General features: G+C 44.7%; 8 protein-coding genes, 2 long non-coding RNA genes and 3 pseudogenes across 13 annotated transcripts; 6 read left to right on the top strand and 7 right to left on the bottom strand.

The window, feature by feature from the left end:
* Window positions 1–20,524: 20,524 nt before the first annotated feature.
* On the top strand, window positions 20,525–27,274 carry LOC136552736 (uncharacterized). Its single transcript, XR_010782875.1, has 3 exons — window positions 20,525–20,743; window positions 20,838–20,952; window positions 27,134–27,274. It is a non-coding gene; the product is annotated as an uncharacterized lncRNA (long non-coding RNA).
* Window positions 27,275–39,773: 12,499 nt separating this feature from the next.
* LOC136549141 (uncharacterized) lies at window positions 39,774–40,929 on the top strand (annotated as a pseudogene).
* An 18,444-nt stretch (window positions 40,930–59,373) lies between these two features.
* LOC136550417 (uncharacterized) lies at window positions 59,374–65,491 on the top strand. The gene is made up of 8 exons (XM_066541984.1): window positions 59,374–59,458; window positions 59,874–62,146; window positions 62,236–62,313; window positions 62,615–62,767; window positions 62,893–63,204; window positions 63,640–63,762; window positions 64,295–64,382; window positions 64,463–65,491. The coding sequence occupies exons 2-8, from the start codon at window positions 60,038–60,040 to the stop codon at window positions 64,636–64,638; spliced, it is 3,039 nt and encodes a 1,012-aa protein (XP_066398081.1). The 5' UTR covers window positions 59,374–59,458; window positions 59,874–60,037; the 3' UTR covers window positions 64,639–65,491.
* LOC136550419 (uncharacterized) lies at window positions 62,134–66,561 on the bottom strand. Of its 3 annotated transcripts, none has more exons than XR_010782276.1 (4): window positions 65,502–66,561; window positions 63,496–63,605; window positions 62,608–62,750; window positions 62,134–62,269 (listed from the first exon to the last, which is right to left on the bottom strand). It is a non-coding gene; the product is annotated as an uncharacterized lncRNA (long non-coding RNA). The 3 variants fall into 3 exon arrangements; XR_010782275.1 differs by having other exon boundaries at window positions 63,496–63,721; XR_010782274.1 differs by lacking the exon at window positions 65,502–66,561 and having other exon boundaries at window positions 63,496–63,779.
* Window positions 66,562–67,644: 1,083 nt separating this feature from the next.
* On the top strand, window positions 67,645–69,941 carry LOC136550418 (ethylene-responsive transcription factor 1-like). Of its 2 annotated transcripts, none has more exons than XM_066541986.1 (3): window positions 67,645–68,387; window positions 68,690–69,477; window positions 69,588–69,941. In XM_066541986.1, exons 1-2 carry the CDS (start codon window positions 68,186–68,188, stop codon window positions 69,442–69,444), a joined length of 957 nt encoding a protein of 318 aa, XP_066398083.1. In that variant the 5' UTR covers window positions 67,645–68,185; the 3' UTR covers window positions 69,445–69,477; window positions 69,588–69,941. The 2 variants fall into 2 exon arrangements, with proteins under 2 accessions (XP_066398083.1, XP_066398082.1); XM_066541985.1 differs by having other exon boundaries at window positions 67,648–68,387; window positions 68,690–69,474; window positions 69,588–69,939.
* Window positions 69,942–70,725: 784 nt separating this feature from the next.
* On the bottom strand, window positions 70,726–74,336 carry LOC136552737 (uncharacterized). Its single transcript, XM_066544303.1, has 5 exons — window positions 74,127–74,336; window positions 72,490–73,331; window positions 72,209–72,409; window positions 71,550–71,745; window positions 70,726–71,066 (listed from the first exon to the last, which is right to left on the bottom strand). Exons 2-5 carry the CDS (start codon window positions 73,291–73,293, stop codon window positions 70,882–70,884), a joined length of 1,386 nt encoding a protein of 461 aa, XP_066400400.1. The 5' UTR covers window positions 73,294–73,331; window positions 74,127–74,336; the 3' UTR covers window positions 70,726–70,881.
* Window positions 74,337–76,981: 2,645 nt separating this feature from the next.
* LOC136552739 (uncharacterized) lies at window positions 76,982–78,752 on the bottom strand. Its single transcript, XM_066544304.1, has 3 exons — window positions 78,489–78,752; window positions 77,592–77,848; window positions 76,982–77,455 (listed from the first exon to the last, which is right to left on the bottom strand). The coding sequence occupies exons 2-3, from the start codon at window positions 77,839–77,841 to the stop codon at window positions 77,421–77,423; spliced, it is 285 nt and encodes a 94-aa protein (XP_066400401.1). The 5' UTR covers window positions 77,842–77,848; window positions 78,489–78,752; the 3' UTR covers window positions 76,982–77,420.
* Window positions 78,753–78,948: 196 nt separating this feature from the next.
* On the top strand, window positions 78,949–81,893 carry LOC136550421 (small ribosomal subunit protein uS2-like). Its single transcript, XM_066541989.1, is given in 6 exon segments — window positions 78,949–79,201; window positions 79,941–80,203; window positions 80,281–80,478; window positions 80,590–80,794; window positions 81,580–81,627; window positions 81,630–81,893. Coding segments are annotated over 6 exon segments (909 nt in total). The 5' UTR covers window positions 78,949–79,053; the 3' UTR covers window positions 81,677–81,893.
* A 129-nt stretch (window positions 81,894–82,022) lies between these two features.
* On the bottom strand, window positions 82,023–103,268 carry LOC136550422 (peroxisomal (S)-2-hydroxy-acid oxidase GLO4-like; annotated as a pseudogene).
* On the top strand, window positions 84,310–87,800 carry LOC136550420 (small ribosomal subunit protein uS2y-like). The gene is made up of 6 exons (XM_066541987.1): window positions 84,310–84,578; window positions 85,244–85,506; window positions 85,584–85,781; window positions 85,892–86,093; window positions 86,870–86,920; window positions 87,487–87,800. The coding sequence occupies exons 1-6, from the start codon at window positions 84,428–84,430 to the stop codon at window positions 87,597–87,599; spliced, it is 978 nt and encodes a 325-aa protein (XP_066398084.1). The 5' UTR covers window positions 84,310–84,427; the 3' UTR covers window positions 87,600–87,800.
* A 2,014-nt stretch (window positions 103,269–105,282) lies between the features above and the next one.
* Window positions 105,283–112,257, bottom strand: LOC136550423 (peroxisomal (S)-2-hydroxy-acid oxidase GLO4-like). Its single transcript, XM_066541990.1, has 12 exons — window positions 112,084–112,257; window positions 108,519–108,668; window positions 108,320–108,444; window positions 108,193–108,239; window positions 108,013–108,090; window positions 107,802–107,926; window positions 107,388–107,454; window positions 107,199–107,261; window positions 106,698–106,767; window positions 106,454–106,554; window positions 106,154–106,258; window positions 105,283–105,810 (listed from the first exon to the last, which is right to left on the bottom strand). The coding sequence occupies exons 2-12, from the start codon at window positions 108,662–108,664 to the stop codon at window positions 105,631–105,633; spliced, it is 1,107 nt and encodes a 368-aa protein (XP_066398087.1). The 5' UTR covers window positions 108,665–108,668; window positions 112,084–112,257; the 3' UTR covers window positions 105,283–105,630.
* A 2,925-nt stretch (window positions 112,258–115,182) lies between these two features.
* Window positions 115,183–116,134, bottom strand: LOC136549142 (uncharacterized). Its single transcript, XM_066540426.1, has 3 exons — window positions 115,805–116,134; window positions 115,551–115,722; window positions 115,183–115,415 (listed from the first exon to the last, which is right to left on the bottom strand). The coding sequence occupies exons 1-3, from the start codon at window positions 116,132–116,134 to the stop codon at window positions 115,183–115,185; spliced, it is 735 nt and encodes a 244-aa protein (XP_066396523.1).
* Window positions 116,135–116,374: 240 nt separating this feature from the next.
* Window positions 116,375–117,724, bottom strand: LOC136552740 (protein ALP1-like; annotated as a pseudogene).
* Between the last annotated feature and the right edge of the window lie 4,172 nt (window positions 117,725–121,896).

Here is a 121,896-nt window from a genome sequence, read left to right on the forward strand (position 1 = left end):
GAAAACCTTGTTAGCTCCGAGCATATGAAGGGCCAAAGAATGCAATGCCATGCCATGCATTAGAACGGCAGTGACCGTGTTAAGTACGTGTTCTCCTACAGCTCGAGTACATCAAAAATGTAGCAGCCTATTCGTTTCGTCATAAACGATAGTGGATTATTTACTGCTGGTTGGTTTAGTGTGAGAGAAAAATACTATTCCAGCTTATAATCCACGATCGTATATGAGCAAACGAACAGGTTAGTAGGACTCCACAACAGATTTGATCGCGCTAGCTACTCTTGGGATGCTCTTCAACCTAAGGTCGTCAGGAAAATGGAGACACTACCGGAAACAGGATATTTGCTGTGTGTCCAAGGCATACGGCGAAGCCCAAAAGGCACTCGATAAAGACTTTGCCGAGTGTTACACTCGGCAAACAGCACACGGTGTACACAGTGGTGGTAAAAGTTTATTTGCCGAGTGTTTTTTATTGGGCACTCGGCAAAGACGTTGTCGAGTGCTGAAACCAACGCTCGGCAAAAAAAAGTAACGAGACGGCGCGGAGACAGGTCACGGCGTGTTTGCCGAGTGTCTAACTGCCTCGACACTCGGCAAACATGACCTTATTTGTCGAGTGCTCCAGCCCTGACACTCGGCAAATAATGCATGTTTGTCGAGTGTCCTGGCCCCAGACACTCTGCAAATAATCCATGTTTACCGAGTGTCACATCCCGAACACTCGGCAAAGACCGGCCATTCCAGACCCAGCTTTTGATCTCTTTGCCCAGTGTCCAGGCACTGACACTTGGCAAACATGCCTTCTTTACCGAGTGTCACAACGCAGACACTCGGCAAAGAAGCCATTTTAGCCCCATAATGCATAGATTTCTACCACATGTCCACTTTGCCGAGTGTATTTTTCATGGCACTCAGCAAATAGCCCTTTTGTTGAATGTAACACTCGGCAAAGCTGCCACATATAACCAGTTTATTTGGTTCGGTCACAACCACGTACCACATTCAAATAAACATCACATCCATCACAGATAGTTCACAATAGGCGTTACAGGCAGTTCATATAGATATATCGACCACATCACAAATGCAAATAAACTTCATAATCACAAGTACATAGTTCCCAGTCGCTCTCTAGGCTCATTAGGAATGCAAATAAACTATGACCACTGTCGGTCATAAGGCTCATTCGATGCCGCAGATTGATTCTACACAAAGAAGAAGAGATAAATCATTAACAGTGATTGAGAACAAAACATAAAAGTATTAGAAATAAACTAGCAACTAGAAAAAGTGATTAATTCTGTGGAAACTAAAAGTAGCTAAGTTACAGTGATTGAGAACGATACAGTGATTACAAGGTTAACTATAAACTAGAAATAAACTAGAAATTAGAAACTATAAACATACGCACATCACAAAGGAGAAAAGATTGATTCTGCATAAACTAGAAACAATGACTATAAGGTTGTGAAGTGATTCACAGTGCCTAAAACAGTATTTGGAGCAGATTGAGGAGGAGGGACTGGCATTGGTGGTGTAGGTTGACCGATTGCAGCATAAACACCCCTCGTATATTCAAACATCCTCTGCCAGCTCTGTCTCCATCCTCTACCGTTCTGCCTCCATCTTCGCCTCTAGCTCCTCCCTGACGCCTCATTTCTTGTTCCGGCTGAGCCTACAATATTTTATCCTAATGTTACAATACAATGCAAAAGTATGTAAAAATCAATGACCGATGAATAAAATAGAAATAACCTGGAGTGCGTTCATCTAGAACCATGTAGAGTCCGGCCATGGGCGTATCGCCGGGCTAGAACTCGAGCTCGAATTTAGGAGAGAGTGGGAGTACTGGCCGTGTCGATTGTGTCGTCATTCCTAGAACCGGCAATGCTTCTTGCCTCCTCCCGCCCTCATAACCACTTCTCCATCAAGGTCATGGGCGCTCGGATTGTACTCTGGGCCATGGACCGCCCTTGCCACAAAAGAAACCATGTTATAACCAAATTATAACACTAGATATGATGATGGCTAGCTAGTTCCTGAACACTAGATATGATTTACACTCCTAATCACTAGATTTGTAGGGATTTTCTTTTGGCCCCTGAACACTAGATTCCCTAGGCCATAGCTACTACTAGTGTTGTCGAATAATAGATGAGGAAGAGGACGAACAGTCGACGAACCTTGCAGGCAGGGTCCTACACCGGATGGGAGCGCGTCGGCCGTCGAGGCACCGGCCGCTGGGGTGCCGACGGCCGACGAGGGGCCTAGCGCAGGGAGAGCCAGGGGCCGATGGTGGGGTCTCGAGGTGGCAGCGATCGGGGGCACGGGTCATGGCGTGGGTTGGTGGTGGCGTAGCGTGGCACTGGGCACAGGAGGGCGTGGCGTGGCGCGGGCACGGGACGACGGTGGCGGGGTGCAGGCACGGGACGACGGTGGCATGGCGTGTGTATGTGGGCGTGGTTGTGTGTGTGAGTGTGTGCGTGTGTGTATGGCCAGGGGTGGTTATGAGGGAGGTTTGTCGAGTGCTAGATCGCAGGCACTCGGCAAACCCATTTTGTTTTGTTTTTCATTTTCAAACCCTAAACTACTGCGTGTCTGTGGGGCTCGGTGAAGTGGTTTGTCGAGTGTCCCAGGTCTGACACTCGGCAAGCCCTAGGTTTGCCGAGTGCTAGATCAGGGGCACTCGGCAAACTTTTTTATTTTCCTTCTTTTCCATAACGTGTTTTTTCTCAATTTATTGCAATGTACTTTGAAAATACCTTCTCAAATTCACTCAACAATATATATTTGATTTTTTCTAGGAATATTATTTTTGGGTTCATAAACCCAGGGTCCCTCGTGGACCTGGCTTCCCAAACAAGGGCTCGGCCCAAGCAGACAGCGCACAACTCATGGGTTGGCCCAAATATCTAAACAGCAGGCTAGAAGGGCAATCCAATCACCGACCAGAAGGTCTAGCTGAGAAGGAGCGATGCCCGTTTTTTACTTCGGCCCACCTCTCCGACCAGAGGGCTCACTTCGGTCTCCAGCCTGCCTTCGGACGACCTCTCCGACTAGAAGGCCTGGCCAAAACACTACTTATGACCCTGACCCCACGTCTCCGACCGGGGTACACAAAAACCCTTACTCACTGCTCTTCTCCAACTGGCGCAATTAGAGCCGACTAGGGACCAACCGACCGGGGACGCCCGCTAAGAGGACGAGGGAACGAACAAAGAAAGCAAGGCAAGGCGCACAAGTCAAACCACGATACCGGGGACCGTACCCTATAGACCTACAGAAACAGTACTCTACAACCTCCCTGACACAAACAGTGTTGTAGGCGCCGACATTTTTCGACAGTATTGTGGGCGCCATTAACTCCCATACGGTAAGGCTCCCCCACGTGCCTCTGGACATCAACAGTGTTGTGGGCGCTGGTATTTACCGTACCGAGTGAACATGGTAAAACTCCTCACATGCCTCTGGGCATCAACAGTATAATAGGTACCGAACATCTGCCATACCTAAAGTACATCTAGCCCTTTAGTGGATTTTGGATGGTTGAATGACAACGTGATTAAAGGTCTAACCCATTTGCTAAGTATGGACAGGTAATAGGTTATCTCATAGGTACTTAATGAAAGCTAAAATGATGTGTTGTTGTATAAACAATATAGTTCAAGCACAAGACAATAATGCAAATGGAATTCATGCAAAGGCTTATTTATTATGGGATTTCCATGTACTGTGTGAAAGCAAGCTTGTAAGAATTAATTAATGAAGACATGAGGGATTGCATATAGAATGGTCTCATATTTGAAGCTTGCTAAATTGAAATGAAAAAGATAACAATACAAATGAATGGTTGATTTAACACAAGATGTGACTTGATGGCTTGAGATGGTGAAAATAGTAAGGAAAGGCTTCGAGGTAATAAGCAAGGGTGAAGGGCAAGCGATGGCTTGGCGGCCGAAGAACCTAGCTAGGGTGAAGAAGGAAGTACTTGCATTTAGTTGAGGTACTAATCAAGCTATGATGGTCATGTTAATGTGAAGGATCAAATCACTATTGAAGTGTTTGATGGAAGTGACTTGATACATTTGGGATTACTCAAATTTGATGAATGGAATCAAGTCACGTGCTCAAGATGGCTATGCTCAAGTGACAAGATCAATATCAACATGTTGGCACCCTTACTTGATGAAGATTGAAGGAGACGGCATTAATTCAAAAGAGGTCAACTCAAGCTGGTATAAATTCATTTTTCCTTTAATCTTGAGTTTAATAGGTATGCCGTACTATTAAGAGGGATGCATCATGTTGATAGATAATGTTTCATAAGTGCTCAAGCCAACCCATGTGAGTTTTGAGTATTTGAGAGACAAAAGAGCTAACTGATTTCTTGCTGGTCTGGCAATACCGGACGTGTCCGGTATTTGCCTAGCAATGGTAAAATTGTTGTTCTCGAGTTGGTTCGTCGAGAGTTTCGGCAATGGTTGGGAGTTCCAACGTCTCGTGCTTTAACTAACTTAGGAGAGTTCATTGTGGTGGTCATACCGGACGTGTCCGGTATGGACGACCAGAGGCCAACGGCTAGTTTTCAAAATGCCATGAGAGTCGGAGAGTTTCGACGTAAGTCAGGAGTTCCAACGGTCGAAAGTTCCAGCATGAGTCGGGAGTTTCGACACCTCACATACTTTAACTCAGTTACATGGTTTTCAAATATGCTGAGGGTCAGGAGTTCCGACGTGGGTCAGGAGTTCCGACGGTCGGGAGTTCCGGCATTCATCGAGAGTTCCGACGTCTCACATTATCACTGTAACTTAGTTACCATTGGGGCAGTATAAGTCATACCGGATGGCGGCAACGGCTATAAAACAACTAGTTTTTCCAAGGGGGCTATATATACCCCCAAGCCTCCACCTTTGGAGGCTGCTGATTCTGCTGATACATATACACGTTTTGAGCCTTGCTAACTCTCCCAAACCCTCTCTTAGTGAGTGTGTGATCCAAATAGCAAAATTCATTTGTGGGTTAAGAGAGAATTTGAAAAAGAGAGCAAGCCACCACTTGAGCATTTGTGCATATTGTCTATTTCATGATTAGCATTTATTACTCTTGGACTCTTCGTTCCTAGACGGTTAGGCGTCGCCGGAGAGCACCCGAGAGATTATGGTGTGCCTCAAAAAGTTTGTAACGGTCGATTCCTGCTGCCTCAGAATCAACTAGTGGAAGGAGGAAAAGGAGTTGGAAAAGACTCCAGCTAGAGTGACCTTCGTGGTATCCTCTAGGACTGACCTTCGCTGGGTCACCCGCAGCTCCCTCAACGGAGAGTAGGACTCAAACAAGTCTGAACTTCGGTAAAACAAATATCGTGTCTTAATTCATATTTTATTCGATATTTGTGTTGCTCTTGCTCTTATGTAGGTTATATGTGTATATTGTCATATCTAGTAGATACCTGCAATTTGATTTGAAGTTAGAAATCGAAAGAAGCAAGTTTAGGGCTGTTCCACTAAAACCGTGTATACCGGACACCTACCGGACACGTCCGGTATTGATCACTGTGACAGGCTGTTCTGCAGAACACGTGCATACCGGACACGTCCGGTATACCTACCGGACACGTTCGGTATTTTCTGCCTGTGCTTGTCCGGTATACCTACCGGACACGTTCGGTATTTTCTGCCTGTGCTGAATATATTCATTCTCTGTTCTAACTTTGTATTGCAGGGTTGTAACTTCTATATATATTCTTTATACCTTGTTTACTCTGTGGCTAACTTGTGAGGGGTGGTACTACACTTAATTTGGAGTTTCCATTTTAAAAACTCTCTTTACTAATTGTTTCCACATTTAAAGGTGTTAATTTTCAGAAACGTCCTATTCACCCACTCTAGGCGGCATCCTAGGTCCTTTCAATATCTGAACAAAACGACGAAACATCCCACATGCATCCGACATCCAACAGTATTGTGGGCGCCTACCATCATCCTGTATACCTACAGAAACATTACTCTACAACCTTCCCTGACACAAACAGTGTTGTAGGCTGCCAACATTTTCCCTATAGTATTGTAGGCGCCATTAACTCCCATACGGTAAGGCTCTCCCCACATGCCTCCTAGGCATCAACAGTGTTGTGGGCGTCGGTATTTATTGTATCGAGTGAACATGGTAAAACTCCTCACATGTATCTAGGCATCAACAGTATAGCAGGTACCGACATATGCCATACCCAAACAAAACGACAGAACCTCCGACATCCAACAGTGCTGTGGGCGCCTACCATCATCCTGTACCCATCGATGTGGGCAAACAAGGCTTAGAAGCATACGTACTCTCTCTCCTCTCACTTATAAGGCCAACCCCTTCATCTATAAAATGAGATGCGCTCTCTCCCAACATTCAAGTGATTCTAGATTTATTAGATCGACCAAGTTCAGTAGCACACAACCATAGAACCGCCAAGTTCGAACCACAAGCACACGTTTGAACACTTGGCTCATAGCAGAGCTCTTGTCGCTCTCGGTCCTTCCGACTGGAGTCGACCGGACCTCTTGTACCCCCATCTTTCTCCTTCTCATTTGTAACCCCACTGTAAACTTCGAGCACCTGGGCTCAGGAATAAAGTTACCGATCGACTCAAACTAGACGTAGGGCACGTTGCCTGAATCAGTATAAACACTGTGTCATTGAGTGCTAGGCCACCTCCGATCACAACGTACGGTAAAACTATGAATATTTACTTGTTGGTCACTTTCTGCACCGATAATTATTCCATTATTTTATGTAGTTATAGCTCAAATTCAATTTATATCAATTAAAATTCTATAATTACACTTAATAAATTAAAATTATCAAACGGATCCAAAAAATACCAAAATTATACATGAATCAATTTATGTTCTCTATTGCCTATAAAAAAGTTTTAAAGTTAAACCCTAATTCGACTGTCACTTTGACTCCAAATTTTACCGAATCCTTCTCAACGCTACGATCCTTCTTCTGAGATACTTCGGTTTGTAAACATCGTACGTGACAGATTGTGCGAAACCTTCTCAATTTTTTACCATAGCCTCCACGTATGATATCATGAGATCTTGACACATCTCATGATTTTCAGACTTTGTTTGCTTTTTTTAAATTTAAAAACCATTCGGCCACATGTTCCTGGTCGTGTTTCCTGAACAAGATGTTCAAAATTTTTTTCATTTCTCAGGTAAGGCCTCACACTGGACTCAATAACATGAATATCATTTTTCTACTCCTTTTATTCTATTATTTGAATCACTTGCAGGTTCAAATTTGACTTATACCAAAAAATTCCTTGAAATGCAATAAATTAATTAAATATAGCAAGCAGATCTAGAAATATACCAAATCTTAACATGGAGTACCACATGTTGTATGTGGAGAGTAGAAAAAGTTTCAAGGTCAGAAGAGAAAAAAAACTTATTTATTTGCCGAGTGCAAAAAAAAACACTCGGCAAACTTATTTCTTTGCCGAGTGCCACTAACGGACACTCGGCAAACTCCTAACGGCCGGCACATTAACTAACGGATATCCATGTGGCGGTTTGTTGCCGAGTGTCTCTGTTTTGTCGAGTGTTTTTTCTTAGTTTGCCGAGTATTTTTTTCAGCACTCGGCAAAGAGTTTATTTGCTGAGTGTCATTATTTTGCTAAGTGTGTTTTTTGCAGCACTCGGTAAAGAGCTTGTTTGCCGAGTAGTTCGATAGAATACACTCGACAAATATTTTTGCACTCGGCAAATCTGTTGTTTCCGGTAGTGAGGGTGTCAGAAGACCTATTGCCTATTGGTTTAATTGTTGACCACTTGGACTTGAAAAAACAGCTACTGCAGGTCCTGGATAAGTGCTACTAAAGCCATCTAACCAACTTAAGTAGAGGCTCGTTCGCTCACCACTTGGGCTTTAGAGGATCTTTAATTTGATAAGGCCATGTATCTCAGCGTCATGCACGTGTGCTACTGGACCGGTCGGTTTGCCCACTGTATCAGGCTATCAGCAAGTAGTAGTACCTGGGTATGTTTGTATTTTTCTATATAAACTTACTTTAGTTAGTATGGTTTGACTTAGCACAAATGAAAAATCTCATACGGAGTATATGTCAGACAAAGGGAGGTCATGCTAGTGCTTTCCTCACTGGTTTCTCTACAAAGAAGTGAGGCTTACTGCTACATGGAGTTAAAGGGGTTAATTGGAATGATTTTTTTTTTATAAAACAACGATGGAAATGCTAGATTTATTTTTCATTTAATTGTAAGTATACTTAGTCGGAAATCCTCTCTCTTTTTTGTCAATTTTTGAACAATTAGTCCACTAGTCTATTTAATCTATGGTTAACCATATGCTTTGTGTGTTTGCATGCAAAATAGAGCCATGTGAGTTATGAGTGTATATCTATGTTCATGGTTAATTGCAATGAATGCTCAAACATGTTTCTGATGTTCCAAATTGTTCGTAATTTTATCTTTGTTTTAAGTTAAACTTCTATTAGTTTTGATCAAGTTTGTAGACAAATGTGTATCGACATCTATAACATCAAATTAATCTCATTAGATACACCACAAAACATTTTTTGATAGTGCATTTATTTTATACCATAGATGTTAATATATATTTTTTATAAACTTAATCAAATTTAGATAAATTTAACTTGATCCAAAGCTAAAAAATGACCTAGTATTATACAATTTGAAACGGAAAGAGTACGAAACAAAACTGTCGGCAGCATATTTGTGGTCTGGTTGGTTTAACTTTTTCTCGAACAATTTTCATTCTGAACTTATCGTTCTCGAGAAAGGAAAAATGTAATCTAGGAAATGCCTGAGCGTGCTAGCTAGATCTTGAGCTAGCTAGCTGCATGCCTGCATGTGCTAAGAAAAAGTAATTTATGTTTGTGCCGAGATGGGCGCACGCGAAGCACAGCTGGCGTCACACGTGAGACAAGGACGGAATCCGGCTTCTCCTCTCCTAGGTACTTGCAAAAACCAAACAAAGCAAGCTGAGGCGCTAAACCGCTGAACAAGTGCCGCTAGGTGTTTGTTCGCCTTGGATACAGGTAAAGAGAAGAGTTCAGAGTGACACAGCCTTATTAGCCCGTGCTGCAGCTCTCTGCAAACATCCCCAACTGGGCTCACTCATCACACATCACAGTCTCAGGAAAAGCTTCAGCACTGCTCCAGCTCCTCTATTACGAACAACAGCGCAAAAACATGCGCCTTTTGAGAGGCGAAGCACTGAATGAAGCTGGTGTTGCCGCTGCAGTGATGCAGTGCACACCCGGGAGCTAGGAGCCTGCATGCATGAGCCAGCAGCATGCAGCAGGTGACACGCAGACATGCTCATGCGCACACATGGACGGTTAAGCCTTTGAGGCCGGCCGAGTGAGCGCAATTATAACCCAAACCACGCGCAGTTTTGTATATATGTATGTAGTACGTATCTTTCCAAACTTTGCTCTCCGGCCTGACGAACACACTCTCTAGCTAGTCTCTAATACCTAGTGCCTTTGATAAAGTTAGTGAGGTTTCCACTGCATAATTAGGAGCGAACCAGAGATCAGTAGGCTACGCTTTTGTCATTTACGCTAACTATAATTATGCAGTTTTGTCATGTACAGACAGAGAAACCATAATCATGGCGTCTACAAGAACACAAGCACCGGCTAGAAAAAGCGCTTTAGTAGTTTCTCCACAGACCACAGCAGGTAGGAGTACGAGTAGCTTGTAGCTTTCGTTGCGTGTATCACACCACACCCTTGTCGCCGGCAAGGCGAGCAGCGCCGTACGAGACCCCTGGCGAGAAAGCTCGCTCCGCGCGACATCGTCGAGTGAGGCGAGTACGGCCGGGGTTCCAGCAGCTATAGTGGAGTGGACGGGTCGCTGCTGCCGGCCGGTGGCGGCGACGGAACGAGAGCGATGCTGCTCCCTGCTGCTGCCATTGTCGTGGATGCATGACGACCTAGCGGAAGCTAGCAAAGCTCTCTTTGCGAGTGTGAAAGGACGGAAGGAGAAGAAGCAGGGGCCAGGGAGGGAGCGGCGGCAGTGTCCGGACTCCGGAGGGCCGGCGACTTTTGCTGATACACACACGGACACGGCCGAGCAGAGCAGGGCAGAGCTCGTCGCTTTTGCCTTTCTCCTTCCCCGAGGCCGGTGGGCCGCGCCGGCCGCCTGTTCCGGTCAGCCTTGCACGCACAGATTAGATTGTCCTTGTCCACTGTCCAGTGGATGATGGACCATGGGTCATGCAGCATGAATAGCTGGCCTGGCCGCCTGCCTGGCTGCAGAGGTGTTCTTTTGCAGCTTGCTTTTGCCAGCATCCTAGAGGCAAGGCAAGAGGCTTGTGTGGTCGTGTGAGTTTTGACCTGCTGCCGAGTGTAAACTGTTAAAGCCGAACTAGCCCTCCTGCTTCACCAAAGTGATCGAATCGGCAGTCGTTTCTCCAAGGAGCCTCGAACAGATAATTTGGCCAAGACAGAGCCTTGCTGCCCTATTGTGGGTTCAATTCAAATTATCGAGGAATTAGTTCAAATTTGAACCAAACTTGAGTTACTTACTTTGAATGGGATCCTACTATACTCAGTGAAAGTATCGTTAAGCAGCAGTCATAGGTTGATTTGGGCTGATGATCGCCGCTCGACCTTCTCTTCCTTGTTCGTTTTTTCTTTTGAGAGGATCTCTTCCTTGTTCGTTGTGCGCCTCATATGCTCAGACGGGCCTCATGATTCACTATAAAGATATTTGGGCTGCGCGAGGGCACTATAGCTGTAAAGTGACCAAGTCACAGGTCATGGGCTCGGCCTGTTTTACTCTACAAGCGACTAGTCATCCAATTATTCGGAGAACATGTTATGGGTATCGACGTTTTTTTAGAGAAAGGTTTTCTTGCTTTTATAAAAAGCAAAGCATAAAGGTTTGTTCAAAAAAAGATGGGGTTACCAGCTTGAAAATGAGTACTGCAGAATGCCAATGCGGGGAAAGCAACAACTGGAGTTTACCCTTAGCAGCCATGATCTCAAAAAGGAATGGGAACTTCAAGTGGTACTTTGTAACGTGGGAACGTAAATGTTCCCGAATTAAGAACATGAATGTTGCCAAAACAGGTGTTCCCGGAACAAGGAATGTGGTCATATTCTACGTTTCCATCTACTAAGGACTCTAGCCTTCCTACCATACGAAACTATCTATGCTATGCTTGTTGCACCTTATTTCGGCTTCTTGTTGCACCTTATTTCGGCTTCAGAGTAGAAATTTTGTACAACATGTCAATTGGATCTTTTGGGAATACTTTTTCAATAGACATTTTGTTTCTAATATTCCACAAAACCATACAATAACAACAAAAGTAAAAAAGTTGATATTATATTTTGTTGAATTTAAAGGCAGTCAGTCCCCCCAAAAACCCATTTGCTGTGGAGGGGATTTTGTCCCATCCCAAAACCTCCTTATTTGCCATTTTACATTGAATAAGCCTTGATCAACTATTTCTAGAACTTCACAAAGTTAGCAATTAATGTTACATTTTCATTGTTTCTGCTTTAGAGCCACACCTATTTGAGTTTTGTAGTTCAAGGCCAACCAAATAAAAACATTCACTTTTAGAGGCATTTATTTTTCCAAATCTTATTCATCCTCTTACTCTTAACTCCTCTAAATTTTAATATCATATACATGAATCTCTAGGAGTATTTGTCTGATATTTTCTAGGAGCCATCTTATCTCATCTTGTTGATCATTCAACTGCACATCTGATAACATGAGTAATAGTTCTTGCCATTTATTCATTTTCCTCTATCAAAAGGCTCTCCTAAAGTTAATGTTCCATTCCTCTCCATCCCAACATTCAACCACAATCAAATGTGCCCCACAAATGCTATATGGCTTCGACAAGATAACCTTCAGTGGTACCTCTCTGAGCCGCACATCTTCCCAGAAGATAAAAATTATTTTGGCTTAAGGAAGATAGGCTTCAGTGGTACATTTCGGAGCCACACATCTTCCCTAAAAGATATTATTCATGCTAGATTAGGGAAGATAAGCTTTAGTGGTACCTCTCTCAACAACACATCTTCCCAGAAGATAATATTCTTGCCATCATTGGCTTTGAAGGTTGCTCCCCATTTGAAGTCATGTTGAACTTTTTTCAACCCATACCAAAACTGAGACCCTTCTGCAGCTAAACAGAGCACTATGAGTTTGTGTCAAAGATACTTTTTCTTTAAGATAGAATAGACCAAATCCTCGTCTCCCATTGTCTATGGTCTCTAGATCCACTTTAACAAAAGAGTTGTGTTTATCTTCATGGTATCAAGGATCCCTAGCCCCCATAGTCCTTGGGGATGCATAGGTTTTCCATTTCATCATATGGTACTTAGAATTTGCTTATATTACCCCCTCCAAAAAAGTAAGATCTTATGCTATCCATTTCATTATGAATTCCTTCTTTTAAAGTAAAACATACCCATGAGATAAGTCTGTTGACTACTTAGGGATGTGTTAGTAAGCATGATCCTACCTCCAAATGACATGTTCTCCCCCTTCCATGGTTGTAGCTTATTTCTTATCTTCGCATTCATACCTCTGAAGGCTTGATCCCAATGTATCTTCACTAATAGGGAACCCTAGGTATGTGATTGGCATCATCCCCACTTTGCAATTTAACATGTTGGCCACTAAATCTTGTTCCTCCTCTTCCATACCTAATGTCACCATTTCACTTTTGTGGTAGTTGATCTTGGGCTTTGACATCCATACAAAGTTGTACAATAAAATTTTTAGTATCCATGTTGATTGAATATACCCTTCTACATATCATTACTATAGTATCTGTTAAACGAAACACTAAAACTGTCAGGGCATGGAGCAGAGTCCTTCATGTAAAAAATGACCCTCTTGACCTCCTCCTTAGTGAAATGAAGCCTCAAAATGAAGTCATCTTCCTTTGATAACTTTTCACTTTCATTATAGGCTTTTGCCTTCACTATAACTCATTGTTTGTTCTAAGATCCGAAAAGGTGTTGTAGTAGTCATAAATAATTCTTTGGATTTGTATAGGGTCAATTTCTCCACGCCTTCATCTTCTAGGGTTAAAATTGTTTTTACCATTTTCTCACAAGTAGAAAATGGTATTAGAATCCCATTTCAGCACCCACTTTTCAGTTACCCTTTGCTTGTTAGTACACCTCTTCAGTCTCATATACTTCTTCTAGGCTTTCCTCTAATCTAGGCATTTCTGATCTCAAGTCATGATCAATCCTATGTGTGAATTCCATTTTATCAATATATTCAATTAGGACAAGAATTTTTGCTTCTTCCTTTTGTTTACCCCCTCTGATATTTTTTCCCCAATGAGTATAGATGTTAAATACTTCAAATCAGAAAAAACAAAAAATAGAAAATAAAATAAATAAACAAGAGAGAGAGAGAGAGAGAGAGAGAGAGAGAGAGAGAGAGAATGTGTCACCTTTCACCATGTAAAGCACCATGAAATTCCTATAGTTCGTGATAAAGTGGAAAGCTTTGAGTTTGTGCATGTTATATGCATTTGATGATGGAAGTGCTGAGTGTTAAAGACATTTTGGCATGTGCTTATCATATATAGGATCAAGACATTGTTTAGAAATATACATGAGGTGTGCACTGATTAAAAGAGTGAATTGGTGTTTAGAGGTATACATGAGGTGTGCAGTGCATGATTCTCCACAAACTAGGAAGGCTTGGCTACCCCTTGTTGAACAATGGTACTATTCTTCGTATCGCAACTTGGGGGCTACTATATGGTTATTATCCTATTTTTGGGCGCTACTCTTCATGTCAATTCAACAACGTAGCCTTCAGTACTTGAAGTTATTCAAAACAAAGGTCTATACATACAAGCTTTGAAAGAATATATTTTGGCTGCATGGAATCGTATGAAGCTCATGGCCAACCGCAATGGCAGCGCGGATAGCACAGATCCTGGAACGTTGTTTGGTTAATGAAGGTAATGTAGCTATTCCTCAAATCAATGTTAGTGGACATGTTTTCCAATGACAATTGCCATGTGAGGGAACTACAATATGGTCAAGCAATTTCTGATGTTCTTGCTTGGGCCAAGCAAGTTCTAAAGAAGTGTCACAATGAACATGAGTGGAGAACGTGACCAAATGAAGGCGGATTAAGGAAATGCACATTCACAAGCAGGACACAATAATAGAATGTTTGTGTTTAAATCTGTATTCGTATGACATGTAGGCATGCAGGGAAGGGAATTGAGTGTGTGTGAGTTTAAAGCCTTGAGAAAATTTTCTGCTTGATACTGGAAAAATAGGGCTTTTTTTCTTGATCCTGGAAATTTCAATCTTCCTTTCTACTCTCTAGGCATCAATATCAATGCCGAGATAGCATCACAGGAGCCTAACAATTGGAAATTTGCTAAGAACAAATGTAATAAGCAAAACTATGGCTTTCTACCATAAAGGTGAAGAATAGCCAATTCACAAAAAAGAAAAGGTGAAGGGTACGTAATCAAAGATTTGGATGCATAGGGTTGTAGATTTGTAGTAGGCAGTAGCATAGAGGATGGCTTCTGTCCGTGGGCCGCTTTGAAATAGACCTCCATTACATTGTTGAAGGAAACAGTTTAATGGGCTGCAAATGGGTGTACGAGGGTTAAGAGGGGCCCAACGTGTCTGTGCCCGTGAAGCCACGATACCAGCCAGATGCACCTCAACGCAACGGCCAGGGCCTCCCGCCCTCCCTTATCTATTTTATTTTTTCTTTCCCTCTTTTTTTTTCTTCCTTTGCATTTTCATTCTTTTTATATGAACCCATCTATTTTTTATATAGGATGAAAAAATAGGTTGATAAATTTGGCCTAATAAATTAAGTAAAAAATTGTGCTAGATAAATTGTGTATAATTTTTTGAAAGATGTTGAATAATATTTTTTTGTGTAGAAGTTACATTACTCATAAAACTTACTATATAAAGTTGCGTTAGAAAATTTATGCTGACAAATTGCCGCTGATAGTTATGAACAAAATTGGGTTGCAAATGTTATGTAGGAAAGTTATCATGATAAACTATGGATGTGTTTGGTAGGGTTTCTTTTTGACGTAGATTCATATTCCCTTTAGAAACGTTTCTCTGATGAATCATAATCACTTCGTAGTGTTTGATAACAATTCTCCTAAGAATTTAAATCATTTCTCGCTGCCAAACGTTATCGATAAAGTTATGATAAAAAAATATGGTGAGTTTTGGCCCCTAAAATGTTATGTAACTTTATAGAAATAGAAAATTGTGAAACAAATTGTTTCATCAAAAAGAAAAGCCGATGGTTGGTCCGATCATTCGCTCGTTACTGATTCAGGTAACGTCGTTGGGTTGCGAATCAGTTCAATCCTTGGCCATCAGCCACCCGCAGCCAGACCCACAGTTAGTGAGGTCAACGCCGCCCTAGGACACCGAGACCGAGAGAAGATATCCCCATCGCACTTGACGGTCAGGAGATCTGGAGCGTGTTTGGATTGTGTTTTCGCAAGCCCTGTCAAACTTGGACAGCGTGGCCAAAATACGACACCAAATTTGGCCACCTGAAGCCACGAAAATAAACTGCTGCTGGCCATAGGAGCCGGAGCCAAACCATTTTTTTTCCCAAAGACCCAAACGCATTCGTTGCCCCTGTCAACGGCCAAAGTTTGATCGGGTTGCTGCGAGCACCGATCTAAACACGCCCTAGCTAGCAGCACGACGCCAAAGAAGATCATTTTTTTCCAGTTTTAATGTTGTCTTTGTTGACATTGATTTCAGAGTACCAGAAGCTTTATTTTCAGCGAGCAATAGCTGGGTCACCTACTTTGGAATAGTGTAGGAAGTTTTCAAGTGATCTTGCTGCAGGGATTACACTTCATACTCTATTCATGGCACATTCTCAGTTATCACCGTCACTGGTGAAAATCCTCGCATTCATGCCAAAGAACTTCACTTAATAATCTCAATTGTTGGTAAAATTGGAACATCACATCCAAAGCTCAGAAGCCAAATTTTGCTAGGAGCGGCTGCACTTTGTTGGACGATTTGGTCAAATAGAAACGATGTGGTATTTAACAAGGCTAAATCTAATACTTCTATACAGGTAATTTTCAGGGCGATTTATTGGATTCGACAGTGGTCCATGTTGCATACAGAGGTGGAGACTTTGCTCTTTGCTATCTTCGCGAAATTTGGTTGGGAATTCAGGAACCGCATTGAGGCTTAGCTCTTTGCTTTGTTTTGTACCCAAACCTTTAGCTGTGTACCATCTCCGGATGGTAAAGGCTGGAACTTTGTTCCATTATTTAAAAATATGTCGCATATAAAAAATTTAGGCATTTGGAAACCATTTCCAATTCGGTAAAAGCATATTCTAATTAGGTAAAACCATATGTATTAATTCCTCGTTTGGATCAAGGAAGATAGTAGTTAGCTGGTACTCCCTCCATCCAAAAAAATGTGATGTTCTGGTATTTTTCAGACAGATTAGAGGTGAAGAGAAATATCCCTAATACCATTAGTATGTCACAAAAGATGTCACGTGGTTTACTTCCAAATTAAGACTAGTCCTCGTAAACATGCAGATATCCAAGGCTGATAATAAACACCAGCGCATGTCAATTGGTACTTTTGCACGGATGCAAAAAATTAATGACGGCTCCAACAAAGGAAAGGACATTGCACCAGCAGCTAGGAAAGGAGAGCCACGTTAAATCCTATTCGGTTGGCTGATTCGTTTTTGTTGATGGTTCGTGAAGAAATACTGCTGACTAATTTATGTGAGAGAAAAATATTTTTTTTGACTAAAAATTTACGATAATATACGATAAGTACAGCGCAAGCCAAACGAACAGGCTGATAGTTCGTCGGGAGGCCAAGGTGGAGGGAACCGCGCTGGTGACTCCAAGTTCGTCTTCAAGTCCTACGTCGCGATGAAGATGGTCGCTAATTTAATTTCCACCGCTGTGACTTCAATTTCAGCTTCCTGACGAGCGGGACTTCAATTTCACCACCAACATCCCCATCCGAATCTTGCTGGCTTCTCTCGATATCTTCTCAAATCTTGCTTGCTTCTCTTCGACGTCTTCCTGAACTTGCCTTGCAGCCCGTCAAGCTTGCCTCGTATGGCCGCAAACTCTTCAGCAGCTGTGCGCGGATCTCTGCTGCTGCTGCAAGCCTGCGCGAGCTCCGCGGCGGGCCTCGCCTCCCCGCGGCGAGCGTGCCCCTTGCAGCTGTCACCGGTGCCGTCGGCCACCGAGCGGAAAGCAGCAGAGCACACGCACCGGTCAAGGGACTTTTCCCTGCACGTACCACTCCACCGCGCTGCCTCGCAACGCGCAGGCGCTGGCCACCGGCGCCGTCGGCCGCCGAGCGGAAAGCAGCAGAGCGTGCACCGGAGGGGAGATGCGGACCGCGAGCGTGAAGGTCGGGGCCTCGGCGGATTTGCGGCGTGCGCGCGAAGCTTGGCGCGGCGGCAGCGCACCGGATCCGGAGGAAGGCGACGGAAACCGGTGGTTTCTCACCAACGCGATTTCTATCGTTGCTTGGTGTGTTGATCCGCGTGAAGACGTAGGAGGAAACGGTTTCTTCTTTTTTTTTAACCCTCTCTGTTCGTTAATTTCTTTGCCATATCAGTAGTCGGTGTAATTAAGAGAGATTGACTACCAAAAACATCAATTGGGACTGCCTAGAGGTCAGTCCCCAACCTAAGGGCATCTACACGAGGGATCGACTCTAAGAGCCTTGAATTAGATACACAGACAGCTAAAAAAAACAGGTAGTACAACCCATAGACAGGAGATCATCTACTAGCTATTTAATACTATGCATGTAGTCAAAATTAATCATGAATACCATTTTATGTGCCACTGTGTTGCTATTGGATAGATAATGGATCACATCTACGCTCAAGTCACACTAATGACATTCAAAATTCCTCATATTGATCTTCTACTTCTGCAGACGGTCATAACCGGAAGAAACAAGATCATCTGAGATCTTAGCCAATTAACAACCACCAGCTATCAGGCACCATATAACATCAAAACATCCAACATTTTTCTTGTCTACCAATAATTAATTAAGGTCTTGTTTGGAAAAACGATTGATGTTGATGTTGATGCTGATGCTGATTTGTTGTGAAAGAAAAACACCGTTATTTCACTAAAACGGTATGGCTGATAAGTTCAAGCGAACATGGCGTATATTTGATGCTGCAAGATGAACTATCGAGTGAGGCATTGCATCGAACAGCTATCAGGCGTCCCTTTTTTTTCCTTAACCAATTCATGAATATTAAACTAGTTTGCCATTGCAACAAAATAGTTGAGGCATTAGCAGCCAAACAACATCATGGAGTAATACTAGGATGTGGATCTAGAAAGCACACAAGTAGATCTAATACTGCTACATGATGCAGTCTCGCAGCAACAAGAAGCAGAGAAGTTGACTTGGGCAGCTGGGTCGAGCACTCGAGCTAGTGCATACACCCGTCACCGCTCCTGCCTGGCCACCGCGGCCACGGGGCCGGCGGGTGCCGGCGCAGTCTTGTCCCGCCTTGCTCATGACGAGGTGCGACCGCAGGAGACGGGAGCTGCAGCCGCCACCGCTGCCGCGCACATGGGCTCCAGCGTCGCCGCCGCTGTGAACCTGGGCTCCGGCGCCGTCTCCGCTGGGCACCTAATCTCCAGCGCCGTGTTGCACGACGATGGAGAAAGGAGGAATGGGTGGGTGGGGGATTTTGGCGCGGAAGATTGGATTCTCAAGCGCGCACAGACTGATCCGCCCCTCGTGAGGCGACGACGCTATACAACGCGCCGTCCACCGATGACTGGGCCTGGGAGCACGAGCCGGCGTCATCGTCTCACGAGACGACGGCCTCGCCCGTCTCCACGCTCGCGAGAATGTTTTATGTAAAAAAAAGTCATACAGACGGCTCGAATCGTCCCGTTGTACGTGCCCTAAGTACTCCGTAGTTTTCGTAACATTTAATGAGGAAGTGATAAGTGATTTTACGAGGAAAAAGAGAGAGAAAAAAAGAAGGAAATCATTTCTCCTCTGAGAAATGACTTCGGCTCGTTGTCCAACAATGGAGGACTGGGGGATTTAGCGTTGGGAGGAAGAAGTCGTTTCTTCCACGAGGTCATCTTCTTCCTCACCGTGGATGCGCCGGTGCTTGGTCAGTCCGTCGTCGCCAGCCCCGCTTGCGCCCGGCTGTGGCCGGATCTGCTCTCGCAAAGTCCTCGGCCGGTCGGGACCGAGCTCGCCGCGCGCTCGCAGGCACTATTAGTTAGCCAACTATTAGCGGCTTATGATCTAAACAGACCCTAAATAATATGACAAGTTTTAAATTCAAAGATTAAGGCCCTATTTGGTTTCAGGTGACTAAAATTTAGTCACTTAGTTTTAGCCCCTTTTAATCACTAAATTGCTCAACATGGTGGCTAAAAAGTGACTAAAGTGATTTAGTTCTCTAGTCCCTAAGAAGGTGACTAAGGGGGTGTATGGTTCACTCTTCACCTCCTAAATCTAATCTCGTTTAGTCATTTTTTATCCAAACACTTTGACTAAATGAGACTAAATGATCTTTAGCCAACTTAGTCACTCAAATATTGCTAAATGAGACTAAATTTCAATTTTTAGTTACTTTGGAGCCAAACACCCTGACTAAAGGGGACTAAAAGGCCTCTTTTAGTCCCTTTTAGTCCACCAAATTAAAAAAAGATGACTAAAGTTTAGGAGCTGGTTTAGCTGGCTAAACTTTAGAATGTGTAAACCAAACACGCCCTAAAGGGACCAAAGGGCCAAAAAGCCCCTCGTTAATGTGCGCAGGCTCCTTCTCCCGCTCCAAGCAGGGACCGCGGCGAGCGCTCCCTCTCCCGCTCCTGTTGTGGGCGCGGCGGCCCCCTCTCCTGCTTCGAGCAATGACTGCAGCGGACCGCACGGCGGCTCCCTCTCCCGCTCCCGCTGACAGTCCGCGCGGTTAGATCAGGCCGACCCCTAGCCGCCACAGGCGTCCGGCCCCGCCGCCGCCGATGCCGACCCTTACTGCGGGCGAGCAAGCGAGGGGCGCCCGGGCGCGGCCCTGCCGGTTGCAACCCCGGCCGGCCACGAGCCATGCACGTTGACGGGCGCGGCCCCGCCGGCCGCGAGCTCCTCTTCTCCATCTTCCTGTTGCGCCCTCTCAGGATAAGGATGGCAGTGAGGGCGTTTTGGTCTTTTTTTAGCAGCTTTAATGGTAATTAGTCCATAATACCGAACAGGTTAGGACTAAATGGAACCAAGCCTCCGTGAGTCCGTAGGCGACGGCATCGTGGCCGGTGTGCCGGCCTGCCGCCGCGCACGGGGTATCGGAAGCGGCGCCGCCAAGCCGATTGGACGCCTACTTGCGCGTTAGTTGGGGTTCGAGGCGCGAGGCGGAGTTTACGTCCGCGTGCGGATAGCGGAACCGAGGCGTCGGGCGTGGCCGCATGGACGTCGGCGTACCCTGTGGGTCCGCGCTATAAAACACCCGGCCGCCTGCTGCCCTCCCAATCTTCCCCATCCGCCGCCACAGTCTCCCTGCCTCCTTCTCTTCTCCACCCGCGACTCCAGGCAACGACGCCGTCCGCGGCATCCTTACCTCGCCCCAGATCTCCACGACCACGACGCATCCGGCGTCCACGACCACGACGCGGCAGCGCCATCCCTCGCCCAGTTCAACCGTCGCCACGGCCTTCTGTAAGCCCGTTCACAACCAAGCCTTCTCCTTTCTCTGCGATGGTTGGACAACTAATAAGCCCTTGTGCCGATCTTGCTTTCTTTCTCCGCCAAGCCGTCTTCAAGGTCGCGAAGACAATACACGACACGCCGTCCGTTCCGAGCTAACCTCGGCGTCGCCTGAACCAGACCGACCCCGACGCCAAGACCGGCAAAAGCCGAACCTTGCTGTAAGCCCCCGTCAAGCCCAAGCTCCCTCTCCTGTTCCTGCAAAAGCACCGGCCTTTCCCTCTGGTTCCCGTTCCCGGTGCTGCCTGTATGCCCGTGCCGTCAAGCCGGGGTTTTCTTGTTGCGATACCTGGCGCAGCTCACAGTCTAGCCATAGCCACTTGCCGAGTCCAAGGCTCAAAGCACATGAGTATATTTTATTTTTGTTAAAAAATGGATAGGTATATCATATTTTTTTGTTAAAAAATGGATTGTCGCCACTGCTGGGGCTGGGGTCCAGCGTGTCACTAAGGTCTGGCTTGGACTGCCACGTAGGCAAAACCGGGAGCCAAAACCACTATAGGGGGTAAATTAAACCCGTTGTGAAACTTTATTGTGCTCATTACCTGGTTTCAAATTTCAAGGGTACTCGAGCAGCCACAGTGGTTGAGGGTGAGATAGACTTTTTCCGTAATACAAGCCATTCACATGACTTCCGCTAAGTGTAACTACTATTTTTAGTATATAAGAAATAAATATACGAGGCATGTATACTGTATTATTTGTTTGGCCGTTCCCTCGTCTTATAATTTCATCTAATTCTTTTAGTTTTTTTTATCAAATTCTTTCATTATCATATCTAATTTTAATAAAAATTGTTACAAGAACATATAAGTCTAACTCGTATATGTAACATTCTTATTTTTTTTAAATCTTGGTATACTTTTATTTTATTTTAAATATAGATTGTCTAGCCGCTGGGCATGGACTTCAATTCTCGCGCAGTGATGGCCACTCGATCAGTCGCAACCCCTAATTGACCAGGCCCAATTAGCCCATAAATAATAACCCTTCAACACATCCAACTGGACAGACAGAGCCGCAGTTTCCGGTTCGTCCTCTCCAAAGCGGCGGCGGCGGCTGCGGCGAGGCGAGCGTGGAGAGCCGATCTTGGCCTGCACTACACTCCTCCCTTTGCCTGCTGTAGACGAACTAGCTAGTCGTGACCGCGACTCTGATCTCCTGGCGGCGTGGGGCGTCGATGCGTGTATAGGTCGGTGTCGCAGCATAGTAGTTTGATCGAAAGCCAATGCGTTTTTTTCCCTATTTCTTTGATTTGAGTTATCTCTTTATACCTATGATATTTTTTTAAGTTTTATTATTCTTGCCCTTGCTAGTAGAACGCAGTTCACAAGGAAGGAAGGAAGTAAGGAAAGAGGAGAGGGACAATCCGAATCAAACGATGGGCCTCTCGCGACAGTTTCTGAATCTGATCGTTTGGGATGAGACGTTCACTGCCAGGTCGCTGCGCTGTATCGATTTCAGGCGCCTCCAGCTCTTCCATCCAGACCTGACCGTCCTGACGGCGGCCACTGAAGCATCGGCGGCGACGGTGGACTCAACAATGAGAAGAACCGTGATTCCCAGCCCGACCTTCAGCTTCAAAGCTACCCAATCGGAAGGTTTTGGCGAGCCTGGAAACAAAGACATCTACGACTGTAGCGCCAGCTGTGTGCCGGTTGCAGGCCGCAAGGTGTTCTGCACGGACGCATGCGGGCGCTCCTTGCTCTTCGACGCGGACACGCGCCAGGTGGTGACGATGCCCACCCTCCCCAAGTTCAAGTAGCGCCCCGTCTCCGTCTTCGTCCCCAGCGCCGACGGCTACGGCGACCCGGACCCCGACGGCACTCTCTTCATCTTGCCGAGGAAGCCCAAACAGGAGCGAAGAGACCTGGGGCCGCAAAGCCCTCAGTTCGATGCCTTACCGCAGGAGCAGCATGACCGCCCCCACCAAATCCTGGCACCACCAGCTCCTCCCGCCACTACCGTACCTCCGTGAGCCCAAATACCGGCGGGTCAGCACCTTGATCACCTCCTACGCCGTCCTCGGCGGTGGCTCCCATATCTGCGTATCCGCGTATGGCGCCGGCACATACTGCTTGGACGCCGTGAGCCACACATGGAGCAAAGTCGGCGACTGGATGCTGCCCTTCAGCGGCAAGGCTGAGTATGTACCCGAGCTCAACCTCTGGTTTGGCATTGGCATCTATAAGAGTGAGTATGGCGGCTCGCCTCGTGACACGGATCAATTGGTTGCCGCTGATCTCTCCACCTTGGACTCCAAGCCGGAGCCGGAGGTAGTGGGTACTTGGCAGGAGCTTGCACATTCCCATCGACAACAATAGCAAGCCTGATTACAGTTGCTCCGGAAGCAAGCTTGTTTACCTTGGCTCCAGAAGGTTCTACATTGCAAGGTTCTTCTCGGGCTCCTATCTACTCGAACCTTCGAAGCGTTTGAGTTTTGTCGTGTTCACCGGAGTGGAGGTAACGCCGCAAGTGCTCGGTGGTATCTGCGGCGGCGGTGGTGAAGGTAAATTTCGAATGTTTAGGCACAAGTCTAGAGTTGCGCCGACTGCCAGGGGGTACGTAGATCATATGTTCTGAATTATTTCTGTATTTCCTTTATTATTTCTGGAGTCCTTGGTTAGCATATCATCTCAACAGTCTTCTTAGGTATTGGACTTATAGTTGGAGTATAATATAAGACGGAAGTTGTCAAGTTGGCATGGAATGCTCGGTCGCTAGTGCTATCTTCAGTTTCCTCTGTATTTTTCTATAGGGTAAAGTTCACTTTAGGACCTCCAATTATCATAGAAGTATGAGTTTGAACCTCCAACTTCAAAACCGGATAACATTGGCCCTTCAACTCTCGAAAAAGTTCACTTTAGGACCTTGGCCGGTTTCCCTGGCGGTTTTGCATGGCACTGTAGCAGTGCTGACGTCAGCGATGACGTCAGCACTTCTTTTTAATTTGCAAAATTGATATCTTTTTATTCGGAGCTTCAAATATAGCAAATAATATATCAATTTTGATCGTCTCGACGAGCTCTTTGCAATGGTGTACTCCGTTTTGTTGTTTGAGATAATTTTATTTCATAAAAAAAAATGAATATTTCTACAAAACAAGTTAGAATAACAGAACTCGTGGAATTTGTTAGATAAATAATATTTTTATTATTATGTAACACGAAATGTTGTCTTTTTATGTTCATTTGACCATAGAATATATAAGTTTGACCATTTTTGAAATGCAATAATTCAAAACTTGTTTTGTAGAAATATTTCTGCTTCGTGTCCGCCCGGTCCGCAAATATTTCTGCAATAATTCAAAATATTTCTGCAATAATTCAACAAGGGCGCCGTGTCCGTCCGGTTCTGGCTGCACGACACGAGCTTCTGCTTCGTGTGCTGCCACCTCGCGTCGGGCGGGCGCTGGTCGACGAGGCGCACCGCAACGCCGACGCCACGGAGATCCTCGCCCGGACGACCTTCCCGCGGGGGCACGCGCTCAACTTACCGATGCCGCACAAGATTCTAGACCACGAGTAAGCCACTCACTATTGCTGCTACCTGCTCCCTCAATTCAATCTAGCTATCCACTGCCACTTCATGCGGTCATACTCATGCCATGCCAGCCAGGAAACAGATACGTACAGGTCGGCCGAATGGTCGTCCAGTTCCTGTGTGCTGCAATAGTAGCCCGTAGGAAAGGAAAAAGGACAGGTGTATACGAATCGTATACTGTATCGGATTTGGGTACAAGATAAATATAATACTACTACTACCACTAGCTACTTAATTTCACCACAAAAACAGAAAAAAAAACTACACTAGGAGCAGTAAACATATCGTTTGATCGTGTCATATGTTGACAGTTAGTTAACCGCAGCTAGGGAAGGTTAATTCAAAAATATCTAAGCGATCGTGGCAGGTCTGATTGACCGTCCAACTCCCTGTTTTATATACTGACTACGTTGGTGTTGTACATATACAAATATACAAAGTATATAAAATACTTGCATACGTCAGCTTAATTGCATAACTTGTTTTGTAGAAATATTTATTTTTTCATGAAATAAAATTATCTCAAACAACAAAACGGAGTACATGTAACACCCCGGTGTTAAGCCTACATTTAGGCACTGCAAATCATGCATAGCATGCATCATAAAGCATATTAATCATACATGCCTAATCATGTAAATAACAACTGAAACACTGTTTCGAAACATATGAAACATGCTCGTGAAACATGAATGTTGCATATACTTGTTTAGAATTGTGTTTGCCCGAATTTCTTGCTAGATTAGTAAAACATGGTTGGCTACTATTGTAAATCATCTAGCAATGTTTAGTTCAATTTTTGGAGCAATGTTTGTATTCAAATTAATTCAAAATTTGGCTTCAAAAATAAATTCCCAAAATTAGGGTTTGGAGTCAAACATTGACTTTGATTTGATAATTCAAAATCTAGAAAGAATTTAGCTTTGGTCATAAAAGCAAAGTTGTAGAGAATTAAATTCTAAGCAACTTTTATTTTTGGGACATTTTCAAAAGATATCATTTTCTTGCTCAAAGTGATATTTGAAAACTGGTAATTGAAAAATTCTTGAAAAATAAAAATGGAAAAGGGCTTTTCTCAGTCGCGGGCCGCCGCCTCGTTTCTGGCCCGCCAGCCGAAGCCGGCCCGGCCTGCCTCCGCGCCCGCCGCCCGCTCACCCGCCTTCGCCTCGGCCCAGCTTGCTCGCCGTGGCCCAGTCCACCCGCGCGCTGTCTTCTCCTCCCGCGCGCCGCGCCCGACCGCGTCAGGCACGCCGCGCCGCGTGGCGAGCGCATGCCGGTGACGCCGGCCGGGTGGCGTCCCGTGGCCCCCGCAAGCACGCGCGCCGCGCCGATATCACGCCACCGCAGCTCCGCATTCAGGCTGTCCGAGCGCAGCATTCCGCACTCAGTCAGCCGCAGCAGCTCCTTCCGCGCGCAGTGAGCTTCGCCACCGAGCGCCGCAGTCGCTCCGCCGGCGATTTGCTCCTCCTCCCGCGCCTCATTCCCCGATTCCTCCCGCCGGTAGCTCCGCCTCGTCAAGCCCTTTCGGTTGCGCCCGTGTGTGGCTGCCGTAGACGAGGTGAGAGGCCATGGTGGCCGTTTTCTTCCCCGCTCGGCCGTGGCCAAGCTCGTCGGAGCTCGTGCCCGCGCCGGTGAACCGCTCCACCTCGGTCTTCCTTCTCTCGTGCATCAGCACCGCTCTACCCCTGCGACCCTTGTGCGCGCCTTCCCGTGGTTTGCCGTGGCCGGGAAGCGCCCGCCCGCGGGTACGCCGCGCCGCCGTGGTGCCTGGCCGCCAGCGTAGGCGTGTCCCCTTCGCTCGGCCGTTGCTAGGCCAGGTTGGCCGTGGGCCAAGCCCCGAGCCAGGCTTGGGCTGCGCTGTGGCCATGGGCCGACCCAGCATTGTTTAAATGATTTGTTTTCATTTATTCTTTATTATTTGAAATCTAAAATGGTTTGAAAAATGTTTGGGTGATCAAATTTGATTCAAATTTGTTGAAACAAATTTTGCTAGGTTCCTTATCATCAGATCTACTTGGGAAAATTATTGCATGTCATTTTTGGGATACTTTTCCGTAGGATTTTATTTAATCATGTATATTGCTGATAACTTGAAAAATGTGTAGAAAAATCTATAGACTTCAGAAAAATATGATTTCAAGTTTGTTAATCTTCTTATGTCATTTACTTCCTAGGAAAAATATGTTTCATGCATGTACTGTGGGAAAAGTTTTAGGTGTAGTTCAAGTACCTTTAATGGCTGATTTTTGTTATTTTTGCTAGAGAGCAAACTTTGTATAAAACATGCATGTGATAATTTTTGGACAGTCATTATATGCTATGAAGAACCTAGGAAAAATATTAATTCTATTGTTTGACACTTTTCATAGTACAAAGTAATTTCATGCTCATTTTTATGCTATAGCTTGTCATTTTTGTGTAGGATAGTTTACTTATCCAAATGCCATGAAATTTTTATGGTAGTTTGTTTAGGATAGTATTATGCTACTGTAATCTTCTCAGATTTTTAGGAGCATCAGAAATATATGTTGCTATTCAAACCTATTATTAATTAGGGTTTAAGCAAGTGTTGCTTTAAGTATAATTAAGAAATTAGTAAAGCTTTGGTGTATCTTTGAAGCATTTCATAAGATATGTTGACTTAACATATTAGAAGTAGAAGAGAATGCAGTAGATGACATGTGCTTATAGTATAGTTTCTTGGATGATGTTGACTACCTTGCATTTCGACATATCCATTGCATTCATCTTCTTCGATGCACCGTGTGCATAATCACTTACGCGCATTGCATCATACAGGATCGCAAACCGAGAATCCAGTCGTCATACCCGAGGAGCCCGAGGAGCAGCTCGAGGTGCAGCAGTAGGAAGTGCCAGAAGCCGACGAGGAGGACGTTGAGGAACTTCCAGAGTGCCCCGATCACCGTCCGAGCTCCTTCGAGAGAGGCAAGCCCCGGAGCATTTTCTCCTGGTTTGCAATCATTTAATTAAATGCTTTACTTTAATTGATGCATTACGTTTAGGAGTTGTTTGCAACCGTTGCTGTATTATACCTTGTTTACCTTTGTTATACTATATCCTTGTTACCCTGGTATCCGCAGTCGAGTCACTACTTAGCTGGCTTAGACCGGTAGAAGTCGGGTGATTTCCTGTCACCTGCGAGCTATAGGTGGTTACCTAGATCTGCTTGGATGACTATAAAGTCATGGTATAACTAAGTGTTAAATGAAATTGAGACCGGACGGAGACTTGCAGAGTTTCGGACTGTAGTGTTTTCCGTCTGTGTCGATTAAGGACCGACCGTTGTTGGGCCTCGAGTCATGTTGAACACATGCCTTACATTTAGCTGGCCGGATAAAGTACCTTCCGACCGCGAAGCTGGGAGATTTTTCGGGCCGAGTAGATTGCCCGCAACGCACTATGCCGGAGCAGGTGTGGTAGGACATGGGGGCGGGATGATAAGACCAAAGTGTAGTCGGTCAGCCCCCGGGTACATGTGGTTCCTGGCAAACTCGAGATTTCCTGGAAAGTTGACTCGGTGATCAATATCTCACTTTAGCGGGTGAGTGAGGTTTGTGTAAGGAATAAATCACCAGCTGGTTAGGAATCGATTCGAATCGCCATCGCTCCTGGATAGTGAGCACTTGACTTGAGTTACTTCATCGTAGTAAATGTTTATGGAACACTTGGACAGTTTTAATGAATATGACAGTATGGAAGTTATTTAATGATCGCTGGTTATCATTATCTGCTTAATCACATGTTTACTCTAGTATAGGTGCAAATCTAGTCGACAGGTTAATAATAATTAACTTGGCAAAAATGCTTTTCTAAAGGTTCTCGGAATGCTAAAAATGCTTCTTTTTTCAAATGAGTCAGCTACCCTACTATAAAGCCCTTCATAATCCTTGGTGTCATTTATTTTTGGTTATGTCGGGTAAGTCTAGCTGAGTACCTTCTCGTACTCAGGGTTTTATTCCCACTTGTTGCAGATGGGCAGATGTATTACGGCTACTGTATCAACTGCCTTTATCATGCGATGGGTGATGCTTAGGACCATGGGCATGGTCATTCCTTACGTCTCATCTGATGCTTTTGTTGGAGATGATCATTCGCTGGCACTATATTTAAACTCCGCGTGAGTGTGTGTGGTTTGAACAAATGACTTCCGCTACTTTTATTCGAACTGGTTTGTAATAACTATGTTTAAACTCTGATGTATCTGTGATGCGAACTTTTATGTAATTTGTGATGGTGACCGCTAAACTTATTACGATCATGGCTGGGACACGAGTTGGTTTGAAATCCTTCGTGATTTCACGGACTACCGGGTTATACGGGCTTAAGTTTGTTCAATCGTCTGCTCTGGTGGATGATTTTCTTACTTAATTTCGTATAATTGGTCGGTTCTGTTACAGTACACCATTGCAAAGAGCTCGTCGAGACGATCAAAATTGATATATTATTTGCTATATTTGGAGCTCCGAATAAAAAGATATCAATTTTGCAAATAAAAAAGGAGTGTTGACGTCATCGCTGACGTCAGCACTGCTACAGTGCCATGCAAAACCGCCTGGGAAACTGGCCAGGGTCCTAAAGTGAACTTTTTCGAGAGTTAGAGGGCCAATGTTATCCGGTTTTAAAGTTGGATGTTGAAATCCATACTTCTACGATAGTTGGAGGTCCTAAAGTGAACTTTACCCTTTTCTATATTATTACTCTCTTAATTGAATAATTTTTTAGCGCTATCAGACGTTAGTAGAAATTCTTTATTTTTTTTTTCTCATATTTCTCACCAGCGGTTCAAACCAACCACCACTAGTAAAGATTAAAAAAAATCTACTATAAAAAAAATGTTTTCTGTACTAGACGACGACCGCCGTAGGAGATGGTGGAGGCCATGGTTGCCCAGCGCCCCAGCCCCGTGGCGGCGGTGTGGAATGGGTTCACAAGGCGGCACGTCTCTGATAAAACTGTTAGGTATAAATCATAACATTGCATGATCCTATTTTAGACATTCGGCTTCCAAAATTTATACATGCAAAGGTATATCTAAGTGTATAGCAAAATATATATACATACCATCTTATAATTTGAAATGGAGGGAGTAGAACACAAGTCCATTTCTTATCCAATTTCTTCTTTTGTTCCTTTTATTTTTAATCATTTTTTGCGTTGTAAACAATATCAGTTTTTGTTGGATTTTTTTTGTGTACCAATGGTTCTAATTTTCGATGGGAAACTACGTTCTACTAGTATAGTGCCCGTGCTAACGCCATGGCTTCATTTCAGGAGATGCACATGAAAACAACCAAACGACAATGCCCATGCTAACGCTACAATGATATCAGGTAATCCAATTCAAACTACTAAAGGTGCTATATATATTTTGCTAATCAAACATGGAATGAGGTTGACTTATGATTCAAAAAATGATACAAAGATAAAAAAAAAAAGAAGTAAGCCAAGCCTCATATCTATCCAAGGCTATAGACAGACTCAGAGTCCAACAACAAAAGCTCGAGATGCCAATCTTGGACAAGCTGTTTACAGGCATGTTTCATAGAGGATTTAAACATCTTTTGTTTCACAGGCTTGATTCTATAGCTTGGGAAACCAAGGCAATGATCCCAAATGTATAGGAAAGCAAATCTTTGAGAAAGCATGCTTTGGAGTCGGAATTGTTTGACAATGGATTAAAGGCCACCTGGTCACCACAATCCAAGTTATCTCCTGAGTAACATAAACAAGCAAATTCAAAAATCATCAATCAGATAACCTGATGAACTCTTAACCAACAAATTTTCAGAAGGGGCATATCGACCTGACCAGTACATATGCAAGCTAAAAGGCGTACTCAGTGCAGAGAGCTCTCGCTCTGTGCGGGGTCTGAGGAAGGGTGTTAGTGGCAGGCCTTACCCTTGCCTGTGCAATGCGAGGAGACCGCGACTCGAGCCCGGGACCTTCTGGTCACAGGCGGTAAGACTCTACCACTTGCACCAGGCCCGCCCTTCATATGCAAGCTAAAGAAAAGGAAAAAAAGCAATTCAGGGAAGTGTCAACAAGTGGAATGTTTATTAAACATATATAGAATTAAGGTATGTGCTGTTCAAAATACATCAAGGCTCTTTATGGAACCTACAAATACTATTCTTGATAAAGGGAAATTGCAGCTTGCTTCTTCTTCCCTGTTAGTCAGAACATTGACACCTGCACAGGAGCACTGCCTGCAGTGTCACATTGCAGCTAAAGGTGGGCGTGGAAACAACAGCAGAATAGTAGAACAAGAGCTGAATTATCTCATTTAGGCCAGCAGTTTTTTGAGTTTGTCCAAAAAAAAACTACACGTATTAATCAGATAAACATCAACATATATCGAAACAATTTGTCTCCAAGCCTCCAATACTGGCACTACATCACAAGCACGAATGGTTACAACTCACCTGCACAGGAGCATTTGGAGAGATGTCAACACAGTTCCCACTACCTCATCCCACCAGAGTCCACCATATGGTCTGCACCATATTACAAAAAGGAACCACTAAAATATGAATGTGGTAAGAACATGCATATTATATAAATTGAAATCCATAAACCAACCTTAAGGATTTACCATGCTCGTAGGTTATGACACAAATCAATCACCTAATGTGTGTGCAAGGGAAATTTATCAAAATTTACATGTAAAGAAAAGTATAGTGCATCTCACAGGTGTCTCGTCGCAAGCATCTTACCAGAGGATCTTAGACAACCTTTTTCTTTGGAATCTGCATCTTACCAGGTGTTTAACAGTTTTCGCTAGACTTGCGTACCATGTATGTACAGAGTACACAGTTTCACATTTCAAACATCCCTGTCAAACACATAGTCAAGAAATGGAATAAGGGTTTGTTTTTTAGTATTCTGCTACCTATGTTCGAACCAAGGTAATGACAAATGCACACCCAAACACGCACTATCAGACAACTTTCATGCTGATGTATGTTCTAATTCTTGAGCGTTGGAGGCTTTCGCACCTTGGTAGCCTATTCAAATGCATAGGCCATCTCAATCAACCTCGGCTCATAACCCTTGAGCCCGCTATAGAAAATGCTGAACGGAGCACCCTGTTCATCATACCCTGCCGGCACCACAATGCCAGGAAGACCAATGTAGGTATGAGGGGAGTTGATTCATTAGCTTGACCACCCCATTTTCTGATAGCACCTCCAGGTGATGAATTATAGACTTCTGGAGACCAATTCTGGTGGTGTTTTCTGACAGCAGCAGGACTTGTTGCCCATACTCTTTGATCGAGCTTCTCCTGAATTCCATTAGTCCAAATTTTTGTTAATCGTTGAGCGACACGAACAACATATACGTTCTGAAGAGATTATTAAATTTATAGGCTTCAATATTTAAATACATTATGAATCTAATTGTTTGCAATCTTTAGAATATGTAGATAACTTGCATTGGAAGAGTGCAGATATGGGTTGGAGCTGACCTCAACTGGATTTGAGCATTGTTGAATGCTATTATTTCAGCCAGAGAATGGACAGGAGAGTATGACAGATTAGACAAATAGTAGTGAGGATCCTCACAGTGGACGAGCGGGGTGAGATGGGCGAAGGAGAAGAAGTCGTAGAACTCCCCAAGCTTCGGCGGCGGCCGGATGGCGACCACGCTGTGCGCCTCCGATATCGGCAGCGCGGCCTCGCCGCTGACGACGGCGTGAGCCCCAGTTGACGCGAGTACGGGAGGGGATGGCTGTGTCGTGGGGCGCCCGTGCTTGGACGACTTGTGCCTGGTGGCGCCGTCCCGGGGTTTGGCAAACGCGGTGGTGCAGGCGAGGATGTCCAGCAGCCGGCAGACGTGTGCCTCCGCCTACTCCGCCGTCGCGTACTCCAGGTCCCCTGCTGCGTCCGCCGCGTCCGACGCGGCATCCCAGTTCACGCCGCCGCCGTCGCCTCTACCTTGATGGCCTCGGCCAGTCCCGCGCATGTGCTCCGTGATCGAATAGATGGAACCCTGGTACGCTTAAAAAAAAACAACTCCGGTGTTGTATACAATCCTCATTTTTGACATTCATTAGGGCATTGTGAATACATTTGATGTTTTCTTGGGTCAGCGACCAGCGGCACCTGCAATCTGGACCCAAGGCAGCACCAACATTCACAAAAACAGAAGTGAATCCTATTCCCCAATACAATAGAAAGCAAGCAAAGACAGATAATATGTGACTTAGAGGTTGCCAGTGCATATAGCTTAGTTTTATTTTATAGTATATATTTTTAGAACAATAAATGATTTTCTAGTACAGTGAGCTCACTTATCTAGTCAATTAATTGTTATTTTAGAATAGTAGGCATGTGTGTCACATGTTCATTGTTATTTATCAAAAAATATTGCTATTTCTTCATTCTCAAAAAAGCATGTTTTCATAAGATGGGATATCATCGTACCGTTTTATTTATCTTGAAACTAACAAACATAATGATTTTTCTCTCACACACACATAAAACAAACAAACATAATAATCGCTAAAAAATCCTTCTTGTGCCTCTCACGGAGATTTCTTAACCTCATCGTGGACGACCACATCCCTGGCTTCAAGTCACTACGCTGCATCGACCTCAAGAGCCATCGATTCTTTTAGGGCTTGCTTGGCAGGGCTCTGTCTCTTCCTAAAACAGCTCTGGCTCTGGCTTCTCAGAAGAAGTGGCTTCTCCGAAGGAGCTGAAGCCTTTGTAAAAAACGTTTGGCAAGACAGCTCCTTTGTAATTAATGAAAGATACCAAATGTCTAAAGTGCCCCTACTTGTTATTTAACTCGGCTGTACATAATCTTGCACCAATTAATCAAAGTATTGGTCATAATTAAGGTAAACCATATTTCAAATATTTTTTAAGAAGAAATGAGGGAGACATCGTTGCCATCTCTATTTGGGCCTAGGCCCATACGACCTACACCATTCCTCTCCTCTGGTTATCCCCTCCAAGAGACCAAACCGCTCGCACCCTCTTGCAAAAAAAAGTCTTTTACTTGTGTGCCATTATAAAAGTTTATAATGACCTATAAGTAAGCCAATAAAAAGTTTGAGTGGTCATAGTCCATAGGTGCACTAGTTGGCACACCACCACCACCACCACCAACGATTCTTTTAATTTTGATTCTTTTGAGCTAAAAAGGATGATAATGATATTAGTAAGAAATTATAACACCTTGGAGACAATACCAACTTCATAGTTGGTCTCAAAGTGTTTACATGCCAGAAGGTGCGTATAGAGAAATGCAAAACACTAAGGACGCGTTTGGAGGAGCTCCGGGAGGCTCCGTCTCCGGTACTGTTCATGCACTGTAGCACGGAGCCGGCGAAGCTCGGAATCGTGGCTTCGCCGGATCCTCCTCTTTTCGGCTTCTTTTCAGTTCATTTTGTGCCTCGATTTCTGAAACGGCTCCTGCTACAGTGTCGCTACAGTACCGCGCGGCGAGGAGCCGAAGCCGCCAGGATCAGTGCCAAACGCGTCCTAAGCTTCAAGAGTAGTCATATAGCCTGGTAACATATATTAAAAGCTGACCGAAAGGCTTGTAGCTTGATAGCTCCTTTGACTTGGCTCGTTTATATTTTCTAACGAACTGAGCCAGCTCACGCCCAACGAGTCAAAACTATTGGTCTTAAATTTATATTAGTTTTGATATCATGCAGTACCATGCGAGAAAAACCCTTCACGGACTATGGAAATGGTATGCTTTCCGAATCGAAATACCATATGACAACTTTTTTTTTCAAACACTAACATTGATAAAAAATGGTCCAATGGAAGCAGAAAGCTCCACATGTAAACACTGGGCCGTGCCAGGCCCGGTACGCCCCTGCCAGTGCCTGCCTTTCAACGTTTCACCCCGAGAAATTCTTCCGAGACCTAGCTACGCCGCCATTCTGGTCAGCTTGGCTTGCGGCGTTTTGGGGCGCCGCTCTGGCCCTCTTCCTCTTTCAAGGTCCGCCGCCACCTTAATTCATCCCGTTTGATTGTGGAGTAACAATTCGATCGGAAGCCAATGCGTTTAATTCTTTCGCCCTTCGATCTCGATCGACTTGTATGTTGTGATGTTCTGCAATCTCATCTCTGAATGCATCTCTCCGCCTGCGCAGGTTTGTTCATCTGTATTCTGAATTGACGACGATGGGCCTCTCCCGGCCATTTCTTAACCTCATCGTCAACGACCACATCCCTGGCTTCAAGTCACTGCGCTGCATCGACCTCACGAGCCAGCGATTCTTTTACCCTGGCACACCACCACCACCACCACCACCACTAAAGGGAGATGGATCAGGTACCTCATCAGCAGGAGGAGCGCGAGACGCCGCCACCTCTCGACCGCCGGTGTCAAAGATGAAGATGGAGAGGATTTTCCTTCCCCGGCCCAGATTCATCTTCCTATTAGATTGATCTCTAAACCCAAACTGGACCCAACGGTCTAGTTGGGCCTTTGATCTGCGCCGTGATCGGGGGCGTCCAGCCCACTATAGCTGGAGGGCCCCTGTCACACTGCGCTATATATAGAGGTGGGGGCCGGCGGCTCTAGGTACGAGGTTTACCATGAGCCGAGCTCCCCACCGAAACCTGAACCCTAACCCCGATCAGAGAGGGGCGCAGCCAGTGACGGGAAGCCACCAGCCGCGTCGCCCCGCTCCACCGACGTCGACGACTTCATTGACCTCTTCCCCGAACGTCGCTGCTCGTGCACAGACTTCACCGACGAATGAGATGGTGGCTTCTGGACCATCTCCCTCTGCGGTGTCAGGTTCGACACGTTCTTCTTCTATTCCTCTCTGTCTCTCTACTCTCGATATCGCATTCACAGTAAAGAGAACCCACTAGACCTAACCCAAGATGATCTTTTCGATCTCAACAATGGTATCAGAGCCTCACTGGGTATAGATCTAGCCTATCGAAACCCTCTGTCGAGATGTAGATCATGTCAGGGGTAAGAAACAGATTAGATCCGTTCGGATCTAAGAAGAGAAGAGGGTCACCGTACCCTAACCCTAATCGGGTGAAGAACAGAGAAAAGAAAGGGGTCTCGGCACGCGAAGTTGAACCCTAACTCGTGAATCAAACTCGGGGAAGAAGAACAATGAACGAAACCCTAACCCTAATCAAACCCTAATCTCGATCCTAACCCCATCTCCAACCCTAAATCGGATAGATCCGAGAAGAGAAGAAAGGAAAATCAAATCAGAGAAGAAAAGGGGAAGGGGAAGAGGCCTACCTCGCCGCTGCACCGCGCTGCCGCCTCGTCGGCGCGCGCGCGTGCTCTGGCCAAGGGCGCCGCGGCTAGGCCGCTCGACGGCGGCGCGCTCACCCGCTGGGGAGCGCGCGCGCCGGCGAGAGGGCCGACGACGGCGCTGTCATCATCTCAGTCCATGCCGTCGCGGGGATGAGACAGAGGAGGAGAAGCGGCCAGGTCAGATTTAGGGTTTCGGAAAGGCGATCAGGCAACCGCCGCCTAGACCGCTCGATGGCGGCGTGCTCACCCGCTGGGGAGCGCGCACGCCGGCGAGGGGACCGGCGACGGTGTCGTCTTCGCGTTTTCTTTCGCTCAGTTGCTTGCTGCTGCTGCGCTGAGGAGAGAACGGAGCGAGGCAAGGAAGAGAATGGGATAGGGTTTTCACCAGGGTCGCCGCGGCGTCGGTTTTTATGTCCCCGATCCACACGCGCGGCCGTTGAATCTGGATGAACGGACGAGCGTGACTGGGCTGAAATCGGCCTAGGCGGGCGACTTTGCCGGCCTAGGCCCAAGTTGTGGCCTAGGCGCGGGGAGGTGCCGCGAGCGCGCGCGTGTGGGCTGCTATGGTAGGCCGGGCCGCGCCCTGTTGCTGCTGGGCCGGTTACTGTTGCTGCATGCTAGGCCAGAATGAACAATAAATAAAGTTTCGAGTTTATTTTGTTTTAATTCTCTGTTAAATTTTGAACCATCAGGATAATTTTTCAGAGAATAGAGAAATTACAGAGAAATGCTTCTGAAAAATAGATATTTTTTTATATTTTCCGCTGCTAAAGAAATAGTTTATTCTATAGTTATTTTGAACCAACGTGATATTTAATTGGAGAAAAAGAGATTTTGACATGATTACGATGTTGTTATTTTCTGAACAACGTTGTTAATAACAATATTGTAATTTTAATGATTTTATGCATTATTTTTATTTCTGCCCAACGGTGATGTAGATTTAATATATAAACAGTTGTATGTTTTAATTTTGACTAACGTTGGAATCAAGGCATGCGATTGTTGTTATTATTTATGTTCTCACTCTATATGAATTGTGTTTTTAGGCGGATACAATTTGATGGGTTGTATCAAAGAGATCCCCACTCTCAAAGGTGACAACTACACGGAGTGGAAGAAAAAGATTGACCTGACCTTCATCTTGGCTGAGGTGGACTGGGTAGTCACCTCACCGTGTCCCACTGAGCCTGTGGCACCGGTGAGGGAGACAAACAAGGCTAATGCCGCTTGGCAACTAGAGAGAGAGATTTTGAATCCTAAAAGATGTCATATGACCTTGAGCATAGGAAGTGGGTCACTGCCAACAAAAAATGTTTGGCTGTGATAAAGAACACGATTGATCCTGCAATTATGGGCTCAATCTCAGAGTGTGACACGGTCATCGAGTACCTCGATAGAATAAAGAGTCAGTTCACTAGCTTTTTTCAAAGATATATGCTACCCAACTGATGAAGCAGCTGGTGACAGAGAGGTACTATGGAAATAGTGGCATAAGAGAGCACATACTAAGGATGAGTAATTTGGCATCCAAGCTAAAACTAATAGATCTAGCTCTTAAGGAAGAGTTTCTTATCCATCTGATTTTTGCTTTCTTGCCAAAGAAATTTGACACTTTTGTTGTCAACTACAACATATAGTCCGAGAAGTGAAACTTAGAGATGCTCATGGCTATGTGTGTACAAGATGAGGAGAGAATGAAAGCTACCAATGGTGGCACTATCAATTATGTGAAAGATAATAAGAAAAAGAATACTAATGCTAACTCCTCCTCAAAGTCAAAGGGAAAGGGTCCCATACAGCATCAGCCTCAGCAAAATAAGTTCACAGTAGAGAAAGACCACTCTATTGAAAGAAGACGGGACATTATAAGAAAAATTGTCCCGGTTATTTAAAGATGATCATGGCAAAGAAAGGTGAGAACATTATTACGTTCATAAATGAATTCCTGTATATACAGTATTCGAAATCTATTTGGTGGATTGACTCAGGTGCAGTTGTTTATGTTGCTAATTCCTTACAGGGATTCCATTCGACGAGGACTATGCAAAGAAGAGAAAGACACGTTAAAGTTGTAAATGGAGTCCGAGCAGATGTTGAAGCCGTTGGCGATATTTTTTTAGAGCTTGTTGATGGCTTCACACTTTTACTTAGAGATGTACTTTATGTTCCCTCTTTACAGAGAAACTTGATTAATGTTTCATGTTTGGACAATGATGGATATGATTACCATTTTGAAAATGGCAAATATAAGATAACATTTAATAATGCATGTGTTGATCTTGCTATCTTACAAAATGAGCTTTATTTGTTATCACTACGTGATGATGTGAATGTTGTATGCGATGATGGGAACGTTGCGTGCGACAATGAGAATGTATCATCGTCTGTGGATGTAAACAGAAAATGAAAGAGAGCTCACGATACGTCGTCGAAATTATGGCACTGTCGTTTAGGCCATATTTCGAGAGAGAGAATAGAAAGACTATTTAAGAATGATATTCTTCCTCCATTAGAGTTCTCAGATTTAGAACGATGCAGAGAATGCATAAAAGAAAAGTATGTAAAGAAAATTAAGAAAGATGCCAAACGAAGCGCAGGAATTTTACAGATTATTCGCATAGACATCTATGGTTCGTTTCCTATAAATAGTGTGGATGGTTATTCACCCAGGACAATTGTGTCTATATAAAGTTTAAGAATGGAAAATTTATCTTTTTTGTCCTGTATGTAGATGATATCTTACTTGCTAGTAGTAATGTCAGACTACTACTGGAGACAAAGAAGTTTTTGTCCTCAAAATTTGATATGAAAGATCTTGGTGAAGCTTCGTTCATTATAGGGATCGAGATTCACCAAGATAGAAGCAAAAGGGTATTAGGACTGTCACAAAAGACATATATAGAAAAGATCTTAAAGAAATTCAATATGCACAAATGTAGTCCCTCACCTGCTTCTATAGTCAATGACGATAGATATGGGGATTTTCAATGCTTCAGCTGTCGGAAACTTGTAATATGCTCAAGTATGTACGCGCCCTGACTTGACATTTGTTACCGGGTTACTTGGCAGATTCTAGAGTAAATCTGAAACAAAATACTAGAAATTAGTAAAGAATGTCTTGCGTTATTTGTAAGAAACGAAACGACTCATGTTGACGTATAGAAGATCAGATTCACTACATATAGTGGGATATTTAGATTCTGATTATGCGGGAGATGATAGAAAATCTATGTCTGGATATGTATTCACTCTCGCAGGGGAGCTATTTCATGGAAAAGCTCAAAGCAAACCGTCACTACATCGTCCACAATGTATTTCGAGTTTGTAGCGTGTTATGAGGCAACAGGGTAGGTGAACTGGCTAAAAAAGTTCATATCCGGTTTGAAGGTGGTTGGCGACATCTATAGACCACTTAAGTTATACTGCGATAATAATCCGACAGTATAGTATGCTCACACAAATAAGTTAAGTGATGCTGTCAAACACATTGACATAAAGTATTATGCTGTGAAAGATAAAGTCTAGGATCATATCATAAGTCTTGAGCATATAAGTACCGAAAAGATGCTCGCGAATCTGCTTACAAAAGGCTTACTACCCAACGTGTTCAGAGAACATGTAGCCAATATGGGTTTAAGGAAAAGCCTATAATTTCTGGACAAAAGAAGGCCCAAAGTTAAGTATCTATTTCAGAACAGAGTGGTGTGTTGTAGTTGTTAAATCTATCGGCAATTGACCGTGACGATGAAACATGCTCTATGCGCTAATTTGTAATGGAATGAATAAAAGTAAATGATATGAAATTGAAAGATGGTAGGAGTTCAATGGGAAGATTGTTAGATTGATCTCTAATCCCAAACTAGGCCCAACGGCTCACTTGGGCTTTTGATCCGTGCCCTGATCGGAGACGGTCAGCCCATTATGGCTGGAGGGCCTTATCATACTGCGCTATATATAGAGGTGGTGGTCGGTGGCTCTGGGTAAGAGATTTACTGTGAGCCGAGCTCCCCACCGAAACCTAAACCTTAATCCCGATCAGAGAGGGGCGCAGCCAGTGATAGAAAGCCGCCAATCGCGTCGCCCTGCTCCATCGACGTCGATGACTTCATTGATCTCTTCCCCGAACGTCGCTGCGCGTGCGCAGACTTCATCGACAAACGAGATGGCGGCTTCTGGATCATTTCCCTCTGTGGTGTTAGGTTGACATGTTTTTCTTCTATCCCTCTCTATCTCTCTACTCTCGATATCACATTCACGGTAAAGAGAACCACTAGACCCTAGATAATCTTTTAGATCTCAACACTTCCGACCCGGGTACTCCGACGCGAACGACGAGTGGAGGATACACTGCTTCCCGCTCGAGGACCGCAAGGTGATCTGCGCAGACCAGTTGGGGGCGGAGTTTCGTCTTCGACGCCGAGACGTGCACCGCGGGCACCATGCCTGTCCTCCGCAACCCCAAGCGGATGCCCTTATCCCTCTTCGTCCCCTGTGCCGACGGCGTCAACGATGGCCGTGCCTATGTCTATAACAAGGACGATTTCGAGTGCGGCAGCAGCCTTTTCGTCATGGAGAGGCTTCCCGAGCCGGAGTCAAGCGCAAGCCACGGCGGCGAGGGCGAGCACAGCCTCCAGTTCGAGGTCTTCATCAGCAACCGCCGCGTGCCCACTGAGGCGCAGAAGGGTGATTGGCAGTGCCACCCCCTCCCTCCGCCGCCGTTCGTCCGTGAGAACCTCGACGACTGGAACAACATCCACCCCGAGATCACAGCCTACGCGGTGGTCGGCGGCGGCTCCCACATCTGCGTATCCGCGGAGGGCGCCAGCACCTACTGCATGGACACGGCGAGCCACACGTGGACGCAAGTCGGCAAGTGGATGCTACCCTTCCACGGCAAGGCGGAGTACGTGGCCGAGCTCAACCTCTGGTTCGGCTTCTCCGCCGAGTCCCGGCGCTTGGCTGCGGCTGACCTCTCCGGCATGGACTCCCAGTCCCAGGAGCTAGTGGGCCCTTGGGAGGAGCTTGACCCGCCAAAGGAATGGAGGGACAGGGAATGCAGGGATCCCCAGATCGTCAACCTGGGTTCTGGCAGGTTCTGCATCGCGAGGTTCTTCAAGACCACCAGTGGTTCTTCTTCAGATGATGGAAAAACTGGGGAGGATTTTGCTGTGCTGACCGGTGTGGTGGTGATGCCCTGTCTCGACGATGATAGCCAAGCTGGTGACAGTGGCAACGGGAAGGTGATGAAGCTCGGGATGATCAAGCACAAGTCGAGACGTCTCCACGGCGGCGGTGGCACCATCGACACAATGTTCTGAACAATTTTTGGGGCTTTGCGAGACTGTTTTTTTCTTGGCTACATCCATCACCATTCACCATGTGGTATCCCTCCGAAAGGACTTGAGACCTTATACTTTGCAGTTATTTGATATTATATATGACTCTGTTAGGGTACCAGTTTTATCCTTTGTGTCGATCGTATAGCAGTGTGCTAATCTCTGAATAATTTTGGGAGGAAAACGCACTTGAACAATATGCATGTCACCCGATCGGCTGCCATCTAGTCGTGTAATTTCAGGAGTTTGACACCGAGGTCGTTTTACGGTGCTGTTCACTTACGGTGCTGCTGCTGCTGCCTGTATGCCCGTGCCGTCCAGCCGGGGTTTTCTTGTTGCGATACCTGGCGCAGCTCACAGTCTGGACTTGCCGAGTCAAAGGCTCAAAGCACATGAGTATATTTTATTTTTATTAAAAGTGGATGTATTTTTTTTTTGTTAAAAAATGGATTGTGTGGGCGCTGGGCATGGGCTTCAATCCTTGGCTCCTGGCGCAGTGATGACATGTTGCTTTAGTGGGGCCGTCGATCAGTGACAGGCCCTAGGGGATCAAGCCCACTTATTAGCCCATTCATTCATAATGGCACGTTTGGCTTGCTAAATTGTGGCTGAAAATACTGTTCTGGCTGAATTGTTACGAGAGAAAAACACTGTTCCGGCTAAAAAAACAAGCTAAATAGTACCGTTTTCTAGGTAAGTCGAATGGGGCCAATATATAACCCTCAACACATCCAATCCAACAAACGGAGATGTTCGTCTTCTCCAAAGCCACAGTTTCGGTTCGGCGGCGGCAGCGGCGAGGCCAACGCATACCACGGCGAGGCAAGGAAGGTTCTCAGGAGATTCGCAATGGCAGCATATCTTCTCTCTCAAGTTTTTGTTTTTGCATGTGAGGAATCTTCAACTTGTTGCATCCTTTGACCTTTATGACTTCTTTCAAAACACTTTGTAGTGTTACAAAATTCCTGTTTGCTTTTCATGGAGAGTACTCTAAGAATGCTTACAAAAATGTGATGAAGAAATCAATCAATTAGTTATTGAAGAAACAATGAAACAAGCATATTATAGAATTATATGAAACAATTGATCATTTACCTGTTGCACGGCTGGAACAAGATCTTTAATTGTTTTTTGCATCCTTCTTGTATTGAATAGCTCTAAAAAACCCCAAATCTAGAATGTTAAAATCCGGAGAATTGGGTGGTTGACAAATTAGTCGAATGTCAAACCCATCTTGCTTAGCAGCCTCACAAAAAAAATAGGATCATCCACTTTTAAATGAGAAGGTGCATTATCTTGTTGTATGAAAATTGGCTTGTTCACATCTTTTCTTGGCCACTTGGCTCGAATTGCAGGGAACACTCTATTTACCATGAAATCTCTGATCACATCCCTTGTGATTGATGTAATTGGCTTGATTACTTCTTCTCCACGAATACGATTGTGACTTCTTCTAATAGCTTGTTCATAAGTGACAAGTGGAAAACAACCTATTTTCCATCAAAAACACATTCTTCATTCCTAAACCTTGGTCGAGCACATACACACAAGAACATGAGCCTAGGGATATAGTTCTTGTTCTTACAAGTGCGATGTGGGTCATCTTCCTCGGGCAACAAATAATATTTTCCAAATTTTTGAGAGAGTTAGAACTATTTTTCATCAATGAACATAAAGTCAAACAAATCCTTAAATTTTGGATCATCAACCAAACCTTGCTCAATCATATCAACACACCACTTCAACCTAGTCTTCTTGTTAGCATATGTGAGGTATGGTTTGATGCTACTAGAGTGGCGCCTAAGCAAAAGGCAGGGAACGGATCACCCATTGCGCCGTATGGAGAAGTGGAAGAAGAAGAAAAAACTAAGCCATGTCGTAGATGAACATGGTGTTGACACCGTTTTTTGCACGTGTCAAAATGATCGGAGTGGACTAATCGACAGGAGGAAAGTTACTGTATACGCTGACAGCCGATGAAAGTCAGCTTGTAAAGATGGTTGCCAATGATTGCTGGTGATCGATGGAAAGGTTGATTTAGACTCGGGCGTTGCCGATGAGGTTGGAGGTGTTATTGTCGATGCCGATGAAGGAAGGTTTGAAGACTACTGCCGATGAAACAGGAAGTATGCCGATGGAGAGGAGGTCGGTGAGATTTCCATCGTAATTGAGGCGGACAGAGAAATAGATAGGAGTTGATTTCCTTTTCTGTATTTATTAGAATATGATTCATGTAAGAGTCACGTATTTCCTTAGGTATGGATTTGGTGTCCTAGTTATGTTTGGTTATGTCTCTTTAGATCAGGGTATAAATATGGATTGAAGGGCAATGTAAAATAGAGATCAATCAATATCAAAACCAATTTTTACTCATATTTGCATCTACTTACTTTTTGGCGACTTCGTCAATTTGCACATTTTTCTTTTTACGAGTTCTCATTGATTCGGCGAGTTGCATCGCAGTGCAACCTTCGGCGATTCTCGAGTTCCGTGTGAGTACCTCTTGGCCGTGACTTCCGGACGTATCGCTGTTGTCAGGACCAAAGTGCTCGTATCTTCATCCTTGTCGATTAACAGGTCAAATCGACTGGCACGCTTTGGATATCGATTCGGGTATTAGCCCTTTGTGTTTGCAGATCCACTTTTGCATCAACACATGGCTAAGAACAAGCAAGCACGGTAGTTTAAGCAAGCAAGCAAGGAGGCAAGGTAGTAGATGCAGGAAGCTAGGTACGAGGCGTTTAAATAGACGAAGCACTCCAAGCGCCAGGCCTATTGAGCATGCGCACAGTGAAAAGAAAATAGTGCCAGTGAACTCAAACGAAAAAACGAACGAAACAAACGAGCGCCAGTGCACAGCGACATGCATCTTTCGCGCGCGCCAGGCCAAAATCGCGCAGAAACGCGCTCAGCCACGTTCAGCCAAAACAAAACAGTGCCATGCAAAATCAGGGCACTAGCAAAAAATATGCACCCGCCAGGAATCGAACCTAGTCCTCAGGGCTCACGACGCGCTACGCTAGCCGTTTGAGTTATGGTTCTTTCTCATATGGAATGCACCCGCAACCCTATTTAATAGTGACATATAGGAAAAATACCCTCTAATTAATTATTTCTTGATAAGCATAATCATATCCTAAACGATATGTTTTATGAGTACGGAGGGAGTACGTCTTTGGCCTCGAAAGTCTAAACGGCATACGGACCGGACCAATGGATGGAGATGTATGGATCACAATGAGGCCCTGAGCTCTGCTCGCCTGACTGTCAGTGTCATGCGTCAAATCAAATCACGTCCTGCGTTGCTGACCATGTGTGTAAATACAGGCGTCAAAAAAAAATAAAACAGTGTTATATTTGAAAATAATTTTAAAAAAGTGTTAAAAATAAAAAAAATCCAGTAGAGGAGAGGCCTCCGGTATAGGACAATGGGGCACTAGTTAGACTATCTCCAATAGCAAGTACCCAAATCAAAGACCCATTCCATAATTTGGGTCATGCACAGTAAAATGTCCCGCACCCAAAACTCGTCGTTCTCCAACAGCCTAAACAAAAGTCCGTCCCTCTCTCCTCAATCTCAATCGACGGTCGCGGGCGAGGAGGAGGTGCCGCGGGGGACGAGCAGGGATGGCGCCGCGGGGGCTCCCCGCCTCCCATGGCCGACCACCACCCCTCACCCATGAGCACCCCTACCCATCGCCCGCGAGCTCGACCGCCACGGCGGCTAGGCCCGCTGCTGCTACTCCCGTCGGAGCTCCTCCACGAGATCTTGCTCCGCCTCGCCGTCCCGGAGCTCCTCCGCGTGCGCTCCGTGGCATGCCCGCTCTCCAGCCTCGTCTCCTCCCCGGACTTCCGCCGCCTCTACCACATCTCCTCGGTGTCCTCCGGCGGCGGCGGCCCGACCGCCGCGTGGCTGCTCCTCTTCAAGAAGCTCCCGCCCCGCGACGCCACCATCAGGGGCTTCCGCCGCGCTCCGACCCCCGCCTCCGTCTTATCCGAACCCACTCGGCCCGATTCGCGTGATTCGCCGTTTGATTTCCCGAATCAACGGCGAGATCCGCCCGATTCGCCCCTCGATTTGCGCTGATTCGGCCCGCGACGACCTCTAGGTGACTTGCGCCCTCTCCCCCCTTCCTTGCGCGTCGGCAGAGATTTGTGTCGTTCTCTTTCGACGACGCAGATTTGCGTTTCGGCAAACCCCGTATGCAAAATGGGTGAGGTGTTTGGGTCTTATGTTGGAGCGTTGTTTCGGTAGCCAAAACACTATGCCGAACCTATTTTGCATTTAGGTCTCGGATTACATGCTCTGTTGGAGACAGTCTTATGCGCCAAAAAGTGTGTTCCGTCTACCCTTGATCTGCTTGGTGGGACATGGCCTCCCGTAGCCCCACACGCAGCGAGACTCTGGGCTCGGCGATAGAGTGCACGAGGTGTCACGAGGACGCGGGCCTCGCGTCGTGGAGGTTTTCGCGGGCTCAGTACTCAGGAGGTGTTTGATTCCATAGACCAAATTCTAGTTCATGTCTCATCGGATGTTTGGACACATGCATGGAGTATTAAATATAGACTAATTACAAAACTAACTGCATAGATTGAGACTAATTTGCGAGACGAATCTATCAAGCCTAATTAGTCCATGATTTGACAATGTTGTGCTACAGTAATATATGTGCTAATAATGGATTAATTAGTTTTAATATATTCATCTCGTAAATTAGTCTCTGTCTGTGTAATTAGTTTTATAATTAACTTATATTTAGTCCTCCTAATTAACATATGAATGTCCGATGTGACAGAGACTAAATTTTAATCTATGACCCAACATCCCCTCAGAAGGGGAGCAGCGCACAGGACGTCCTTTGGTGGACGCAGCGGGGCCGGGGGACACGTGAGCTCAGCGGTTCTTCCTCGCATCAGCGTGAGGTGAGAGCGACCTCCGCGGCCGGCGAGCAGGAGCGCTATGGAGGAGAGAGGGGTGCGGCGGTGCGGCCTCCTCGGCGACCCGTATCTTTTTGCCATGTTTCTCCACAGATCTGACGAGAGGCGGCGCTGTGAGCAGGCTCGGGATGACTCCCAGCTCCCAAGCTTCCTCCTGGCCTGCGAGCCCAAAATAGCGCCCAAGCCATCGCTTACCTCCGTCCACGTCAATGACGAGGACCTGCAGCTCTACACACCCTTCACATTCAGGCCTCCCCGATGGCGCAGAATTCTCGTGCGAGCGTTACAGGTTGGTAGGGCTAGATGTATAGCTTGCTCTGTTTCGGTTGCTGATTTGGTGCCGCTTGGGGACTTCCATCCTCCAGGTGGATGCGTCCTTGAGTAAGGTTTGAACTTCAGGTATGACTAATTTACTATATTAAGTTACGACATGGGCGGAGCCGGCCGCAAGGTCGACGACGCGGCCAATCCAGGGGTCGCTGCCCGCGCGGCCTTAGCGGAGCTCGCCGGCACAGTTGGGGAGAGCTCGCAGCCAGAACGAACGGCACGGCGCTCGCAGCCCGCGCGGCCTGTGCGGAGACCGTGCGGCCTTGGCAGAGCTCGCCGGCGCAGTTGGGCAGAGGCGCCGGCGTGGACGGCGCGAAGGTCGCAGCCCGCGCGGCCAGTGCGAAGGTTGCCACCGTTCGGCTCTGGCGGAGCTCGCCAGTGCGGACTGCGCGGAGCTCGCAGACCATGCGGACAGCACGGAGATCGCGAGGTCTCCGGCATGGAGCTCGCCTCGTGGAGCTTACACGTGCATGCTTGCCGACGCTGCTGTGCTACTTCCCATCGTCGAGACGGCAAGGAAGTCTGTACCAAATAATAGGAGAGAGAGGAACCTGGAAAAGGTGAGGTAAAGAAGAAAGCAGGAAATCATTTTTTTTAAAGCAGGAAAAGTGCATGCACATGGGGGTCCATATGGGCGACCTTTGGTTCTGAATCAAGTCTGAATGACGGAGAGGCCATGCATGGGTTCTGGCGTTCTGCACATTCATGGGTACGTGCGTCTCCTTTTGTGCATTCACGGCCATTGGTGTTTCGTTCCTGGCATGGCTTTCATTCACGTGGAAATATAATATAGAGTTAAATACGTCATAGATCCATTAACTTATGAGGAGGTTTCAATTAGATCCATCAATTTTTAAAGTGACTTTTTGGGTCCATAAACTTAGCACTTAGGTCCATAACTGTCCACATTAGCTTCTCGTGCTGACATGGCACGATGACGTGGCCATGCAGGCGCGAAAACAGGCCAGCCGTAGCCCCGCGGGCGCGCGAGCAGAAGCCGATGCCGTCACCGTGGGTGCGCGAGCAGGCGCGCCGCCGTCTTCCTCGTCGCGCTGCTCTACCTCGGCGCCGCCAAGCTCATCTCCACACGGCGACGATGCCATGGCGCCGGCGGCGCCCTAAACGGCGAAGACAAGCAGCCGCTGCTGGACAGGGCCATGGTTGTTCGGGTCGGCGCCGGGTTCGTCGTTGCGCTGGCTGCGTCCGGTGTCCTCGCTGTGTTCTACGACGTGCTGCTGGTCCTTTCCCTGGTCAACAGGGGCGGCGAGGCCCTGGAGGCGGTGTTCCTGGCGCTGTAGTGCGCGGCGCACCTGGTCGCCGCGGCGGTCGTCGCGCACGAGAAGCGGTTCCGCGCGGCGGCGCACCCGCTGACCCTGCGCCTCTACTGGCTGGCGACGCCCGCGCTGACGGCGCTCCTCGCTGGCACCTCCGTGGCGCGCCTCGCATCGGGCGCGGCTAGGCTCCCGGACGACGCGCTCGCCGTCGCGGCACTAGTCCTGTGCCTTCCCCTCCCGCTCCTCTCCATCCTCGGGTCCACGGGCGTCGTAGCCGTGGTGGCGGTCAACGACCACGGGCCGCGGCGGCGGACGAGGAGACCACCACCACCACCACCACCGACAGCAACAGCAAGGCGAACGTGACCCCGTACGTGACGGCGTCGTGGGCGTCGCGCGCGACGTGGGCGTGGATGAACCCGCTGGTGCAGCGCTGGTACCGGTCACACCGCGCGGGACGCCTTCCTGGGATCCATGGCCACACCGCGTGGGACGCCTTCCTGGGGGCGCGCCTCGCGTGGACAACCGCCGGGGACGGCCGCCTCGTGCTGCGCGTGCGCCGCCACGACCGCACACGCGTGCTGCGGCCCTACCTGCAGCACCTCGAGTCCGTCGCCAACGAGATGGAGGCGCACCGCCGCGAGCTGCGGCTCTACGCCAACGCCACCGGCGATTGCGCGCCGCGGTGGACGTCCGCGCCCTTCACCCACCCGGCCACGCTCGACACAGTGGCCATGGACCCGGACCTGAAGGCCCGCTGTTCCGCACCTTCTGGGCGCAGTTCCTGCTGAACACGTCGCTGGCGCTGCTCCGCCTCACCGTCATGTACGTGGGGCCAACGCTGATCCAGAGCTTCGTGGACTTCACGTCGGCGGGCGCCGGGCAGCGACCGCTCGGGGAGGGCGCGCGACTAGTGGCAGAGCAGCGCGACGAGGAAGACGGCGGTGCGCCTGCTCGCGCACCCACGGCTGCGGCTGGCCTGTTTTCGCGCTTGCATGGCCACGGCATCATGCCATGTCAGCACGAGAAGCCAATGTGGACAGCTATGGACCTAAGTGATACACGTACTAAGTTTATGGACCCAAAAAGTCACTTTGAAAGTTGATGAACCTAACTGAAACCTCCTCACAAGTTAATGGATCTCTGATGCATTTGACTCTATAATATATAGACTGGCAACAGGATTGGTGTGTTTCCAGGAGTTGTTGTTTTCATTTTCGATCTGGCTGGCTTGTTCGGTCAGGGAGTGAGTTGAAAAAAAGAAAAAGGAAGATGACACCTTATAAAGTAATTTTTTTTACCTAAAATTGATGCTATTGGAATAAGATAGCTATATGCTGAGAAATCGTGCAACACTAGTGCATCAGTTCAAACTTAAAAATGAAAAGTTCTTGTAGCAAAGCTAGAACGATTGTGAAAAAAAAAATGCTATGAATATTGGAACTATTTGGTAATCTCCAATGGAAGAGTGTGTATCAGGCAAAAAGACAGATACGCATGGCCCTGTGTAGCAGTAGGTGCCAACGTCATGGCCGTGTATGGACGACAGTCTGAGTACCGTTTAGCTCCCACTTCATTTTGTAAAATTTTTTAAGATTCTCCGTCACATCAAATCTTTGGACGCATGTATGAAACATTAAATATAAATAAAAAAACTAATTACACAGTTTAGACAAAATTCACGAGACGAATCTTTTGAGCCTAATTAGACTATGATTGGACACTAATTGTCAAATAACAACGAAAGTGCTACAGTACCATTTCACCAAAATTTTTGCAAACTAAACAAGACCCTGGTCTTCGGTTCAAGTTTGTGTAGGACAGGAAAGGAAAGGATTGGCACGAATTCGAAAGTATATTAACTGCCCGTTTGGACCTAGGGATTTTAAGAATCCAGATAGAAAAAATTCCACAATCCAAGATTCTCATCGAAACGATCTAGATTTATAGGAATTTTACCTCACAGATTTTTAGAATCTCAAAATCAAATAAATCTGTTGGGATTTTTTATCTGAATACTCAAAATCCCTTGAGATCCAAACGACACTTAAAATATTGCATTGGGACTCCATAGAAAGATGTCAATTGAATTCATTGCATATTAGTGGTCCGTGATCAGGGTACTTTCCGGTGAATAGGTAACGCGCGAGCGGTGCTGACGTATACTGGCATGCAACGTCCGTTTGCTTGCTGGAAGGCGCGGACGCCAAACACGCGAAGCAACGCACCCCGATCCTAAACTTTGAAGTGCCAGAAACTTCCATGCAGTTCAAAAACTTTGAAAATACATATTCATATTTGCATTTTATAAAGTAATTTGAAAACTTTATGCTAAAAATATTAATAAATTCATATCAAAATATTAAAAAGTTTGTCTTAGCTTGTTGTCGAGTCAAACTAAAATATACATTTGTATAACCAAAGAGCTATTAAGACCATAGACCCTAAATGCAGATTAGATACAGCTTTTGTATGGGGTGATAGTAGAGCAATAGCTAAGAGAGTGTGCTAGCAATTTTAATTGGGGTATAAAAAGTTAGTACACCAGTTCAAGCATGCTTCTTTTTCTAAATTGGGTTCATGTGGTCCACTATGGATATTTACCCTAGGGGGGTGTTAGTTACCACCCGTTGTAGTTGGATATTTCTAATACACACACTCACGCGCGCGCGCGTGTTTTTTTTTTTTAATTTCTTGGCTACATCGATCACCATGACTCTGGTAACAGTTGGTAGGGTACCAGTTTTAATTTATCCATTCTGTCGATCGTATAGCAGTGTGCTAATCTCTGAATATTTTTTGTTGGGAGGAGTACGCACTTGAACCGTATGCATATCAATCGGCTGCATCTAGCCGTAATGTTCGAGATGTTCCTGTGCAGTGACGACTTGTGGTAATGTTCGTCAGTATATGCTTCAGAACCAGATTCTGGATTCACCCCTTGCTCTTGTAGTCTTGTAAGTTTTCAGTGCAGAACAACTGCCAATTCCCAATTTTGCCATATTATAAGCATGCTTTCTCCCTCAATTCGCCAAAAAAAAAATCTTTCTCCTCTTAGGTTATATCAAAGGGATAGTATCACATACCAGTGTCAACTGCCAACCTCACCTCTGTATGCTGGACGATGTCTTCTTAGAGAAACCGAAAGCAAGCGGAATTACTCATTACTGGACACCGAATCCCTTCCATGTTCCATTCAGATTCATTGAGGAAACAACCGACATATACCATGTTCGTTTGGCTGATAAGCCATGGCTGAAAGTACTGTTGGCTGATTTGTTGTGAGAGAAAAATATTATTCGTTGGCTGAAAAAGTATAGCTTATAAGTCAAACAAACAGAATGATAAACTGTAAATCTGAGCAGCACTTCAGCGCAAGTTGATCGATCATTTGACACTTGACAGAAGCTTCCGCATTTACTTATCAATTGACGTGCCAAGCGATCCAACCATGGGCCCTTAACCAAAAATGTGATTTTGGTCATGATCGTTCCTAGACAAAGTAAAATCCAAAAACATTTCTTTAGAATTGTTGCGAAACGACACGTATACGTGAACAGGTGTCTACAGATGAATAGACGTCTCTTCACGAGTGATCTCATCTATCAAGCACATGATTAGTGGATAGAATTAAACAGTTAATTTTAGTCTCAAAGGGCATATCTTTTGGGAACAGTCGTATCACTTCGTGACACTCCTCCACTTGTATATAAATACATTTAAGAGATCGATGAAAGACACGGGTCTTCCAAATCTTGTATACGTTATCAGCACTGTTGCTCTACGAACCAGTCAGAAGAACGGAGAGGAATGCATGCCTCACCGGATCAGAGACAACAGACGATGAAGTGATGAACTATTGTACGGCCATCAATCTCAAGAACGAGGAAGGCCGAAGGCAGTTCGCCACAGGAATATCGCCGGAGACAAGCAGTTCACCCACGACAATGCCGTTCTTCGTGGTGATGGAAACTATGATCTTCATCTTCTGTCTATTGCTTTTCGCAACTCATGTTTTTCTTTCCAGCGGAGAAGATCTTCATCCGGCTTCTTGTCTTCCGAAATTGATGCACCGTGAATCATCTGCATCACATGTTAGATGGAGGAGCAAGACAATATGAAGCATGGGGACCAGTTTCTTCGATTTCGCTGAACGAGTGCTAATTGGAAAAGAACATGAAAGGATTGCAAGCCTCAATCCAACAATGGTATGTACTGTTGTGTTTTTTTTTTTCCAATTCGAGATATTCTTACCTCTCTAAGAAATCGCACGATGGACGAGTTCCATGCCCCTCGCGCCCCCATGGCCAGCGCCCAAGTGGTCCTCGTGGCCGAGCACGCGCACGCGCGGCTTCTTGCACCGCGGCGGCCCTGACCGCCTTGGCCCTGCGCCCGGCCTCCCTTGTGCGGCCCCACGCCTATGGTCATTCTAGAGTTACATTTATTTAGACTGAATTAGACAACAAAACATAAACAACAAACTGATGAAGATTTAGTCGAACTGATTTTGATTTTAATGAAAACATTTTTTTAATCAAAACTATGTCAACAACTTAGTGGTGAAAATCTTTTTTGGGAAACAAACTAATGAAGATTTAGTCGAACTGATTTAAATTTTAATGAAAACATTTTTTTAATCAAAACTATGTCAACAACTTAGTGGTAAAAATCTTTTTTGGGAAAAAATAATATTGACTTTATTTTATTTTAACGTTTATGAAAAATGACCACAGGCATCGAGGAGTGTGTGTGGCAAAAAATTGGACAAAAAACCAAGCAAAAGCAAGAAAAAGGAAAAAGAGAAACATAGAAAAAATCAGGACAGGAAAAAGAGGAGAAAAAAAATCGGAAACAGAAAACCAAACAGAAGAAAAACACAGAAAGCACCCGGACATATAGAACACAGCCGAAAAAACAAATGAAAAAAATAAAAAAAAAATCCTTACTTTTCTCTTTTATTATTACTATTACTATTACTATTACTATTACTATTACTATTACTATTACTATTCTTCCTCTTCTTCTTCTCTCGCTGCACGCGTGTCGGCGTCGTCGCCGAGCCTGACCTCCGCCAGGACGCACTCAGCACGCACCTCGGTTTTCCGCGGGCACGCCACCAACGGCTACGTCGACCACGGCAAGCGCGCGGGTGGCGCCGCCATATTCGACCTCGAACAGGACGTACTGGGTCCGTAGGGACACCGACCGGTCGTCGTCCTCGAGGGCGCCACCGTCCGCCTCGCTTCTGGCGCACCACTCCTCGAAGAGCTTCCTTGTGGCGGTGGGATCGCCGGCGCCCGTCTCCATGTTGGCCGAGGCGCTATAGTCGGCGCAACAGGCGAGCGCGGCGTGAAGACAGTGCGCGTGCGCTCCATGCGTCGCCGCGCTTGTACATGAAGTAGGCGTGCCCCGTCCATCGGAAGGCCTGGCCTATGCGTGTAAAGAGTCTATGAAGTAGGCGTGCAACTTCTGGGAAGGAAACCAACACGATGTTATATATAATATAAGTTCGGACGGAATACTCTTTACTTTCCGGTAGCCAGAGGAAAAGAGATCAAAGAAAATGGATGGACAAAAAAAATGGTCGAAAATTTTACTTTTTTATTATCAAGTATAGATAGATCTTGTCTTCTATTTATTTTGTATTCATTAATACAACACTACCATAGCAATTTCAATTTATCCTTAGCGCAAATTCAGAAAATCTATGGTTTACACCTGGTTGAAGTAATGGCCATGAAAGAGTTTGATCTCTCACTCTTCCATTATCCAACATGGTCAATGGACGTAATATTAAACTTGATGTTCTATGGATTCATAGCAATATTTGATGCTCCTCGTAAGAGAGCATCACCGTTTATGATCAATTTAAATATGGAGTTTTATTTAAATAAAGCACCATACATATTTAGATCATAAAATATGTGTATCTCAATGGATATAAATCGATGCACTATATGGCTAGCTCTCACAGTGATATGAACAACATAAGGCAATAGTTTTGCCCAAATGCCAACTATGATTGGCCATAATTTTACCTCTAGGATCTTAAGTCCACTTGAGAATATAATTATGTTGTTCCAAAATATCCCCAACATTGCGTTTTCTAGAAAGCACAAAACTTACCAAATGTATTCTAGATCAATTCCTACATTACTTCATATCTAAGTGTATGATAAACTCTTATTGAGGAATCGTCATTAGCATTATAGTGATGCTATATCATCTGAAGTACATTGAATTTTCAGAATCATAACAAGTTCGATGCCATGTAATAATGCCATCCAAAGAACTTTAATGGTAAGATTTAACATAAAAAAAAGTAGTAGCCCTGTGCATTCCGTAGGGTCAAGGTATTTTCCAAATATGACAGAACCATATTTTGTTCCAATTATGTATGTTACAGCCACATAAATTGGAAATGTCATGCCAAACATTTAATTGATCGGTATTACAAATCCATTGAACATAAATATATGGCTCAACAATAAAGATATGAAGCACGCTTCTATCTTCAACCTGACATCACCAGGAAGACCAGTTGTTCACAACAAGTTTCATGAAGAAACCAAGTAGCAGCCAAACACACTAAGTGGGTATTACAAGCATGGAGAGCACGATCATCGAATTTACTTCGCTTGATCTATTTTGGAGACCAAAATGTGTCTCCCATTTACAAAGATACCTAGTATCTATGTCCCATTTTGGTGTTGTAATATAAAATGTTATCATCAGTTACAATTGAATATTACAATAATGTGCCATCACATTTGATATTCTATTAATTAACTTGTATGTAAGCTATATATCTGCAAAGAATATCATTTTATTCTTCATACTATATATAGACTTATACGAGAGTCAATCCAAATGCAAAGAGGAGTTTTGCGTAGTGGACATTTATACCACAAACTCTATATATAGGGAAGCAAAATATTCCAAACTCTTACATGGAGACAAGAAAATATTTTGACAATCGCTAGACGTGATATAATGGTAGTTGATTTTGGTCGTACTACTATCATACTCCCTATTGGTACTCAAATAATAAGCATGAATCTATTCTTGTATTCTGATTCTATAATGTACCCAATTAAAATTTTAGAGATATTCGTCAATGTGGTTTTCATATGGAAACCCCGAGATGACAACTAAGAGGAGTATTTTCTCTTAACAACGGATATGGCAATACTTAAACAAAACATCCTCAGTTGAATTTGACTACACATACATAACCTGTATCCAATGTTACGTACAAAATAATTCTCTCTCTTGATATCAACAAGACTTGGCACATTTGCCTTGGTTATTCAACTATAGAGATAACGTGAGAATTCTATTGGTCATAGCATCAATATGAGCCACTAAGTTTCTCGAAGAAATTCAAAAACATACATGTGCTCTATTTACCATTTTATGGACCATAAAGATTCTATGTAATGCACATTTATGCATCCATAATATAGTCCCAGGTGTGTCTCTTAGTCATGAGAATCATCACTATACCAAACTCAATGCTCGAAATCTTCAATTTAGAGCAAATTACCCTGGACGCAGGATCAAATCCATTTTATATGGAACTGTTTGGTTTTTGGGTACTATATATCAAGTACCTTATGTCCATACCAATAATGGTTTGATTGAGTCTCTTATTGAGAATCAAATTGCATGACATATTAAAATTGAATTGTAATTTACCAGCACTAAGTTGTTTTCATGCGGCCTTACACACTGCATCGTTAATTCAAATTCATCAAGCTGCACTTATACAACTCCCTCCGTTGCAGTATGTATGTGAAACTATTTGGCCGCAGCCAAACATTTCTCATCTGCACATCAAGTATGTTTTCACATATCCATATCACCACCCCAACATACCAATGGGCATTAGGGATCCTAAGAGGTAACTCTGCAAGGGATTTATAAATTGCCCGTATGTTGATCATATTTGAGGATAATTCCAGGCATTAGAGGGAGATTTATACCACATTAAGAATGCCATAAATAAAAAAAGCAATCCTCACATCCACGTACCAAAGATTCTAAACCTAATTGTATAGAATATCTTAGATTTGCATCAAATTGCAAAGAATCTGCCAGAAACATTTATTGATAATAAGGGTGTCATAAAATCCTCTTATCTTACTTATAATGTGCCCAAAAGAATAGAGGTACCAATTAAAACCACTCAACTCCCACTTCTAAAGAAGAGGGAGAGAAGTACAGCCGCTCCTAAGGATAATGCTCTAAGTAAGCATCCAAGGATACCGAGGACAAGATCCTCCAAATCAGTAAATCTAAGCCAACCTCAAGTTGGTAGACACCCAAATAGATGAGCATCCAAAACCCGGATCAAAATCCACCCAGATCAACGGTGCACCCAAATTCTGATCCTGGGACATTGGAACACCCTAACTCCATATGGAAAATGACTCGGAGTCCAAAAGGGTTAATATTTTCATATGCTATATTGATGCCAAGCAATGAATCAATCATTTAAGGACTATAAATTATCACGATATATACTCCTCAAAGATGACTTTTTCACCTTACTGGATCTAGACCGAAAGTCCTAGGCAGAGTGTCTTCACACTCAAATTTGGTCAAACTAAAATGTGACAATTAAGGAGATTGCTCTTGTTCAATCATGAGAAGTATTACCACAGTAATATCTTCCCTCACAGAGTTTCTTTTAAGAAGCAAGGCGGTAAACAATGAGAGCTTGTAGCATATGGTTTCACGTAGAGACCTAGCATAGCATACCCCATGGTACGTGTGAAAATGAAGTTATCCAAATTCAATAATTGGCAGATCAAATGAATTTGATAGATTCGGACATATAAGTCCCAAGGGATTTCACATTCTGAATCCAAATACAAATCGCAACATACATTGTGTATAATTAAGCAAGATTGCGTATATTGATCATTTTGATATCATCATGATACAGAAATAATTATGCAATCATTTGAGTTACAATTTCCATCATATAGATTTGAGATGGAGGATTTGGGTAAGACCAAATATTGCCTAGGTTTACAGCTTGAGCACCGTCCTTCAATGATTTTAGTGCATCAATCAGCCTATATCCAGAAAATATTGGAGAAATTCAATATGGATAAATCATATCATAACAAAACCCCGATGGTTGTTCGTTCTTTAGAAATAGAGAAAGATTCATTTAGACCACGGGATATTAGAGAAAAGATATTGGGACCAAGGTTCCATATCTTAGTGTCATTGGAGCACTTATGTATCTTGCAAATTACACCTGATATCGCATTTGCAATAAACATACTAGTTAGACATAGTGCAAATCCAACTCACCGTCATTAGACAGGAGCGAAGCATATCCTCAGATATCTTAGTGGCATAAAGGATCTTGGTTTATTCTTTAAGAGAAATCATGATCCCAATATGATTGGATACACGGATGCTGGTTACTTATCTGGTCCCTATCCAAAAAAGATTTGTATTCTTACATAGAGGTACAACTATTTCATGAAGTCTTCAAAACAGACTCTGACGGTGACATCTACTAATCATTCTGAAATTATTGCTCTATATGAGGCATCACATGAATGTGCATGACTTCGCAGAATAATTAACCACATACAATAGTCATGTGGTAATGGTTTGATTGAATCACCTACAATTATCTATAAAGATAATTTTGCTTATGTTACATAGATACAAACATGTTACATAAGAGTAATGTCGCTAAGCACATTGCCCCTAAGCTGTTTTATCCCCATGAATTATAAGAAAACGGGGAAATAAACATCTTGCAAATCAAGTCATGCGATAATCTCGCTAACCTATTTACTAAGTCCTTACCAACTTTTATGTTTAAAAAATTAGTACATAAGATTGGTATACGGCGACTTCAAAATTTACAAGAATCAGAGGGAGGCATCTCCTAAATGCTGACCTGTACCAGTATCATATTATGCTCTTTTCTTTCACAAGTTTTACTCACAAGGTTTGTTGTTAAAGTTTTTAATGAAGTAATATTAACATAAGCATGTGTCATATTTTCTATTTTCCCCATCGGGGTTTTTGTGGGAAATATCAAAGGCACATATTGCCCTCACAACTCATCCATGGTTTTCCCTGAAAAGGTTTTTCATGTGAGTTATCCAAGAGGCAATACAATAATATGTCGTCATATTTTCTCCTAATTTTTCCACTGGATTTTTATAGAAGTTTTAGCGGCATATCACTTTATACTGCTCCTCACGTTTTTCCTGAAAGGTTTTTGAAGGAGTTATCTTTATGTCGTATCTCCAATATTTTTTCCTCACTAGGGGTTTTAATGGGATACCAATAACATAGTGGTTTATTTAAACAACACAAACAAATATGCTATTTTCTCCTTATTTTCCAATAAGGTTTAAAGGAGTTTTTATGGCATATCCATATATTCCTCAGATTTTTTCCATAGGGTTTTTCGAGAAATTTCAGCTTACAGCTGCATTGATCTCAAGGAAGATTCGATCAAGGGGCGTGTTGTGAAAACGGCACCTATACGCGAACATGCGTCTATACTCTATAGACGAACATGCGTCTCTTCACGAGTGATCTCATCTATCAAGCACATGATTAGTGGATAGGATTAGACAGTTAGTTTTAATCCCAAATGGCATGTCTTTTGGGAACAGTCGTGTCTTTTCGTGACACCCCTTCACTTGTATAAATACATTCCAGAGATCAATGAAAGACATAGGTCTTCCAAATCTTGTTCATTTACGTTCACCTCTAACCAGAATCAAAGAATAAGCAAACTTTACCTTTGTCAATCAATACCAAAACTACTTATGGTTCTCATTTGCAGGCAGCAGTAAATAAAGAACACAAAAAGGGGAAAAAAGATTCTGTATGATCTGTCTGCAGATGACTCAAAATATCTGAACTCAAGAAGTCATAGGTCAACTTAAAAAGAACAAATGGTGGGACCAATGTGTAACTAAACTTATTCAAGCTTGGCCTACAGAGTCCAGTTTGCATACGAAACTACGAAAGCCACTCGCCTAACTCAAGAAGTCATAGGTCAACTTAAAAAGAACAAATGGTGGGACCAATGTGTAACTAAACTTATTCAAGCTTGGCCTACAGAGTCCAGTTTGCATACGAAACTACGAAAGCCACTCGCCTTCTGACGGCCAAAAACTATATATTTCAAGAAAAATAGTCCAGTTGGACTTACAAATGGCATTAAAGAACTCAATACGATGCATACATAATGTTGCATCATATATGGTGGCAGTAATGAGCCACAATATCTATGTCTAAGTTGGTATCTGATAGTGACAAATGAGAGTATAAAAGCACAGCCCCTTGCCCCCAAGTAATGCAATATCTCTGGTTGAGGTTTATATAGCATTGCTTGACAAATATTACAACCTTACTTCACATAAACGTTTCACTGACAGTTATATTTAGATACATAATTGATAGATACTTGGGCAACTCAGTTCCTTTCTTCATTAGATATACAATTACAATTATGCCATTTCATCTGACGAATAGAGAACTGCCTAATACATATTGATGGCATATGTTCAAAGTTGATCGACGTATCACAATACAGTTCACTTAACTCCAGTTCTGTATGAATAATGGACCTCCTAGGCTGCCTATGAGGCGTATAATATAATCTAATAATACCAAGAAAAAATGTTCAACCAGGCCCATCCCTGCTTCTAATAATAATAATATAGCCCATTGCTGTCATCCAATTAGAAGTCTGGACAGAGCCAATTAACTGCTTCCTAGACGACTTAGTTTAGACCCCATTGCCCCAACTCCAATCCAGCTATCTTGAAGTCTACTAGTATATTATTCTAATTGAGCTTACCCATCAACATATACAATCTCTCTAGAATCACAAATGTAAGGTAGACGATACATACCAGCTAACAAGCTTTCAAGGGTAGGGTCAGCTTCTCAGACTTCAGCTGGAGATCATGAAGGTTAGCAGCTATCTTCTTTGTCCTTTTATTTTCTTCTGCAACAATTTGTGCGATTTTGTACCTTCAAAAGAACATGATTTTTTACAAACTATGTCCATGTACACTGTTACCTTTGGTAGAAGTGATTACTAATATCCTTATATATCAACCTGTTGAAGTAAAGTTTATACATGATTGAAATTATTATTTGATTTTATAAATATTGACAAACTCTGCATAATCACTGGTAGCCGAACAATTATGGGCAGTTTGAGATGAATCGAACACTTCACCTTCTTGTAGTAAGAATCATGGCTAAGCCTTCAAGTTTTGACTTTCTGCCTTCTCGTATGGTTTTACAATTTCAAAAAAAAAAAACTTATGATATATACAAGCTATATGTTATTATTCTAACCCTCTAATTGTATATCTCCAGTCCATAACTCTCAGCCCATAGGGGAACAAAACTACAACTATCTGAGCAAGGATGCATAAGTGATGCTATGTGATAATGTTCATGTTAACTAATATCATAGTTCACTTGGATACTGAAAATGGAATGAGAAATACAGCTCAGATCAAACACTGACCTGAGAGGTAATGTCAAAGAACGCTGTGTATTCTCCATGTAATTTACAAACAATTGGAACTGGAGGTCCTGACGCTGGACATATCAGCCCCTCAGAAGCTTCGCCACCAGGTGTCCCCAATATCAGCCCTAAGCCAGTGTTTTTTGTTACGACTGGGAAGACACAGTTATTGAATTACTCATTCCGAACTGGAGAAGAGTTTGCTCTTGAATTCATGCAAGACAGGGCAAACACAAGGAAGCCTTTGGTTTCAATCACCTTTGATGACAGGAACATCAAAACCAGCTACACTCCTTGGGGGGAAGAAGCTAATATTTCTGGAGATGAATCATCAAAGAAGCTGCTGACATTTCCTTCAATCAGTGAAACTCATCAACAAACAAATAAGAGGTACCAACAAGAGATATATAATTCTAGATCAACTAGAATGAAGTTCCTTTGCAACTTTGGTGGAAGATTCCTACCAAGGCCAGTAGATGGAAAGCTCCGGTATGTTGGTGGTGAAAAGCATCTGATTCAGATAAGTCAAAGATTGTCATGGCAAGAACTGATCAGCAAGACAACCAAGCTCATCAGGCAAGCTCACATAGTCAAGTACCATTTGCCAGGAGAGCAAGTGAATGTGCTCATCTCTGTTTCCTCCGATGATGATGTTCAGCATATGATTGATGAGTGCATTGTCCTAGAAGAAAGCAAAGAACGGCCAACTATGTACCTATTTACTGATGAAGATGATGAGCATCATGTACATTTTGTGGTAGGAAGCTCAACAGATGAAGATACTGAAGCACAATACATTGCTCTGATAAATGGATACAGATACACTAGACCAGGTGAGAAATTAAGTGCACGAGGACCTGGGAGTGCATCAGCCAGTGATCTGGATCAGCTGATGTTTGATATTGATGACGCGGGATCACTGACAGGCACAGGCAGGACAGAAGAAGCTTCAGCATGCCTTAGAAGCAAGCGTTCACAAAATATTGTTACAGAAACATCAAAAGAATCCAGGATTCCTCTACATAAGTTTCCTCCCATTATCATGGAACAAATGACCAATCAAGACTGTGCTATACAGAGAAATAAAGGCGAGGCGAGCTCCTATCCTACCAGAAAGCAGTCAAGAAATGTTAACCTTGCTTCATCCATGCCATTGGAATTCACATATCCGTCTAAGTGGGAGCAAAATGGTAGTAATAGCACCTCAAGGCAGATTCCTGAACTGCATAGGACAGCAACCGACATATCCAAGATAGGTCATAACGCAGAAAGAGATAAGGAAAGTGCATCATCAAGAACAAAATTGATGATACCATCAGACGAGAACAACTTGAGGATGCCGTCACTGAGTACAAACTTCAGCAGCATGACACAACATACAAGTCCTGTCAACAAGTTGCTGAGAGAACAGACTGAGACAATCGTCCAATTTATCCAATCCAACAATTCAATCGACTTTCAAAAGTTGGTGACAGAAGAGCCTGTTGGAAGATCTGTATATGAAATGCTTGCATCTCCTTCAGGAGATTATCAAAAACCAGTGCACAAATGGCCGAGTTCTGATGAAAGCATGATAAACACAAGATGTAGCTCCCAAGAAGACATCATCCCTTATTCTGATACAGATCAGCTCAACAAAATTAGAAGCACTAAGTTACAAAACAGGACAGAGTGGCCTGCCCCTACCCAGATATCTGGGTCAAATGAAGCAGGAGCTCACATTTTGTGGGATGACACACACATCAGTGTGATGAATCCATACAGCCATGAGCAAGTATTTTCAGTGAATACTACCGGTTGTATAGAGCATATTCTTCCTGATGTCATGCACACTGATGTGGCCAAGAAAGATAATCTTTCTATGCCAGTGGTCTATGACAGTGAAATGGCATGTTCTCCACATCCTTTTACATCTTCAGACAACAAGGCAGCTGAGCTGCAAAAAAATAGGCATGTGCATGCTTCTGGAGAAAAACAGCAAGCTTCTCCCGATAGCAGACAGCAGGACATACAGATTGTTAGGTCTACTTCACTGGGAGGTGAAGGCAACCATATGCAGATTGGATCTTTATCAGAAGAAGTTACAGAAAAAAATTCATCATCAATCTCAGAGCTTGAGGTACACCTCATCACCTCCACATATGTACTCATGAGAGCTAACTTCGGAAGCAATTTCCAAGACAGCCATTGCATTTCCTCTGATGGCAGGTACACGAAACCAGGGAAAATAAACAAGCCCTTCCTGCAAATGCAACATTGGACAGAGACATTATAAGCAACGTACAGGTGTGTAGCTTGTTTGTAAATTAAGGTAGAATCTTCAGTCCCAAGACATAAGTTCAATTACAACTACATATGTTTGTGAGAATCTGTATAATACTTTGTGGGGGATCCACAATATGCGAGTTTCACTAAGAAAAAAGGAATATGTATAATATTGCGCAAGGAACTAAAAGATATGGATGGAAGGAACTAAAAGAAATGAAGAACAAAGAAACTTTAGTACAAGAAATATTGCACAAGGAACCATCACTGCACACGGTTTTCCACAATGTACCATTGATTATTCGTTTTACTTACATCACAGGTAATAAGCAATGAGGACCTCGAAGATCTGCAGGAGATGGGCTCTGGTGCTTTTGGAACTGTCTTCCATGGAAGATGGAGAGGAACAGACGTTGCCATCAAACGGATAAAGAACAGCTGCTTCATGTATTCATCACCTGAGACAGATAAACTGGTTAGTTCACATGATGAATTGAAGTTACAATCACGATCATAGACTTAGTAGTCAGTAGAAGTCTCCCAGAACATAGTGACCTAGGTTTTGCTCATCAAAAAACAGTAACCAATTTTATCATGCAGATTGTGGAGTTTTGGAGAGAAGCAGCAATCCTCTCGAAACTTCACCACCCTAATGTGCTGGCATTCTACGGGATTGTGAATAACGGACCTGGGGGGACATTAGCAACTGTGACAGAATTCATGGCAAGTGGATCTCTCAAGAAAGTCCTTTTGCACAAACAAAAATTACTTGACCGGCGCAAACAGATTACTCTTGCTATGGATGCGGCTATTGGAATGGAGTACTTGCATTCTAAGGATATAATTCATTTCGATTTGAAATGTGATAACTTACTGGTGAATCTCAATGATCCATCTCGTCCGATATGCAAGGTATGCCACCTTTTCATCATTTTATCATTTATGTTGATCTAAAATGAATGATGAGATGTATATGTATATAAGATGGGGGGAATGTCAGCCCTGTTCCCTGTCAAGCAGCTGTCCACCAGCACATGCAGGGCACATGGGTGAAGAAGTAGAGTTAAGGGAGGAGGCTAGCAGGCCCAAGAGAGACTGCTAGTCCAATATGCGAGTGAGCGGAGCCAGAGTGGCTTAACTAATGTAATGAGTATAAGTACAGTGGTGAGGGAAGAGAAGGGTAGCGGATATGTAAAAACACACCTGAACTTTAGTCATACAGAGTTCCTCCACCCTATCCTCTGCTTCTGTCCTTCTCTTCTCCAAGGCATCTGTCTGTTAACAGTATAAATGACCTCTTCTTTTCCAAAGAGCTGAAATGGAGCAACTGATAAATTATGATTGCAGGTATCTGATTTTGGTTTGTCCAAGGTGAAACAAACTACAATGGTCTCAGGTGGGATGAGGGGAACTCTTCCATGGATGGCTCCTGAAATGCTTGAAATGAGCAGCAATATGGTATCAACCAAGGTAGGACTCACAAGCTCTCTTTATGATCTAGGAAAGCAGTGATATTACAAGACTCAAAAGGTGTTATGGTATGATGACCCCGTTTGGTGCGGCTTCTGGGTGCTCCAGCTCCAAAATCACTGTACAGTACTGTTTGGTGCTGTAGCACATGAAAAAACGTCTCCAGCTCCTTCAAAAATGAACTGAGAAACAGAGGAGCTGGAGTTTTGGGGCTCCAGCCAGACGCTATAGTACCGCTACAATGAGGCTACAGTGCAGGAACCGGAGCTAGAGCCCTCCAAACGGGCCCTATGTGTGTTTCTATATGGCAATCAATAATCTGAAAGCCAACCATTGAATCAAGTGATTCCTTATACTAAGATAACTGAGTTGCTTATTTCTGTTATTCGGGAGGGCCGTAGCTTGTATGGAAACTATATAATGTTCAAAAGCTATTTCTGAAGACTAAAGTTGCTGAAATGAAGAAGAAATATTAGCTATTCAATTATTTGTACTGCCTATATTTATACCAATATATCTGATACTGCAACAGGTTGATGTGTATTCTTTTGGAATCATAATGTGGGAAATACTCACGGGCCAGGAACCATATGCTGGCATGCACCATGGCGGAGTTATAGGTGTGTTATGAAGTTAACATGAACTGTATCCTATGCTCTAACATCACCTGGGGTCCCAAATACTGACTGAAAATTTGCAGGAGGAATTTTGAGCAACACATTGAGGCCACCAGTGCCAGCATCATGTGATCCACAATGGAGGGAACTGATGGAGCAGTGCTGGTCAAATGAGCCTGACAAAAGACCATCCTTCAAGGAAGTAGTGAGCCACCTCCGTTCAATGCTAGAAGCCAACCAGAGCAGGCCACTAATCTAACTTGCATGAGGACTGCTATCTATGTATCATTTTAAGTCCATGGTGCAGACATCACCTGTATGTATATTAATATTGTTCAGTACTTCAGCTTCAGCGTACCTTTACATTCAATGTTCTTCAATATGTACTGTGTCAGTGTGTGTTGGTATCTGTACTAGGGCTTTTGCACAAGGAAAATGTATATTAGATTAGTTGGCTGGTGTGCTGTTATGAAACAAATAGTTGGAATATAAATGTCACTTTCACTTCCTTGCTATCTATTTTACTATTTTATTAGAAATTGTAGGCGTACTTTGCCTATGGAATTATCCTACATTCAACTATGCTTTTTGTAGCTGTCTAGTTAACTGGGGCTCCTAACGAGAGCATAACATTGTTAACCAGCATTACTTCAGGTGCAGTTCAAGATACAAAACTCGATTTGGTTCAAACTCTAGCACGTCAATTCTCAACACCAGACATGCTAAGATGCATATGAGGTTACATACATCGGCAATTGCTTAAGCTCAAACAGAATCCCTTGATCACTGCCACCACGTAGTAACCAATTTGCAGTGAATCTAAGAAACTCGCACATGAAGCGGAAGTGCATGAAGAAAATAAGTACTATCGCTAGAGAAATTCTTGTGAACAATAAGCACAACAGGTACAGCCTAGAAAAAAAAACGCAGTGTTCCCCTAATAGAATCTACCACAACAAAGCACCTCACTACATTTTGTGCCTGCCAATCCATGTCGGTCACTGAATGCACGCCACTACCAAGCGAGGAAATATATCAAACAGCTCTGATGCAGCACAGGAACCAAGCAAGAACTTAGAGAAGCGCGTGAATGCGAGAATACGGTGCTAGAAATCACGGTACCTGGTTCACTTCAGCACGGACTGACAGCCTCTGAACACGCACGAGCGGCGGGCGGAGGACGGGAACGGCATCTCGTCGTCCCTCAAGCCACCCCGCACCGCCCGTTGGAACGCTGAATGACGAGAACGCAACGGCTCATCCTTCAGCAACGGGTGTCCCTTCCGCGTCCGGCAGCTGCTCTCGTCGCTGGAAGTCCAACAGGTTCCATACGCTCGTCGATGGTGAGCGGACGCGGCGCTGCTCGCCTCCGGGTCCGGGCCGGAGTCCGGAGAAAGGCTATGTAGCTGAGGAAAATTCAGTAAAAGGCCCTTGTGCATTGATGAGCTATTGAGCTTGGGGATTTCTTGCAGAAACGGCCCTTGAACTATTGATTATGACGCACGCAACCAACTCGTCTCCTAATCAGCAGTGGCCGGTCCTTCTCTTCCCACAGCCAGTGTTCCGCCACCGCCGCCGCCTCTGGATGGGCGTCCGACCTGACGCCTACACGATCACTTCCGCATGGGCCACTGCCGGACACCTTCCTTGCCAGGACTCGCAAAGTGGCGATGTTGTTGCCTCCTTGCCCCCTCCTGGCCTGGCCACCTGCCAGGGTTTAGTCACGGAGGAAGAGGGGCGCGGAGCTTGGCCGGAAGCCAGGAAGGTGGCAGACCGAGCCCAGCAGGATGGTGGCTTTCCGGTGGGCTGCGGACTCGAGCTTTTACAAGATTAGTATTTCTCATACTCCTCTGCTCGATTGGTACCTCCTTATATTTAGTTTTGCCATCTGTTTTCAGTACAACGAGCTATGTCTGAAATTGCTCACGGTGCCCTGTTGTTGCGTCAAAAGAGGGCCCGTGATTTTACTTTGTATATGGCGATTACTTCTTCGCATATGTTTTCCCTCTCATTCGTGCGTTCTACAAATTTGTGTGGTGCATTATTGTTTGACAGCTTCTGAGAAGGATAGTCGATGATGACCGGAGTCCGGAGACCACTGCCATTATGGTTTGGTGTACAGAGCTCGTGGAATCGGACTCTGACCAGACCAGGTGTAATTCTGGATATTGCTGATGGAAATAAAAAGGTACTCTCTCGTATCTGCTTGGTCAAGGAGACTTGTGTTTTATGCCCAATTGATTGAATATCTTGTTGCATGTTGGTCTGCTTAGCCTGTACATTTCTGGTGTATGTTTGGTTATAGTTTTGTAAGGTCAATCCTATTCGTTACGTTACGTTGACTGTATCCTCTCTGCCAAGTGTGACATCTTGGACATAGATATAGAAGCAATCAGATCTAGTTGAGCAGTGGTCTTGAGGTATTAAATCACGTGTTGACATAATCTATACTGTTTGTGTTTGGATGGTCCATTTTTTCTATTTGAGTCTCTAGAACTTCACAACGTGAGGTTCATGAACAACAATTCAAGGACATAATCTTTCAGTTTGCATGGAAGGGTCATGTACATGTAGCATTCAAGGACAATTCGGTAGTGCATTCTTGTACTTAATAAAAGGTACTACAGCGAAGAATAAAAGATAGGCCTGCAGAGAACTATAAGACATTTGTGATGAACTGATGACCAAAGGAAGAAAAATAAGTAAAAAGAGTGAAATGCACGAGTGGCCCTTCAACTCATCATGGTGTATCATTGTGGCCCATAAACTTTGAAACTTCAGGATTGACTTGTTAAATGTGTGATCCATGTCCAAACTTTCCAAAATACCCCTACTGTTATTGATGTGGTATGCAAGTGTGGAGATTTTTTATTGACAAATCAAAGTGAAAAAAGAAAATAAAAGGAAAAGTATCCCCCAAACACTCATGAAGCAGACTAAAGAAGAATAAAGTGTCTTATTTGCCACTGCAAACTTTTACCATTTGTTATTTTCCATCAATGTCTCACACCTCTGTCACTAGCAGTGGGAAAAAAATGCAAAATCATAATGGTAGGAAAAGAATTTATCCAAGAAAAAACTCAAAAGACAAATCTGAAAAGCTTCTGTTTATAAGAAATTTTAACTGAACACATCTCCATCTTGTCAGTGCCACATTAGAAATCCTATTAAAAATTTTAAGACCCCCAAGTGCACTTTCAAAGTTTATAGACCTGGATTACAGTCCATAACAAATTTAATAACCGCATTTGACTCAAATAAAAACTGTTCATATTATTTTACCTATTAGTTGCCTTCTAGCAGCACACTCTACATGTTTAATACTTAAAAAGTAAATAATTCTACTTATTATGTGATACAATTGCTCACAGTACAAAGTAACCCATCACGATTATGCAAATTGCTGAAAAGCAAAAACTCGACCTTTTCTTTGTGTGTAATTGCCAAAGTAATGCCAAATGGAAACATATTTTATACCTTGTGGATTTCACATTGCACTCATCACAAGTTGCCAACTTGTGCACATAATATTATTATGTCTTGTTGTGTTGTCCTGGTACTCCATTTGGTTCATGCACCCACATATATTCCAATGCAGAACATCATTTGCATCCAACTTGTCCACTCACCAACTCCACTTGCACTATAGTAACTTGTCATTGTAATAAATTAGCTCACCTAGAACAACCCAATTGTAGTACAAATATGCAAGCACAAACTTAACTGCATTAAGTCATTAGCCGAAGCTATCACCCACCCCTGTATCCCCCATCTCCATTGTTAGGTTCTTGGCTAGAATTCTTGCCATGTGCGGTGGGGCCATTCTCAGTGATCTCTACTCGCCAGTTAGGCGGAAGGTTACTGCCGATGACCTATGGACAGAGAGTGGCAGCAGTAAGAGTGGGAAGAACTGGAAAAGGAAGAGTTCTTGGGAGTTTGGTGAAGACGATAACGATGACTTTGAGGCTGATTTCGAGGGATTTGAGGATGGTGATAGCGAGGAAGATGGTGAAAACTGCATGGCTTTGTTTTCTGATCCTTTAGTTTTTGCTGCTTCTTTATTCTGCTCTTAAGTTGTTGATTATGTTGCTCTTGTATTGTTATGTTATTATATCCTTTTGTTTTCATTTTCATAGTGCGCTTCAAAGAGGTTCTGTTGTATCATGGTTACCATCATTTCTTATCCTTACATATGGTTGTCAATGCAACAGTAGATCCAGCATATATATATTTGGATCCTTTTGATCTCAGATACAGAAGGGATAGAATTGGGATTTCTGTTCGTTAACCTGTTTTATTTTCTCATGCAGAGTTCCAAATGAACAGTTCGAATCTCGTGGTGGGGTTCAATGTTCATACTGCCAAAGTGGCCAGCAGGAAGAGAAGGACACAGTATCGTGGGATCCGGCGGCGCCCTTGGGGCAAATGGGCAGCTGAGATCAGAGACCCATGCAAGGGCGTCCGAGTCTGGCTTGGCACCTACAGAACCGCTGAAGAGGCTGCAAGAGCCTATGACATGGCAGCCTGGCGCATACGTGGCAAGAAAGCCAAGGTGAACTTCCCCGACGCCATCACACATCCCAAGAAACGCCACCGGGGGCGTGTGACTCGACCAGGAAAGATGATTAGGTCACAGGAGGTGCTGAAGCTTGACGGCACCTCTGTCGATCATGTCATCTCAGCTGGCAGCAGCACTGATGATGCTTCCGTCGTCAAGCTTGAGTTGCCAGAGTCAGCTTCTCTGCCACCCATGTCCAGCGCATGGCTTGACGCGTTTGAGCTGAATCAGGTCAACGAGTTGAGCTACCTTGAAGCTGAAGGGAAACACGTAGCTGAAGAAATTGTTGGGGTGACAGATATGGTTTTTGGCAATGGCGAAGCGAGGACTGCCGATGATTTTGGGTATTATGAGCCTTTCCCGAACTTCATGCAGTTACCTTACATCGAAGGTAACTCGTATGAAAACATCGACGCCCTTTTCAACGGTGACGCCGTTCAGGAGGGCGTCAACATTGGATGTCTCTGGAGTTTCGACGACGTGCCAATGGACCACGGTGTTTACTGAGACGCAGCAGCTCAAGGATCATAGTTTCAGGTTGTAAGTGCCCTTATTAAGCAATTGAGCTATTCCTTTTTGTTTTTCGTTGTCGTTGCGAAGAGGAGCTCTTTTTCTAAGAGTTATTGTTCTCTTGCATTGCATTGATACAGGGGGCGAGGGAAGGTCCGGGCTTATATTTTCAGACGATGATTGCAGTGACATTCCTGTGGAAGTGTGGTGCTATTCCAAGATCACTTCGTAATTCTTGTTGGGGTTCCCGAGCGTCATGGATGCTGAAGATAGATTTGCGAAAGTAGAAACATGTTTTACTGCTGTGTAATGTAATTATGGATTTTCCCTGTTATCATGCTCTTTTCGCCGAATTAATTGTTGTTCTATGATCACCGCTCAGGTGATGTTGTATCTTGCTACTGTTGGCCTGATGGAAGCACCAGTATTGGTGGTTAAATTCAATCCAACTGAACCTATTCAACTTGTACATGAATGTCTCAATGTTCCAACTCTCAAAAGGAGTTCCTGGAGAAACCATGGCGTGAAATTTCAGTGCTTGCATGCTGACGGCACCGTACTCAACTTTGTGGATGAAGAAGACGTGCTGTCACGCCATCTTTTGTGTCGAGGAAGCGCTGCAGAAGCAAAGGCGAAGATGTTAACCTAACTGACGGAAGGACCAATAACCTTATTTGTTTATCTGCCAAATTGCTCCTTGGAAGGTGAGACCGAGGAATCGTTTACTCCGGTTAACCACACGAAAAGCAAAGGAATCTTTGCTAGATTTAACGTGACAATAATATTTCGGTTGCTGCGATGCTTCTGCCGGTCTGCCGCTGCCCACGAGGCCACGAGGGAATGAGACAGACGGGTGCGCACTGCGCTCGTGGGCGGCCTGCAGGGCCGCTGCAAACCTGACCCTGGTCGTGTTTGGAGGCCGCGGAACGTGGAAGTGGAAGACGGTGGGCGACGCCGCTTTGAGCTCATCCCTCCTGTTGCCAGAAACCATTTCCTTTCCCTGAGCCTGAAAGGATAATACAGCTAGAAACTCCTTTTCTGAAAGGACAGTACGGCTAGAAACAAATTTTATCAGTCTTCCACAGTTCCACTCACTAGTAAATAAGCAGCGGTCGGCACGCGATTGCAGCGAAATACCACGTGATTGCAGCCAAATGGCCCCATCGAATCAAATAATCTAGCCACAAACAATCCAACAAATGTATCAATCTTCCATTGCATGAATGAGTCCACAGAGGCACACTGCAGCGTACTAAATATTCTGCAAACATTTACATGTGTGGACTGATATCAGTAGTGAAACCATCCAACAAATGCTGTACATTTTTTCCCTGCCATATTTCCTTTTTTTTTAGAAATTTTGCTGCTACTTTATGTTTATATACATGACTGCATACCACCAATGCAGCATAGTATCACACCAATCTAAATGGCCTAGCTAACCATTTTGGAGAACAGATCATCTAGAGCTGAGTACAAGGGCTGGGCAGCTCGGGGCCGCTCCACCCTCCCAAACAGGATATCGGTTGCAGTCAGGTATGCATCGCCGTAGAAGCGTAGATTGGTCTCCATCCTGGTTGTCACCACATTCCCTTCCAGTGAAACCCCAACGAAGGCACCTGTTTTAAAAGTTTCCATGACATTAAGCATAGTGAGGATATTCATGAACACGCTAAAATGTACTCAATCCGTTCCAAATTATAAGACGTTTTGGCTTTTCTAGATATGTAGTTTTTGCTATGCACATAGATATACACTATGTCTAGATACATACTAAAAGCAATGTATCTCGAAAAGCCAGAACGTCTTATAATTTGGAATGGAGGGAGTACCATGCGTAAGTTAGAAAGATCTTGTGATATCTCAATGTGAGTAGTACGAATTGGTGATTCAGACTGTTCTGGTCTCTTTTTCATGGGTAAATGTACGTACACATTACCTTTTTAATTATTGCTAGAAGGAGAAGATAAGTAGGAACCTAAGTCACACTCTTAAAAGAACACTGCCATTACCTTTTTATGATCAAATTATCACTTACTAATTTCTATCTAAAAAGAATCTAGAAGGGGAGTGCTGCTAAGAGCCAATGTTCAAATTTCTACCTTTGCTGCAGCTGTAAGTGTAGCATATCCCAGAACCTTTTTCACTGGCCCGAACGTCTGCCTCAAATGCTCTGCCAATGGGTCCTGCTGCAGCACTCAATCCTGCTCCAAGTGAAAGATGAATGCGACTGCTGAAAGCCTTGACAGCTTTACGGTCATGAAGCACAATGATAAAGTCTGTCAGCTCTCCTCCAATCTGGAATATACAAAGAAAGGCCACCATCAAATGGAGATTAAAGACCCTACTGACTTGTACTTAAGCATCCACTTCTTTACATTGCTCCAATATCTACTATCATCTACACCTTGCAACTCAACCTTGTAACAAGCCATAATGCTCAAATGTATTTTTTTCACAAGTTGTTCAGGATGGGTATGCTAGTTTTTTACTTTTTTGTAGAAAAATACGTAGATAGTTAGATCCCATAGTAATTATATGGATATTTTTGCATAACCACTGAGGTAAGTTTTTCTCATTACCCAGTCACCTGGTGCGTCTATCAACTAGATTGTGTTTTCTGTACTACCAACCTAATGTTGTCAGCATATCTTTTATTGAGTAGCGCAAAAGTTCTTGTATTTTTTCATGAAGAACAAATCATGTGTCTGTACATGCTGAGTATATATATATTAAGATAATGAGATTAGTGGATAAATACCTGCACTCCCCATCCCAGGCCAACAGATAAAATTGCAGAGGGAGCAGACCATGATCCATCTGATCTGCGAGCAACCACAAGACCAGTGCCAACTTTGTACGTAAGAACTGCACCTGCCTTGGCAACTGTTAGAATTGCAAGTCCCTTCGCTCCCTTGAGAATAGATGATGGGATGGACTTCTCAGGGTTTAATCTAGCAACCTACACATTCCAAAACAGAAAAATTCTTAGCTCCGGATGATAAGGTTACATCTCTTTGATGGGTACAACGTCATACACACCTGACAATATTTCTTCATTGTGTTTGTAGCCTTGTATATCTCGTACTCCATTGATACACCTACAGGCATGTTCAACCAGCTTCTAGTGCTTGTCCAATCCATGACATCGTGTTTTGCTTGCTGCATGCAGTTACTATTGTAGTTGATCAATAAGCCCTGAAGTGGATCGAGCCTCTCATAGCAAGCATCACAAACTCTCTGAGGATCACGAATCCTGAATTTCATGGGCATCAAACATCTTCCCTTGGAACAGTTTTTGCAGAATATACCTCCACAGAACCGACAATGGTGCCTTCCACGAGTCAGAGCTGTAAAAGGCAAGTTGCACTGCAGGCACGCATTAGCAGAGCTATCTGGCAACCACTCTGGTGGATCTGCTAGCAACACCTCCCTGTATGCACTATATTGTAAAGCATTCGCTTCAAGTAGTGGTGGGGCACTTGGAACACAGACGGAAGGGTGCACATTGACATCACCATTCTTGTCAGATCCAAGGAATGATATGTCCGTGCTGAAACCTTCCTGCTGCGATGCATCATCCTCACTCTTGTTTACACCAGTGACAATCGAAACCAGCCCACCTAGAACAGTCTTCAGATTGACTTTTGGACTAGCTCGTGTTGGAGCGAATGGGTCATCCCTTGAATCATACTCTGGGAAGTCTGGTTCAAATGCTGGCTCATAAAGATAATCCTGAACCGGATAGTTGTTTCCAGCAACTACATTGGACAGAGCAGCTCCCTTCTGGCCAGTGTCCATTTTGGACAGGGAAGAGTACGCCGTCATTTCATTTGGAGTTCCCATGGAATCATCTAGAGGTTATAGTAGGAACAAGGGACTACCTGCAAGTAATTGCAGGTAAGTTGTTAGAACGAGATGCAAAGTGGGGGGAAAAAAGATTTGCAGCAGCGCAACCCTAGCTATCCAAAAACGATTATTCTTGAATTATGCACAATATAATGTGATGGGGAGAGAAAAGATTTGCAGAAGCGCAACTATTAGTATATGCTGTTGTTGTTGTTGTTGTTGTAGTGCTTGGTCGTTTGCTTCCGTGAATGCATGCACCCATGAACTAATCTTTTTTTTCAGCGAACATATACTAACAGTTGCGCTGCTGCAAATCTTTTTTTTCTACCCCATCACATTATATATTGTGCATAATTCAAGAATAATCGTTTTTGACAAGTGCAACAGTATTTCGAGTCCAAACTAAGCATCAGAACCAACCCATGAACTACCAATGCAACATGTATGTGCCATGTGGAAAACAAAAGCATCAAGCAGCTGAAACTAATCCCAGATGCACGACACGACCGAGCCACATCAACTATGACCCAGATAGCTACCCAAAAAGATATGATTGCGGACGTGCTCCCCCAACGTCGTGGACAGCGGACCCTAACCTCTAAGCACAGGTACGCGAATGGCTGATTGAGGCGACAGCAACCGCGGAACCCTAGATTAGATGGGGCAGGCAAGCAGACCGGCCGATCACCCGGCTAGGCGAGACAACCAAGCCAACAGAACAGCGATCAATTCAAGCGCGGCGCGGCGCGGAGACGGCGAATCAGCAATCGGGCGGAGCGGCAGAGGAGCTTCACACAGGAGAAACGTAAGAGATGAGCAGCGAGGCTTACGCGTGCTTGGATCGGAGGGACCGCGCGGGAGCCGATGGGATCGTCTCGTCGTGGTACGGGATGGAGAGGAGAGCATGCAGCTCCGGGCGGCGGGGTTGGGCTTGGCGTCGGAGGCGGGGATCGCGTCGATTGGCTTCTTCCGCCGGCAACGGCAGCGGGGGAAGATAGAAGAAAACAGAAGATGGGATTCGGAGGAGGTTATCGACCGGCTTCCCGCTACCGGTTAATTTGGGGATAAGTTATCAGGGGCTTTGGGTTTTCCTTTCGAGACTTTTCCCTGTGTGTCATTATAAAAAGATCGTAATCCTTTGTATGCCCTGAAAAAATTCAGCGGTCTTCAGCGTCATTACTCTAACTTTTTCGTGTCATCCATGCCACTTCCGTCAGTTTGGCTCTAACGCCGTTAAACTGCAGGTGTAAAAAGACGAAAATGCCCTTAAGTTCAAATATGTTATTAATTTTTTTGAGCATCTTAACGACTTCAAATGAAAAAACTTAAAACTAGAAAGTTGTAGATCTCGTCGAGATCTATAATTTTCATATAAATTTTTTTTTTCATTTAATTTCGCAAAAAAAAAATGATTAATATATCTTAGAAAAATTATATTATTTTTTTTGCGAAATTAAATGAAAAAAAATTTATATGAAAATTATAAATCTCGACGAGATCTATAACTTTCTAGTTTTGAGTTTTTTCATTTGAAGTCGTTAAGATGCTCAAAAAAAATTAATAACATATTTGAACTTAAGGGCATTTTCGTCTTTTCACACCTGCAGTTTAATGGCGTTAGAGCCCAAACTGACGAAAGTGGCATGGATGACACGAAAAAGTTAGAGTAATGACGCTAAAGACCGCTGAATTTTTTCAGAGGCACACAGAGAATTACGATCTTTTATAATGGCACCAGGAAAAGTCTCTTTCCTTTCCCACCGTGAGTCCGTGACAGGAACGAGGAAAGGGTCCGAGCTGGCGTCTCGCGCGGCCTCAGCCCTGACGAGTTATGGTGGGCCCACCTCAGACGCTGACGCGGTGGCACGTGATGGGCCGCGAGTACGTGCTGCAGCGATGGGCCAACAATACGCGGTTACCTTATTTGGGCTCGATTTGGTGGGCTTCTTTTCTGCCTACAGTGTTCATGTCTTTCCTTCCTCTATCTACGATAATAGGTTTTTTTTTTCATTCACTCTAGAAAATTAGTATATTTGAAGATTTTGGGCAGCTAAACGTCCTATAAGTCCTATAATAAGGGAACAGATTCCCCATCGGGCGTGGCGTGCCACTCGGCTCCGTCCGTTTCTCTCATAAAAAAAAACAAAATTCCTGACTCCGCCTTGTATCGTGCGCCCATCCACCCACCCTACTCCACCGCGCCGCTGCCGCCATCCCCCGCGGCGCCTTCGTCCCCCGTAGAGAGGAGGAATCCTCCGCCAAGGTACGCTACTAGCTCGACTGCAGCTGCTGTTGGACCCGGTCGTCGGCATCTCGTCCTTCGCCTCCAAGCTCCATGCACGTGCTCGGCGACTGCAGCGGCGCCGCCATCCCCACGCGCCACGTCGTGCTCCGTCCTCCGCCACGCCCAGGCAAGGCGCAGGCGCAGCTGGCCACTGCCAGGCCACGCCACAATCCTCGACCGCAAGTGACCGGAACCAGTCGTTCCCCGCTCTGCTCTGCGTCGCGCGAAAGAAGGGTGAAAAATACATGTTGCAAGCGTACATTTCAAGTGTTTCAGAGGTATGTTCTAAGTGTTTTCAGATAGATGTTACAAAAATAGATTGGGATGTTGCATATGTTGTAATAGTTGTACACGTATGTTGCAAGCTTCTGTTCTCAATGTTTCATCTTTTTTTTCGACGTATGTTGCAAGTGTGTTTATCTGGATGTTGCGTATATTTCAAATGTTTCGGCTGTTTCAAACGTATGTTGCAAGTGTTTTATCTGGATGTTGCTTATGTTGCATTGTCCATACACATGTGTTGCAAAGCGTATGTTGTAAATGTTTAATCTGTTGCGGACGTATATTGCAGCAAATGCTTTATGTTGCAAACGTTCAATGAGCAGGCATGGCAAGGGGGTGCAGGCGGAGGTGGTCCCCTTGGGCACAACGGTCTCCGCATGCGCGGCAGCAGACGCGGAGCACAGAGTTGTATCCATGTGTGTGGCAGCATGCACGGAGCACCAATATACTGTTGCAAAAAACCAAACCACTCACGCGTGCACGGTCTCATATCCATCACAAAATAGCTGCAAAGTCGTACTTGTACCTCCCATTTGCAACGCACGGCATATAAAAGTATGTAACATAAAAACAATTGGCAATTGGCATCGGCTGTGTCCTGTGTGAAGAAATGCAACGGACCATACATGTGGAAATCACCAATCAGAAAGGGCACTGAGAGCTATGAGACCAGACCAAAAAAATAAAAATAAAAATCAAAGGGTCTTATGTTGCCATTACGAGGGACCGAGGAGGGAGTCATCTGAAGACTGGAATGTACAGTATTTGATTTAGCAGGAGAAGAGCTGTGTGGAGCTACATTTCCAGTAGGGAAAGCTTTTATTTACTCAAGGTATGGTAAAAGGACCGGTGATACAAACAGTCCACGGTGGATGGCAGCAAGTGATGTTCAAATACTACAAAGGAAAGCGTATGCTGCTTGATATTGAAGCAGCAATCTGGCTCATCCGATGCAATCTCATTGGGGTCCTGTACTCCTGTTATGAGTAAGAGTAAAGGCACCGAATGTACGACACATAAGAGACTGAAATCCAACAGAAGGGTAGCTAATCAAGACAGCAAATGCTTTTTCGTGCATCAATCAGATTTCATGGCAAGAATGCACCCACCTCAACCACCAAGCAAACACTCGAATTGATTCTTACAAGTGCTGTAGTGATTATGCCTACAAAATGGCCGCTCTAGATTTCAAGCATCATATACTTTATACGTGCACAACGAAACCAGGAATACACATACAAGGACGTGCCAATTTACATCGGAAAAGAGAATTATATTATTTCTAATATATAGTTTAAGCGCAGGAGCTGCTACATGACATCATCAGTCAGGGCTCAGATTCTTGCTTCAACATGGAATTGTGGCAGAACCGACTCACAAGCAGGCGGACAAGCATAGTTCTAAACACCATTTTCGAATCCATCCCTGCAATACCTCACTCAAAATAAAATAAACGGACGAAGGAATCCTACAAACGAAATTCTTAGCTTCAGAGCTAGCAAATATCGTAGTGCCGAAAATGGTTCCACCATATCAAAGTGTGGTGCACAACTGCACATCATTTATCCATCTCCCAGATAATAGCACTATCCTCTGCATGAATGAAGTGGCTATTAAGAATTAGAGTCTATGCAAAATACACACGCAATGCGAGTTTTCCAGACACGATGGTAATGTAAATCATTAAGAAAATAGAGTGAGTGATTTGATGATTTCTCCTGGCATGTACCTTTGATCTTTTTGTTTATCCACACCTCAATCAGCATTCCTGCACCAACTCCAGCAGCACACACGGCACCATAGATTGCCAGCGCGGAAGGCAAAGATCGCCGAGGCAGAAAATAACACTCAGGGACTTGTCTGATCTTCTTTGGAAGGCGCTTCTTGACAACTGGTTGACTAGATTCAGTAGTCACTGCACCACCCACAGTCTTCCAGTCCACATTCTTCAGCATATCTTTTGAGTCCTCACTAGCCATTTGGAAGCTGTGTATGCACAAAGGTTATGACAGTGATCAAGGACACATCATCTGTCTAAAAATTGGATCCTACTACAATCTCATAATATCCTAGAATAATTGGGGCAGTCAGCAGAGCATACTGTTGCAACTAGTAGCACATTTGCAGATTTGCTACCACCAGGCAGATAGAGATAATAGATCTAGGATGTAGGAACAATAATGTCAGAAACAACATCTTCAGAAACAACTCATTTCATAATCCTCAAGCATTCATTCACTGATCACCTACAAATTTGTAAGTTCGTAACTGGAATTGACAACCTGTCAGTTTCCATAATTCAGAGTGCATGACTAGGTAGGTCAGTAAATCCACAATCTTAAGAGGATCACTGTGGCACGATTCCAGTTTAAAGGAAGTTGCATACAGAGAGAGGCAACACAACACACTGTTTGTACAATCCTTTGTAATTTCCTCCAAAAAGTGAACAACGAGGAGCTCGAAACTAGTCGACCGTAACACGCCCGATCTATACAGAAACCAATTCCTGATCTGGCTGGAACAAGCAGGTCCACGCATCTGATGCCACGACTATGAGAAAAAGCGAGGCCAGGCCAATCAGGCGGCGCGGTTGGCTGTTGATTAGAGGTGCGGTGAATCCCCTCACCTGGGTGAACTGGATGACGGCGGCGGCGGCGGCGTTGGTGGGCTCTGAAATGACGCCTAGAATCAGTCAGCTCTTAGGGTCGCAACTCGCGAGTCCGCACGGCGGGCGGATGGGCTTATCGTACGGCAAGCGGTGCGTCCGGAGTCGCCTTTGGCTGGATAGCCCGGTGACTGCCGACGGCCGACGGCCGACGGCGAGTGCTCCTCCCTCCGGTGCGATTGGTTTGGCGTCTGACGGGCGACTGAGCGACGGGGGATTGTGGAATCGGCCAGAGCCCAGAGAAAGTACAGAACGGAGACCGGAGATGAGAGTGTCACGCGTACATGGGCCAGAAGAGTGGTGGGCCTACATCTACAAGGTCCATCGCGCACCCCAAAAGGCCCAGATAGAAGGCCCGTAAAGCAAAACCGCAGGACATCACGACCTAGGGTTTTCATTCTTGACGAGCCAGCCCATATAAAACCTGAGCACCAGCCACCTCGCGACCTCTCGCGCCGCCACCTCCCTGTTCCAGCTCTCTAGCGCCCGGCGCAGCCGTCTGAAACCCTAAACTTCGGCTGCGACGATGGCGGCGGCACCGGCAGGCGGCGCCGCGCGGGCGCTGTCCCAGCGGGAGCAGGACATCCAGATGATGCTCGCCGCCGACGTCCACCTCGGCACCAAGAACTGCGACTTCCAGATGGAGCGCTACGTATACAAGCGCCGCACTGATGGTATAAGTCCAATTCTCTCTACGTCTTGTATTTGATATAGTTATAGATCTATTGGGATCTTCCTATGCGCATGCAGATATTAGGCTGCGATTGTAGTTCAATTGAGAAATATTGGCGCGTAGTTTCAGTCGACAGATATTGATTCATACGTATGTAATTTCTAGTAGAGATTTTCTGGTATCAGCGTGATACACATATGTGTATGTAATTTGTAGTTCTTGGTTATCAGTGTGATACACATATGTGCGTTGTCTGCTTTTAGTACTATTTCTCCAGTATGGTCTTGAGGATTTGTCTAGCATGAAGATTTGGATGGTTTCTGGAGTGGGTATGATACACATACGTGTAAGGTCTAGCTGCGACATTACAAGTGCTATTCGTCTCAATGTCATACCATCCATGAGTTGTTAGATTTGTTCATACTAGGGTTTCATCTCCATTAGAATGGCTAGATTGAACGTTGGCTCGCCAAGCCTATCACAACCCTTCTCCTTTACCAGTGCTTGGGACCTGCTATGTTGAGACAACATACATACTGGATTTTATCAAAATTAAAGGATCAATTGACTGATATCGAACATCATGTGTCTATGTTGCTATGTTTGTTCACTGAAATCAATGTGAAGAACGTCCTGTAGTTCAGTGCTAACTCAAGTTGCTTATGCCGACCAATCCCTTTTGTCATTTGACAATGGTGAACTGTGAATTAACAATAGTGCTGTTGTATATTATCCTTCAGGTATCTACATTATTAACCTTGGGAAGACCTGGGAGAAGCTACAGCTGGCTGCGAGGGTCATCGTTGCAATTGAAAATCCTCAAGATATTATAGTACAGTCTGCTAGGCCCTATGGCCAGAGGGCTGTCCTCAAGTTTGCGCAGTACACTGGTGCTCATGCCATTGCCGGCAGGCACACTCCTGGTACATTCACCAACCAGTTGCAAACCTCATTCAGTGAGCCGCGCCTTCTTATCCTGACTGACCCCAGGACTGATCATCAGGTAAACTTATATCTGCTGAAGGAAAAACTTTGTTGATTCAGAGCACTTACAAATCTTCTTTATCAAACTTTGCACAGCCCATTAAGGAGTCTGCACTTGGAAACATTCCCACCATTGCCTTCTGCGACACTGACTCTCCTATGCGCTATGTTGATATTGGCATTCCTGCCAATAACAAGGGGAAACAGAGCATTGGTTGTCTGTTCTGGCTGCTTGCCAGAATGGTCCTCCAGATGCGTGGTACAATTCTTCCAGGACACAAGTGGGACATCATGGTAAACTGATATAATCTGTACTAGTTTCATTCCTACCAATTTCTGACCTGTATAAACAAAGCATTTACCTTTTGTCGCTTCTTGAATCATATGCTTGTTTCTCTTTTGCAGGTGGATCTTTTCTTCTACAGAGACCCGGAGGAAGCAAAGGAGCAGGAGGAAGAAGAGGCTCTGGTTGCTCCTGACTATGGCGCAGTTGCAGAATATACTGCTCCAGGGGCTGACAACTGGGGCGCCGATTGGGGAGCTGGTGAAGCTGCAGCTCCGCCTGCTGCTGGCATTCCAGCTGCTGGTGCAGACTGGGCTGCTGCTCCAGGTACAGTTACTCTTCTCATAATAATGTGATTTGCATTTAAAAACGAGACATTCTAATCTTTGTAGGAGTGTTCTGTTTACACATGCCTAGTTTGTCTAGAGTACAATGTTTAAATGATTGATAGTTGATGCTCTATTATACCTTTTGTGTGCCTAGAAGGACTATCTTTGAGATACTTAAGCAATAGAAATCTGTGACTTTGATTTGAATCCAGAATTACCCACTTGTATAGATTTGTATTGGCATGAATCAAAGAGATCGTCGTGGCACAACTAACGATGTAACATTAGTTTGATTCTATGGTTGGTTGTTTTTCTTTGTTTGTTTTATGTCCTAGTTTAGTTGACTTTGTGCAGTATATGGGCGTGTTGGATGTCCCTCTTTAGTTAACAATATTAAAATGTTAGTTCACCTACAAATTAAAAATTAATACCATGATTGGGTATTAGATATTTAGGTTCGTACCTTAAATTGTATTCATCAATTGTAGTCTTTCTTTAATTTGTCCTGTGTGTCTAAAGCTAGATGGTGATTTGAGCTGAATCTTTGATGTTTTTCTAGCGTGGCTTAAAATGTAAACGTTTTTTTTTTTGTCACAAGTAGCCCTTCGGCCTATCGGTTTTAATGTGTAACTGTGTTGAAGCTTTAAATCTTTATAGATTTACTCTTCTCATAATAATGTTTGATCACATTTGCTTGTTTCTTTTACTTTTATTATTACCTGGTTATCTGCTTGTTTAGTTTAGTACACCTGTGGCGCTTACAATTACACATGTGAATTTCAGCTCCTCCTGCCGATGGTGTCTGGGATGCAGCTGTGGCTCCTCCAGCAGCCACCGGATGGGAACAAGGCGCTGCCCCTGTCGCGGCACCTACCCCTAACTGGTAGTAAAGAGTAAATCAGCATGGCTGATGGCTTATACTAGTCATCATCAGAACTTGTTGGTAGACACTGGTTGAGTAGTAGCTTAGAAGTTTTTACGTGCTACTAGATGAGAATCAATTGTGTTATTGACTCTGCTGAGACAGCGAGTGAATCGGGCCCCTTTTTGTTATCATCTCAAATAGATAGCTGTGTTTTAAGCGTATTTTGTGAACTGTATGCTCTTCGTTGCAGCAATTGTCTCGCCTGCTTGCTTGTTGTGGCATCTAAATCTCTGAGTTGTCAATGTTGTATCACCGCACCCAAGATTTATTGATCAGGTTCCCTGAAAGCTGATGAAGCTGAGTTTTTGTACAAAGGTATTGCCAGCCACAGCCACAGGCTTACAACAGAGCTCTGATCTGGTCGCCCTTGGTCTGGACGTGCCGTCTGGTGATCTCCGCCACGCTGAGGCAGCCGCTGTGCGCCATGGCCAGAGCTCGTGCAGCATCTCGATGACGTGCCTCACCCTGGCCTCACCGCGGAACCGCGCGCCGCCAGCCCGAAGAACACGGGCCTCCCCGCCTGCATCTGGAGCAGGCAGTGACCTAGAGTAGTTGCTTTACCATGACTGCGGTGGCGCCGAGCGCAAGCGCCTTGATCACGTCGGTGCCCCGCCGGACGCCGCCGTCCACCAGCACCGGCACGGCCCCCGCCACCGCCTTGACCACCTGCAATGCAGCGCCACCCGGCGATGGCAATCCCCCTGTCAGTTTTCGAGCCGCATCGCGCAACTGATCGCCGCACGTTGCGAACGCCCATTCGCTGTGTTTGCATGTGCGAACGTACGTGCTGTGTGTTACCTCTTCGAGCATCGAGATGGTGCCCGGCGCGTAGTCCAGCTGCCGGACGCCGTGGATGGACACGATCACGCCCGCCGCCCCTGCCTCCGGGGCCTTCCTGGCTGTCCAACGCCGCCACCGCAGAGTCAGAGTTCAGTCAGTGACCATAGGTAATAAAAACGCAGGCGACGGATGCGGCGAGGCTGATGCCCCATGCGGTGCGGCGCTTGGAGAAGCGAGCCTCCGAGCGTGGCGACGACGGCTACGATGCGGCAACTGGGAGAATGGGTAGGGCAACTGAAAATGGACTAGAGCCTAGAGCTAAGGAGGGCCCGTAGAATCAGGGAATAGGAAATGGAGGGGTACACATGCACGACTGTAGGTGGGAGGTGGCCAGCACAGAAACGGGGTCCCCCCGCCCCCCACCGGTCATAGTACCTTGAGACCGGCACCTGTAACGGCCTAGCGCAGGAACGGCACCGGCCCACGTCCGTCTCAGCCGGTCACAGGAGCTGGAGAGCAAACGACGTGGCTAGCAGGGATTGGAGACACAGGACATAAACAGGAATTAGAGCATCTTTAAGAGTTTTTTAAATTTTTTTCCTAAAAACACCATATTTTCCCACTCCTAAAAAGATATTAGGGGAAAAAAAATCGATCTCCAATAGTACACAATATTCCACTCTAAAAATTAAAATTTGGTCCATCACCGCTTGGCCTTCCAATTCCATGATCATCGTCGGGAGCGAGAGCGGCGGCACTGGGGGCAGCCCGGGAATGTCCGCCGCGCCGTCCATCACCCCGAACTCGCCGGCCACCTCCTCGCACAGCGCCGACAGGCGCAGGAATTAGGAGAGCGCCGCGGCGTTGCAGTTGAAGTACAGTACGTCGACACTCCGAGCTCGCGGGCCACGATGACTAGCGGGGCGCAGAACAGGTCGAGGACGAGCGCGGCCACCGGGCACACCAGGCTCGAGACGGCCGCCCTGACGTGGGGCGCGTGCAGCTGCACGACCTGCGAGATGAACTCCATGGAGCCCGCGTGGTCCGTCGGGGGCTCGACGGCCCGAAGGCGGTGGATGCGAACGTCGAGGCTGGCGGCCACCTCCTCCGTGCGGCGTATGGACCTGCCCAAACATGCAAGCTGAATCACGATGGACCGATGGAGTCAGCGCCGCCGCCGCCGCCTCCGGTGGCCCGGGACCCGCCTCCGAGGCTGCGCAAGGCGACGCCGTCGCCGACGCGCGAACCGCGTGACCTGGAGCAGCAAAACCACTCCGTCGACGGCGTCTTCGGCGCTAGGGTGCAGGCTCATCGTCGTGGAAGTCGCTGGCTCCAGGTGCCGGCAAGTTCAGGGAGATGGACGGCGCGACGAACATTCCCGGGCTGCCCCCAGTGCCGCTGCTCTCGCTCCCGACGCCGATCATGGAATTGGAAGGCCAAGTGGTGATGGACGACGCGAAAGAGCTCGCGAACTGGTGATGGAAGAGGCGAAGGAACCTCTTTTTTCCTGACTTCTAAAATATATATTAGGAGTTGTTGGAGAGGAATTTTTTTACTTCTTTCTAAAAATTAAGGATTTGGAGAAGATTTAGGGAACTCTTGAGATGCTCTTAGGATTAAGATGCTGTTGAAGCGCGGATCCCAGGCGCTACATGGAGTTTCGTATTACCATTTGCAGTGCGACAGAAGAGTGGTGGGCCTACATTCTACAAGGTCCATCGCTCACCCCAAAGGGCCCAGAAAGAAGGCCCGTAAAGCAAAACCGCAGGACATCACGACCTAGGGTTTTCATACGTGATGACCCAGCCCACATAAAAGCTCAGAGCACCAGCCACCTGGCGACCTCTGCCTCGCGCCGCCACCTCCCTGTTCCAGCTCTCTAGCGCACGGCGCAGCCGTCAGAAACCCTAAACTTCGGCGGCGACGATGGCGGCGGCACCGGCAGGTGGCGGCGGCGCGCGGGCGCTGTCGCAGCGGGAGCAGGACATCCAGATGATGCTCGCCGCCGACGTCCACCTCGGCACCAAGAACTGCGACTTCCAGATGGAGCGCTACGTATACAAGCGCCGCACTGATGGTATAAGTCCAATTCTCTCTAGACTAACCAAATGTTTACATCGAACGCGTCTTGTATTGCATATCTAGTTATAGATCTGTTGGGATCTTGCTATGCGCATGCAGATATTAGGCTGCGATTGTAGTTCAATTGAGAAATATTGGCGCGTAGTTTCAGTCGACAGATATTGATTCATACGTATGTAATTTCTAGTTAAGGTTTTCTGGTGTCAGTGTGATACACGTATGTGTATGTAATTTCTAGTTGTTAAGGGTTTCTGGTATCAGTGTGATACACATATGTGCGTCGTCTACTTTTAGTATTATTTCTCCAGTATGGCCTTGAGGATTTGTCTAGCATGAAGATTTGGAGGGTTTCTGGAGTGAGTGTGATACACATACGTGTAAGGTCTTGCTGCGACATTACAAGTACTATTCTTCTCAATGTCATACCATAAATATGAGCTGTGGGATTGGTTCAGACTAGATTCTATCAAAATTATAGGATCAATTGACTGATATCTAACATCTTATGTCTGTGTTGCTGTGTTTGTTCACTTGAATCAATGGGAAGAATGTCTAGTAGTTCAGTGCTAACTTAAGTTGCTTTTGCCGATCAATCCCCTTTGTCATTTGACTATGGCGAACTGTGAATTAACAATAGTGCTGTTGTATATTATCATTCAGGTATCTACATTATTAACCTTGGGAAGACCTGGGAGAAGCTACAGTTGGCTGCGAGGGTCATTGTTGCAATTGAAAATCCACAAGATATTATAGTACAGTCTGCTAGACCCTATGGCCAGAGGGCTGTCCTCAAGTTTGCGCAGTACACTGGTGCTCATGCCATTGCCGGCAGGCACACTCCTGGTACATTCACCAACCAGTTGCAAACCTCATTCAGTGAGCCGCGCCTTCTTATCCTGACTGACCCCAGGACTGATCATCAGGTAAACTTATATCTGCTGAAGGAAAAACTTTGTTGATTCAGAGCACTTACAAATCTTCTTTATCAAACTTTGCACAGCCCATTAAGGAGTCTGCACTTGGAAACATTCCCACCATTGCCTTCTGCGACACTGACTCTCCTATGCGCTATGTTGATATTGGCATTCCTGCCAATAACAAGGGGAAACAGAGCATTGGTTGTCTGTTCTGGCTGCTTGCCAGAATGGTCCTCCAGATGCGTGGTACAATTCTTCCAGGACACAAGTGGGACATAATGGTAAACTGATATAATCTGAACTAGTTTCATCCCAACAATTTCTGACCTGAATAAACAAAGCATTTACTTTTTGTCGCTTCTTGAATCGTATGCTTGTTTCTCTTTTGCAGGTTGATCTGTTCTTCTACAGAGACCCAGAGGAAGCAAAGGAGCAGGAGGAAGAAGAGGCTCTGGTTGCTCCTGACTATGGCGCCGTTGCAGAATATGCTGCTCCAGGGGCTGACAACTGGGGCGCCGATTGGGGAGCTGGTGAAGCTGCAGCTCCGCCTGCTGGCATTCCAGCTGCTGGTGCAGACTGGGCTGCTGCTCCAGGTACAGTTACTCTTCTCATAATAATGTGATTTGCATTTAAAAACGAGACATTCTAATCTTTGTAGGAGTATTCTGTTTACACATGCCTAGTTTGTCTAGAGTACAATGTTTAAATGATTGATAGTTGATGCTCTATTATACCTTTTGTGTGCCTAGAAGATCTTTGAGATACTTAAGCAATAGAAATCTGTGACTTTGATTTGAATCTAGAGTTACCCACGTATAGATTTGTATTGGCATGAATCAAAGAGATCGTCGTGGCACAACTAACGATGTAACATTAGTTTGATTCTATGGTTGGTTGTTTTTCTTTGTTTGTTTTATGTCCTAGTTTAGTTGACTTTGTGCAGTATATGGGCGTGTTGGATGTCCCTCTTTAGTTAACAATATTAAAATGTTAGTTCACCTACAAATTAAAAATTAATACCATGATTGGGTATTAGATATTTAGGTTCGTACCTTAAATTGTATTCATCAATTGTAGTCTTTCTTTAATTTGTCCTGTGTGTCTAAAGCTAGATGGTGATTTGAGCTGAATCTTTGATGTTTTTCTAGCGTGGCTTAAAATGCAAACGTTTTTTTTGTCACAAGTAGACCTTCGACCTATCGGTTTTAATGTGTAACTGTGTTGAAGCTTTAAATCTTTATAGATTTACTCTTCTCATAATAATGTTTGATCACATTTGCTTGTTTCTTTTACTTTTATTATTACCTGGTTATCTGCTTGTTTAGTTTAGTACACCTGTGGCGCTTACAATTACACATGTGAATTTCAGCTCCTCCTGCTGGCATTCCTGCTGCTGGTGCAGACTGGGCTGCTGCTCCAGGTCCAGTTTATCTTCTCATAGTAATATGATTTGCATTTGAAGACGATTCATTCTAATCTTTGTAGTAGTATTCTGTTTACACATGCTTAGTTTTTCTAGGGTACAATGTTCAATTTATTGATAGTTGATGCTCTATTCTACCTTTTGTCTGCCTAGAAGTAGCTTGCTGTGTTTCTAAAGCTAGAAGGTGATTTGATATGAATCTTTGATATGTTTTTCTAGCGTGGCTTAAAATGCAAACAATTTTTTTTTATCACAAGTTGCCCTTTGACCTATAGTTTTTAATGTGTAACCGTGTTGAAGCTTTAAATCTTTACAGATTTAGATTTACTATTCTCATAATAATGTTTGATCACATTTGCTTGTTTCTTTTACTTTTATTATTACCTGGTTATCTGCTTGTTTAGTCTCATTATATAGGATTTTATGGGTAACTGTGAGGAAGCTTTAGATCACTATAGAGTATACTCAATAATGTTTCATTTGCTTGTTTCTTTTATTTTTATTATCTGTTTTGTTTAGTTTCATACACCTGTGGCTCTTACAGTTCCCCATGTGAATTTCAGCTCCTCCTGCTGATGGTGTCTGGGATGCAGCCGCGGCTCCTCCAACAGCCACCGGATGGGAACAAGGCGCTGCCCCTGATGCGGCACCTGCCCCTGGCCCGAACTGGGGGTAAAGAGTAAATCAGCATGGTTGATGGCATATATTAGTTATCATCAGAACTCGTTGGTAGACACTGCTTGAGTAGTAGCATTGAACTCTTTACGTGCTACTAGATGAGAATCAATTTTGTGTTGACTCAGCTGAGACAGCGAGTGAATCAGGCCCCTTTCTATTATGCCAAATGGATAGCTCTGTTTTAAGCGTATTTTGTGAACTGTATGCTCTTCGTTGCAGCAAGTGTCTCGCCAGCTTGCTTTTTGTGGGTTTGTCAATGTTGTAATGTGGTACACCGGACACCGCACCAAAGATTTGTTGTTCAGGTTCGCTGAAAGCTGATGAAGGTTCTGGTACAACAGGTAATGCCTCAGGTTTACAAGAGGGCTCTGATCTGGTCGCCCTCGGTCTGGACGTGCCGCCTGGTGATCTCCGCCACGCTCCGGCAGCTCTAGCTCCTCGTTGAGCATCTCGATCACGTGCCTCGCGCTGGCCTCCCCACGCGCCGCCAGCCCGAAGAACACCGGTCTCCCCACCCGCAGACGCCCGCGCTCATCCTCATCAGAATTTGCCACGGTTCCATCTTGAGTGACCTGGACTTGTTGCTTTACCATGACTGCGGTGGCCTAGCGCCAGCGCCTTGAACACGTCGGTGCCCCCGCGGACGCTGCCGTCCACCAGCACCGGCACGGCCCCCGCCACCGCCTTAACCACCTGCAATGTAGCGCCGCCCGTCGATGGTAATCCCCCTGTCAGCTTTCGAGCCGCATCGTGCAACTGATCACCGAACGCTGTCAGCTTTCGAGACGCATCGTGCAACTGATCACCGCACGTTGCGAAAGTCCATGCGCTGTGTTTGCATGTGGGAACGTCCGTGCCGTCTGCTACCTCTTTGAGCACCGAGATGGTGGCCGGGGCGTAGTCCAGCTGCCGGGCGCCGTGGTTGGACACGATCGCGCTGGCCTCCCCTGCCTGCACGTAAGGATGAAAACGGACGGAATCGAACGGAGAACTCCTCAACCGTTTTCTACTTTTACATTTGAATACGAAAACGAAAACGAAAGCGGACAAACCGAACACGAAAACGAACACGAACTTACGGAATATCGAGAATTTCGAAAACGAAACAATTCGAGCGGAATTATATCGAACACGGTCGGTATACGAAAACTCAATACGGAATACCGACCCGTAGACCAAGTGCATGACTAAGTGCATACATGATCAAGTTCAAGTGCATATAATAATTAACAAGTGCATATTATAGAAACATGAACTCGAACTGAGTCAGAATAATTTTATTAATCTTTTTAGAATAGATGTAGTATTTTATTTTAAAGATTTATTCAGATTTTTCTTTTGAGTAACAAAGATTTATTCGGCTGATGCAAAAACTATCAAATGATTGACTTTGCAGGTGGGGGTTAAACCGATGAGCTTGATGGGCTATGGCCCAGGTGGGCTTTCGTGTAGATGCTGCCGGTTTCCTGACATTTAGCACTATCTCATGAGGTGAAGAGAGACGAGGCTGAGCGCCATCTATAAGAGAGGGCAGCTGGCCACCAGTAGAAAGAACACAGCTGCGTGGTGAACAACCTGTAATTGGGCTGTATGACCTGTGCAGTTGGCCAAATTCGGTTTAAACCGAATTTTTAATTCGGAATATTTCAAATTAAAAGTAGAAAAGTAGAAAACGGTCGAAAAAATGTCTAAACCGTTTTCTACTTTTACATTTGAAATACGAAACATCTGAAATGCGAAAGCGAAAACGGTAAAGTCGGACAAGAAAATGCGGATTCGATCGGATTAAATATAAAAAAACGATGCGGTTCGGTTCGGGATATTTCCGTTCCGTTTTCATCCTTACCTGCACGGCCTTCCTGGCTGTCCAGCGCCGCTGCCGCAGAATCAGAGTTCAGTCAGTGACCAATATAGGAAATTACCATTTTCCAGTGCGCCGATTATCAGCATCTCGTCACTCATCAATTCAACGCTGATACGTAGTGAAGTGATTTCATTACCGACGGAAGTCCTTGAGCAGGATGGGCAGCCAGGTTACGGACCTGAGCCACTCCATGCTCTGCAACCAACCACACACAAATTCAGGGACACAAACTAACAAACGCCATCAACCACCATACACGCCACATAATTGCCCCGCCGGCCGGCAAGACTACTGCACCCGGCCCATCAGGCCATCACGCCATGCATGGACGCATGGCCACCGGTACTGCGATTCAAGGCCGCAGCAGGCAGCCAATGTCATCAGTGTCCTAAAGGCAGCTCCGTTTTTATGGCAGCATGTTAAGAGCCATATGCTGCTCCCAGCTGATCACAGAGCAGGCTCTCAGTATCCGGTATAGCGACCTGGTGCCTGACGCGGACGCGTCCTTGGCGCCCATAACTGGTCCGTATGCTTGCCAAGTACTAGTACACTGCGCATGGGGGCGGGCGCTCGCACATGCTAGGGCATTCAAGGTTCAAGAGATTTATGGCACGGCCACCGGTTGCGCTGCGCTCTACGTACAGTCCCTTCCACGACGATGAGTGATCCAGCGTCTCGCGCGCCCGCCGTTCCAGCTTGGAGCCGCCTTCCTCCTGGTCCTGGTTTATCATCAAGATGACAATGGTTTAGTCTTTCAGAAAGGAAACAAACAGAGTAACTATTTTAGACCCTGTTCGCTTCTCTTATAATCCGTCTTTTTTTGCTTGTTTTTTTTTTCTTCGGCCGGAACCGTGTTTTTCTCTCATAACAAATCAGCTATAACAGTGTTTTGGCTTTTTTTTTTTTCAGCAAAGCGAACGGAGCCAAACAAGCTTTTGTACTTCTGATGGACCACTTGTATTATCGAGCAAATGTTACACTCACAGTGTCAAGATCGTCGTCGAATGACATTAGACCTTCAAGGTTTGGGGACACTGGAGCGATCATCCTGGATGAATAGCCAGCTCAGGCACACAGAATCACAAATAATAGAAGTGGGATCTTCTTTTTCTTTTCTTTTGTTTTTGCAACGTTGTGATGTTCAAGCTGTTCAAGCTATTGAAATGCTCTAAGTACATGATTGAGGATCATGATATGACACGGGAAGATATAGCTTATGAAATTTTAGCATTCAGTAGCATTGCGTAACTATTGAAATGTGATTTGCAAAGAACATAGTTTCGCTGAACTTCAGGAGATCTCGAGAAACAAAATCACTCTGTGAAGGACCGGAAACGGCGACCAGAGGAGGGTGAATGGGAGCCTCAAATTTCTTTCGAAATCTTCAACCACTGTCCCAACATCAATCCCCAAAAAACATACACGAAAGACTTGATGACCACGACCCTAGAGAAGGGTGGATGCTCCCTCAGAACACAGTGGGTCACCACAGAGCAAACGGAACACAGATCGAAGCCCAAACGAGTAAACTCCCAAAAGAAAACAGCACTGCTCCTGCAAATATCGGACACGTCCGGTATGATCTCGGACACGTCCGATATTTTCAGTAGCAAGCTGACCAAAAGAGAAAAATTCAAAACCCCGTCAAATGGTGTCCAAAAATCATGAAATTTTAACCATAGCTCTTTAGACACCAAGGGAAAGTCTCCACCAAATTTCAGCTCAAAACTCCAAAGTGAGAAATATCGGACACGTCCTAGATCATATCGGGCATGTCCGGTATGAACGAGCAGTTTCTCGGGAAAAATCAAATCAAGCCATAACTTGATCAAATCAACTCCAAATGACTTGAAACTTTGCACAAGGGTTCACAAACGAGTAGAAAGGCAACCTCTAAAGGATCATGGCCCGAAACAAACTCTAACTCCGTGAATCGAAGGAATTGAAGAATCCCCAAAAAATAGGTCAATAACTTAAATTGCTCGGATCTGCGATCTCGTGAGGAATTAGTGGATTTCCTTCGGTGGAAAGCTTCTACTCATGTCATTGATCGATCTAAGGCAACAAGAACGAACCAAAACCATCCCAAAACGAAGAAACGAGAGGGGAAACAAGAGGGGACAAAAGGAGCTCGTGAAGAACACCAAAATCACATCAAGAACACAACTAAATCATGAATCCCGGAGGGCATACGGTGGTTACGGCCACCGATTCCTTCAAAACTAAGTCACAATTTGAGTTGTGGACCTTTCTCATACATGGAAGCAAACTAGAGGAAGAAACCCTAAAGGAGAAAATAAAAACTGGAGGAGGTGAGGGAGATGGGGGCTCCCTCATCCTATTTAACAGGGCTATTACACATTCCCAGTTTTGCCCCTAGATACAAATGAGTTGAACCGCTAAGCCCAAGGGCGTTGTTGTCTAACCCGGTGTAATCTTGATCCGATGGCCACCGCGCCTTCTCATCGGTAGCTTCGCCTCGACGCGAACTCCCCGATGCCGCCACATGTCGTCTGTCCCTCCTCGGAACCTCCGCCCAGGTTTTGAGGCCCAAACCCGTAAACCATCCATCCGATGGTTTTGAGGCCCAAACCATCAAACCATCCGCGAGTAGCGTACTCCATACACGTCCCCCGCCATCCGACGCGTGTCACCGCCGTCCTCGACCGGCTGGCCCACCAAGTCCTCCTAAGCCTCGCTCGACTCACGCGTCCGCCGTCTTGACCCGGTCAACACCATCACTCCATGTCTTCTTGCACTTGTCGATGTCCCAAGTGTCAGCCACCGCGGCTAGTCATCCGGCCTCTGGGTCTCTCGGTCCAAGCCTCACGTCCATCCTTCACCGCTCCCGGTCTGTCGGCATGGCACGTCCTCCTTGACCTTCACCTCGCCGTCGACCACCGCATCCGAGCTCCACACCTGCACAACACAAGCCAAAAGACATGTCGCACATATAGCTTTTGCCATGGTAGGGTTAGTCACCACTCAACCTACTTCGTGGATCACATTGACAATCACTCATCACAAAATGAACACACAAGGGTACTTGTCAACCTTGTGTTCGCAATCTCCCCCTTGATGAGTGCATTGTCAACACCAATACATGAACAGTTTGAGCAAAAGAAAAAGAAGAGAAAAGAGAGATCTCACCCAAATGACCAAAAGTCAAAGAAAAGCCAAGAACCGGGTCATTTGAAAATGAGCAAAACTTGGTCCCCAAAGACATGGGCAACGGCTCGACACAACCAAGTAAAACAAAACTAGCCCTCAAGAAGAGGCAACGGGCTCAACACCACTAGCAAAGCTCAAAAAACCAAAAAACTGCTAGACCCTCCAGAAGAGGCAAAGGCTCAACACATCTAGCAAAACACCTCAAATGCAACTTCCCCTGAACAAGTGCAATCTCTCTCAAATGAATGCATATCTCTCAACTTTAGGTGAAATTGGAAGTTTCTTCTCCTTTTCTGAATATTTCTCCCCTTGTGTCATTATGAGTGTGGAAAACTTCTCCCCCTTGTTGACACATGCACTTATCAAGCTAGAGCCCAAAGATTGCATCTCCCCCTCAAATCATGCTATGAATGCAGAAATGCACGAATGCAGAAGCTTCAAGATTATAGTAAGTAGATTGAAAAGAGGCTCTAGTTGATGCTGTCATGTATATATAGCAACACATACAAGTGCTAGCAAATGCTCAAATTGACCAAATGAGACGAAATATGGCATTTAAGCAATTTTGATCAAGTTTGAGCAATTTTAAAAGAGGGTTCACCACCAAAGGAGCACATAGCAAAAGTAGACAGGAGATCGACCTTGTGCTACACATGTATGCAAAGTAAACTACCCCAAACAAAGTTCACACATCATGTCATGAGACAAACTTATGGTTTGATCAAATTTTAGACACCAATTGAAATTTATTGGAGTTATGCAGCTTATTACCAAAGTTTGTCAGACAAGTGTGTGCGGGAGGTTATCTGTGCTATCAAAACCTGACTTAGCGACCATGTCAAGCCTATGCCAAAGGCAATCAGAAGCTTAAGACAATGATCTCGGTATCCATTACAGAGCTCAAGTTCACCAATGAGTGCAATTTGGAGCTGTCTCGATACTCTGACATAGGATAGTACAGACCCATCCCGATCTTTTCAAATCACTTAGTTTGATTTTCAAGTTTTCGCACAAATTCAAGTTTCTCAAGCAAGTGTGTAACTCAAGGTATGAGCCATAGCAACTAAGCATATATATGAAGCAAGAAAAAGATCTCGACACATGCTAGTGCCACAAGTAGTGGTGAACACATTTTATGTTTCAACAAGTTTTAATCAAGTTCACAGTTTGGAAAACAAGCTTGGCTCATAACATGCATCAATTGATCAAGAGGAGCCTAAGCCAAAAGCACATCATGTATATCCATAACATCCCCAACAAGAGCATAGTGTCAATCTAGCTACTATAAGGATGAAGATTAGGATGCAATATGATACATGATGATATGATATGATATGCAAGAATGATATAAAAACAAAAACAAAGGCTAAACTACAAAGAAAAGCAAAACTAGAATACAACAACCAAAGTTTCCCTCCTCTAAAAAGGGAAACAAACTCCAAGCTCCCCTCGTAAGCGAGCAAACTGGGCTTGGTCAAGTGGTTTGGTGAAGATATCTGCGAGCTGGTTTTGGGTATCAATGTGGTGCAGATCGATATCACCTTTCTCATAGTGGTCACGCAAGAAGTGAAAGCGAACTTCTATGTGCTTTGTCTTTGAGTGAAGGACTAGGTTTTTGGCTACACTTATGGCACTGGTGCTGTCACAAAACAAAGGCACTCGCCTAAACTCTAACCCAAAGTCTCTCAGAGTAGCTATCATCCAAAGCAACTGGGAACAACAAGCAGCAGCAGCAACATACTCAGCTTCTGTGGTGGATTGGGCGACGCTAGACTGCTTGCGAGAAGACTAAGACACAAGAGAAGATCCAAGAAACTGACAAGTCCCCGAAGTGGACTTCCTCTCAACACGACAACCAGCATAATTCGCATCAGAATACCCACAAAGAGAAAGAGAGGAGGAGGCTGAAAACCAAAGACCAAACTCGGGTGTGAAACGAAGGTACCTGAGGATCCGCTTAATGGCTTGACGATGAGACGTGCGTGGAGAAGACTGAAAACACGCGCACAAGCAGACTACGAATTGGATGTCCGGTCTCGTCGCTGTTAGGTACAGCAGGGACCCGATCATGCTTCGGTATTCCTTCTGGTCCATGGCTTCTCCCTCCTTGTCCTCATCCAGGGCCATCGTGGTTGACATGGGCATCGAAAGAGGCTTGGCCTCACCCATATCAAATTTCTTGAGCACGTCCTTGGTGTACTTGCCTTGGTGCACGAACGTCCCCTCACGAGTTTGCTTGATTTGCAGCCCGAGGAAGAAAGTCAATTCACCCATCATGCTCATCTCAAATTCCCTGCTCATAGTATCTGAAAACTTGGCAACAAGAGCATGAGAAGAGCCACCAAAGATTATATCATCCACGTATATCTGAACCAAAAGGATGTCTGTGCCTTGCTTGAGGAGGAACAAAGTCTTATCTACGAAACCCATCCTAAAACCCTTATCAAGCAATAAAGCTTTCAAACGCTCATACCAGGCTCTCGGGGCTTGTTTCAAACCATACAAGGCTTTGTGGAGTTTAAAAACATGGTTGGGGTACTTTGGATTTTCAAAGCTAGGGGGTTGCCTCACATAAACCTCTTCCTCTATGTACCCATTCAAGAAGGCGCTCTTCACATCCATCTGATACAGCTTGAACCCTTTCGAAGCTGCAAATGCTAAAAGAATCCTAATGGCTTCTAGATGGGCAACAAGAGCAAAGGTTTCTTCATAGTCTATTCCCTCTTTTTGGCAAAAACCCTGAGCCACTAATCTCGCCTTGTTTCTCACCACCACCCCATCCTCACTCTGCTTGTTCTTGTAAACCCACTTTGTACCTATGGGGTGGCACTCTGGTGGAGGTGGAACTAAAACCCACACTTGGTTCTGCTCAAAGTTCTCTAACTCCTCGTGCATAGCATTAACCCAATCGGCATTAGATAGTGCGTGTCCAATATCTCGAGGCTCAAAAGAAGCTACGAAAGCAGAATGAGCGAAATGGGAAATATGATAAGACTTGGAACACGTTACCCTTTCGTCGATGTCGCCGATCATGGTTTGAGGAGGATGGCGTCGCTGGATATGTCGAGGTGCACCCAAAGACAAAGTCGCCTCCCCCTCATCCACAGCTAGGGCCTCCTCAGTCGATTGAGGAAGCGGCTCACACAGACCCCATGAAGTAGAGGTGGAGGGCTCGGGGCCGTGAGCCGAAGTGGTCGAAGCTGGCTCGATCGGGGCAGCTGGTTGAGATGGCTTGGGATCATCCCAATCGATGTCATCGTCATCCTCAACGAAAATGTTGTCACCCATCTCTTCATCACCTGCACGTTCAAAGACAGAAATAGAAGCGGGCATGGTTTCGTCGAAGGTGACTTCACAAGTCTCCATGACACGGTTAGTCTCAAGATTAAGCACACGGTATGCATGTGAATGAGAAGCGTAACCGAGGAATATACCGCCCGAAGATCTAGATTCAAACTTGTCAAGATTACCTTGCTTAAGAATGAAGCACCTGCAACCGAAGACTCGAAAATGACTCACCTTGGGTGGACGCCCAAACCGCAACTCGTAGGATATCTTCTTCAAGAAAGCACGAAGAAAAATGCGGTTTGAAACAAGGCAGGCGGTGTTGATGGCTTCGGCCCAGTAACACCTAGGAGTCCTATGCTCATCGAGCATCGTCCTGGCCATTTCAACCAAAATCCGATTTTTGCGCTCAACAACACCATTCTGCTGAGGGACATAGGGTGAAGAAAACTGATGTTCAAGACCCAAAGAAGCACAAAAGGTGTCAAACTGAGAGTTTTTGAACTCAGTGCCATTGTCACTGCGGATAGCTCGTATGGCATTCTTTGGTAACTCAGTTTGCAACCTCAAGATCAAGTCACGAGCATGAGAAAATGCTTTGTCCTTGCCCTCCATGAAAAACACCCAAGAATAACGAGAAAAATCATCCACGATCACAAGAACATACCACTTCCCTCCCTCTGACCGAACCCGAGCCAGACCAACAGTGTCCATATGGAGTAGCTCACCGGGTCTCGTGGTCATGACCTGAGTCACTAGAGGGTGGGAAGCAGCCACCATCTTTCCGTGGCGACAGGGATGGCATACCAGATCCTTCTCAAACTTAAGTTTGGGCAATCCTCGGATCATGTCAAGAGAACTCAACCTCACTAGGAGATCAAAGCAAGTGACCAAGTCTCCTATGCCACTTCCACAAATCAGAAGAAGATCCAGCAACTAAACAGCGAGAAGAACCAAAAAACTGAGAGAAATCAGCTCTAAAAACTCGGCCAAAAGGAACGATCTGACAAACTAGATGTCCCTGAGAATCGAGCACACGAGAAAGTCCAGTCTTAAAGCGCACCTCAAACCCATCTTGAAGGAGTTGCGAAACAGAGAGCAAATTGAAATGCAAGCTTGAAACCAAAGCAACGTCCTTCAAGATAAAAGACTCATTGACCCGAATGGTCCCACGAGACAACACCTTACCTTTGCTATTGTCCCCAAATGTGATGTACTCCTTGTATTGCATGGGGTCGAGGCTAGAGAACCATTTGGAACTTCCGATCATGTGGCGCGAATAGCTGGAATCAACAAGCCACGTGTTCTCTAGGCCTCTGCTCTGCATCAATAGAAAGACAGGGAGTGAGCAAATGGCACAACACTGGGGTTAGTGAAATGAGGAGAATACCAGTGTTGAGTCATTTGCCCTAGAAAAGTGTTAGGAAAAACACCATACATGCCATGTCCCATTGGAGAGAAGCGATCACCACGTGGGGGAAAACGTGGTCCGCTAGGAGTGTGGGACTGAAAGCCACCGTCGCGAGGTCTAGAGTCATATAGATCATGACTTGGGCCATGCGGGGCACGACCACCACGTGGTCTCGCCACCTGAGGCCTAGCACCTTGAGGCATTGCACCTCTAGGCCTAACACTGTGCCTCTGAACAGGCGGTACATGTACGCCATGGGGAGGACGGTACATGTTCTGGTTGTTCAACTCGTACTCGCGCCGCTCATCTCTCTTCCTCCTAAAGCAAAACTCAGCCACATGACCATCTCTATGGCAATAGTCATAGTGGTACCTCACCTCTCTCTTGGATGGTGGTTGACTCACTCTCTTGTGGATGTGGTTCACTCTCTGAGGCTTTTTGGCTTTAGGAAGGGGTGCACTAGAGATGTTGGGTAGAGTATCGAGTGAGTTCCGAAAGTGGTTTGGTTTGAGAACCCAAACTTGCTTGGATGGTAGAGCTTTTGGTGGTTCTTCAAACACACCATCTTTGATCATAGGCTTGGTAGACTCTGGTGAAGGGATCTTGATCAATTTGGGAGTGTTGGTGGGTTTCTCACTTGGATTCAAACCACTATGTTCACCAACCTTGCCATAGACATGCTCACCCTTCCCACCTATAGCAAAGCCTACTCCCGATGAGTCAGTTCCCCGCCTGAACTGGCTCACCATCATGCCCAACTGAGGCTCACTGCACGACACCTAGCTCAAGATGGACCAAAGTTGTGTGTTTTCTTCCTCGGTTCCCATCTTATCATGCCTACAGGACTCAAGCTCCAATATCAAAGCTTCACATCGAACACATGTAGTGGTGGTGCTATCTGAGTTGGCCTTCTCAAACTCAGCAAGTTTGGCAACCTTCTCTGCCAACTCAGATTGCAAGCCTGAGCAGGACTTGCATGCACCGAGCAACCCAGAACGAGACTTAAGCTCATCACATTCATCAAGCAAAACAGCATACTTGGATTGCAAGTCAGAGAGGTTAGACATGTGTATAGCGCACTCATCGCACTCCTCCTCCTCTGACACCACTACACCACTCTTGGCAAGCTCCAACTCCTTCAAAGCAACCTCTAGCTGGTCCTTAAACTCTTTTCTCTCGTGGGCAGCACTCTTAAGCAACTTATCTTGACTCATCAATGTATCATTCATAGTATCAAGCTCAAGCATAAGTGAGTCAAGTGTGGGTGGTACCTCATTTTCATCGTCGTCGACGTCGACGTCCTTTTTGAGCTTTGCTCCACCATCAACCGCCATAGTGCAAAACCCACCACGGTTTGCACCGGCAACAAAGCAGAGACCGTTGAGCTTGTCCTCGCGCTTCTTCTCAAACTCATCGTCGGTCGAGGGAGAAGAAGAGTGATCATCGTCAGAGTCATCGTCGAGGTCGCTGAGGGAGGCGAGGAAGGCGCGTTCTTGAGCTTTGGCCTTCTTGCGGTATGCCTTCTTGATCGCCTCCTTGTCGAAGCCGCCCTTGGCCTTGTGCTTGCCGGAGGTGTAGTCACGCTTATCCTTGTGCTTGCCGGAGTCATACTTGTTGGTGAAGGGCTTCTTCTTGGGGCAGTGCGCGACAAAGTGGTCTGGATCTCCACATCCATAGCATCCCTCCTTTGGGCCACCACTGCGTCGGCGGTTCAAACGGTTGTTGTGAAACCGAGAGAACCGACTGATGACGAGTGCCAACTCATCATCCCCAAGAGACTCCAGCTGCTCCTCTATGACTGACATCAAGCACGACAAAGAAAAAGAAGCTTGTGAAGGGTTAGTCAATGAACTTGAACCACTACCTGAGACCAAAGCCATGGTTGGTGCAGAAGGATTCTTGAGCTTGGCTTGGGTTTGGTAGTTGATCTCTGTGGACTTGAGCTTGCTGAAAAGCTCGTCGACGGTGAGGATGTCGTAGTTGGCCGACTCGATGATCGCCGACACCTTCACATCCCATACCTTTCGATCAAGGGCATAGAGAAGCTTGAGCGCCCTCTCATGATCACTATAAGGTAGGTTGGCCTTGTTCGCTTTCATTTTGTTGACAATAGTCTGAAAGCGGGAAAACATGGCATCGATGGACTCGCCATCAAACTGAGAGAAGTTCTCGTACTCGCGCTTGTACGTCTCGTAGAGTCTGGTCTTGACCTGTGCGGTCCCCTCGTAATAGCTCTGAAGCCTCACCCAGATCTCTCAAGCTGTAGTACAATCGGAGACACGCTCGAACTCAGAAAGCGAAAGACTCGAGAAAAGTACACTGCGAGCTTTGCTATTTGCGTTGTGCCGATCCTTGTGATCCTAGGTGGTACAGGCCACAACAGGGAGCACAACGTAAGTAGCATCCTCACAAATTTCCCAGACGAGCCAATCAATCCCCTAGAGATGCGTAGACATGTGGATCTTCCCATGAAAAAAATCGCGCGCTATATAATTTAGCGGCGGCCACTCCTGGGAGCTATGCGCCGCTATAGCGCCGCTATAGCCGCGCTATAGCACCGCAGCGTGAGATAGCTGCTCACGCTATATCGCCGCTATAGCGCCGCTATAGCGCGCTATTTATATACAGCCAGGCAAAAAAATAATAAACAGTCCAAACAGGCAACATATTCATAGTTTCATACTTCCATACAGTCTAAACATCCATAAGGTTTAAATATTCAGTAGCTAACATGAAACAACAATAACAGAGGGTACTCTGGATTAGGGTTAGAGGGCTCAAGATGGGCCTAAATCTGACTCTACCTCGTTTTTTTTTGTCAGCACATGAAACAGCAATAGCGGCGATTTAGCGTGCTATGGCGCTATAGCGGCAATAGCGGCGCTATAGCGCGCTACAGCGGCAATAGCGCGTATAGCGTGAAAATGCAAGATATCGTCGCGGCGAGCTATCTGGGACGCTATTAGCGCGCTATAGCGGCAAAATAGCGCGCTATTTTTTTCGTGGGGATCTTCTAATAAGGATAGTTGGACCTATCAAAGTGCGGTGGTTTGCCGGAACCACGCTCCATGTCGCCTTCGTGGATCACGGACCGATTAAGGTGGAATGATCCTTAACCGGCTCTGATACCAATTAAAGGACCGGAAACGGTGACCAGAGGGGGGTGAATGGGAGCCTCAAATTTCTTTCGAAATCTTCAACCACTGTCCCAACATCAATCCCCAAAAAGCATACACGAAAGACTTGATGACCACGACCCTAGAGAAGGGTGGATGCTCCCTCAGAACACAGCGGGTCACCACAGAGCAAACGAAACACAGATCGAAGCACAAACGAGCAAACTCCCAAAAAAAACATTACTGCTCCTGCAAATATCGGACACGTCCGGTATTATATCGGACACGTCCGGTATTTTCGGACACGTCCGGTATGATCTCGGACACGTCCGGTATTTTCAGCAGCAAGCTGACCAAAAGAGAAAAACCCAAAACCCCGTCAAATGGTGTCCAAAAATCATGAAATTTTAACCATAGCTCTTTAGACACCAAGGGAAGGTCTCCACCAAATTTCAGCTCAAAACTCCAAAGTGAGAAATATCGGACACGTCCTAGATCATATCGGACACGTCCGGTATGAACGAGCAGTTTCTCGGAAAAAATCAAATCAAGCCACAACTTGATCAAATCAACTCCAAATGACTTAAAACTTTGCACAAGGGTTCACAAGCGAGTAGAAAGGCAACCTCTAAATGATCATAGCCCGAAACAAACTCTAACTCCGTGAATCGAAGGAATTGAAGAATTCCCCAAAAAATATGTCAAGAACTTAAATTACTCGGATCTGCGATCTCGTGAGGAATTAGTGAATTTCCTTCGGTGGAAAGCTTCTACTCATGTCATTGATCGATCTAAGGCAACAAGAACGAACCAAAACCATCCCAAAACGAAGAAACGAGAGGGGAAACAAGAGGGGACAAAAGGAGCTCGTGAAGAACACCAAAATCACATCAAGAACACAACTAAATCATGAATCCCGGAGGGCATACGGTGGTTACGGCCACCAATTTCTTCAAAACCAAGTCACAATTTGAGTTGTGGACCTTTCTCATACATGGAAGCAAACTAGAGGAAGAAACCCTAAAGGAGAAAATGAAAACTGGAGGAGGTGAGGGAGATGGGGGCTCCCTCATCCTATTTAACAGGGCTATTACACATTCCCAGTTTTGCCCCTGGATACAAATGAGTTGAACCGCTAAGCCCAAGGGCGTTGTTGTCCAACCCGGTGTAATCTTGATCCGACGGCCACCGCGTCTTCTCATCGGTAGCTTCGCCTCGACGCGAACTCCCTGATGCCGCCACGTGCCGTCCGTCCCTCCTCGGAACCTCCGCTCGGGTTTTGAGGCCCAAACCCGTAAACCGTCCATCCGATGGTTTTGAGGCCCAAACCATCAAACCATCCACGAGTAGCGTACTCCATACGCGTCCCCCGCCATCCGACTCGTGTCACCGCCGTCCTCGACCGGCCGGCCCGCCAAGTCCTCCTGAGCCTCGCTCGACTCACGTGTCCGCCGTCTTGACCCGGTCAACACCGTCACTCCATGTCTTCTTGCACTTATCGATGTCCCAAGTGTCAGCCACCGCGGCTAGTCACCCGGCCTCTGGGTCCCTCGGTCCAAGCCTCACGTCCGTCCTTCACCGCTCCCGGTCTGTCGGCATGGCACGTCCTCCTTGACCTTCACCTCGCCGTCGACCACCGCATCCGAGCACCACACCTGCACAACACAAGCCAAAAGACATGTCGCACATATACAAGCCAAAAGACATGTCGCACATATAGCTTTCGCCATGGTAGGGTTAGTCACCACTCAACCTACTTCGTGGATCACATTGACAATCACTCATCACAAAACGAACACACAAGGGTACTTGTCAACCTTGTGTTCGCACTCTGATCAGCACTGTACTTGTTTCTGATGTCAGCTTCATGCCTACCAAGCACAGGCGTGTCAACTGTCAGCTCGCTACACCAATGTTGCTGAAACATCCCTTCTCTTGTACACCTTATTAGGTACATACACAAAAGGAAAATTGTAGAAGTCAGGTGGCCACGGAAAGAGGGGCCTCATACATACATGTAACTGATAGAAGCGGATGGCGTACGTCACAGCTGGAAGCAACCTCCTCTATCTTGCAGCTGGATGAGAATGACAGAACATGTATGGCATATAAGAAAATGTGCAAGAATCTACAGAGGGCATAAAAATGAGTACATCATTAGATGACCCTTAAAAGAAAATTTTCAGCAGTTACCATTATGGTGCTACATGCTGCTGCAGCTCTCGCTGTGGCCACCTCCCCTGAAATGAGAATTTAACCAAGAGTTTGTGGAGATGGCACCAATCCTGCTTTTTTTAAGAAAATGGAATTGTTTCCGGCCTCTGCAGCCGCACACAGCCATGATTTTTTTACAACGTTATTACAGCTATTCAGCTGATGAAATATAAAGGGAAACTCTGAATGTATAGCACCAATCCTCAGATGACATATTCTATCATTCAAAACTTCGATGAGTTTGAGCTTTTGTACCTTCTGGAGTTGCTAATTTGTGTGCCCCTGTTGGAGCGACAATTATTGGTGACGGCATGCATATCAATTCCTAATAGGCTTGTGGACATGTCTATCGTGCTGACATCCACAAGGACCCGTGGGCTCTTGATACTCCCGAATGAGGTTCAGGTCCTACTTCTGAATGAGGTTCAGAATTAGTGGTGACTGGTGAGGTGAACAATACAGAATTCTTCCATATGCTGCGATATTGTCCCTCCGAATGTACTCATCCTCCGCACCCCCACTGATGTAATCATAGTGCATCTTTGGCAGTTCTTTCTTGGCGAGCTCTTGATACTCCCGGACATGGACTGATAGATTATCCTCCATTCCTGCTACATCAAGAGGCCATTCTGACGTTGCAAATATCGCTGTGGTTGATACGGAGTATGTTGTATAAAAGTTCACTGGCACACCATTGCCCCCTTGGTGGGATGTCAAAAGCTCAGGTAGAGAGAGGGCGAGACACAGGATGACAGGACCCAACATTTCATAGTGCCCTGAGCTCCTAGGGCTCCAGCGGTCCCATCGACGCAGTGCGCATAAAAATTTTGCAAGGAAAAAAAAAGCAAAGGAACCATTATCATGTTGATTTTTTCTTTTCCTTTTATTGAAAAAGTTTTAAACAAGTTTTTTAAGCGCAAATTTGACGTGCACATAGATGATTATATGCTCCACCTATGCATATAGTTTGTGCCTTTGTGGGAATTTTCGTGAACTTCAACGGGTCCACGTCCACCCTGAGCCTTATGTTGATTTTTCCATTTTCTTTGTTGCACAAAGTTTTAAGAAAAGTTTTTTTAAGCTCAAATTTTACGTGCACATAGATGAACAGGGAAAGTATTCGGTACAAACCATTTCTGAATATTTACGATCTCAAATATAGAACGTTTTAGCTATAAAGTTTAAATCTTATTGAGCGCTGCAATTTTGATAAGTATCCCGTTCGAGAACTTTTGGTAAGTATCCGTTCGAGAACGTTTGAAAAATTGAATGGATCTCAATTATGATAATTTAAAAAACGAATATTTAGTACTCCAAATAATTTAAATAAAAAAAATTGTCAACTACAAAATGGTAGACCACACTGAGCATCCCAACTTTAGTATACAACAAGTCAACATTTGAGGTCCTTTGCGAATTCTAAATTTTTAATTTTCAAATCAAAGAAAATAAAAATAAGTATTTGTGACTCTAAACGATTTTAAATGAAAAAAATTGTCAACCACATATTTGTGGATCACATCGAGAATTATACAACCACATATTTGTAGATCGCATCGAGAATTATACTTTGGTGTAGACCATTTCAACGTATGAGGTCATTCAAAAATTCTAAATGGAAGCGAACTGATCATAGATCAGTACGTTGGGTTCCTTGTGGTGGAACCTGTTCACCCGGACTTAAGTCCTCGACTTGGCATGAGTGCTCGTATTTTTCTGTTTTTTTTTCAGGATTTAATGACGCTATGCTTTCAGTGGTAGGCGACGTCCCCGTCGACAGCGTGACACCTGTGGTGACTTCCTGAATCTCAAGATCTGTCGGCTCAGTCGTTCGAAGGTGCTCACCCTTTTAGTGGTAGGCGACATCCCCGTCGATAGCGAGGAGCCTTCGGAGGTGCTCACTCATAGAGAGGGTTTACGTACATGTGTTCACGTGTGTACTATTGTCTATAAAGTTTTCACTCGTGCTCTCAAACCATCCGTAAGATACAAGACGATATTTTAATTTCTATCTCTTCCACGTCAGACAAGATCATAGAAGTACGTGGCATAAGGCTGACGTTATTTCTCTGTTCACGGTTCACGCCCTTACGATACGCGTTACGAGTTCAATTTTGTGCCTAGCTTGAAATGTTACTTGCTCCACGTCGATATTCTCATGTATTCGGGACAGGGCTCCGAAGTCCCAACATACGTTGAGCACTTTGGGCAGGAAATCACTGAAGCTTAATCCAGCTCATGTTCTGGAAATAGTAAGTTGGATCTTACACCCTGTTCGCTTATGCTAAAATTTAATTTATGCTGATACTTACACTAAAATATTGTGAAAGAAAAATACTATTCCATAGCTAAAAAATAGCTCAAGCTTATTTCTAGAGGCAGCAATCAATGTCAATCACATACGCTCACATTCATATCGCAACACTGACAGCGAGCATAATACCCTGTTTGTTTGGGTTTGTTTGGCTTATAAGCCGTACTTTTTCGGCCAATAAACAATATTTTTCTCTCACACCAAATCAACCAATAGTACTTTCAGTCATGCCTTATCAGCCAAACAAGCCCAAACGAACATGACGAATGATTGGACTCTGTAGTCTGTAGTACTAATGTAGTAGTAGCAAAGCATCATGGTCTTGTTTAGTTCATCTTCTAAAAGTTTACACGTATCTCATCGAATGTTTAGATATATACACAAAGTATTAAATATAGAATTAAAAAAATAACTAATTACATAGATTACGACTACTTTGCGAGACAAATCTTTTAAACTCCATGATTTGATAATAAAGTACTACAGTAACACAAGTGCTAACGATAGATTAATTAGGTTTAATAAATTCGGCCTGCGGCTGACGGATTCGGTACCGAACGCTCCATACGACATCCATACGACACCTTCAAACTTTACGCAGCTAAACAACGCCTATGTGATTCAGGAAGTCCGTCCGTCCGGATGGTCGCGGGATCACAGCAGGGCCCTGATCCGGTCGCCCTCGGTCTGGACGTGCGCCCTGGTGACCTCCGCGACGCTCCGGCAGCCGCAGAGCGCCATGGCCAGCTCCAGCTCTTTGTTCAGCATCTCGATCACGTGCCTCGCGCCGGCTTCCCCGCGCGCCGCCAGCCCGTACAACACCGGCCTCCCCACCTGCAATAAACACGCTCATCCTCGTCAGAACGAACGAATTGTCCACGGTAAGGTTTCTCTTCCGAAACAGGCGCTTTGCTGTGTGCCAAGTTTAGTGTGTCTTGAGTTGCTGTGAGATCTGGGTGGAGGTGTTGGTTGAGTTCTTTTGTTATTCGAACTTAAAACTCTGTAATAGGTGTCTGAACTCCATTATAAGCTGGCCTCCCAGCCCCAGCACTGGATCATGGGCTTTCGTTCGATAAGCTTTCAATAAAGCCCGGCGAATGTCTTTGATCTAACAGACGAACAGCCCGTGCATGCCCAATTGCAAGAAGTCGGACTCGGAGAGGAGCGGCATACGTACCATGACAGCGTTGGCGCCGAGCGCCAGCGCCTTCAGCGCGTCGGTGCCCCGCCGGATGCCACCGTCCACCAGCACAGGCACGGCCCCCTCCACCGCCTTAACCACCTGCAATTCAGCGCACGACACCCGACCCCGGCGGTCCTTTGTCAGTATACGGCCGCTACAGCAGCACTTCGCAATAACAGCACGCCCAAACGCTGACTGTGTCCCACACGCCACACGTGCAGCGATCGATCGGGTAAATGCGTGGCGCGAGTCAGGAGGATAAATGTGGTCGGTCGGCCGGCGGCCAGTTATTACCTCTTCGAGCGCCGAGATGGTGGCCGGCGCATAGTCCAGCTGCCTGCCGCCGTGGTTGGACACGATCACGCCAGACACCCCCGCCTCCACGGCCTTCCTCGCTGCCCAACGCCGCCGGAGTCATCAGAGTTCAGTGACACATACAGTGAGACCATACCAGTTCTCCGGTTCAGCACCATGCATGCCAGTAATCCAACGCTGATACACTGATAGAGTATATATTATGCTAGTTATCGTTCATTACCGTCTTCGGCGGTGACGATTCCCTTGAGCAGGATCGGCAGGTTGGTGATGGACTTGAGCCACTCCACGTCCTGCACGCACAAATTCAGCAAAAACACACCCCATCAACCCACTAGCCGTTTAATTGCCGGCAAGACGGCCCGTCATGGCATGGTCGCCTGTACAGTGATCCAAGGCCGCTGTGACCAAGTACGGCGATGCATGCAATTCAAGGGCACTACGTGTCCTTTGGACAGGATCACAGGAGAAAGATGCCACTATGCCAGTAGGCCAACGGTCGCTATACCAGCATGTTATATTAAGTGCCATACGGCTGCTCAAAGAACAGGTTTTCAGTATCCAGTGTCAGCCCTTATGCCCGATGTTGATGCGTCCATGCACCACCCATAACTGTTCCATATGCTTGCCCAATACCGTAGGTGCCAGACCACATGCTATGGAACTCGAGATTCAAGAAAGTTTATGGCACGGCCACAGTCTGCTATGTGTTATCTGTACGTACCTTCCATGACAATGATGGATCCAGCGTCTCCCATGAGAATCGTTCCAGCTTGGAGCCACCTTCCTAACAACACGATCAAGATTGCGAGACGATAATGGTTCAGTTTTTCAGAAAGAAAGGAGTTCGTCCACTGTGAACGAATTTTTGTAGCTCTAAACCAGAGATTTATCGAGCAAATGTTTCACTCACAGCACTTTCTATGTCGTTGTCTGATGACATTAAACCTTCAAGGTTTACAAACCGTGGAGCAATCATCCTGCATGAACAATCAGCTCAGTTACAGAACATCCCAAAATAAAACAAAAGGGAAATTTTTGCAACATAGTGTTGTTGAAGCTATAAATGTATTGACGATCTACCTCCATTCCAAATTATAAGACTTTTTTTTTCTACGCACATAGCTTTCACTATGTATCTAGACAAAATGTATATCTAAGTGCATATATCTAGAAAAACCAAAACATCTTATAATTTGGAATGGATAGAGTAATTGAAGATTTTAACCTCAGTAACAATGGGTTAGGAAACTGGAATTATGATTTGTAAAAGAACATAATTTCACTGAACTTTAGGAGATTTCAACAAAGATAACAAGCACTGTACTTGTTTCTAATATCTGCTTCACGACTACCAAGCACAGGCCTGTCAACTGTCAAAACAACTGCCTTGAATCCTAAACTCTCAGCCCGCCGTACCAATGTTGCCGAAACATCCCTTCTCTTGCACATCTAAGGTACACAAACGAATTTTTCAGAAACCAGGTAGCAGCAGAAAGGGGAATTTACTAAAAAAGATCAATGCCAACGCATCATACATATAACTGATAAAAGCGAATGGCATCGCAGCTGGAGGCAACCTCCTCGATTCTGCAGCTTGATGAGAAGGAAAGCACCTGTATGACATATTGACATATATGAACATGTGTAACAATCTACATAGGGTCTAAAGACGAGTACATCACCAGATGACCCCCAAAAACAAATTCAGCAGTTACCATTATGGTGTTACATGCTGCGGCAGCTCTTGCTGTGGCCACCTCCCCTGAAATGAACATTTAACCAAGGGTTGTGGAGATAATAGCAAGTTTTATCACTTAAAACTTGGATGACTTGATTTTGTACCTTCTGGATTTGCTAATTTGTGTGCCCCTGTAGGAGCGACAATCATTGGCGATGGCATATTATATCCTAACAAGCTTGTTGACATGTCTATCTTACTCACATCTATAAGGACCCGTGGCCGTAACCTGTGTAATACACGCTGAAAAGTAAGGAACCACTTTTTAATGAGGTTGTAAATAATTGGTGATGTGAACAGTACAGAGTTCTTCCATATGCTGCAATATTCTCCCTCAGTGTATACTCATCCTCTGCTCCCCCATTGATATAATCATAGTGCATCTTTGGTAGTGCTTTCTTGGCGAGTTTTTGATATTCCCAGACATTAATTGGTAGATTATCCTCCATTCGGCTACATTAACATGTTAAAAAGGTCATTCTTATATTGCAATTACAGTTATACATTGGTTTAGAAAATTAAGAAAAAGAGCCAACAATAGGTTCCTTTTTCAGTGCAGGCACTAAATCATTTCAATTTGGACAATACGAAAGTTTAGGATACTTGCATGCTTCAAAAATAAAAACTCTAGTATAGTCATTTCACTTCTAGCCTTTTATTTGGAATGGACGTTACCACTATACATTGTTCCTCAACTGTTCAAACTAGTCCAAAACCAGTAGATGGTAGAGTTAAGCAAAGTAGATTGATATTGATCTGAAGTTTACAATACAATTTTTCTCTAAGTGTGCACAACAGATCAGGAGGAATCTCTACATATTGGGCATCAGAAGAAGATTTAAGATAACCAAACAAGTGTGGCCATACTACTATTTTTGGTATAAAATGTAAATTTCCGATGCCTCGTCTTTGCCAACTGTACCCCTTCACAACCCTTTTAAGAAACAGTAGGGCATGTTCATTTAACCAAAACAATTGAGCCCTAGAAATGCAAATGTAGGGTAAAACAAAACTACCAGATGCATACGTAGTACTGCAATGAAAGTACCAAGTTACAAAACTAGCATCTACATATTGAAGTGAACTCAAAAATTTATGAATCAGTTTCGATGAAGTCAGAAGATTCTAGTATTGCAACTGAAAATTTCAACCATCAGAAGTAAAAGGATACACTGACTAATTCATCCACATATGTTTTCAGTGAATACATTACATTCCAATTTACAGTTTTAAGTGTAGTATTTGTGTAGTGCAAAAATAATTACTGTAGATCATACCTTTGTAGTGACTCTGGATAGAGCTGGACACAACAAAGCACAGACAACAAAAGGCAGAAAAATGGATTTCTACTCTTGATCTGTAATCAACATTGGGCAATAAAGGGGAAACGAGAAAATTAAAATGACTCTGAAATTGTTGTTCAGATCTAGTCCCTGACCTACTCATCACAACTGAAACAGAACTCAATCTGTTCAGCTATTCATCACAGTTCATTCTTCAGAAGTGTGCTGACTAGCTAAATACATGTAAATGCATGCCGCCCTTCGATATTTTGATGTCTACCACTCCTATGTCACAATCATACAGACTTAGTAAGGGAATATTCCAATTTTCACCAGAGATGTTACCCATATATATGGTTGCTATTCCTCTGGCATAGGATCATTAACTCTAGTAACCGCATAGTGGGTAGGCCCATTTTGTTTCAGTATTTTGGGAAATTCGAGCTCAATCAACGCCTTGTTTAGATGCCACCAAAATTCCAAGTTTTTTCACTCTCTCTCCATCACATCAATTTTTAGCCGCTTGCATGGAGTATTAAATGTAGGTAAAAAAAATAACTAATTACATAGTTTAGTTGGAAATCACGAGATGAATCTTTTGAGCCTAGTTGGTCCACGATTGGACAATATTTGTCAAATAAGACGAAAGTGATACTATTCATCGGGTTGAAATTTTTTCAGCATCTAAACGAGGCCCAAATCAGCGCTGAGGAACAACTGTGTCCAAGGCACCATAACTGCATGTGGACCCAAACTAAGATTTCACAGTAGCTTTAGCTCTATGGTCTAAAATTTTTTACACCCATAACACCTACTCTTTCTAAACTTTGAATTAATATCTTCTCTATCTTTAAGGACGCAAGACTGCTAATTCAGACCACTCTTCAGAAAATACCAAAGTTTTCAGACACATACATCTAAGCGAGGACCAAACATAGTGCTATCTTCTGCTGCAAAGGCTATGAGATAGTTAGAATACTAAGCATCTGTAGGACTCCAAAGCACAGGGAAATACAGATTTTCCTACTTGATCACTCGTCGTAATAAGTAGTCAGGTCCAAAGTGGTAAACTTCAAGTAGCACTTATTAGAAGGCCAACGCAACTGAAAGTATTTTTCTAAGAAACACAACCGAATGGTTGTCCCACTGAATTCAAGATAACCCCCATATCTGGGGGAACGCCAGATATAGGACATACTGACTAATTGTAATTGATCTACGTATGTTTTCACTTTTCAGTGAAGACATTGTGTTCCAATTCGCAGTTTTAGGTGTAGTAGTTATGCACTGAAAAAATAACTACTGCAGCTCATACCTTTGTAGCGACTCTGGCTAGAGCTAGACACAACAATGCCCAGACAACAAAAGGCAACAGAGTGGATTTCTACTCTTGTCTCTTGATCTGTAATCAACAGTGGGCCATGAAGGGGAAACGAGAAAACTAAAATGATTCTGAAATTACTGTTCAGATCTAGTCTCGGTCCTACTCATCACAACTGAAACAGAACTCAATCTGTTCAGCATTCATCACACTTCATTCTTCAGAAGTGCGCTGGCATGCTAAATACATGTAAATGCATGCTGCCCTTTGATGTATTTATGTATACTACTCCTGTGCCACAATCATACAGACTTAGCAAGGGAATATTCCAATTTCCACAATAGATGTTCCCCTCCCCACATAAATGATAAGATGCGCCCATAACACCTATTCTTTCTAAACTGTGAATTAATCTCTTCTCTGTCTTTAAGGACAAGTAAGACTCTGCTATAGCTGAAACCCATGCAGTCACTCAAGTTTCCAGACACCTTCTCTTCAAAAAATACTTAAGCTTTCAGATACATATATCTAAGTTAGGACCAAACATACTGCTATCTTCTGCTGCAAAGGTTAAATAAACTGAGATAGTTAGAATACTAAGCATCTGCAGGACTACAAAGCACAGGGAAGTCCAGATTTTCCTACTTGATCACTCATCGTAATAAGTAGTCAGGTCCAAAGTGGTGAACTTGAAGTGGCGCTTGTTAGAAGGCCAACACAACTGAGCCCGTGTTTAGTTGGTTGAAAAGTTGGAATTTGGCTATTGTAGCACTTTCGTTTTTATTTGGCAATTAGTGTTCAATCATGGACTAATTAGGCTCAAAACGTTCGTCTCGCGATTTCCAACTAAACTGTGCAATTAGTTTTTTTTTCGTCTACATTTAATGCTCCATGCACGTATCGTAAGATTCGATGTGAACCAAACACGGGCCGAAAGATAGTTTTCTCAAGAAACACAACCGAACTTGTGTCCCACTGAATTCAAGATAAACCCCATATCTGGGGGAACGCCGGATATAGACGCGGACTGTAGAAATTGGCAGGCCGTCTAGTATGGCAATGTCTTTTATTTCTTACAATTGGGGAGCATTCAAGATTTGCAGCAGCATCTAACATGGTCATCCACCTAGGGTTCGGCAAAAATCAAGAAGATGCAGACAGGCTTTTTCCACATGATTGGTACACAAAAAACAAAGAGAAAAAAAAACTCATACATGACTACATGAGTGAATTAAAGAAGGAACAGTGAGCCGCAGCCCCATACCTTGGGGGAGGAAGGACTGCAATCAAGGATGGCAGAAAGATGAGTGGAACGCAGCAGGTTCAGAGGTTAGTGCTTGCCTCCCCGGTGTGATGTCAGAAACAGAAACTCAGTGCTGGCCGCATCCTGGTCCTGGAATCAAAATCGACAATAATGCTCCACCTACCACTCTTACCCTCTTCCCTAACAGTGAACTAAAATAATAAATCTCCTGCTTGTTCATCGAAAACCCTCTTTTTTTTTAGGTACCGTGCTTGGATGATAACATCACCCTCCTTGAATATGGTTTCGTTATGTTCAAGTTGCCTGATTTTTGTTAACTCTGAATCATGTTTAGCTGAATAACCATCAATTTCAATGGGCTAGATTGTGTGTAATTATTAAGTAGATAATGTGTCATTATATAAGAAACAACACAAGGTGGTATAAAAGTATAAATACATTTTGTTTAGTTGACAAAAATTCTTGTGGAACTAAAAGTATAAACACAAGAAGCTAAAAATATATTTCGTATGCCTGCCTTACATTAGACTTTAAGACACATGTGTCGTTTTCTCGTGCCTATCACTGACAAATCATCTTCCTGTGCTGGGGCTGCAGTGTAAAGGACAATAGGCATTAGGTATTCGCTAGGCTGATAAGTTAAGACTGAAAATACTGTTGACTAATTTATTAAGAGAGAAAAATATTATTTGTTGACTAAAAAAGTACGATTTATAAGCTAAGCGAACATGACGATTATCTGCGGTCCAGCAAAACATTGACATGTGAAGGAAACCAAACTACCTTGGAAATTTAGGACACTATCAGCCTGTTTATTTCGTCGTAAACGATCGTGGATTATTTGTTGCTGGCTGGTTTGGTGTGAGAGAAAAATATTATTCCAGCTTATAATCCACGATCATATACGATCGTATAAGCCAAGCCGAACAGACTGTATAGCTGAACTTGCACAGATCTAAGAACGGAGAAAATTCCTTTAATGCCATTGATTGTATACTCTTCTCTCTTGTGCCATTGAAAATTATAGACTTCCTTCGTTCGCCCTGTTTGTTTGGGCTTGTTTGGCTTATAAGTTATGGTTGAAAGTACCGTTGGCTAATTTGGTATGAAAAAAATACTGTTCGTTGGTTGATAAACCGTGGCTTATAAGCCGAATACGACGATGATCGTCGTTAGTTCGTAATTTTAGTTTCCGGTGCCATTATTGTCGCTTTGCCATTAAACTCAAATGAACATCGTTAAATTTCACTTGGTATCAAACCGCAAACACCTTCTGTGCCTAAAAAATGGGGGCAAATTTAACCAAATCTTGTCACCAGCCAGTAGCACACCCTTAACCGAAGCAGAGCAGAAGCATCAGCGACGTCAGCGACTCTGTAGCGACGAGACGAGGCGCCACAATTTTCTAAATTTGGCTTTTTTTTTTAGAAAATTTATGTTTGATTCTGGGAGACTTAAACTCATCTTTGGACCCTGGAGTCGGTATCAGGACTCATGGCGTCGAGATAATACGTCTCGGCGATATAGATCTTAGCTCCAATGTGCCTGACTATGCATAATAAGACATTCTAGATGGCGTTGACGTGATCAGTATCTCGGCGCCAGAATAGTGACGCTGAGCATGAATTCAGAGCGCGGTGGAGCGGGCACTGGAGGTCGCTGAGGTAGCTGGTCTGCTAGATCGGGGCCCTACTGAAGTGAAGCGACTGCAGGTTCACAGGGAACAAACAGGGGCTTCTGTTCCAGAAATTAAAGGCCCGATCAAGAGTTCATTGAATGCCAGCAACTCATCATCCAGCTCCATTGCTTGCAGCAATAACGACCCATAAGTACCGCTACCACAGTACCAGTTCTGCAAAGATCGATAGATGCGGTAGTAGTAAATCCCAGGATCCGAATGCAGTAACACACTGACCCTGGCCTTCATGTTCATGTGATTTTCCCTTCATCAGATCGATCCCATGCCAATCTGGGATGATGGAGCTTGCCAAAATGTCGGTGAGGTCGCATTCTGGCGCTGCTACTTATAGCCAGGCCCAGGAGAGCAGGCCGGTGTGAAGAGGTCCTAGAAGTAGCATCGTCGTCGGCTCGATGCATGCTTGGTAGCACCACAACCAGGAATCCAGGATGGTGATGAACTGATGATGATTCAATGCTGTTAGGTTTGCACAGTAGGTTACAGTTGCAGGGAGAGATCGAGAGAGAGACTGCAGTTACTGCGCACGTACAGCGGAAATTTAAGATATGTTTAGTTGGTGAAATAAAAAATTTTAATGTCATATTGAATGTTTTGGATGTCGGAAAGGGGTTTTCGGATACTAATAAAAAACTAATTACATAGCTCGTCTGGAAACTGCGAGACGAATTTGTTAAGGCTAATTAATCCATCATTAGCGCATGTTGGTTACTGTGGCACTTATGACTAATCATGGACTAATTAGTCTTAAAACATTCGTCTCGCGATTTTCAACCAAACTGTGCAATTAGTTTTTTTATTTATATTTAATACTCTATGTATGTGGCGCAAGATTCGATGTGATAATTTAGGATGAAAATTTTTAGGAACTAAACCAGACCTTAAGCATGTGTTTGGTTTGGGAGCCAAATGGAATGGGTTGGGTCCATCCCACTTTTCTGGGTTTATATCAACCCATCTCGTGTTTGGTTACAGGGATAGGTTCAACCTAGTTTTTTGTTTGGTTGGAGGATACAGTGGGTTGGAGTGGCTCCATTCCTTGTTTGGTTAGAGGGATGAGGGTTGGCAGGGAATATGATCACCTCTTTGGTGAGATTACCATACATTGCATATATCTTCACTTCTAATCAAGTTCAAAGCACATTCATGAAAGGAAAATAATATTCAATGACACGTACAAAATCTCATGCATCAGGTTCAAGCCTTACTTTAATAAAGCAAGTTCAGTTCAAGCCTTACATGATAATAATTAGATGTAGCCTTACACATCAAGTTCAAGCCTTACTTGAATAAAGCAAGTTCAAGGCATTACATAAGTTCAAGCCTTACATGATATAAGTTCAAGGCTTACACGGTTGGATAAGTTGTACCAAAAGAAACATCCCACTCATCCAACATTACCCTTACACTCCAGGAAACTTATCACTGATGAACATTGAAAACCAATGAAGTTGGTTCTCGTATGGCAGGTTATAGAAAGATCTAGCAATAGTAGGGTTGGAACACAAGTGAAGATGGTATGTAGATACGTGGACCGAATTAAAACCAGGAAAGGTATTTAGGATCTGAAATAGGTCATCTGGCAACTCATTTTCTGGTTTGGCAGCAGATTTTATAGCTTCAGCGATATTCTCACCTACACTTTTGAATACAGCAATCAGCCTCTAATCCTCAGTGTCAACAACCTTGGCCTTCTTGCTGGGTCTAGTAGCAGATGATGGTCTACTAGTAGATGATGTTGCCCCTTGAGTTGTGTGACCATCACTCAAACCATTTACAGTAACCTCCTCCTCATCTTGGCTATCAGCCTCATCTTCTCTACCTAGAGCTGCACTTGAGTCCTTTGCAAAGTTGCCTGTAGCCATGCTATTTCCAAATATTGCCTCCATCTCTTTATAGTGCAAGATGGGCTTGTTCAAGAACTCAACATCAGACTTGTGATCCTAGAATGGAGGAGAATTTGTAGTCAAAATATGAAATGATAAGTCCAATTACAAAAGAATTGAGCAGCAACTTTACCTTCACATGGCCATTGTAGTGCTCATCATCCAGTGTAATCATGCAGTTATCTTCATCAAACAGTGCACCACTCAACTTCTTAAGTTTAATTATCTTTGCCCACTTTTTCTGCCATGTCTTTAAATGATTCTTGACTTGGTCATCGGTGTGAATAGTGTTGAACTTCTCATTGATAGCCCTAGCACAACCATTATAAAAATGTTTCTTGAATCCCTTCGATGTCTTCAACCCACTAGCCACCAAATCAGCTAGGTGACTAAGCATGAAAGCAGACATTGCTGATGTCCATGTAGCATGGCCGCTAGTTGCACCAACTTCCTCAACTGCATCCTCCATTGCCTGCCATACAAACACAAAATCAGCAAACGTTACACATGATTGAGCAACAAATACCTCCTTACAAATGGATTTTAGTAACAAATATGTCCATACAAATGGATTTCAGCAACAAATATGATCTTACAAATGGAACTCAGCCACATATGTCCTTACAAATGGAACTCAGCCACAAATATGTTCTTACAAATGGAATTCAGCTACAAATTTGTCCATACAAATTCATTTTTGCAACAAATATTAATTAACATTGTTATTTTGCTTGTCTGCCCACATTTGATCTGCTAGTTGCTGCCTGAAATTAACCATAGCAGCATGCTCATTTGCTTGGCCAGTGCGTGTTGAAGCATGACTATAGGTAGGCAAAGTAACATCCTCTATAAAAACTCATCATTCCCATCTTGTATAACCCAATTGTGACTGATGCAGCAAGCACATACAATATCTACTTGTGTTGGAAAAGGGAAGAACGGGGTAGCATCATCAAGAATTTTGAATCTTCGCTTTAGCAACCCAAAAGCACGCTCTACTGCACACGAAGAGATGAGTGCCTAAGGTTGAATAATTCCTTCTCGTTTTGCACTGGATTAGTGCCCCACTCATTTAAGTGGTACCAAACACCACGAAAAGGGGGCAAAAATCCTGGTTTGGCTCCATATCCAGCATCCACTAGGTAGTACTTTCCTATTATTTGATGGACAGATTCGTCACATGTCTATATACAAAAATTTGTATGGACAAGTTGAGAGACTGCTAATCTATTACCTTGTGGAACACGAAGGCCATTCTCACGTTCTAAAGCATCTCGTAGCACTAGAGCATCATGTGTTGTACCCTCCCAACCAGCCAAGACATAGGTGAATCGTAGATCAAAGTCTACAGCTGCCATTACATTTTGTGTGGCAAATGATTTCCTACCACGAAAAGCATGCTCAATATCCTTAGGTATAGATGCTCTCACATGTGTACCATCAATTGCTCCAATACAATCCTATTTTTCAATATGTCCATATTAGAGACCATATGAATATAAATCTCAAATATCCAAAAACCAAAAACAAGAATAAGCCTCACACCTTAAAGTAAGGATCCCATCTGGAGCTCCCTGCAATTTTGCTTGGTATGTCCATAGACGGGGGGGCTAACTAGTTCCCCTCGTAGCTCACCAATAGCACGCAATACTTTGTTGAAGTAGCGGCTCACTGTTTCTCCCGATCTATCAAAATTAGTTCCAACTAACCTATTCCTAAGGTTATGTCCCACAGTGTTTAAAAACATACCCACTTGCTGCTCAACACACAGGTGGATGGTATCTTTCAGTAAACCACGATCTCTAAAAAGTTTGCAAAACTGGAAGTACTTGTCTCTGTTAAGTCTTAACATGTTCAGACAAGTTGTATCATCCTTCCAAATTTTGTTGTTTAGATATTATAGTCTAATCCTATCCCTTTCCTCTATAGGCCCATAGGTAATACCAATCCTTCTTGCACCACGCTTACGTTTTCTAGTCTGAATAATCAAGGCCATCATTGACAACAACATGTATGCAGCAGCAGCAGCAAAAGTTACAATCTTGGTCCTCTTTTCCATCTACAATACAAGACATGACATTGGTTCTGTTTACAATCTGTTGACACCGTTTTTTGTACGTGTCAAAATAATCGGAGTGGACTAATCGGCAAGGGGAAAGTTATTGAATACTTTGATAGCCAATGAAAGCCAGTTTGTAAAAATGGTTGCCGATAGCTGGTGATGATCGATGGAAAGGTTGATTTGGACTCGGGCGTTGCCGATGAGGTTGGAGGAGTTATTGTCGATGCCGATGAAAGGAGGCTTGAAGATTACTGCCGATGAAACAGGGAGTATGCCGATAAAGGAAGACTTGAAGACTACTGCCGATGAAACAGGGAGTATGCCGATGAAGGAAGACTTGAAGACTACTGCCGATGAAGCAGGGAGTATGCCGATGGGAATGAGGACAGTGAGATTTCCATCGTAATTGAGGCGGACAGGGAAATAGATAGGAGTTGATTTCCTTTTCTGTATTTGTTAGGTTATGATTCGTGTAAGAGTCACGTGTTTCCTTAGATATGGGATTGGTGTCCTAGTTGTGTTTGGTTGTGTCTCTTTAGATCAGGGTATAAATATGGAGTAAGGGGCAATGTAATAGACAATATCAATCAATATCAAAACCAACTTTTACTCCTATTTGCATCTACTTACTTTTCGGCGACTTCGTCAATTTGCATATTTTTCCTTTTTACGAGTTCTCATCGATTCGGCGAGCTGCATCACTTCAGTGCGACCTTCGGCGATTCTCGAGTTCCGCGTGAGCACCTCTTGGCCGTGACTTCCGGGCGTATCGCTGTTGTCAGGACCAAAGTGTTCGTATCTTCATCCTTGTCGATTAACAGGTCAAATCGACTGGCACGCTTTGGATATCGATTCGGGTATTAGCCCTTTGTGTTTGCAGATCACTTTTGCATCAACACATCTTTTGGCACGCCCGGTGGGACAAATCAATCAATATGTTCAATTCCGAGATCGATCCAGGGAACATTATCGCAGTATCAGAAGAAGATCTCAAGGAAGAACAGAGGCAGGCTATGGAAAAGGCTGTAGAAGAATACAAGCAGCTTTGTCTGAGATCGTTTAGCTTGAACAAGAGTGGACAAGTCATCCAGAAGCAAGATTTGCCGTTGCCTCGGCAGGTTACCTTTGACTCCAATCCTGGTAAACTTCAAGAGATGGTTAATTCTGCAGTAAATCATGCTTTGATTAATCATTCCAATGTGCTGTCCAATACTGTTCATAATGCTGTGGTTCGAACTCTCAAAGAAGGACAAGCGGCACCACATTACGTTGGGCCTGCCTATCATCAACCAGAGCCGGCATCTGTCAAAACTCCATCGGCTCCTTCGGCCATTGTGGGTACAGAAGTTACTTCCCCTCCAGTATTGGCAGGCTCACCTAATATACAATCTACACCGATACAATCAGATCAGGTGTTACCAGGAGGGCGAGTTCAGCTTAATACAGATCTATCGGCATCAGCTATGTCAGGCCCTGTGTCTCAGAATAACCAGATTCCTACTAATTGGTGGGGATATGGCATGCCTCCAGAGTCATCTGCTTTCAATCCTAGATTACCTCAAGTATTTGATGCAGCAGGAAGAGCGCCTATATCATCGGCTGTTTCGCCGATGGCTCAAGTGCCTCAATATGCCGCAACTACTTCTGTACAACCAACTCCAGGAGGTTTCCAGATGCCTATGATTCAAACATTCAATTCAAGTCCATCGGCGAGCGTACTGCCGATGCAGCAGAAAGCCCCTGCTATGAGTCAAACTGGGGTTCAGTTCATGCCTCAAACCGGTTATAATTATCCAACAATATCAGCAAATTACCAGCCATCGGTAAGTTTTGTACCGATGAGTTCTAATAATGATTGGTCAGGACAGTTACCTGTTCAACATACAGTTCAGCGAAATCAGCAGGTTGCAGGGATTCAACAAGGTCATATGCAAGCTGGTTTCCAGAATCAAGCATCGGCAGCCCAGCCGATGAATCCTTTCCAACAGGCTAATGGACCACAAGTAACGGCAAATATGCCGATTGCTGGAGATCGTGGGCTACAAAGATATGGGGAGGGATGTCAGCAGGCACCTCCTGTAGAAATTCAACCAGTTCGTCAGCAGGAGGCTGATGCTTTTTGGGCCGATAAGATAGCAGAAATTGTGAAGGATCAGTTTGGGATAAAGCCCAAGGTCAATACTTATTCTTATCGAACTCCATACCCTCCTGCATACGATTTAATTCCTCTCCCAAATCGGTACAAGGTACCGGATTTCACTAAATTCTCTGGGCAAGATGATACATCAACAATGGAACATGTCAATCGCTTCATTATTCAATGTGGAGAGGCAGCTAACAGAGATGAATTAAGAGTTCGTTTATTTTCATCATCTTTGTCTGGATCAGCATTTACATGGTTCATTTCATTACCACCAAATTCTATTATTACTTGGGTTGATCTAGAAAAACAGTTCCATAAGTATTTCTTTGCTGGAATCCATGAAAAGAAGCTTACCGATTTAGTAAAATTAAGACAGCGTAATGATAAATCGGTAGAGAGCTTTGTACAAAGGCTACGAGATGTAAAAAATAAGTGCTACAGCCTGGTGCTGGACGATCGGCAGCTTGCCGATCTGGCTTTCCAAGGGTTATTGCCCCATCTTAAGGACAGATATGCTTCTCAGGAGTTTGAAAGCCTCAGTCATCTGGTGCAAAGGATCTCTGATCAAGATACTAGGGTTTTTGAACCTAAAAAGAACTGGAGTAAAAAGGTATCATTTGTTGAAGAAGTAGGAGATTCTGACTCTGATGAAGAACCAGTTATCGGCTTAGCTGAGTGGGTTAAGAATAAAAAGCCGATATCATGTCCCTTTGGTCAAAAAGAGCCATAAAAGTTTACCTTTGATATCACCAAGGCCGATAAAATATTTGATCTTCTGCTTCAAGAGGGCCAAATTAAGCTGTCACCTAATCATGTGATCCCATCGGCAGAAGAGTTGAAGAAGATTTTGTACTGCAAATGGCACAATGCAACTTCACACAGTACAAATGAGTGCAAGGTATTCAGGCAACAGTTACAATCGGCTATTGAATCTGGGAGAATTAAGTTTGGTACTTCCAAGACCCAAAAGCCGATGAAAATTGATCAACACCCTTTTCCAGCAAATATGTTGGATGCCAAAGGAAAGACCAAGGTATTGACGTCAGAGGCTGCTGAGAAAAACGCGTCAGTAGACCCCCAACATCGGATAACTACTGATGATGCAAAGAGTAAGGGTTTGCTAGGAGAAAGCAGTAGTTCCAAAAATCCTCCTCGACCTGGTATTGTGATTACTCATCGAAGGCAGCAGGAGGGTTGGCGTCAACGTAATGACCGATATCGGCAACAGCAAGAAATGAGACGTCAGGAAGAGTGGAATCGACATAAAGATCATTGGAGATGTCTGTTCTTCATCCATTGCTGGGAAGAAGGTATTAAATTGCCAACTGTTGAAAATTGCCCTGAGTGTAATGGTTATTACGGAGTCAATCGTTCAGAAAGGAGGTTTCAACGTGGTAATCAGGGTTTGTCTATCAACGAGCCGATCAGAGGCAGAGCATCAGTGCATGATCGGCTGGGGGGCAGACTTAGTGTACATGAGAGGCTTGGTAAACACGCTGGATATTTTCCAAGGAATCAAGAGGAGCTTGAGGAGATGGCAAACGCAAGAGTTCCCGATGAGGAAATATTCTACAGAGACCCTAATATACGTCGCGTAGAACCAACTAGGACTTGTTATCAGCCGGTTTGGAAAACCAAGTTTCCTCGATGGTGCCCAGAGGGTCTGACAAAGACGCAGAGAAGGAGGATGCAACGTGAGCGTCAGGAGGATTTGTACCAAGAGGAAAATTCCTCCAATGAAAGGCCTGGTCATCAGCAGTGGCAGGTAAAACACAAAAATAAAGGTCCATCGGCAGATGTCAATATGGTATTCATGTTGCCGATGGAGTTTTTGGCACTACCTGATAATGAGGAAGAAGTTGTTCTCTCTGATCAAGTAGCCCAGTTAACACTAGATCCAATGATGGCTGTTTTTGAGAAACCTACCGATGACGAGAGACAGCATCTTAAAGCTTTATTTGTGAAGGGCAGAGTTGATGGGCAGCCTGTGTCTAAGGTACTTATTGATGGAGGGGCTGCGATTAAT

The sequence above is a fragment of the Miscanthus floridulus genome, chromosome 4, assembly GCF_019320115.1.
Source record: "Miscanthus floridulus cultivar M001 chromosome 4, ASM1932011v1, whole genome shotgun sequence".
NCBI classification, from domain to species: Eukaryota; Viridiplantae; Streptophyta; class Magnoliopsida; order Poales; family Poaceae; genus Miscanthus; species Miscanthus floridulus.

Coding starts and splice junctions, on each gene's coding strand:
- LOC136550417 (XM_066541984.1), top strand. CDS start 60,038: ATGTCAAAGAACGCTGTGTATTCTCCATGTAATTTACAAACAATTGGA. Junction 62,768..62,892: donor CACCTGAGACAGATAAACTG/GTTAGTTCACAT, acceptor TTTATCATGCAG/ATTGTGGAGTTTTGGAGAGA. Junction 63,205..63,639: donor CATCTCGTCCGATATGCAAG/GTATGCCACCTT, acceptor TTATGATTGCAG/GTATCTGATTTTGGTTTGTC.
- LOC136552737 (XM_066544303.1), bottom strand. CDS start 73,293: ATGGGAACTCCAAATGAAATGACGGCGTACTCTTCCCTGTCCAAAATG. Junction 71,746..72,208: donor GCCTGGGATGGGGAGTGCAG/GTATTTATCCAC, acceptor TGTATATTCCAG/ATTGGAGGAGAGCTGACAGA. Junction 71,067..71,549: donor CACTTACAGCTGCAGCAAAG/GTAGAAATTTGA, acceptor CTTTTAAAACAG/GTGCCTTCGTTGGGGTTTCA.
- LOC136549142 (XM_066540426.1), bottom strand. CDS start 116,134: ATGGAGGATGCAGTTGAGGAAGTTGGTGCAACTAGCGGCCATGCTACA. Junction 115,723..115,804: donor ATGAGCACTACAATGGCCAT/GTGAAGGTAAAG, acceptor CCTCCATTCTAG/GATCACAAGTCTGATGTTGA. Junction 115,416..115,550: donor GGAGGAGGTTACTGTAAATG/GTTTGAGTGATG, acceptor TCAAAAGTGTAG/GTGAGAATATCGCTGAAGCT.
- LOC136552739 (XM_066544304.1), bottom strand. CDS start 77,841: ATGGCTAGTGAGGACTCAAAAGATATGCTGAAGAATGTGGACTGGAAG. Junction 77,456..77,591: donor GATAAACAAAAAGATCAAAG/GTACATGCCAGG, acceptor TCATTCATGCAG/AGGATAGTGCTATTATCTGG.
- LOC136550420 (XM_066541987.1), top strand. CDS start 84,428: ATGGCGGCGGCACCGGCAGGTGGCGGCGGCGCGCGGGCGCTGTCGCAG. Junction 85,507..85,583: donor ACCCCAGGACTGATCATCAG/GTAAACTTATAT, acceptor AACTTTGCACAG/CCCATTAAGGAGTCTGCACT. Junction 85,782..85,891: donor GACACAAGTGGGACATAATG/GTAAACTGATAT, acceptor TCTCTTTTGCAG/GTTGATCTGTTCTTCTACAG.
- LOC136550423 (XM_066541990.1), bottom strand. CDS start 108,664: ATGGAGGATAATCTACCAATTAATGTCTGGGAATATCAAAAACTCGCC. Junction 106,555..106,697: donor AATCGTCACCGCCGAAGACG/GTAATGAACGAT, acceptor GGCGTTGGGCAG/CGAGGAAGGCCGTGGAGGCG. Junction 105,811..106,153: donor TCGGCGCCAACGCTGTCATG/GTACGTATGCCG, acceptor TGTTTATTGCAG/GTGGGGAGGCCGGTGTTGTA.
- LOC136550418 (XM_066541986.1), top strand. CDS start 68,186: ATGTGCGGTGGGGCCATTCTCAGTGATCTCTACTCGCCAGTTAGGCGG. Junction 68,388..68,689: donor TGGTGATAGCGAGGAAGATG/GTGAAAACTGCA, acceptor TTTCTCATGCAG/AGTTCCAAATGAACAGTTCG.